The sequence below is a fragment of the Saimiri boliviensis genome, chromosome 11 (assembly GCF_048565385.1).
Source record: "Saimiri boliviensis isolate mSaiBol1 chromosome 11, mSaiBol1.pri, whole genome shotgun sequence".
In the NCBI taxonomy this organism is placed as follows: Eukaryota; Metazoa; Chordata; class Mammalia; order Primates; family Cebidae; genus Saimiri; species Saimiri boliviensis.
The window spans coordinates 5,506,266-5,648,006 of NC_133459.1; the positions used below are offsets into that span (position 1 = coordinate 5,506,266).

Below are 141,741 nucleotides of genomic sequence, written 5' to 3' on the forward strand. Positions count from 1 at the left end.
CATAGTGGTGCATGCCTGTAATCCCAGCTACTTGGGAGACTGAAGCAGGAGAATTGCTTGAACCCAGGAGGCAGAGGTTGCAGTGAGCCAAGATCGTGCCACAGCACTCTAGCCTGGTCAACAAGAGTGAAATTCCCTCTCTAAAAAAAAATTAGTGGGGCATAGTGGTGCATGCCTCTAATCCCATCTACTCGGCAGGCTGAGGCAGGAGAATTGCTTGAACCCGGGAGGTTTCAAAAAAAAAAAAAAAAGAATTACTATTTACTAGAAACATATTCAAGAAATATCTAAGTCTGGAAGGATGGCTCATGCCTGTAAGCCTCTCCACCAAAACAAACAAACAAACAAACAAACAAAAACTATTGACTATCCATTTTGTTTTTTGTTTTTGAGACGGAGTTTTGCTCTTCTTGTCAATGCCGGAGTTCAGTGGTGCGATCTCAGCTCACTGCAACCTCTGCCTCCCGGGTTCAAGAGATTCTCCTGTCTCAGATTCCTGAGTAGCAGGGATTATAGGCACCACCCCCAACCATGACTGGCTAATTTTTTTTTTTTTTTTTTTTTTTTTGAGACGGAGTTTCGCTCTTGTTACCCAGGCTGGAGTGCAATGGCGCGATCTCGGCTCACCGCAACCTCCGCCTCCTGGGTTCAGGCAATTCTCCTGCCTCAGCCTCCTGAGTAGCTGGGATTACAGGTACGTGCCACCATGCCCAGCTAATTTTTGTATTTTTAGTAGAGACAGGGTTTCACCATGTTGTCCAGGATGGTCTCGATCTCTTGACCTCGTGATCCACCTGCCTCGGCCTCCCAAAGTGCTGGGATTACAGGCTTGAGCCACCGCGCCCGGCCTGCCTGGCTAATTTTTGTATTTTTAGTAGAGATGAGGTTTCGTCACATTGGTCAGACCAGTCTCCAACTCCTGACCTCAGGTGATCCGCCTGCCTCAGCCTCTCTAAATTTACTGGGATTACAGGCATGAGCTACCGTGCCCAGCAATTTTTTTTGGTGTGAGACAGGGTCTTCCTCTGTCACCCAGGCTGAAGTCCAATGGCATGATCATGGCTCACTGCAACCTCAGAACTCCTGGGCTCAAGGGATCTTCCTGCCTCAGCCTCCCAAGTAGTTCGGACTACAGGTGTGCACCACCACACCCACCTAATTTTGTTTTGTTTTGAGATGGCATCTGCCTCTGTTGCTCAGGCTGGATTGCAGTGGCTTTATCTCGTCTCACTGCAACCTCTGCCTCCTGGGTTCGAGCGATTCTAGTGCCACAGCCTCCCAAGTAGCACACGCCACCACACCCGGCTAATTTTTGAATTTTTAGTAGAGACAAGGTTTCACCATGTTGGCCAGAACTATGGTCTCAATCTCTTGACCTTGTGATCCGCCCGCCTTGGTCTCCCAAAGTGCTGGGATTACAGACGTGAGCCACCACACCCAGCCTTTTTTTTTTTTTTTAAGACAGGGTCTCCCTATGTTGCCCAGGCTGGTCTGGAACTCCCGGGCTCATGGGATCCTCCCGCCTAGGCCACCCAAAGTGTTGAGTTTACTGAGCTACCATGCCTGCCTGGCGTGAATACCCATTCTGAGCAAAAGTTATCACTTGGATCTGAGTATCTGTTCCCTGACTTAATCAATGTTTGAGATTTTTCTTCCTTAATGTGACCAAGGAGTCCAATATACACTCCTGAATTCTAGGCTCAGTTTTGTCAGTAAGTCCATTATTCTGAGCAAGTCCTTCAATTCATTCCCAATTTGAGAATTTCTTTTCTTTTCTTGTTCTGTCTCTCAAACACTGTTCAGATTGAGAATTTTTTTTTTTTTTTTTTTTTTTTTTGAGACAGAGTGTCGCTCTTGTTACCCAGGCTGGAGTGCAATGGCGCGATCTCGGCTCACCGCAACCTCCGCCTCCTGGGTTCAGGCGATTCTCCTGCCTCAGCCTCCTGAGTAGCTGGGATTACAGGCATGCACCACCATGCCCAGCTAATGTTTTGTATTTTTAGTAGAGACGGGGTTTCACCACATTGACCAGGATGGTCTTGATCTCTCCACCTCGTGATCCACCCGCCTCGGCCTCTCAAAGTGCTGGGATTACAGGCTTGAGCCACCGCGCCCGGCCGAGAATTTCTTAATCTGTGTGTATGTGGGGAAAGATTTAATGTTTATTATGTGAAACATTTACCATAGGAGATAATGATCAGGTTAAAAAAAAATTCCTTCTTCTTTCACTTGGGTTTTGCCTCTAATAATCTTTTTATTTATTTATTTTTAGATGGAGTTTCGCTATTGTTGCCCAGGCTGAAGTGCAATGGCGTGATCTCTGTTCACTGCAACCTCTGCCTCTGGGGTTCAAGCGATTCTCCTGCTTCACCCTCCCAAGTAGCTGGGATTACAGGCATGTACCACCATGCCCAGCTAACTCTAATTTTGTATTTTCAGTAGAGACGGGGTTTTGCAGTGTTGGTGAGGCTGGTCTTGAACTTCTGACCTCAGGTCATCTGCTGGCCTCGGCCTCCCAAAGTGCTGGATTACAGGTGTGAGCCACCTTGCCAGGCCTTCTAATAATTATTCTTTTTGGTATTTGTATCTTTAAACTACCAACAGGATCATCACCTCCTTAGCTATGTTTCTTATTCTGGCAAAACAAGTTGCTCCTTGTCAATATGACCTTGGGCAATACTAGCCAACCTCAGGACATCTGCTACGGTCACAGTAACCAGGTAACATTCCAAATCTGGCTAAATCATTTGAACGTGCAATTGTGTAAGTTCTTGTTGGCTGGGCGTGGTGGCTCACACCTGTAATCCCTGTACTTTGGGAGGCCGAGGCGGGCGGATCACCTGAGGTCAGGAGTTTGAGACCAGCCTGACCAACATGGTAAAACCCCATCTCTACTAAAAATACAAAATTAGCCTGTCGTGGTGACATATGCCTGTAATTCCAGCTACTTCGGAGGCTGAGGCAGGAGAATCCCTTGAACCCGGGAGGCAGAGATTGCAGTGAGCCGAGATCATGCCATTGCACTCCAGCTTGGGCAACAAGTGCGAAACTCCGTCTCAAAAAAAAAAAAAAAAAAAAAAAAAAAAAAAAAAAAAAGTTGTTAATCAGCCAATGTCTCTGTTTTTAATCATAGTAATTTTGTTTTATCTTGTAAGGCACCTCAATTTATCATCTCTTGGGAGCCCTCCAATGGGCTACAATATCGCATAAATAATAAAACAACAGAAACAACGAGAACAGTAATCTACGATTTATTTAGCCAGGCACTATGCTAAAAATTTAACAGCTTAGGAAACTGAGGCTCAGAGAAGTATTTCTAAGATTGACGCCGTCTCCTATTAAACGTTTCCATCGGAATGATCGTAACCCCTGAAATAGCAACAGCCGGCTGATAGAGCATTCTGCGCCTGTCAAATATCTTACTAGTATCTCCAAGAGTTTTGTTTTCTAATTTGAATTTTAAATTTTGAGTCACTCCCCTTTAACTTCTTCGAAGATAGCGAACAGGTCACGGAATCAGCTTCGTTTTGTACTTACACCCCACCGCACCCCCGCCGCCCCTTCGGATGGTTATTGGGAACGTTACAGACCCTCAGGCTGCCTTTTGGTCATCTCATCAGGGCAGTCCCCTCCGTGTCCGGCCAGCCTTCCACTCGTACCGCTGTCGGATGCTCTGCGGTCCAGCGTTTACACACCGCCCATGCCAGGTAAACAGCAGCAAACACGCACCAAACACCGCGTCTTCGCCTCGCCCTGCGGCCCCGACTCCTCCGAGGATCCTCAGGAGAGTGGGAGGGAAAACGGCCTGTCCGTCCCAAGGTGAAGCGCAGGCGGCAAGAGAGAGCGAACGGAAGGCGCACCTCTTTAGAACGCTGACAACGCTGGCGCCGGGTTTTTAATGCCCGAACCCGGCCCCCACGAGTGAATCCCGCAGACGCCTACAGAAGAGCCCGGTCCAGCCCCGGTCCCGCGGGCCCGGAGCAGGCAGCAGCGCGAAAACGGCAGTCGCGAAAACAAGTTCGCTCCGCCCGGCCTGGCGCGGGGGCCCGGGCGGCGACTCCGCCCTCAGCGGGGAGTGGTGAGCGGTGCCCCGGGAGGCCGCGACGTCAGCATCCCCGCCCCCGCCGCCCCCACTCCCGGCCGGACCTCGGGGACCCCCGCCCCACAAAGGGGCGCGAACCCCAAGCAGGAGAGGAGGAAGGGGAGGTGCCAGCCGCCGCCGCCCTTCGCTACTTGGGCCGTCAGCCCCGCCCCCACCGCTGCAGGGACCCCCCCCAGCCCCCGCCCCCGCCCCCGCCTCCGCCGAGACCGAGGCGCTACCGCTCACACTGCCCCTCCCCCCGCGGCCGAGCCGGCGCGGGCCCCCGCACTTCCCCCGCTCCCGCGGCCTGGAGTCCAGAAGACCCTCCGCCACACACCGGGCCGCCGCCGCGACGCCTCCTGGGGGTTGGAGTCCTCAAGGGTGTCTTTGTGCGCAGCACTGCTGAGGCCGTGGACTACGACTCCCACAAGGCACTGCGCCCGCCCCCGCGCCCCGCCCCTCGCCGCCAGCCTCCAGTCGTCACCCAGACTACATTTCCCGGCAGCCCTCACGGCTCTCCCGCCCTCCCTCCCGAGACACGAGCCGAACTGGGCGTCAGGTCGGGGAGCCGGTCGGGTTCCCGCTCGCTGCCGCTGCCGCCGCCGCCGCCCCCCGCAGCGACTCTCCCGCCTCTGCCGCCGCTGGAGCTGCATCGCCCACTCCGCTCGGCGGTGGAACCGCCAGTCCGGGGTCACAGAACCAGAGACGCGACGCCCTGAGCCCCCCATCACCTCCAGCCCGGGCGACCCCCCCCCCCCGGGTCCGCCCTCGCCCTGCGCAGCCGCCCGAGCCCCCAGCCCCGGGCAGCCCCGCTCCCGCATCCTAGCCCCTGTACTCTCGGAGCCGCCGCCCCTCGCCCGGAACATGGACTCTGACTCTTGCGCCGCCGACTTCCACCCAGAGGTGAGTGAAGCTGCGTCCGAATCGCCCCCGACCACCCCCTCCGCGATGCTGCGCTCCTCAGGCAGCCGGACCCCGGTCACCCCGAGCGCCGCCCTCCCCCTCCCTCGCTTTCCCCTCGACGGCCTCCCCGGGAGCCCAACCCCCGCCCCCTGCCCGGGCCCGCGCTCGGTCCTCCCCGCCGGGCCTCGCCTCCGCGTCCTTTCCACGGACCTCCGCGTTCTCCCCGCGCCCTTTTCCCGGGGCCGTTGCGCCCATCCCTCTCTTCGGGGCCGCTTTTCTCCGGCCTCGGGTCGCCCCGGGACCTGCCGGCGCCCCCAGCGCCTCCCGGCTGGCCTGCTTACTCTTTCCCCGCCCCCCGGGACGCGGTCTGAGCCGCCGCCCGCCCCAGGCTCCCGCAGCTCTCGGAGACTTTGCGGCCCCCCTCGCATCGGGCTCGGCTCCCGCGGCCCCCCGCAGCTCCCCTGATCCCCCGGGCCCGATGGCCCGCGCCCCGCCCCCTGACTCCGCGCGCGGCCGGATCGGCCCCCGCCCCCTACGGCTTTCGAGGGCCCCTCCCGGTCTGGGGACCCAAGTCCTGCTTCCCCCCCACCGTCCCCCGGCGCGCTGGCCGCCTCCTCCGGGCCCCGGCCCCCCGCCCTCCGCCCCCCGCCCTCGAGCTCTGCTGGCTCCGCCCCGGCTTTCTCCCCCTCCTTCCGGGGATCGGCCTTCAGGGCTCCCTGCCGCCCCCCCTACCCCAAGCGGCCCCCTCCCCCAGCGGAGGCGCGTCAGTGTCGGGGGTGCGGGTCCGGCGGCCGCTGGCGAGTGGGGGAGGGGAGGCGGCGCTGGAGCCCGCCGGTCTCGCTGCCGTCCCTGGGGGTTCGCAGGGGGTTCCCCGGCCTGGGACCCCCCCAATCCTGCCTGGCGTCCCCCTCAACATCCCTGCGGGATGGGCCCCGCATCTTCCGGGGCCGAGTGTCGCAGGGGGCGGCTGCCACGCGGGAGAGTGGGTGGGGGCCGCCCCGCCATCTGCTTTCCGAGGAGGCGGGCGGGCGGCGTGGGCCGGGTGGGGGCGGCGTGGAGCCCCCCCAGTCCTCGCGCGCTGGTACCCCCAGCGCGCCCCGGCTCGAGGCCGCCGTCGCTCTCCACTCGGCCCCCGGGTTCCTGACCCACTTCTGCTGGTTCCCCTTCGAAAGAAAAGTTCTTCCCGGGAGTTGGAGGCCCGAGTGGCGGCCCGCGGTTCCCGTAGCTGGGCAGGCTCGCCAGTGCGGAGAGCGCGGGCATCAATGATCTTTGCCTCCGCTCCTCCCCTCGCCCTGGGGTCCGAGCGGTTGGAAGAGGAGGAGGTTTGCCCGAACCAGGTGGAAAAAGTAATTTACAAAGAGGATGGACTCCCTCAAAGCTAACCCGCGGGCCGCCTGCCTGCTCCTCGCGGCGGGAGGGATTGCCCGAGACCCCTGCCCCCCATTTCCCCCGGCTGTCCCTCAGCAGAGCTGCGGCCCCGGGCGCTGGGACGATACCACCACCTCTCCAGGAAGGATGGGGGTGGGTCGGACGGGCTCTGAAAGGAACCTCAGGGAACGTGCTGGGCGAATAAACAGCAACACAGCACACTTGTTTTGCTTAGGAGCAAATAAGATCTCCATCTCCTCGTTGTGCTCTCTTAGGAGAAAATCTCTTCTTGTGATGGGTGTTTCCAATTGAATGGGGCTGGAACCCTCTAGCAAAAACCTCCACTGTGCCATTTAAATGTGGGACTACGCTTTGCAGTAAGGTTCCTCGTTTATTGTGAGTTGAGACATTTGAGTGTCTGGCACCCGGACTGCTAGGGGAGTGGAGGAAACCCCCTGAGTAGGAGAGAGGGGTCCTCAGTGGCCCTAGCTGGTCATGATCAGCCAAGATTCAGCTCCAGGGTCCCGGCCTCAGAGAGCTCTGGAGAATGAGTGGTTGATTTTTTTTTTTTCTGTCCTCTCGGCTGGAGTGCAGTGACCAGATCTCGGTTCCCTGCAACCTCTGTCTCCAGTGTTTAACTGATTCTCCTGCTTCAGTCTCCTGAGTAGCTGGGATTGCAGGGGTGCACCACCACTCCCGGGTAATTTTTGTATTTTTAGTAGAGATGGAGTTTCACCTTGTTGGTCAGGCTGGCCTCGAACTCCTGACCTCAGGTGATCCGCCCATCTCAGCCTCCCAAAGTGCCATGAGCCTCCTCCGCAGGCGAGTGGTTGATTTTTGAAATCACTTAACATACGTCAGTTACAGCTGCTGAAGGAGTTCATATTCAGAATGGAAAATCTGTAGCAAAAAGCAGTTATTAGAGCTTCTCTTGATAGGCTTGTGGAGACTAATAGATAAAGTCAGAAAATATCACGAGTGCAAAGAAATGGACTTTTGTGTAAGTTTTTATCTCCCAGCTGATATCCCAGCATTCTTGGCATAAAGTCTTAATACTCCTCTTTCGGCTTTCTAAATGGTGTTATTTCTTGACTTGAACTTAATCTTGTTTGTGGACTGTTTAAGTCTAACAGTATTTTTTGAGTGGTTGACTGCAAAAGTTCCAGCTTACTTTCTTTTGTTTCTGATGCCACCTAGAAGCTTCCCCTGCAAATGTTCCCTTTTCTCTCCCCATAATAGGAATACTCCCCCAGTTGCAAGAGGCGCCGGACTGTGGAGGACTTCAACAAATTCTGCACTTTTGTCTTGGCCTATGCTGGCTACATCCCTTATCCGAAGGAGGTAATCTTCTGAGCTTCTGAGACCTTTCTTGATGGGTAGTCAAACCCCAGGGCCTCCTGCAAATCTGTGGGCTTGTGACTGGTCATTGGGTCAGCAGATTTGGAAGGGGCTGCTTGTGATGACTAGTCTGGCAGAAATCTGTTTCTTGGGAGTTTGGATTAGCTAGGGAAATGGTTCTAAAACTGGTAGAAAATGCCCGGTTGTCTAGAAAATGGTTTAGTAAACTTTTTTTTTTTTTTTTTTTGGGACGGAGTTTCGCTGTTGTTACCCAGGCTGGAGTGCAATGGCGCGATCTCGGCTCACCGCAACCTCCGCCTCCTGGGTTCAGGCAATTCTCCTGCCTCAGCCTCCTGAGTATCTGGGATTACAGGCACGTGCCGCCATGCCCAGCTAATGTTTTGTATTTTTAGTAGAGACGGGGTTTCACCATGTTGACCAGGATGGTCTCGATCTCTTGACCTCGTGATCCACCTGCCTCGGCCTCCCAAAGTGCTGGGATTACAGGCTTGAGCCACCGCGCCCGGCTCACTCTGCCTTTTATGAAGCTTCCTGCCTGTTGGAAATATGTATTGGTGTCTTCAGGGACTCATGGCTACAACTTTGTAGGTGAAGAGAAGTGTTTTTTTTTTTTTTACTTGCAGAGAAGAGGGCAGGACTGGAGTAGAGCTGCTGTGCTGCTCAAACTTCAGGCCTCGTTTATATTCTATTCTATGAAGCTCAAAATCGAAGAATCCAGATTTTTTTTTGGTTTTTGAGACAGGTCTTGCTCTGTTGCCCAGGCTGAGTGCAGTGGCACAATCTCGGCTCACTGCACTCTCTGTCTTCTGTGCTGAAGTGATCCTCCTACCTCAGCCTTCCAAGTAGCTGGGACTACAGGCCTGCCACCGTGCCTAGCTAATTTTTGTATTTTATTTTATTTTATTTATTTTTTGAGACGGAGTTTCGCTTTTGTTACCCAGGCTGGAGTGCAATGGTGCGATCTCGGCTCACCGCAGCCTCCGCCTCCTGGGTTCAGGCAATTCTCCTGCCTCAGCCTCCTGAGTAGCTGGGATTACAGGCACGCGCCACCATGCCCAGCTAATTTTTTGTATTTTTAGTAGAGACGGGGTTTCTCCATGTTGACCAGGATGGTCTCGATCTCTTGACCTCGTGATCCACCCGCCTCGACCTCCCAAAGTGCTGGAATTACAGGCTTGATCCACCGCGCCTGGCCTCATTTTTGTATTTTTAGTAGATACGGGGTTTTGCTATGTTGCCCAGGTTGGTCTCAAACTCCTGGGCTCAAGTGACCCACCTTGCCTTGGCCTCCCAAAGTGCTGGGATTACAGGCGTGAGCCACTGGGTTTGGCTGTAATTTTATTTTTTGTAGAGACAAGGTCTTACTGTGTTGCCTGGGCTGGTCTGGAGGTAGTGATTCTCCTGCCTTGGACTCCCAGAGTGCTGGGTTTACAGACACAAGCCACTGTGCCCAGCTGCATTCATTATATTTCTAGGAGGCAAACTGCCAGCATGGGTTTATTTCCATCTGCTACATAGGTGGCTAATGCCTGCTTTCTTTTCTTTTTTTGAGATGGAGTCTTGCTCTGTGGCTTAGGCTAGAGTGCAGTGGTCTAATCTTGACTCACTGCAACCTCTGCCTCCTGGGTTCAAGCAATTCTCCCTGCTTCAGCCTCCCAAATAGCTGGGATTACAGGCACCTGCCACCACTCCCAGCTAATTTTTTTGGTATTTTTAGTAGAGGGGGTTTTACCATGTTGGCCTGGCTGGTTTTGAACTCCTGACCTCAGGTGATCCATCTACCTCGGCCTCCCAAAGTGCTGGGGTTGCAGGCATGAGCCACTGTGGCCAGCCTATTGCCTGCTTTCCAAGAAGGAGAGTGTTCCACTGTTTGCAGATGACATGCTTGTGATCTGAAGGAACCGTAGAGTTGAGTTTGCCGCTTTGGGGCAGTCATTCCCGACTTAGATTTTGCAATATTTTGGAATGCCTAGTTTTTAAGTGTGCCAGGAAATTCTCAAAACTAATTTAAATTCACTTAAAACAATCTCTCTCTTCGGAGGGCAAATGGAAGGAAAGGTTTTTACAATGAGGGCAAGATAAGCAGACAGGTGTGGGTGTCCACAGCATTCCTTCCCACAGACACTGTTGAACTAATTTCCTGTATCTAAGATGGGGCTGAGGGTTCAGTAGGGAGTTTCTCTCCTTGTGGCATCACATTAAACTCATGGCATTGTTTTTGTGTTCTTTTTTTTTTTTTTGACAGGGAGTCTCACTCCATTGCCCAGGCTGGAGTGCAGTGGCGTGATCTCAGCTCACTGCAACATTTGCTTCCTGGGGTTTTAAGTGATTCTCCTGCCTCAGCCTCCCAAGTAGCTGGGATTACAGTTGCCCACCACCATGCCTAGCCAATTTTCATATTTTTAGTAGAGATGGGGTTTCACCATGTTGGCCAGGCTGGTCTCAAACTCCTGATCTCAAGTGATCTGCCTGCCTCGGCCTCCCAGAATGCTGGGATTACAGGTGTGAGCCACCACGCCTGGCCAGAAGTCATGGTACTATTGTTTCAAGTGTGATGCTGATGGGCAGAGAAGCTCAAAGTTGTGCAGACATCTCTGGAGGTCTGACCTGGCTTGCTGGCTGGGGAGGCTCTGCTGGGGGCTTGATCTTGTCACCGATGACTGGTCACAGTAACCGGAACCCACCACCTTTCCCTGTCTTTTTAGGAACTCCCTTTAAGGAGCAGCCCCAGCCCTGCCAACAGCACCGCTGGTACCATTGACAGTGATGGCTGGGATGCGGGTTTCTCAGACATCGCGTCCTCAGTGCCCTTGCCAGTCTCCGACCGCTGCTTTAGCCACCTGCAGCCCACTCTCCTGCAGCGAGCCAAGCCTAGTAACTTCCTGCTGGACAGAAAGAAGACGGACAAACTGAAGAAGAAGAAGAAGAGGAAGCGCAGGGACAGTGATGCACCCGCGAAGGAGGGGTACAGAGGGGGCTTGCTGAAGCTGGAAGCCGCTGACCCCTATGTGGAGACCCCCACGAGTCCCACCTTGCAGGATATCCCCCAGGCTCCCAGTGACCCCTGTTCGGGCTGGGACTCCGATACTCCCTCAAGTGGCTCTTGTGCCACTGTGTCACCTGATCAGGTCAAAGAAATAAAAACTGAGGGCAAACGGACGATCGTCCGGCAGGGAAAGCAGGTGGTGTTCCGAGATGAGGACAGCACGGGCAACGATGAAGACATCATGGTGGACTCGGGTGAGTGGTCCCTGAGGGACGATGGCCCTTGTTGGCTGGTAGTGAGAAGAGAGGTTATTTATTTATTTTTGAGACGGGAGTTTCGCTCTTGTTGCCCAGGCTGGAGTGCAGTGGCACGATCTTGGCTCATTACAGCCTCTGCCTCCAGGTTCAAGCGATTCTCCTTTCCCAGCCTCCTGAGTAGCTGGGACTACAGGTGTGCACCACCACTCCCGGCTAATTTTTGTACTTTTAGTAAAGAGGGGATTTTATCATATTGGTCAGGCTGGTCTCGAACTCCTGACCTAAGGTGATTCACCTGCCTTGGCCTCCCAGCCTCCCAAAGTGTTGGGATTACAGGCATGAGCCACCTTGCCTGGTCTAAAGAGAGGTGTTTTGTTTTGTTTGTTTTTTTTAAATACAGAGTCTCTCTCTGTTGCCCAGGCTGGAGGGCAGTGCATGATCTCGGCTCACTGCAGCCTTCACCTACCGGGTTCAAGCAGTTCTGTCTCAGCCTCCTGAGCAGCTGAGACGGCAGGCGCACGCGGCCACACCCAGCTAATTTTCTGTATCTTTATTAGAGAGGGGGTTTCACCGTGTTGGCCAGGATGATCCTCCCACCTCGGCCTCCCAAAGTGCTGGGATTACATGTGTGAGCCACTGGGCCTGGCCCAAGAGAGATTATTTATTAAAGGATCATCTCTCTGGGGCAGAGAGTCTGGTTCCTGCCGTAGAGTGTGACAGCCCCACTCTCTCAAGGAGAAGAGCTTCAGGAATGTGGATATTGAGATGTTTAGAAAAGGGTTGATTATCATTAGAGACAGCTGAGATTCTAAAACCTCAGAACATAAAAAGGATGTAGTTTTTTTTTTTTTTTGTTTTTTCTGGAGACAAGAGTCTCCCTCTGTCACCCATGCTGGAGTGCAATGGTACGAACTTGGCTCACTGCAATCTCTGCTTCCTGGGTTCAAGTGATTCTCCTGCCTCAGCCTCCCAAGTAGCTGAGACTACAAGCACACAACACCACACTCGGCTAATTTTTGTATTTTTAGTAGAGACGGGGTTTCACCATGTTGGCCAGGCTGGTCTCGAACTTCTGACCCCAGGTGATCTGCCCTCCTCAGCCTCCCAAAGTGCTGGGATTATAGGTGTAAGCCACCGTGGCCAGTAAAAGGGTGTAGTTCTAAGTAAGCATCCAAGTGAGCATCCAGGCTGGTTGCAGTGACTCCAGCAGTAATCCCAGCACTTTGGGAGGTTAAGGCGGTTGGATTGGTTCAGCTCGGTTGGAGACCAGCCTGGGCGCATGGCAAAGCCCTGTTGCTACAAAAACATACAAAAATTAGGCTGGACAAGGTGCCTCACGTCTGTACTCCTAACACTTTGGGAGGCTGAGGTGGGTGGATCACCTGAGGTCGGGAGTTTGAGACTAGCCTGGCCAACATGGTGAAATCCTGGCTCTACTAAAAATATAAAAAAATTAACTAGGTGTGGTGGTGGGCGCCTGTAATCCCAGCTACTTGGGAGGCTGAGGCAAGAGAATCACTTGAACCCAGGAGGCAGAGGTTGTAGTGAGCCAAGATTACACCATTGTACTCCAGCCTGGGCAACAAGAGCAAAACTCCGTTTCAATTTAAAAAAAAGAAGTACAAAAATTAGCCAAGCTTGGTGGTGTGTGCCTGTAGTCTCAGCTACTTGGGAGGCTGAGGTGGGCGATGGCTTGAGCGCAGGAGTTTGAGGCTGCAGTGAGGTATGATTGTGCCACTACACTCTAGCCAGGGTGACAGTGAGACCCTGTCTCAGAAAAAGTAAGCATCGCTTGGGTAATAGCTGGTTCTCACACATTATGCAGCCCCTTCTGCCTTTTCAGAGAGAGTGGCAGCCTCACATGGAAGTGGAGTGTTCTTCTCAGTGGAGTAATGGGTTTCATGGAAGCCCTGCTGATGGCAAGGAATCATGGGAATTTCTCTTCCCTTCTTAAGATAAATGTTTTTCCTTCCAGATGACGATTCCTGGGACCTCGTGACCTGCTTCTGCATGAAGCCCTTTGCTGGCCGCCCCATGATCGAGTGTAATGAGTGCCACACCTGGATTCACCTGTCCTGTGCGAAAATCCGGAAGTCCAATGTTCCGGAAGTGTTTGTCTGCCAAAAGTGCCGGGACTCCAAGTTTGACATCCGCCGTTCCAACCGATCGCGGATGGGCTCCCGGAAGCTATTCCTGGACTGACTGCTGGCTGGTGAGGAGGCTGCAAACGTGGAATCAGAAGCGACAGTGGGCTTCTTAAGCCCTTCTCTTAGTTGAGCACAGAACTCTCAGCTCTGGTGGGGGCAGATCTCTGCCATTCAGGTGCCTAAGCAAAAGGACAGACTGTCCAGGTAGAAACTGTACATAGCCAGTGACTGAATGCAACCTTTGCTGGCCAGCGCTGCTGCCAGAGCTGTGTTCCCTGCAGTGGAGGTGGACCGGACACCCATGTGCAGCGCGTTTGGCTCAGTTGAAAATGAGGGTCCATGGTAGCTGTGTGTTTTGCTATCATTGCTAACAGATTCCCGCTTATTGGGCTGAGTGCCAGTTGTTATTCTGCTTCCACTGTGTTGGGGAGAGGTGTTCGGTTTCCCCGGCCTGTTAATGAACAGCCATACGTGTAAGCTTTTTCTTGCGTGTTAAGTCTTTTACCAAAAGTGTCTGTACAGCAACCATCTTAAGTTGCCCCTGCTTAGTGGCTTGCCCTCTGCCTCAGCTCGGCCTGACAGGCTGGGGGAGGCACTGGTGGGAGGCCTCGGGCTCCCCTCGAGGGGCCCTGGGGTGGTGGGTCAGTGCGTGGTTCTTAGGTTTCCTTCTGTTTGTTAAAAGGACAATGTGGCCGCTTCTCTGTGGAAAGGGGATTGGTTGGGGGATTGAAGTGGCCCGTGTTCGTAACTCAGTTTCCTGTTTTGCACGATGTAAAAACCCTGTCTTTTTGCACGATGCAGCCAAAAGTATTGGCTGATTTCTTGCTGAGCGCCCTCTCAGTTGGTGTCTGAGGTCCTGGTGGGGCCCAGGCCAGCTGTTTTCGAGTGTGGAAACTCGTAGGTTCTGTTCTGTTTTCTTCCTTTCGTCTTATTCTTGTAGCAACATAAAGGTTAGGCAATCACCGGGACCCGCATGGTGTTCCTCTAAATAATAGGGTAAAGGAGAGTTGGGAGGGAGACTTCTCTCTTGGGTGACTCTTGTATGCCCTTTTGACAGGCTGGCCTGCCGGTTCCACAGGGCAAGGTTAGGACTTGAGTCCTTTTTTTCTGGTTTGAGTTGTTGAGTGAGTGATAGGGTAAGCCTTCCAGATGACACCTTGGAACTGTGCCGAGTTCCTTAGATCTTTGCTGGGATCCTGGACTTGGGAGGTCCGTGTGAGGGCCAGCTCTGGAGAAAGCTGGGAGTTGGTGCTGGAGGCTTTGGAAGAACTCTGCTCAAGGGCAGCGTACCCCGGGACACTGGTGGTTCTGGGGCTGGGAGGGAGAGGGCCCCCGCTTTCTCCAAAATGAGCATTGCTCTTTAGCAGTTTGAATACTTGTTCTCAAAACGTTTTGTAATTGACTGGTAGGTTTTCATAAGCATTGTTTCTTGTAAGGCATGGAAAGGGAAGAATGCCCAAGGGGGTCATGTTTATTTTCAGCAGGATGGGCCTGAGTGCTCCCTGCTGGGGGCTTCCCCTTCGTGTGGCACCTTTGTGCCAGGCCACCAGGCAGACTCTTCCCACCTCCTTCCACTGAAGCACCAAGGGGCTTGAACCGTAATTTGGCTAATCAGAGGCATTTTTTTCCCCGAATATTTTTCACACTTGTTCAACCGTCTTATTTTTTTAAATTTCTGTTGCTTGTATTAACACAAAACTAGAGAGAGAGAGTTTCTGAAGCCAGTTTATTGTGAAGATCCCCAAGGGAAGGTTCTGTAGGGAAAGACAGTAAGCTGGTTTAGAAATAACCTTCTCTCGACACCATTGTCTGGCTCTGACGAGGGCGAACATCTAGGACGCATTGGAGAGGAATTTGCCAAAGATCCTGCCCTATGATAATGCCTGTCCAGTGTCTTCATCATACGAATAACCAAAGCTCCAAAGTGGTTTTCTTCTTAAAAAAAAAAAAAAAAAAAAAAAAAAAAAAAAAAATTCCACAAGCTTTTAAAGGTGCATTTAAGAATCCATGTGACTTTAGAGTGGAACTGCCGGCCCTGGCGACTGACATGTGTGCTAGAAGGTTGGACGCCTCTGGAATGCATGTGATACTCATCTCCATTGTTGTTTCCTTGATTGCATTTTTGTTCTTTTAACAGGCCTGTCCCTGTGGGTGGTGTCTAAGAAGTCGGACACCTTGGTTTTTGTGTTAGATTGAGCTGGGCAGCTGCAATCAGCTTCTTTATGCAAATTAGGCACGACCCATCTGGGGCTCCTGGTTGGTGGCTAATGAAGTGAGGGGAGGGAGGGATGTCACCCCAAAAGTAGGCCCTCCCATCGGCTTTGGCCAGGCCAGACACTTCACATCGTTTACATGGTTCTGTGTAATTTTAAAGTTTATGTGTATAAAGCGAAGCTGTTTCTGTGAAACTGTATATTTTGTAAATAAACATATTGCTACTTTGAGGTTCATGATTCAAGGTTCAGGTGATTGCCTTCTGTGTTGAAGAACAATTGTGTTTCTTTCCTCGATACCTCCCCAAACCATGATGACATGAAGTCTCTGGGAAGGCAGAGTATCAGTGTGCACTTAGCGGGATGGAGAATGCCCACGGCATTAACGTATTTTGCTGGAGAATTCCTCAGAAACCACAGGATGAGTAAATGTGAATGGTTTTTGCATTTTCTTCATCAGATTGTGGATTAGCTAAAGCCCCAGTGACTCTTTAGCCTATTTCTGATTTTTTTTTTTTTTTTTAAATGAGATGAAGGCTCACTCTGTTGCCCAGGCTGGAGTGTAGTGGCGCGACCTCGGTTCACTTTCGACCTCTGCCTCTAGGGTTCAATTGATTCTCCTGTCTTAGCCTCCCGGAGTAGCTGGAACCACAAGCACATGCCACCACACCTGGCTAATTTTTTGTAGTTTTAGTAGACACAGTTTCACTGTGTTAACCAGGATGGTCTTGATCTGACCTTGTGATCTGCCCGCTTCCGCCTCCCAAAGTGCTGGGGTTACAGTCGTGAACCAACGAGCCTGGCACCTCCCCCCCCTTTTTTTTTTGAGACAGTTTTGCTCTTGTCACCAAAGGTCGGCTCACTGCAACCTCTGCCTCCCGGTTTCAAGCTATTCTCCTGCCTCAGCCGCCTGAGTAGCTGGGATTACAGGTGCCTGCCACCATGCCTGGCTAATTTTTGTAGTTTTGGTAGAGATGGGGTTTCACCATGTTGGCCAGGCTGGCCTCAAACTCCTGGGCTCAGGTGATCCGCTTGCTTAAGCCTCCCGCTGGGATCACAGGCGTGAGCCACTGTGCCTGGCTGATTTTTTTTTTTCCTTACAAGATGATGCCTTCCCTATAGCCTGCTTTGAGAGACCTGCAGCTCCTGGAAGTTTCTGCAAGGCCAGGACGGGAATCTCCCTCCCCTCGGGTGCCGTTGTTGCCCCGCCACGTTTGGGGGGGGTTCCCAGTGCCCAAAATTCTGGCAATGAGCTGTCTGGCCCCTGAACTGACACCACCAGTGGCCAACTAGGAGCCTCTCCAGTGACGTCAGAGTCGTCCAGGCCTATTCACACCTCAAAGCCCGGAACGCTGAGGGGTTGGCCTTGGTTTCCAGTTGTCCAAGCCTGTGGGTGGCTGAGTCCTGGTTGGGTGCTCGAAGCAAGGGGGTGAGAAGCGACCGGCTTTGGCGAATGGGGTAAGACCTGCCCAGGCCTAGGAGTTGGCGTTTCGGGCCTGAGTTGGGGACCGGAGCGCCCCGGGCCCCGTCCGACGCTGGGGAGACGCGGGTCGCGAGGACCGCGGGAGGAGCGCGCCCCGGAGCCGAGCCAGGCCCGTCACCACCTCCCGGCGGCCCCGCCCCTCCCGGCAGGCCCCGCCCCGCCCCGCGGCCCCGCCCCGCCCCGCGGCCCCGTCGCCCCCGCCGGCCCCGCCGCCGCCATCTTTGTTGGGGGCAGCCGGGCCTGGCTCTGGAGATGCCGAAGTCGTGCGCGGCCCGACAGTGCTGCAACCGCTACAGCAGCCGCAGGAAGCAGCTCACCTTCCACCGGTAAGAGGCCTGGGCCCGAGGGCGCGGGAGTACCGGACCCGGGCCTCGCAGGCAGACTTGGAGGCCCCGGAGGCCCGAGGGCACGCGGCCGCCGCACCCGGGGACAGGCTGGGGTGATGGGCCCAGAGGGGCAGGCGCCGCCTCGCCCGCCGCGGGGACGCGGGGACGCGGAGACGCGGGGCGGGGCGGACGGAGGGGCTGCGGCGCACCTGGCGGGGCCGGGGCCGGGGTTTGCCAGCCCCCGCCGCGCGCCGGCCCGAAGGGAGCCCGGGACCTGGGCGGTGCAGTGGAGGAGTGGATCCCCAAGGGGCGTGAGGGCAGTGGGAAGGGACTTTGCAGGGTCGCGGGAGGATGCTGGACGCGTTGGAGTCTGCTCCTGCGCTCCCAGGACCCCCCGGCCCGGCCCAGGAGCAATCGTCCTTGGTCCACGGCGGAAGTTGCGCTTTCTCCAAGGTTCCACCACGGCACCGTTTCTCTACCCACTTTTGGGCACAACCCCGAAGGGAGGCTTGTGCTGATCGTTCGCATTCCCTCTGCTCCCGTTTTACTCTGTTTTGTGATAAATGCTTTGCTTGAAGTATACATAACCCACGTGGAAAAAAATGCACGGATCGTAAGTACACAGCCCGGCAGTTTTCCCCAAGTGAACGCCGCCGAACTGAAAACGTTGCCAGCTGGGTGCGGTGGCTTAACGCCTGTTATCCCAGCATTTTGGGAGGCTGAGGTGGGAGGATCGCTTGAGCCTGGGAGTTCGAGACCAGCCTGGACAACAGAATGAGACCCTATCTCTACAAATAATTTTGAAAAATTAGCCAGGCAAGATGGTGTGCCCCTGTAGTCCCAGCTGCTCAGGAGACTGAAGTAGGAGGATTGCGTGGACCCAGGTTCGAGGCTGCAGTGAGCTATAATCTCGCTACTGCACTCTAGCCTGGGTGACAGAGCGATCCCTCATCTGAGAATACGAAATAAAATAAGAAAACGTCACTACCCCTGAGAAGACCCCCCCACACACACACACCTGGACCCCTCCCAGACCCTCCTTCTCTCTCCTGCCCAAGGGGAACCCTATCCTGCCCTCTATCAGGGTGGATTACAGTTCATTCCCTTTCATTGCTGCATAGTATTCTATTGAATGCAAGTATCAGAACATACCGAATTGTTCTACAATTGAAGGGGCATTTGGGTGGCCCCACTTTTTGAATGACAAATACCATTGTTCTGGCGGCTGCTTGCAGTGGCTCACACCTGTAATCCCAGCACTTTGGGAGGCCAAGGCTGGTGGATCACCTGAGGTCAGCAGTTTGAGACCAGCCTGAAACATGGTGAAAACCCATCTCTACTAAAAATACAAAAATTAGCTGGGTGTGGTAGTGCTTGCCCGAAATCCCAGTTACTTGGGAGGGTGAGGCAGGAGCATCACTTGATGCTGGGATGAGCCGAGGTTGCACCACTGCACTCCACAGCCTGGGCGACAGAGTGAAACTCCATCTTTTTTTCTTTCTTTTCTTTTTTTTTTTTTAAATAAGATGGGCCGGCCGCGGTGGCTCAAGCCTGTAATCCCAGCACTTTGGGAGGCCGAGGCGGGTGGATCACGAGGTCGAGAGATCGAGACCAACCTGGTCAACATGGTGAAACCCCGTCTCTACTAAAAATACAAAAAATTAGCTGGGCATGGTGGCGCGTGCCTGTAATCCCAGCTACTCAGGAGGCTGAGGCAGGAGAATTGCCTGAACCCAGGAGGCGGAGGTTGCGGTGAGCCGAGATCGCGCCATTGCACTCCAGCCTGGGTAACAAGAGCGAAACTCCGTCTCACAAAAATAAAATAAAATAAAATAAAATAAAATAAAATAAGATGACGTTTTACCATGTTGGTCAGGCTGGTCTTGAAGTCCCGACCTCAGGTGATCCGCCCACCTTAGCCTCCAAAGTGCTTGGATTACAGACATGAGCCACCACGCCGAGTCGAAACTGCATCTTAAAAACAAAACATTGTTCTGGCCAGTTTTGCTGGAGCTTGTGTTGTGGTGCATCTGTCTGTCTGCTTCTGTTAGGTATATACCTGGGGATGGAGTTGCCACTCCTCTCTTGAAGCTGTTCTCTCCACTCCCATGAGAGCTCTATCACGTTACTGGTGAGCCTTGTGATGCTAATGACTGCTATGTGTAGCATTTCACACAACTGACCCCTGACCCTGGGTCACTTCTCCCACAAGGTGTCTGGGACACTTCTCAGCCACAGGTGTCCCTTCTCAGTCTCCTTTGCTGGCTCCTCCTTATTTCCAGCACTAAGTGTTGGGAGCCCTGGGGTGGGGATGTGGCCTGGGTGGCCTCTGTCCACACTTGCTCCCCAGGGGATGATCTCAGCCAAGCTTATCGGTTCTGCAGGGTCGTCCTGCACACTGACGTCTCCAGTTGCGTGTGGCCACCTGTCACGCCAGCAGATGGGTAACCTAAAAAGCACCTAGAATTTAACTCCTAACATATGAAACAAAGTTTTTTTTTTTTTTTTCCCCCGAGACGGACTCTCAATTTGTTGCCCAGATGGAGTGCGGTGGCGCGATCTCAGCTCACTGAAACCTCTGCCTCACTGGTTCAAGGGATTCTCCCGCCTCAGCCTCCCAAGTAGCTGGGATTACAGGAGTGTGCCAACACATTGGGCTAATTTTTGTATTTTTAGTAGAGATGGGGTTTTGCCATGTTGGCCAGGCTGTTTTCTAACTTCTGAGTTCAGGCAGTCTGCCTGCCTTGGCCTCCCAAAGTGCTGAGATTAAGTCACCACGCTAAGCTTCTACAAAACAAACTTCTGATCCCGTAAACCTGCCCTCCTGTAACTTCTTTTATCTCAAACATGAAACTTCTTCCTTCTCTATTTCACCGTCTACAGGCAGACCTTACTGCATGGCTTTCAAAATACATCCAAATCTGCCCTCTCATTACCACTTCCTGCCGGCGCCTGGTCCCACAGCAGCCAGGGTGGACTCAGGTTCCATCTCACCTCTGCCTAGAGCCTCCAGGGGCTCCCCAGCTGCTCAGGGCCTTGCGTCATGCAGTCCCCACTCTCTCTTGCTGTCTCAGCCAGACCTGCATGGGTGGCTGCTCCTGCTGTTCCCCCCAGCCCCTCAAGGCTTGTGCTCCTACTTCCATGGTCTGTGCTCCAACCTTGCCCCTTCAGCTACCTTTCCTGACCACCCCAGGGCTTTCCTCTGTCTGTTCTCTGGAGCAGCTGTCATCCCCGCAAGATACAGTCCACATCTGTGTGGCTCGTCGGCTGTGCCCCCTCTCCAGAATATTGGCTCCATGGGGGCAAGGACTTTGTCTCATCACCCCCCATCCCTAGCACCGAAACAGGGCCTGGCTCCTGGCAGGCTCCTGGCAAATGTAGCATCGGAAATGGCTCACTTGGGCTCTCTGGCCATGCTTGTGGTCTTGGGTTTCCTATTAAGGACGCTTTAACAGCTGTGACAGAAGCTTCCAGAAATTAGATGTGATTTAACAAAGTGAGAGGACTGAATGTCCACAGCTGCTCAGTGAAATACTCTGCGATGATGTGAAAATTCTGTGTGGGCCGGGCGCGGTGGCTCAAGCCTGTAATCCCAGCACTTTGGGAGGCCGAGGCGGGTGGATCACGAGGTCAAGAGATCGAGACCATCCTGGTCAACATGGTGAAACCCCGTCTCTACTAAAAATACAAAACATTAGCTGGGCTTAGTGGCACGTGCCTGTCATCCCAGCTACTCAGGAGGCTGAGGCAGGAGAATTGCCTGAACCCAGGAGGCGGAGGCTGCGGTGAGCCGAGATCGCGCCATTGCACTCCAGCCTGGGTAACAAGAGCGAAACTCCGTCTCAAAAAAAAAAAAAAAAAAAAAAAAAAGAAAATTCTGTGTGACGCCGAGGGGCTGGGACCAGTCTGCCGGGCCTCACCTCCCCGCCTCTGCCCTCAGGTTTCCGTTCAGCCGCCCGGAGCTGCTGAAGGAATGGGTGCTGAACATTGGCCGGGGCAACTTCAAGCCCAAGCAGCACACGGTCATCTGCTCCGAGCACTTCCGGCCAGAGTGCTTCAGTGCCTTCGGAAACCGCAAGAACCTGAAGCACAATGCCGTGCCCACGGTGTTCGCCTTTCAGGACCCCACGCAGGTAGGGGCGCGCTGCCTCTTGGTCTGCTCACATCCAGCCTTCACCGCCCACCGGCAGCTGGGTGCAGTGGTGGTGGTGGCATGTGTGGGCAAAGCCAAGGCCAGGACCTCCAGTGACAACCGCACTGTCATGCCTCCGGGGTCCACAGCCCTCTGGCTCTGCCGGCCGTGACCTCGGCTTTAAAAGTCATAATTTAAAGCCGCTTTAAAGATGAAATCATTCTATGGCTGGGAACAGTGGCTCACGCCTGTAATCCCAACACTTTGGTACGCTGAGGCGAGTGGATCACCTGAGGTCAGGAGTTTGAGACCAGCCTGGCCAACGTGTTGAAGCCCCGTCTCTACTGAAAATACAAAAATTAGCCGGGTGTGGTGACACATGCCTGTAATCCCAGCTACTCGGGAGGCTGAGGCAGGAGAATCGCTTGAATGAAGGCAGAGGTGGCAGTGAGCCGAGATTGCCTTGGTGGAGGTGGGCCGTGTGGGCCTGGCTCAGGAGAGAGCTCACGAAGAGTTGGATGCTGAAGCCTTGAGATTGGATTCTAGGCCACAGGGGCACCTACCTGTAGTGGGCAGGCAGAATGGTGGCCGGACAAGCCACAGGCCAGCAGCTCCCTGTACTGGTGGATTTATTGGGAGAGGAAAGGGACCCATGAGTGAAGAGTGGAGCCCATGGGAAGAACAAGGTGGCTGCATAGCCAACACATCCAGAGCGGCCGCCTGGGAGCCCCTGCCCCATCTGCCCCAGCAGCCTTTCCAGATGGCCTCAAGAGTGCTGCCTCACCCTCTTCAGGTCGGCCGTCCCTTCTTCGGGAAGCCCTCCCGGACCCTCACATCCCTGCTGGCCTCTGACCCCTTCCTGCCCCTCGGTTCCTGGCCCCTGGGGCCCCCGCTGTCCTTCCTGTTTCCCTCGCTGGTTTTGTTTTCTCCCTGGAACAGGAGCTCCACGAGGGCAGGGGCTGCTTTCCCTGCTTCAGGCTCCACACCCGGGACGCTGGCTGGCACAGGGCAGGTGCTTGAGGTGTGTGTCCACAGACAAGCAGTTTAATCACCTTCATGTGTTTGCGATGACATGTTTGTCCTGGAAAGATGACGGTTGAGCCACAAGGAGTGGGGGACATTTGTCATTGTAGCCCTCAGTGCTTCCAGAGCCAGGTGGTGGGCAGAAGCTGGGTACAGCCCCTGTCAGCTCCACACCATGTGGTCCCTGCACTGGCCCAGCCCAGGGGCCGCAGGTTCTGCGTCGGTGGCACCTCGAGTGGTGAGCTGGCCTTCTGCTTGCTGGTGGTTGTGGGGCAGGGTGCCAGGCCCTAGGGCAGGCGTCCCTAAACTTTTTACACGGGGCCGGTTCACTGTCCCTCAGACCGTTGGAGGGCCGCCACATGCTGTGCTTCTCTCACTGACCACCAATGAAAGAGGTGCCCCTTCCTGAAGTGCGGCGGGGGGCCAGATAAATGGCCTCAGGGGGCCACATGCGGCCCGCGGGCCATAGTGTGGGGACGCCTGCCTTAGGGTGACGCATAGGAAGTACATTGCTCCCTAGCTCTACAGGGACCTATTCAGGGCACTCTGACCATGATTTGGGAATATCTTTTGATAAAGGGAAGGCGGACCAGGTAGGCAGTGTGAGTTGGGTTGAGCTTCAGGTCAGTTTAATTTAGCAAACGTTCATTGATTGTGGCACGCAGTGGGCTGAGCACTGGGGACAACCATAATGCCCAAGGCCTGCCCGAGCTCTGAGTGTTCTTGGGGTCCACGTCCACTCTCTGTGTGTCTCTTGCAGCAGGTGAGGGAGAACACAGACCCTGCCAGTGAGAGAGGAAATGCCAGCTCTTCTCAGAAAGAAAAGGTGAGTGCACTGGGCCCGGTGCTGGAATGTTTACATTACGCTGTGGGTTGAGACAGGAAGGTGGCATTTTCCCGGTGAGGCCGGCCTGTGGGGCTGTTGCCTTTCCTCATATGCCAGTTTGGATTCCCTGTTTTTCCGGAGGGAAGGTCTAAGCCTCTGAGCTTCCTTCTTTTCGATATCAAAGAATCTCAGTTGCTAGTAAGGATGGTGCCTGATTCTCTCTTTTTTTTTTTGAGACGGAGTCACGCTTTTGTCACCCTGTCACCCAGGTTGGAGTGCAGGGGTGCAGTCTTGGCTCACTGCAGCCTCCTCCTAGGTTCAAGCGATTCTCCTGCCTCAGCCTCCCAAGTAGCTGGGATTACAGATGCCTGCTACCATGTCTGGCTGATTTTTATATATTTTTTTTAGTAGAGATGGGGTTTTACCACATTGGCCAGGCTGGTCTCCAACTCCTGACCTGTAGTGATCCACCTGCCTCAGCCTCCCAAAGTGCTGGGATTACAGGCATGAGCCACCATGCCTGGACCCCCTTTTTGGTAGAGATAGGGTCTTGCTATTTTACCCAGGCTGGTCTCAAACTACTGGAGTCACTGCGCCCAACCTTTTTTTTTTTTGAGGCAAGTTTCACTCTGTTGCTCAGGCTCGGTTCAGTGGTACAGTCATGACTTATGGCAGCCTCATCCTTCCAGAACCAAGCCATCCTCCTATTTCAGCCTCCCAAGTGGCTGGGACCATAGGCATATGCCACCACACCCAGCTAATTAAAAAAAAAATTGTTTTGTAGAGGTGGGGGTCTTGTTCTCTTGCCCAGTCTGGTCTCAAACTCTTGGATTCAAGAGATTCTCCTGCCGTGGCCTCTCAAAGTGCTGAATTATAGGTGGCAGCCACCGCACCTCACTGTGCCTGATGTCACTGCCCCCCTCCCCGTGCCCCCCCGCCTGATTTCTTAAAGTTCAGTTTCAGGGCTGGGTATGGTGGCTCACACTTGTAATCCCAGCACTTGGGGGAGGTGGGTGGATTTCTTGAGGCTAAGAGTTTGAGACTAGCCTGGCCAACGTGGTAAAACACCATCTTTACTTAAACTATAAAAATTAGCTGAGCTGGGCGTGGCGGCTCCTGCCTGTAATCCCAGCACTTTGGGAGGCCAAGGCAGGTGGATCACCTGAGGTCAGGAATTCGAGACCAGCCTGGCCAACATGAGAAAACTCTATCTACTAAAAATACAAAAATTAGGCCGGCTGTGGTGGCTCATACCTGTAATCCTAGCACTTTGGGAGGCCAAGGTGTGTGGACTGCCTGAGGTCAGGAGTTGGAGACCAGCCTGGTAAAACCCCATCTCTACTAAAAATACAAAAATTAGCTGGGCGTGGTGGTGGGTGCTTATAATCCCAGCTACTTAGGAAGAGAATCACTTGAATCCGGGGGGTGGAGGTTGCAGTGAGCTGAGATCACACCACTTCACTCTAGCCTGGACGAAAGAGCTAAACTCAAGAGAAAACAAAATAAAAAAAAATCAGCTGGGCATGCTTGCACGTGCCTGTAGTCCCAGCTACTCAAAAGGCTGAGGGAGAATTGCTTGAACCTGGTAGGTGGAGGTTGCAGTGAGCTGAGATCGTGCCACTGCACTCCTGTAGAGCTAGATTCCGTCTCAAAAAAAAAAAAAAAAAAAAAAAGGCCGGGCGTGGTGGCTCAAGCCTGTAATCCCAGCACTTTGGGAGGCTGAGGCGGGTGGATCACAAGGATGATCGGGACCATTTTGGTCAACATGGTGAAACCCCGTCTCTACTAAAAATACAAAACATTAGCTGGGCATGGTGGCACGTGCCTGTAATCCCAGCTACTCAGGAGGCTGAGGCAGGAGAATTGCCTGAACCCAGGAGGCAGAGGTTGCGGTGAGCCGAGATTGCGCCATTGCACTCCAGCCTGGGTAACAAGAGTGAAACTCTGTCTCAAAAAAAAAAAAAAAAATAATAATAATAATTTCACTGGGGATGGTGGTGGTCGCCTGTAATTCCAGCTACTGGGGAGGCTGAGGCATAAGAAGTACTTGAACCCCGGAGCAGAGGTTGCAGTGAGCCAAGATCATACCACTCACTCCAGCCTGGATGACAGAGCGAGACTGTCTCAAAAAATATAAGTGTTAGGAAGAGGCTGGCTGTTTGTGCAGGGGCACAGACCCTGGAGCTGGGCCCTGGCTGTTGCCACTCCCCCAGAGGGACAAGTAGCAGCTTTAGCAGGGCCCCAAATGCATCTGCAGGGCTATAGTTCTGGACTCCACCCTGCTGTTCCCAGGTCCTCCCTGAGGCGGGGGCTGGAGAGGATGGCCCTGGGAGAAACATGAACACTGCGCTTGAGCTTCAGTTGCCTCCAAATGCCACAGGACCCGTAAAACAGGTAAGACTGAGTACAGAGGTGGCCAGTGCTCCAAATGCGATGGAAACCGGTGTCCTGAGCACACACCACATGAAAGCCGTGTGGCTGAGGCAGGGTGCGCAGCCTTGGTTGCAGAGCTTCCCAGTATAATTCACCACCATGGTGTGGAAACGTCTGGATTTCAGGAGAGCAGCCAGGAGCATCTGGCTGCCCGGGGCAGGGTGTGCTGGATGTGTCTGGTGGCCTGCCCTGGCCCGCCTTCTGCTGGTGAGGCAGCCCTCAGCTCTCATTTCCCCGTCCTCAGGTCTTGCCACAGAGGCCGCAAGCAACAGAGGCTGTTGGCTGGCTGGCCGGCCCTGCAGGCCTGAGAAGGCCCCGCAACAAGCAGCCGTCTGATCACAGCTACGCCCTTTTGGACTTAGATTCCCTGAAGAAAAAACTCTTCCTCACTCTGAAGGAAAATGAAAAGCTTCGGAAGCGCTTGCAGGCCCAGAGGCTGGTGATGCAAAGGATGTCCACCCACCTCCGAGCCTGCAAAGGGCACTGGGGACTCCAGGCCAGACTTCGGCCAGAGCAGCAGAGCTGAGCCCCATGGGCTCTGGACACACAGGTGGCAGAGGCACCAGGGCTGGCAGGGCTTTGCACCTCTGGCTGTGGACATTTCTGTGTGCTATGGATACTGAGAAAGTTGGCCATAAGGCCTGCTGGGTGGGGGACTGGGACAGTGGTTAAGCTCCCCGGCAAGAGCTTCTGGGGGACGTTTAGAGGCATGGCACCAGGAGTGCACATCCATGGCATGACAAGCTTATCTTCCCACGGCAACAGAAGCCCAGGCTGAAGCTGGTTCTGGACACTGTCCTTTCCGAGCGAGTACAGTTGGAATTCCGCCCCAGTGTGGGAGATGCTCCTGAGGAAGCCACGTGGGGGAGCACTGGCCGGCTCTGTGGCAAGTGAGTGGGTGCCTGCCTCCATCAGCCTGGACAGCTGCTCAGGGTTTTGAGTGACTCCTGTCCCAGGCTGGTGTGAGTGGGCAGTGTAATAAAGTGTCTTTCTATATGATGTTGCTTCCATCATTTTGTTTTCTCTCCTGCTGTGATTCCTTCTAAAAGACTGACTTCCATGGCTGGGTGCAGTGGCTGATGCCTGTAATCCCAGCCCTTTGAGACCAGCCTGGCCAACATGGTGAAATCCCATCTCTACGAAAAAGTACAAAAATTAGCCAGGCATGGTGGCACATGCTTGTAGTCCCAGCTACTGGGGAGGCTGAGGCAGGAGGATCACTTGAACCTGGGAGGCAGAGGTTGCAGTGAGCTGAGATAGTGCCACTGCACTGTAGTCTGGGCCACAGAGACTGTCTCCAAAAAAAAAGACTTCCTATTTCATGTAATTTATAATTTTAGTGAGTTAAAGAGAAAACAAAAGTTCAAGCCAAACTGCTTTCCTAACTTGGGGTCTATTTCTCAGGCAAATTTTTTTTTTTTTTTTTTTTTAAATCTTTCCATTTTTGTTTTTTTGAGGGGGCCACATTTCTGGCATGGGTAAATGTTTAATGTAGAAAATGAAACCCCAGCTTCAGGTGAAGGCCTGTGGTTGACTGAAGGCTGGGGAGAAGGCCTCTGGGGAAGGGGTGGGGCACCCCCCCCCTTAACGTTGCTCGCTCTTGAAGATGAACACAAGATAAATGGAAGAGCGCCACCCTCTGCTTTCAGGAAAGGTTTATTGTGGTGACTGCCTTCTGTACAGTCGACTGCAAGCGGAACGCAGAGGATGGGTGCCCGGAGGCGCCTGTGGCAGAGGCACACGGGAAGCCCGGGGCCCAGGCTCATGCAACATGACGCTCACCGCGGCTCAGGCCGTGGGGCTATCATCGGGAAACGTTTCTAAAAAATGGAGATGGATGTTACAGAATTGGACAATCTGAAGTGCTTCTCAAAACCAGAAGAAGGAGGTTCTTGGCCGTTACTCAGATGCCTGTGCTGGGGGGAGGCCTGACTAGCAACAGCCGTGGGTGGGCTGGAGGCTGGCGCAGCTTTGGGGCCCCCGGGCCAGCTGTCTCGGCCACCGCCTGTGTGGTACTCACTCTGAGGGGTCAGCGAGAGCGACTGATGGCTGCCACTTCCAGGACCCATGAGACAGGCCTCAGGAAACTACTGCAGCCAAAGCTCAGGCTGTCGATGCTGCATTCTGCATCCCAACTGGGCACGTGAGGGAAGGGTCTGAAGGGCGACTCCGGAGCACAGGCCCTGGTTCCCTGTGAGGACTCAGGACCTGCAGCAGCGGGTTGCAGTGCCACCTGCTGGGTGCCATGGGCCAGGCCTGGAGTCCACACCTCCGAGTTCGGTGTCTGAGGTCTTGCCCACCCTTGTAAGTGCCTGGCCCTGTCCTCTCAAGCTGCCATTGCCCAGCATGGCACTCGAGGTGGGTGGTACAGGCGGTGGAGGGACAGAAGCCAGCTCGAGCCTGCTGGTGGCAGGGCGTTTTCCCACAGGGATACAGGAAGCCACCTCGTCAGGGACAGGCCCTGGGATCGGGAGTTACACTACCCTGTACCAAGCTGAGGGGGCCGCTGGAATGATTTGAGCAGCTCTGGGAGTGGGGAAAAAAGACTAATTTCCAAACCTGTTTGTTCTCAGTTAAAAAGCAGTTTTATAAACCCGCAATCCGCTCCAGATTCACGCAGTAATATTTCAGCAGGAGAAGGTGGTCGTGGGAAGTCAGCCCAGCAGACGCTCCCTGACCTGGAGGCCTGCCTGCCTTTCCACATTGTTCCCCACGTTCGGCGTGGACTTCAGGAAAAGCGGCTCACGCTCCTGTGGTGTGGGCAGGGTGTTCCACAAACACCTCCAGACACAACCAAGAGCTACAGGGCGGCGCGCTGCGGTCAGCCCGTGTGCTCAGGGGACCCGGCGGAGTCAAGGCCAGCGCCCTTCCCTCCAGGAACCAATCCTTGGGAAAACAGCCATGGCCACACTGCAGTCTGGTTCCCAGTGGGGCTGCCTCAGTCCCACCCCCAGCACCCTCGAAAGCTGGGGTGTCTGCGTGTCCCTTCACATAATTGATATGGTACCACCTCCTATAATAATAATATAAAATAAAAACATCTGATGTCTGGGTTTTTTCCCTGCTTCCAAATTTGTAGACTCCCAGGAAGAAAAGATTTTTTGCAGCCTTTTAAAAATCTGGTTCTCAGGCAGTTTATCCATCTGTATCGATCCTGTGGGCTGTAAAAGAAAAGACAGACGCAGGTGGTTAGAAGGTGGCCGTTCCCATGCCCCTTTCTCCTGATGGGGAAACACAGGGCACCAGCTGCTGAAACTCAGCTGCTTCTGGAACCTGGAGGTCTGCTTCCATCCCCCCGCCATTCAAGCTGCATGCTCCAAAGAGCTCCCTCCAATTCGACCTGTGAAAGGGCCCCAGCACCCTTTCTCAGGGCACAAATCATGGGCTCTGAGTGAATCATGGGTCAAGGGCTAGCTGGCATCTCTGCTCCCAAGCAGGCAGCTGAGGGAAGGTGGCTGGAAGCCCACACACTGAGCAGCCACCGTGAGGTCTCCGCCCCCGTTAGCTAGTGGCTGCCAAGGGACGGCTACTCACACTGCTTTGGTATCCGGAGGGCCTCACTGTCCAGCACCATCACCTGATGCAGGACGCCTCGGAACTGATAGAGCACTTTCAAGTTCTTCTCTTCACCCACACACGGGTCATAAAAGCCAGGCAGCCCAGCCTGTAACAAACAAATTGCTACTCTAAATACTCCAGATACTCCACAGGGTGTAAGGCCCAGCGCTCACTCCTCACTACCAGCGGAGGTGCAGTGTGCACGGCCTTCCCTGGGGAGATGCAGACTTTGGAGCGTGAAGAAAAAGAAACAAGAATCTGGAAAGGTTGCCAAGACTTGCTTCTTAGTAAGGTCCCTTCCTTATACCAAGTAGACCTCTATCTTCACAGAAAGCCCACCAAGACAGACACTAGACAACTTCCAGGGAGCCAGGAGCTCTCTGGCCTGAGCTAACCTGCATTTTCATGGATGCAAGGCCCCAGACCCCAGAGGTGAGATCCACACATTACAAGTGAACTCACGTTCTTTTTGGAACAAGGCAAAAATAAACAGAATCACATGCCATGAAGGCAGGTGTGTGTTTGCTGGTGTGGCTGGCATACAGCAGGAGCTCAGTAAATCCTTACTGAGTGAGTGGATGAAAGAAATGACTGAATGAAGCGAATAGCTCCAACGTGGGTATTACTCTGGGCAGCATCCCATGCAGTAGATGCTGATGACAGCAAAGATTCCACTGCAAGGGGCCAGGCTGTCCTTGTCAGACTGAACCTGTTCTTCAAAACACTTTTTGTTTTGGAGACGGGGTCTTGCTCTGTCACCCTGGCTGGAGTGCAGCGGCACTATCACAGCTCACTGTAGCCTCAACCTCCGGCGCTCAACCAACCCTCCCACTTCAGCCTCCCGAACAGCTGGGATGACAGGCACATGCCACCATACCCGGCTAATTTTCTCTTTTTTGTAGAGACAGGGTTTTGCCATGTTGCCCAGGCTGATCTCGAACTCCTGGGCTGAAGCCATCCGCCCACCTTGGCCTCCCCAAGTGCTAGGATTACAGGCATGAGTCGCTGCATCCAGCCTGTTCAGATATGTGAACAGTTGGCACATGGTGGCTGGTGCTGCTGTACCTTGGAGGCCTCCGTTAGGATGAGCTTCGAATCCTTCACCAGGCACTGCAGGGGCACAGTCACGTCAATCACCTTCACCTTCTCGCTCTTCCTGCTCTTGTCATTGACAAACTTCCCGTACCAGGCATTAACGATGATGAGCCCTGAGGACGGACTCACAGTAGAGGAAGGCCTCCTTTGGGCACCTCCCTGTGCAGCTTGGAGACCCCCAGCACCCACCCTGGCCCAAGAGAGGACACATGTTCTTACCCATTCTGGACTCTTCTGCCTCGATTATCCTTCGGACAGATTCCTGCATCAGCCGGACCTGCCAGAGAACGAGGATGACATGGTTAGGGCCCCGCCAGGCCCGATCCACCTCTGGTCAGAGGGCCACAGGCAGGCAGTCTCTGTCCAGGTCAACGTACCTGCTCAGGGCCTGGAGAGGAAGAGAGTGGGCACCCTGACAGCTCTGCTACCCAAGTGGCGGGCTTTGAATCTCTTGAGACCTGGGGCAGGCAGCTCAGTCAGGAGAGAAGCTGAACTGGCATGACCCCTCCTGTTACCATTGGTGGGAGCTCCCTTTCTAGGGATAAATGCATGGGTGGGCTTTCTTGACCCAATAAAAAAACACTGGATGCACTGTCAGCTTTAAAAAGAGAGATTTCGGGCTGGGCGCGGTGGCTTAAGCCTGTAATCCAAGCACTTTGGGAGGCTGAGACGGGTGGATCACGAGGTCAAGAGATCGAGACCATCCTGGTCAACATGGTGAAACCCCGTCTCTACTAAAAATACAAAAAATCGGCCGGGCGCGGTGGCTCAAGCCTGTAATCCCAGCACTTTGGGAGGCCGAGGCGGGTGGATCACGAGGTCAAGAGATCGAGACCACTCTGGTCAACATAGTGAAACCCCGTCTCTACTAAAAATACAAAAAATTAGCTGGGCATGGTGGCGTGTGCCTGTAATCCCAGCTACTCAGGAGGCTGAGGCAGGAGAATTGCCTGAACCCAGGAGGCGGAGGTTGCGGTGAGCCGAGATCGCGCCATTGCACTCCAGCCTGGGTAACGAGCGAAACTCCGTCTCAAAAACAAACAAAAAAAAAAAACAAAAAATTAGCTGGGCATGGTGGCGCGTGCCTGTAATCCCAGCTTCTCAGGAGGCTGGGGCAGGAAAATTGCCTGAACCCAGGAGGCGGAGGTTGCGGTGAGCCAAGATCGCGCCATTGCACTCCAGCCTGGGCAACAAGAGCGAAACTCGGTCTCAAAAAAAAAAAAAAAGAGAGATTTCACAGAAGAAGCTGGACTCCCAGCTACTCTTGATAGGTCCCATGTTCTCCAGTGGCATCATTCTACTGGGCATAGCTGTGCTGTCCCCTCAGACAGGCATGTGCTTGCTGGGCCATGCACATGGCCCACGGCCCACTTCAGCCCTCTTGCTGTGAAGCACTTGGCAGTGTGCTCGCCACTTCCCCAGGACGCCGGCTCCCTCATGCTCCATAAAAGGCAGAACACTCAGAGGGAAGAAAAAGAAGCCAATAGTCACCACTTCAAAAAAGCCCTTGTTATGTCTTTGGAGGGTAATTATCTTTAGGGCAGGGACTGCAGGGCCGAGTATCGCATCCCACAGGCGACAGAAAGACTAAAATGGGGAGCTGAGGTACTGGAGAAGAGAAGTCGGACGCTAAGGCCTTGAGACCAACATGCAGGGTATGGAGTGTGTCGCTTAAGAACGGCAGGGAGGAAGGGGCAGCGTCCCTGCGTCCGGCGCTGCAGCAGCACTCACAGCGGACTCTGCCTCCTGCTTCTTCTGCAGCACATCAGTGGCGGCGCTTTCCCGTTGCTTCTCCAATTCCCTGAGCGAGATGAACACAAGCCCCACGTTAGCGTGGCGCTGCCCAGCTTCCAGCCAACACAGCCCTTCCCTTGCTGGACCTGAGCCCAGCAAACAGTCTGTGATCTTACTGGAGTTCCAGTTCTAGAACTTTGAAAAATATTCCCACGAAACTCTTAGGCAAGTCTGTTAGTCACAGGCTGGCAGCTTTCATTTTACCCCTAGGTGGCTCTGCCCCACCTACTCACCGGAACTAACGGGACACCCATTGTCAGTCTCTTTGGAAAGAAGACCCCACCACATAAGATTTCAAGAGACCGTCCGGGCGCGATGGCTCAAGCCTGTTATCCCAGCACTTTGGGAGGCCGAGGCGGGTGGATCACGAGGTCAAGAGATCGAGACCATCCTGGTCAACATGGTGAAACACCATCTCTACTAAAAATACAAAAAATTAGCTGGGCATGGTGGCGTGTGCCTATAATCCCAGCTACTCGGGAGGCTGAGGCAGGAGAATTGCCTGAACCCAGGAGGTGGAGGTTGCGGTGAGCCGAGATCGCGCCATTGCACTCCAGCCTGGGTAACAAGAGCGAAACTCCGTCTCAAAAAAAAAAAAAAAAAAATTTCAAGAGGTCCCACCAACCTTGTGGGATTGTTATTATTTTTTTAAATTTTAATTTTAAAATAGAGATGGGGGTCTCACTATATTGCCCAGGCTAGTCTCAAACTCCTGGGCTCAAGTGATCCTATTGTCTCAGCCTCGAAAAGTGCTAGGATTATAGGCGTGAGTTACTAAATAACAATTTTGGTAGGAACAACACCACTTTGGACACACAGATCTGCTTTCCTGTAACAAAGTATGGGACTTGGGGTCAGCAGAGGCCTGTCCTTCCAGAAGACTGGGCCAGCACATGTCTTGTTCCAAGCCTGAAGCTTCTAGGGAACCAGGATTCTGAATCCAAAGGCCAGAGGGGCCCAGAAGAGGAGATTCATTCCTTTATCTGAGATTCTCTAAGAGCAATGCTTTACTAAATGAGATACTATAAAGTAACAAATCTATACCACCTCTCAGTTTGCTGTAGAGATGCTTGCACTAATACTTGAGGTTTCATAGCATGCCCCATTGGATTATCTAAGAAACTGCAAAATAAATTACATTTCTATAACTTATAAGACTATATATAGTTAATGCAGGCCTCTTACATAAGAATCCAGAACCCATTCCTCTTAAACTCAGTGCCACGAAAGGGAAAAGAAGTTTTTATTTCTTGAGGCCATGGTTTAGAGGCTCAACGCTTTTATAAACTCCGGTCCTTTCTAAGAGTAGGAATAGTAGGAATTGCGAACGAAGAGGTAACAGCAGCCCAGCTACTGACAATGATAAATCGTTAACATTTACCAATCGTGGCCCAGACATTAGCCTAAGTGCCTTACATGCATTAATTAATTCATGTTTCCTAATCACCCTACACAGTAGGCTCTGTTATACTCTCCATTTAAAAGGTGAGGAAACTGAGGTACAGGGCTGGTTAGTGACATGTCCATACATGTTAACTCACTTCTCTCTCTGGGCCCTGAGGTATGGTTTGATGATCAGACGGTGCATGGCAAAGTAGACCACCAGAGGCCCCACGGTGGCATAGAACACGGCACTGGGCAGAAGCTGGTCCGTCAGGTGAATAGGGAAGAAGTACGTCTGACTGGCCCTGTTGAGCCTGGGGAAAAACACAAAAAACAAAATAGCCAAGATGAATCAGGTTTTCCAGGGAAGGGCAAGGAGGTGTCAGCCACAGGTGAGAACTTGCGCTGTGTAGCGGAGAGCCGAAGGAGCCTTGGAGTCTGTTCCTTTCACAGTCCACTGCCTTTGCTGGCTTCCCATTCCAGACTCTGACTGATGGATCTGACGCTGTGACAGAATAAAGATCCCAGTATCTGCTGACCTCAGGGCAAAGCAACAAGAGGAACACTTCACAGGGTCAACATCCTCTACAGGGACATTTGGTCAGAGGCTGTAGAGGACCGGAATGGGCTCCTCTAGATGTCGCTGGAGAGTCACATCTGTCCTTAACTGAAGTTCCAAAAGAAGTTGGTGAAGACTTCAAAAGTTAGTGAGTTAAGGAGGATCTGCTTCCAGCGGTGGCTGAGTAGCTCCTATTGGATCAATATGTAAACTCTGGACCACATATAACAAATGTGGCTGGGCACGGTGGCTCATACCTGTAATCCCAGCACTTTGGGAGGCCAAGGCAGGTGGATCGAGAGGTTAGGAGATGGAGACCATCTTGGCCAACATGGTGAAACCCTGTCTCTACTAAAAATACAGCAATTAGCTGGGCGCATGCCTGCAATCCCAGCTACTCGGGAGGCTAAGGCAGGAGAATCACTTAAGTCAGGGAGTTGCCAGGCACGGTGGCTCACAGCTGTAATCCCAGCACTCTGGGAGGCCGAGGCGGGTGGATCATGAGGTCAAGAGATTGAGACCATCCTGGCCAACATGGTGAAACCCCGTCTCTACTAAAAGTACAAAAATTAGCTGGGTGTGGTGGTGTGAGCCTGCAGTCCCAGCTACCCGGGAGGCTTAGGCAGAATTGCTTGAACCCGGCAGGCAGAGGTTGCAGTGAGCTGAGATTGCGCCACTGCACTCCAGCCTGGTGCCTGGTGACAGAGCAAGACTCTGTCTCAGGCCGGGCGCAGTGGCTCAAGCCTGTAATCCCAGCACTTTGGGAGGCCGAGACGGGTGGATCACAAGGTCAAGAGATCGAGACCATCCCGGTCAACATAGTGAAACCTCGTCTCTACTAAAAATACAAAAAATTAGCTGGGCATGGTGGCACGTGCCTGTAATCCCAGCTACTCAGGAGGCTGAGGCAGGAGAATTGCCTGAACCCAGGAGGCGGAGGTTGCGGTGAGCCGAGATCGTGCCATTGCACTCCAGCCTGGGTAACAAGAGCGAAACTCTGTCTCAAAAAAAAAAAAAAAAAAAAAAAAAAAAGACTCTGTCTCAAAACAAACAAACAAAAAAACCCAGGGAGTCGGAGGTTGCAGTGAGCCAAGATCGCACCACTGCTCTACAGCCTGGCGACAGAGTGAGGCTCCGTCTCAAAAAAAAAAAAAAAAAAAAAAATTAAAAGACTAAACAGTAACGAGAAGCTGGCAGACACTGCGGGAGGGCGGAAGCTAAGAAGAATGGACTGGCACTGGCAAGTTTCCCTTTTTTTTTTTTTTTTTTTTTTTTAATAAAACAGCTTTGGGCTTGAGGGTAAAGTTCAGTCTGTACTTTATGGGCTGGCTGAAACCTGGAAAGAAACTTGCAGTGATATTAGATTGAAGAACCAGAGCTCAGAGGTGGGCACGGTGGCTCATGCCTGTAATCCCAGCAATGTGGGAGGCTAAGGCGGGTGGATCACGAGGTCAGGGGTTTGAGACCAGCCTGACCAACATGGTGAAACCCCATCTCAACTAAAAATACAAAAATTAGCCGGGTGTGGTGGCGTGAGCCTGTAATCCCAGCTAGTCGGAAGGCTGAGGCAGGAGTATCGCTTGAACCTGGGAGGCGGAGGATGGAGTAGCTGAGAGTGCACCACTGCACTCCAGCTTAGGCGACAGAGTGAGACTCTGTCTCAAAAAACAAACAAAAAGAACCAGAGCTCAGAGTCTGTGACAACAACAGGTGCTAGAAACAGGGGGAGGGCTCCCTAAAAGGAAAGTTGGAGATACAGAGCACCGAATTCTGTGTGTGAGGGTGGCAGAACTCTCCAGCTGATCCGTGAGCTACCATGCGGCCTTGCAAAGGCTAAAATAGTACTGAGGTTCTGGCTGCTGCCATCAGAGGTGAGGCAGAGTTTGCAGTTTCAGTTCAGCCAAGTCAACCACCTTCTAAAACGAAAATCAACACTTTTTGGAAAAACGGAACAAAATATTGAGTCTTTACAATGTACCATTCACAATACTCAGGATATAATACAAACTATTCTATATACATACATACACACACACATGAGAAAAATGAAGAGACCAACCCTATGTAGAATCAGCTCATAAGGACTTAAAACAACTATGCAAATGATGCTTAAAGCCATACAATGTTCTTGTGAAGAAAGACAAAGATATAAAATCTCAACTGAGAAACAGAGAGTATAGGAAAGAATCAAACAGAAATTCTAGAAGGGAAAGGAACAATATTTGAAGTGCAATATTTATTGGATGGGCTTACAACAATGGAGAGAACAGAAGTTAGTGAAGGTGAAGACAGAGCAACAGAAATTATCCAATAAAGGCCAGGTGTGGTGGGTCATGTCTATAATCCCAGCAATTTGGGAGGCCAAGGCAGGCGGATCACCCGAGGTCAGGAGTTCCGAGACCACCTTGGCCAACAAGGTGAAACCCCGTCTCTACTAAAAATACAAAAATTAAGCCAGGCATGGAGGCTAACGCCTGTAATCCCAGCACTTTGGGAGCCAAGCCAAGCAGATCACCTGAAGTCAGGAGTTCAAGAACAGCTTGGCCAACATAGTGGAACCTGGTCTTTACTAAAAATTCAAAAATTATCCAGGTGTGGTGGTGGCCGCCTGTAATCCCAGCTACTAGGGAGGCTGAGGCAGGAGAATTGCTTGAACCCGGGAGTGGGGGATTGCAGTGAGCCGAGATCACACCATGGCACTCCAGCCTGGGTGACAGAGCAAGACTCCATCTCAAAAAAAAAAAAAAAAAAATCAAGTATGGCCATGCATAGTGGCTCATGCCTGTAATCCCAGCTCTTTGGGAGGCTGAGGTAAGCGAATCACCTGAGGTCAGGTTCGAGATCAGTCTGGCCAACATGATGAAACTCTATCTCTACCAAAAATACAAAAATTAGCCAGGCGTGGTGGCAGGTGCCTATAATCCCAGCTACTAGAGGCTGAGTGAGGCAGGAGAATTGCTTGAACCCGGGAGGCAGAGGCTGCAGTGAGTTGAGATTGCACCATAGCACTCCAGCCTGGGGGAAAGAGTGAGACTCTGTCTCAAAAAAAAAGAGAAAAGAAATTATCCAGTATGAAAAAGAGAGAAAGGATTGAGGACACATGGACAGAACCCTCAGAAACCCATGGGGGAATGAAGTTTAACATTTGGTAATTAGACTCCCAGAGAGGAAAAGGAAAGAAATGTATAGACGCAAGAAGTTTAGGAAACCCCAAGTATGATGCATAAAACAAAAGCCACATCTATCTACATCACAACCTGCTGAAAAGCAAAAAAAGAAAAAATGTTGAGTAGCCACTGATAGTATCTGACAATACCCTTCCAGAATAAAAGCAATTCCAGAATTGATAAAGAACACTCAAAGCTTGGCTGGGTTTGGCTCACGCCTGTAATCCTAGCATTTTGGGAAGCGGAGGCAGGCGGACCACTTGAGGTCAGAAGTTCAAGACCAGCCCGGCCAACCCCATCTCTACTAAAAATGGTGAAACCCCCTCTCTACTAAAAATAAAAAATTAGCTGGGTGTGATGGCACGCGCCTGTAATCCTGGGTACTCAGGAGGCTGATGCAGGAGAATGCCTTGAACCCGGGAGGCAGAGACTGCAGTGAGCTGAGATTGTGCCATTGCACTCCAGTCTGTGAACAAGAGCTAAACTCCATTTCAAAAACAAACAAAAAACAAAAACAAACAATATATGTTACTACAGACACACACACACACACACACACACACAAATGGATAGGTTGAACGTGAACGGGCAAAAAAGTTGAACTAAATAGTAAAAGAAGTAAAATAAATAGTAAAAGAAGGCTAGAAGAGCTATATAATAACAGATAAAGTAGACTTCAAGACAAAAATATGTATGTATTTACTTTTTTGAGACAGAGTCTTGCTCTGTCGCCCAGGCTGGAGTACAGTGATGTCATCTCGGCTCACTGCAACTTCCACTTCCTGGGTTCACGCCACTTTCCTGCCTCAGCCTCTCGAGTAGCTGGGACTTAAGGAGCCCGCCACCATGCCCGGCTAATTTTTTATGTTTTAGTAGAGACGTGGTTTCACTGTGTTAGCCAGGATGGTCTCGATCTCCTGACCTTGTCATCTGCTTGCCTCAGCCTCTCAAGGTGCTGGGATTACAGGCATGAGCCATTGTACCTGGCTTTTTTTTAAAGACAGGGTTTCACCACGTTGGTCAGGCTGGTCTTGAACTCCCGACCTCAGGTGATCCGCGCCCCCTTGGCCTCCAAAGTGCTTGGATTACAGGCGTGAGCCACCACGCCCGGCCTTTTTTTTTTTTTAAGTGACAGGGTCTTACTCTGTCATCTAGGCTGGAGTGCAGGGTCACAGTCAGAGCTCACTACCACCTTTAGCTCCTGGGCTTAAGTGATCCTCCTGTCCTGGCCTCCCAAAGTGTGTGTCCCACTGTACTGGGCCTTCCAAATATTATCTGAGGAGAGATGGTTGATGCCAACTCTAATCTTGTTAAGTGATTTGGCTTGTTTCTAAAACTGAGCTGTGATCCACTTTCATTCATTCACCGAGTTCTTCTCGGGTACCAGGATGGGTTTTAGGTTCCAGAAATGCAGATGAGAATAACGGACCAAGTCCAAGAGCTTATTTCTGATGAGGAGTGGAGGAGACAGCCCTTCAGATGGAGATTGGTTCGCTGGAGGCTGAACACGGTAAACATAGTTGGGGGGAATCACCTGGGCAAGGGGAGGGGCTACTATATTACACAAGGTGAATTAGGGACATTTGAGCAGACAGTAGATACCTGCAGGGAGTGAAGGAAACAGCCACATAATTGATTGATCCGCAGACAGAGAAATAGCAAATGCCATCTCATAAGCAGGAGGGGGCCTGGCGTGTGCCAGAACAGCTCAGGGGATCAGGGTGGCTGGAGTGGGGTAGAGAGGAATACTACATCATGGAGAACCCTGTTGGCTCCGAAGTACCTGAAGGGCTTTGGCCTCTGCCTGGGATGGAGGGAATCTCTGAGGTTTTAGGCAGAAGACAGACGTGAACTGCCTTCGTCTTAAAACAGGACTCACCTATGGAGAGCAGACACACAAGGAGGGAGAGAGCTTCAGCCGGGAGGGTGCTGCGTAACTAAGGCAAAGATGTTGGCGGCGGTAAGGCTGAGAAATGGCCAGACTGGGGATACACTTTTGGAGTACATGTTCATGAGATGGTTTTCAGATATGTCTGATCTGGAGTGTGGGATAGACAGTGATCGAGGCTGATGCCAAGGTCTTTGGGCAGAGCAAGTAGAAGGCTGGAGCTCTCTTTACTGAGATGGGAAAGGAAGCTGGGCACAGTGGCTCACACCTGTAATACTAACACTTTGGGAGGCTGAGGCAGGAGGGCTGCTTGAAGCCGGGAGTTCAAAACCAACCTGGGCAACCAAGTGAGACCCTGCCTCTATAAAAATAAAATAAAAGAGGGCGGGGGAGGGAGGCAGGGACGGGAAAGACTTTGGGCAGAGCGGGTTCTGAAAGCTCTATGTGTCCGGGGGCACAGGGAGAGGATCGAGTTCTGTTTGGATACGTGACATCTGAGATGCCGTTAGGTCTCCAAGTAGAGATTAGGAAAAGAAAGCTGGACGCATATATGAGCTGGAGATGGAGGGGGTGGTCCAAGCTTGCACTGGCAATGTGAGAGTCCACAGGGCATGAAAGGAGGCAGGACATGACTGCTTGGGAGTGAGTCTGGAGAGGGAGGGGCTGTGCCCTGCAGTGGTGCCTCCTTTTAGAAGTCTGGGAGACAGAGAGCAGCCAGCTGGTATGGAAACCCAGAGCAGGGCGTGGTGTCCTGGAAGCTCAGGGCAGAGAGGCCGTAAGGTTGGGAGGAAAAGGCCACCAAGGCAGGAGGTGCAGAGACCAAGTGAGACGGAGACTCACCCTCTCATCTGCCACAGGAGGGTGGGCACGCCGCTGAGGACTGAGAAAGGCTGACTCTGGGGAGGGCTGGTGTTTCTGAAGAGGCCTGACTTGAGTGGGTTTAGAAAGAAAGAAAGAAAATGGACGCAAACGAAAACAGACAACTCTTTCGAGGAACTCAGGAGAGGACAGTGACTAGACTCGGGTGAAGCAAGGGTGAGTGGACTGATGGAAACCCCTGTGGAGAGCCAAGAACTGACACGGCCGCTGCTGCCAGAGATGCTGTGCCCGGGCGAGAGCTGCCAGGGCAGTGACTCCAGGAGGCCTGGGCTGATGGGCTGCTATCCTGTGACATCAGGGGAGGCTGGTAGGTGGCTGGTGGAGCACAGACGGACACCACACTCACTGAGTGTTGGAACTGCTTGACATTTCCTTACTCAGCAAAGACACAAGCAACTGTATTTTTCTTTTCTTTTCTTTTTTTTTTTCAAGATGGGGTTTCACCATGTTGGTCAGGCTGGTCTTGAACTCCCCACCTCAGGTCATCTGCCCACCTTGGCCTCCAAAGTGCTTGGATTACAGGCGTGAGCCACCACGCCCAGCCTTATTTATTTATTTTTTTTGGAGATGGGGTCTTGCTGTCCCCCAGGCTGGAGTGCAGTGGCACGATCTTGATCTTGGCTCACTGCAACCTCCGTCTCCAGGTTCAAGTGATTCTCCTGCCTCAGCCTACCAAATAGCTGGGATTATAAGCATATGCCACCACGTCCAGCTAACTTTTGTATTTTTAGTAGAGATGGGGTTTCACCATGTTGGCTGGGATGGTCTTGATTTCTTTGACCTCAAGATCCACCCACCTTGGCCTCCCAAAGTGCTGGGATTACAGGTGTTAGCCACCGTGCCCAGCCAAGCAACTCTATCTTTAAGAACAAAATTACAGGCCGGGCATGGTGGCTCAAGCTTGTAATCTCAGCACTTTGGGAGGCTGAGGTGGGTGGATCATGAGGTCAGGAGTTTGAGACCAGCCTGACCAACATGGTGAAACCCTGTCTCTACTAAAAATTCAAAAAAAATTAGTTGGGTGTAGTGGCACGTGCCTGAAATCCCAGCTACTGTGGAGGCTGAGGCAGGAGAATGGCTTGAATCTGGGAGGCAGAGGTTGCTGTGAACCAAGATCGCGACATTGCACTCCAGTGTGGGCAACAGAGCGAGACTCCCATCTTAAAAAAAAAAATTACAATGCAAACGCTGTTTCAGCCTTAATATAGGTGAAGCCCGGTTGAGTAAAAGTGCCAGGCATTCTTTGGCCAGAAAGGCCTGAGTTCAACTTACTTGACTTTGAGAGAAACACCCTGTGGAACTCCAATGCTGACAGCTGCACCCAGAACACTGTGCCTGGAGATCTTCCTCTCAGCTCCGTACTCCACCACTGTCCCAAAGAAGCCTGCTCTGCAGGAAGAGAACGCAGTCTGTGCCTGTGTTCCCCTCATTCATCACTTCAGGGGCAGCTGTCATTTGAGAAGAGGGCAGGTGCCTGTCCCTTCCCTCCCTCCTGCCTCCTCAACCCCCAGGAAGCAGATTCATCACAGAACAAAGTCAGGACACCCATGGTCTACTTCTTCCATGACACTCTGAGCTCCTTGAGGGCTGGGACTGTAGTGTTAAATCCCCCACAGCCTCAAAATAGGAGGCACTCCAAAAATGTCACATACATGTATTCCCATGACCAGGGATCTTACACCGGCTGGCTCCACTGTGAAGAAGACCCACATGCAAAGCCAGCGAGCTTCCACTTTAGCCAGGCCAGGACTTACTTCAGGGATCCTTTCACGCGAGTCTGATCATCATCTTGGAATTTGTGCTGATAGCTGATCAGTGCAAAGGAGTGAGGGATTCCCAGCTGGGGAGACAGAGGATGCAAGGACGTGTGGCTAAGGATGTGTGACTCAGCGGGAGGTGGTTATCTGCCCTCCCATGAGCTCCGGGCATCGGCTGCACACATGCCTTTAAGACAGGGGTCACAGTCTGGCAGTTGCACCAAGTGCATGATGGTTTATTTTTTATTTTTTTGTTGAGACAGAGTCTCACTCTGTCATCCAGGCTGGAGTGCAGTGGTGCAATCTCAGCTCACTGCAACCTCTGCCACCCGGATTCAAGCTATTCTCCTGCCTCAGCCTGCCGAGTAGCTGGGATTACAGGTACCTGCCACAGCGCCTGGCTAATTTTTGTAGTTTTAATAGAGACAGGGTTTTACCATCTTGACCGGGCTGATCTTGAAGTCCTGACCTTGGGATCCACCAGCCTTGGCCTCCAAAAGTGCTGAGATTACAGGCGTGAGCCACCACCCCTGGCACGATAGTTTATCAGCAGCCAGTGTTTAAAAACTGGGTGATTTCGTAGAAAACCATTTCCTAGCTTTTCACAAGAAATGAAAAGCTCTGGTGACACTGAGCCTGTGCTCCTAGGTGGCAGTGGCTGGTCAGAGCCGAGGAGCTGCCCCCGTGTGGGGCAGCTTCTCATGTACCAGCCCTGGCCTGGCCACAGTGGCGTCTGAGGGCAAGATTCTTTGGTGGGGCTTCATCTGCCCACCCCGATTCTGTGAGCTGCTCCCACCAGACATTAAGATGTAGCTCTGCTTTAGGATGACCCGACACAGCTGCCACAGGTGCCCGAGGGCAACTGCATTTCATACTCGCAGCTTCGAGCTGGTAACTGGAGCGTGAGCACTGAGCGCCTGCCCCTCAGGGCCCCTCGTGGGTTTAGACTTAGTGGTGATCAGGATGCAGGATTTAAGGGGCACAATGAGTGCCTGGGCGGGGCGGGGGGGTCCTCCCAGAGCTCTGTCTGCAGAGACGATGGCTGCTTGGCTCACCTGCAGGGCCACAGTGAAGTGGCTGGTCTTAGTGTCCCGGACGATGCTAGTGTTCATGGCTGACTGGATGCCCCACCGCCACTGCAGGTAGCCCACGGTGTTCTTGTCTAGGTTCCGAGCTAGGACTGTGGTCAGGCCAGGTCGGATTCCACGGGATGAAAACTGCAGAGCACAGTTTGTTGTCACAAAGCTGGAGGGACACACAGACAGAAGAGGTTCTGGATGGCACCTGCTCTCAGCTCTTCTTTGTCACTTCCTCTCTGCCAGGCAAGACCTTACTTACTGTCACGTCTATACATCCCTGTACCAACTCCCAGTAAAAAAAGCAGGTCAGGCCTCTATCCACATGCGGTCGGGGGTGAAGGGGGTCCTGGCCAGAATTTTCCCGGTAATCTCCTGACTCCCCTCATCCACCCTAACTTTAGCTACAATCAAAGAGGCACCTGAATGTCTGCATTCCTAAGCCAGCAGACGCAATCCCACTCAAGTTAGAATGGATGGGGGCCGAGGGGTGCAAGTCAGAATCACCTACGGAGTGTCTCGTATTCAGCAGTCCAGGACAGTGGTGCCCAAACTACTGCACGCTGGAATCACCCGGCTCATCCACGAATCACGGCTGGCTGGCTTCTCTGCCTGCACACTGATTTCTTCAGTGTGGGCTTGTAGTGCAAAAAGTGTCCCGATGATTCCAATGTGCAGTAGAGTTTGAGAATCACTCACCTAGAGGACACCCCAGACCTGTGGAACTGGAATTTCTGGGTGGAGGCCCTGGCATCAGTATATTTTTAGAGCTGCAGCATGATCCTGATGTACACCCACAGCTGGGTACTAGTGACAGAAACTAAGGGCAAAGCGAGCACAGGAAACTGGTTCCTGAAAAGGGCCTCTGTAGTTTCTTTCCAAGGGAGTCCAGCTCCATCTTCTGGTTGGAAATTGCCATTTCATGTTACTAACAGGAATTCACACTTCATTCGAGGCGCTGAACAGCTGGTTTCTTTAATAAAGAGCTCAACGTAAGCTGTCTACGTTTAGTTTCTCTCTCTCTTTTCTAAGCTCTGAAGGTGATTTTTTTGCCATTACAATAACAGTAGGCAGGCTCAGTGGCTCACACCTGCAACCTCAGCACTTTGGGAGGCTGAGGAGGCAAATCGCTTGAGCCTAAGAGTTGAATAGCCTGGGCAACGTGGCAAACCCCCCATTTCTATAAAAAGAAACACAAAATTAGCCGGGTGTGGTGGCGAACCCTGTAATCCCACCTACTTGGGAGGCTGAGGAGGAAGATCATCTCAGCTTGGACAGGTCGATTTTCTTTTTTTTTTGATGGAGTTTCACTCTTGTTGCCTAGGCTGGAGTGCAGTGGCACGATCTCGGCTCACTGCAACCTTTGCCTCCTGGGTTCAAGCCATTATCCTGCCTCAGCCTCCCAAGTAGCTGGGATTACAGGAGCCCACCACCACATCCAGTTAATTTTTCGTATTTTTAGTAGAGATGGGTTTCAACATGTTGGCCAGGCTGGTCTCGAATTCCTGACCTCAGGTGACCCACCCATCTTGGCCTCCCAAAGTGCTGGGATTACAGGCATGAGCCACTATGCCTGGCCAGCTTTTCTTTTGAGACAGGGTCTCGCTGTGTCATCCAGGCTGAAGTGCAGTGGTGTCATCATGCCTCACTGCAGCCTTAACCTCCTGGCCTCAAGCAATCCTCCCACTTTAGCATCCCAAGTAGCTGGGACTACAGGTGTGTGCCACCACACTGGCCAATTTTTGTATTTTTCTTTTTTTTGAGACAGAGTTTCGCTCTTGTTGCCCAGGCTGGTGTGTAATGGCGCGATCTCGGCTCACTGCAACCTCTGCCTTCCGGATTCAAGGGATTCTTCTGCCTCAGCCTCCAGAGCAGCTGGGATTACAGGCATGCACCACCACGCCCGGCTAATTTTGTATTTTTAGTAGAGACGGGCTTTCTCCATGTTGGTCAGGCTGGTCTTGAACTCCTGACCTCAGGTGATCCACTCACCTTGGCCTCCCAAAGTGTTGGGAGTACAGGTGTGAGCCACCGCGCCCGGCCAATTTTTGTATTTTCGTGTAGAGTCAAGTTTTTGCCATGTTGTCCGGGCTGGTCTCCTGAGCTCAAGTGATCTTCTCACCTGGAGTACTGGGATTACAGGTATGAGCCACCATACTCAGGCCCTGAGACAGCTTTTTTGGAGATGGAGTTTCCAAGGCAGCTTTTAACCAGCATCTGAGGTAACCAATCTAAGCTGACAGGGTCAGGACAACACTGATATGTGTACAGATACTGTTCCCTCTGCTGTTCCATTCTAAGCATGAACCCCAGTTCCCTTCTCAGACCTACTGAATCCAATTGCCTAGAGCAGGGTGTGTGGAGCTGTGCTGTGAGCAGCACCCAGGTGATGCCCCACAGCAGCATGTCCCGCGTCCCTTGCATCTTTAAAAAAAAAATTTTTTTTTCGGGGGCAGTCTTGCTCTGTTGCCCAGGCTGGGGTACAGAGGTGCAATCTTGGGCCACTGCAGCCTCGACCTCCTGGGTTCAAGCGAGCCTCCCACCTTGGCCTCCCAAAGCCCTGGGCTTCTGGTTGACAGCCAGCTCCCTTCCTTATGCGTCTGTCAGAAGCACTGCTTTGGTGCCTCTGCTTGAGCAGCCTCCACCTGCCCTCCAGGCCACATCCTCCCAGATCGTGGGAGAGTCTCGCATGATCTCTCCCAACGGCAGGCTGACCTACAAGCCTGCCTGTGTTCCCTGCCCTGTGCCCCACAAATGACCAGACTAGAGGGCAGGGAGTGGGCCAATCCCAGCAGAGCCTGGCAGGCACAAAGATGCATGTCTCACTGAAGTGTATAATAACTTTCTTTCTTTCCTTTTTTTTTTTGAGACAGTTTTGCTCTGTTGCTCAGGCTGGAGTGCAGTGGTGTGATCTTGGCTCACTGCACCCTCCGCCTCCTGGGTTCAAGTGATCCTCCCACCTCAGCTTCCTGAGTAGCTGGGACTACAGGCAAGCACCACCACGCCCGATTAATTTTTGCATTTTTAGTAGATGGGGTTTCACCATGTTGGCCAGGCTGATCTCGAACTCCGGACCTCAGGTGATCCTCCCACCTCCAAAAGTGCTGGGATTAGAGACACGAGCCACTGTGCCCAGCCTAGAGTCCATGTTTGATAAGAAAGTTAATTCACGGGCCGGGCGCGGTGGCTCAAGCCTGTAATCCCAGCACTTTGGGAGGCCGAGGCGGGTGGATCACAAGGTCAACAGATGGAGACCATCCTGGTCAACGTGGTGAAACCCCGTCTCTACTAAAAATACAAAAAAAATTAGCTGGGCATGGTGGCGCGTGCCTGTAATCCCAGCTACCCAGGAGGCTGAGGCAGAAGAATTGCCTGAACCCGGGAGGCGGAGGTTGCGGTGAGCCGAGATCACGCCATTGCACTCCAGCCTGGGTAACAAGAGCAAAAAACTCTGTCTCAAAAAAAAAAAAAAAAAAAAAAAAAAAAAAGAAAGTTAATTCACACCACTGTGCCTGGCTGGAGCTGTAATAACTTTCTTATCAAACATGTATCTCAGGCTGGGTGCAGTGGCTCATGCCTGTAATGCCAGCACTTTGGGAGGCCAAGGTGGGAGGATCACCTGAGGTCAGGAGTTAGAGACCAGACTGGCTGACAAGGTGAAACACCATCTCTACAAAAATTAAGTCAGGTGTGGTGGTGCACACCTGTAGTCCCAGCTACTCGGGAGGATCACTTGAGCCTGGGAAGTTGAGGCTGCAGTTGAGGAGCCAAGACTGCACCACTACACTCCAGCCTAGACAGAGTGACAGAGTGAGAACCTGTCTCAAACCAAAAAAACAAAACAAAACAGGTACTCGAGGCTTGTGAAGTGGCTCATGCCTCTAATCTCAGTGCTTTGGGAGGCCAAGGTGGAGGCCTGCTGGAGACCAGAAGCTGGAGACCAGCCTAGGCGATACAGGCAGACCTTATCTCTAAACAAAACTAAAAAATGAGCCAGGCATGTTGGCATGTGCCTGTAGTCCTAGTTTTCCGGGAGGCTGAGGGAGGAGGACTGCTTGAGCCCAGGAGTTCAAGGCTGCAGTGAGCTATGATTGGGCTATTGCACTCTAGCCTGGGCAACAGAATGAAAATCTCGTCTCTAAGAGTGAAATGCAATACAATAAAATAAAATAGGCTAGACGCGGTTGCTCACGCCTCTAATGTCAGCACTTTGCGAGGCCGACGCAGGTGGATCACCTGAGATCAGGAGTTTGAGACTAGCCTGGCCAACATGATGAAACCCTGTCTACTAAAAGTACAATAGCTGGATGTGGTGCCACGGACCTGTAGTCCCAGCCACTCGGGAGGCTGAGAAAGGAGAATCACTCGATCCCAGGAGGCAGAGGCTGCAGCGAGCCAAGATCGCGCCACTGTACACAGCACGGGCGAGACAGAATGAAACTCCGCCTCATAAATAAAATAAAATGAAATAAACTTCGTGTGCTCCATTCTAGGACTCCTTTAGCTACATCTTCCCCCAGAGGAAAGAGGTGTTATTCACCCTCCAGCAAGTCTTTTATCTGAGCTCATACAGACAACACTGCCCCCACTGTATGGGAAATAAAGACACTGCTCTTGCTCTAAAGAGACAGGGATACACTGTTCTAGGAGTGTGACATCACAGCAGCAGCAGAGATGACAGGAGGCAGAGGCTGGCTGGGACTACATCTCTGGCATATGTCAGTCAACCTGATGACGAAGCAGTCTGCCATTCTCTGGGACAAATGATCCAAAAGTCTGTTCACTGACCAACTCCCCCTGAAGGCGCTCTTTTCCCATGGCCTCGTGGCACAGGTGAGGGAGGTGTGAGGCCTGGAGGGTGCAGCCTGGGCCAGGACTGGGACAAGGGTCCGGCCCCCACAACCCAGCCTCTTCCCACCTGCACACTGCCTGGGATTCACACCAGTGCTGCACTTGCCCTTGATGTACACAGTGACCTTGAAGGACAGACAAAATAGTGGCAAAGACTGTGATAAAAAGAACAGGCAGTTCTAGTCTCCTAAGCCCACGAAGACCACCAAAGAGGAGCTGCTATCTTTCATATTTACCATCTCGGTGTGAGATTACGGAACAGCTTGAGACCAAATAAAGGTCCCTGTAGGTCTCCGGCTCCAAATTCCAACTGTTTAAAAAGGAAAAAGAGAAGAGAAGGCATTAATGGTGTTTTACCTCACAGCAGCAACCCAGGCTCAGGAATGTACCTCTGGGTATAATTCCTTCATTCAATTCACCATCATGCCAGGGCTCTAAAAGATGGGGGCGGAAGATTGTTAATGTCTCATCTTAACCTCTGCCAAATGGAAATGTCTGCTGCCACAGATCCAAAGGAGACCCAGGTTTCAATGGGTCTCTCCAAAGAAAAAGCTGCTCACCTCTGATCCTTGCCTCCCAGGCTGAGGTCAGAAGAGACCAACTGGCTCCCCATAACCCTCCAGGTGCAGTGCCCTCACCTGCAGAGCACCCTCTGCGGTCAGGTGTGCCCCCCCCACCGCCCCAACATGCACTGCCAATTCCTTTTTATTTTCTTCCTGCGCCAAATGTCTCCCAGATGACCAGGGTGGTCCTCAGGGGCCTGACGTTAAAACCCAGCAGCAGTTCCACACTCGCACAGCCTTGGAAGTCACAGCTGAGCCTGGCTGCTGTGTTTACTAGTCTGGGTGACTTTCAAGCAACTCTTCAATGTTAATTTGATGCAGCTCAATTTGTTCGGCAGAACCGGCGGTTAAATGGCCACCAATCAGTGAACCATTGCGCTGAAGAGAGCACCTGCCTTCTAAATTGTGCAGGGAAAAGTTAGCCCACAGGCTTTTTGCTCAAAGGGAACAAACATGCTGAGTTGCAGGGGCTGGATTTCTGGAAGTTGGCATCTCATAGGAAACCTTGTTTTTCTATCCTATATTTTAAACTGTGAGGCAGACTGACGGACTTCTCAGATATGAGACGTATTTTTCTTTCTTTTTTCTTTGAGACAGAGTTTTGCTCTTGTCCCCCAGGCTGGAGTGCAATGGCACGATCTCAACTCACTGTAATCTCCGCCTCCTGGGTTCATGTGATTCTCCTGCCTCAGCCTCCCAAGTAGCTGGGATGACAGGCAGGTGCCACCACGCCCAGCTAATTTTCCTATTTTTAGTAGAGACGGGTTTTCACCATGTTGGCCAGGCTTATGAGACCTATTTTTCTTTTAGGGCCAGTCAACTTATGGAAGTTTGACACTTGGTACCATGTTGCACAATAACGGGGCCCCCTGGGTGGCTTTGGGGGTGAACTTTGAGAGTGTAAATGTTCAGAAATAAGGCTTTGCACGGATAACACAACTCAGCCAACAGACATTCTTACCTCTCCCCATCCCTTTGCGGAAGTTACTCGTCTGAGCGCAAAGTTAACGGAACCCCCTCCATTCCCATTCTGGGTTGAGAGGCTTCCAGAGAGGATGGCTGTGTCTGTCGCTGTCAAGGGTGCCTAAAAATGATATTTGCTGGTAATAAATGAATCAAAACAACAGGAAGTGCCAATGGCAGCAGCCTAAAGAACAACACTGTGAGCCCAAGGCCAAAGGTGCAGATGACTCCACTGTTCAAAGTACATATGGATGCAGAATTATCGCAGCAGCTCTACTTTTCTTTCGCTTTGTTATTTGGTCTGCGTGTGACCGTGAGGATCATATGTTTTGCAGAAGCTTTAATGGGCAAATCTCACCACTCCAGGGGAAACACGGGGCTGCACGTCCCAATGGGATCAGACTGCACAGAGACTTCACCGTGTGCCTTCCCTCTGTGGTATACCTGGGCCTCTCCTGTCCTCGGCCGCCATCAGGGTTCTGGGGGGACTGAAGACCTTCCCATAGCTGTATTCTGTAATAACTGACTTGGGGAGCTTCAAGTGGGGGCAAATTTCCCCAAGTTAGGACTCCACACTGTTGGCTGATGCGTTTGATAATAAATTAATGAGCTGAGGAGACAAAGACCTACTATAAATGCTCAGGAGAATGGCCTGATCTCACCACATCCAAACAGTGGGTAGAATGGTGACACATTTTCGTGTGCCCAGGGCTCAGGATGGGAGCTGCTATAGCCTTACGGCACCTAGCAGAATCCGCCTTAAAACTAAAAGCGGCTGTTAGAACAACCCACGGAGGTCTGCATTCTCTCCCAGAACCCGACGACCCTGGGCCTCTACTTCTCCCTGCCCATTCACACCCTCTGCTGGAAAGGCCCGAGGCCTTGGGAGCCCCGTGCCCCAGCCCATGCTCCTGCGGGCCCACATGCCAGCACAGCAGTAACACGTGGCTGGGACTGAAGCGCTTTCTTTTTTAAGTGGCTAATTGCATCCTTTCATAAATAAAGATGAGAAAAATCCTGGGCAGACTCTCATTCTAGCTGCTTGGTGTGCTGGGCCTCATTAACTCGAGCCCTTGCTGTACTCAGCGAGGTGGTTGTGTGCTTTACCTCAATGGACTGGGATATGTGCATTTTATTAATTTCAATCTGCGGAAAGCCACTGCCGGACACATCTTCATACTCCTCGTCATAGCGATCGAAAAGGTCAGTGGCATCTACTCCAACGCTGATGGTTCCCTGGGGCAGAAAAATAAGCCGTCAGCAGAAGGGGTGGTATTTGTGGAATGAAAGACAATACTACAGTTAAACAGCCAGCTTGCTTGAACTGAACAAGTCATCCGACTTTAGGGTTCACTGGGTTTAGGTAGGACACTCCACCAGGAAGCCCACAAAGCATGAATGTCACAGTCCGAACAAAACAACCACAGAGCACCACAGACGTCCGGAGCTAGAAAACATCATTTGACAGGGAAAGCCGGTCTGCATGTCTGCAGAGCAATGACACACCAAACACGAAGGTGCTAGTCAGAGAAGTAACAGCTCCATGGTTTGATTTTCAGAGACCAAACAGGACCCAGAAATGCATAAAACCACCTAGAAATTAGCTGCATGGATTAAACACTTTTTTGTAAACACCCTTCTAACACAAAATTACCCTACCACTCTTTAAATAAAAATGTCTTCAAAGATGAAGCAGCACAAATTATGAACAAATGGAAGACTTAAAAATTAATTCACCTTCTCAAATTAACTTGAGAACTAAGTTATGAGAAACAGAACACTGTGTTCGCTCAAGGAATTCTAAGCTAAAATTTTGCTGATAAAAATGCTTGTCACTCAGAAAATCAATGTTTATTATTCTTTTATAGTCACAACTTTAAAAATGGACATGTATCTTAATCCAGTGTATAAAACCACGGCCACACACATTTTTTAAATGAAACTTTTTGCAGCCCATTAAAAAAAAATCAATTGAGGCTTAATTTATGTATTACAGTATAAACTGCACCCATCTGAAGTACACAATTCCACGAGTTTTTGACATGTATAGGCTGGTGAAACTACCTGGTGATTTCTATTACCCCATAAATAGCTTGAGAGTGTTTTAAGTGGAAAGGTACCTCTGAGAAGGGGGTGTGGGAACAAAGAATCAAATGAGGATGGCCCTTGTGGACACCCAGTGGAGGGGCGAGGAGGCCTTAGGGCTAGAGCAGAGGGGGCAATGGCAGATGAGTTCAGACGCGGTGATGTGTGGGTGGTCTCTAGAGTGTCACAGGTGGGGTTTAACCTGTTGTTCCTGTGGGTTTAGCTATTCGCCCAGCTTTTTCACTTTTACGCCAGAGTCGGTTTTGCAGATGGACCCTCACTTGTACTTCTAGCATCTGCAATGGACTTATCTCATGTGTGAGGCGCACAGTGGCTTTAGGAGATGACCAGTGAGAGCCCACCACTCTTCTCCCGTTTCTTTGCAGATGAACTGCAGGAGGCAGCTCCCTTTCTAGGATGGACGTGTGTGCGCGCGCTGACAGTGGTGAAGTGCAGCTCACTCCTGGCCTTGGTAGCGGGGAAGTATCAGATGCTGCTGCGTGGCATAGCTGGTGGTGGCCAAAGCCTTGGCCTGTGGGATGGCTGAAGCTGTCAAGCCCATGGTCAGCCACATCCCTAGGAAACTCCAAATATATATGAAAATGAGTGGGGAACACAGGTGGCCTGTGCTGCGGAGCCTGTCAGAGAGCACCCTGAGCGTCCTGCCAGTGTTTCTGTGCCTGTTGAATGATACCCGTGAGGCTTTGCACATGGTTTCTGTGAAGAGCCAGAGTGAAGACTTTTGGTGCCGTGGGCCATGCCGTCTGCTGTCGCAATTCGCCTCTGCTACTGAAGTGGGAAAGCAGCCAGGTAACAGTAAATGACTGAGTTTGGTTATGTTCCAAGAAACCACTGTTCATGAACCTGGAAATCTGAATTTCATGTAACCTGTGTATGTTGCAAAACAGAATTATTTTGGTTTTTCTTGACCATTAAAAAATGTAAAAACCATTCTTAGCTCACAGGCCATACAAAAAACAGGCAGCGGCTTGAAAATGGCAATGACTGATTTAAACCTACAAGTTTTTGCTGCTGTTTGGCAACTTTCTTTTTCAATAAACTCTTCAGGCAGAGATGACACTGAGTATTAAATTTCCATTTTCCCAGAGAGCTGATGAACTTCTAAGTTGTATAAAATGTTTTTCCACACTGACCATCCAAAGAGCTAACTCTCAGCACGTGAAAATCAAGTCTCAGATCTGCTGAAGCAGCACTGGCATCAACGGTCAGTCACTGCTCTAAGACTGCGCCTGAAAGTGGGCTGTGGCAGCAGGTGTATTTGCAAATAACTCTGTGAAAAGCATTTTTCATTTAGATCAAATGGTAGTTTCTCTACATTAATTTCACTCACATTTCCATTCCAAGTCTGCAATGCATAAATGAAAGATAAAGCAACAGCTGCTTCTGTGTTGGTTGCCCTATTAGCCCAACTTCCCAACTGCTAATGATGCTAGCTTTCTTTCTTTTTTTTTTGAGACAGAGTCTCGCTCTGTCGCCAGGCTGGAGTGCAGTGGTGCAGTCTCGGCTCACTGCAGCCTCCACCTTCTGGGTTCAATCGATTCTCCTGCCTCAGCCTCCCCAGTAGCTGGGCCTATACATGTGAGCCACCACGCCCAGCTAATTTTTGTAATTTTAGTAGAGATGGGATTTCACCATGTTAGCCACAGTGGTCTCAATCTCTTGACCTCGTGATCTGCCTGCCTCGGCCTCCCAAAGTGCTGGGATTATAGGCATGAGCCACCATGCCTAGCTGATGCTAGCTTTCTATCAGATACTTCAATCTGAAAATGTATTAACCCTAATAATTACTTGATTTCTGTTAAGGGTGAAAACACTTGACATTATAAATGCTACTATAAACTCAATTAAAAAGTTCCACATTGAAGGTAAACGTGTTTGTTTTTGCGGTGACATTCAAATGCCAACTTTAAGGCAGTATAGTGTTATGGTAAAAAATATTCTTATTAAATCAAGAAACCCATGGAGCAGAAACATCCTTAGAATTAGCTGTAGTGATACAGATAAAGTATAATTGTGTCAAAACAAGCTGTGATACTCTACCCATGGAAAATAAAGTTGTAGTTGTCAAAATTTACAAATTTTTTATATTCACAGAGTAACAGCACAAACACATCTCTGTGATGACAATGATTCTGAATAATAAAAAAAATCTGCATGGCATTACATGAACAATTGTATATTCATGGCCAGGTGCAGTGGCTCACACGTATAATCTCAACACTTTGAGAGGCTGAGGCAGGTGGATCGCCTGAGGTCAGAAGTTTGAGACCAGCCTGGCTAACACAGTAAAACTCTGTCGCTACTAAAAATACAAAAATTAGCTGGGCATGCATGCCTGTAATCCCAGCTACTCCGGAGGCTGAGGCAAGAGAATTCCTTGAACCCGAGAGGTGGAGGTTACAATGAACTGAGATTGTGCCAGTGCATTCCAGCCTGGGTGACAGAGCAAGACTCTGTCTCAAAAACAACAGGCTGGACGTGGTGGCTCATGCCTGTAATCTCAGCACTTTGGGAGGCCAAGGCAGGTGGATCATGAGGTCAGGAGTTCCAGACAAGCCTAACCAACATGGTGAAACCCCATCTCTACTAAAGATACAAAAATTAGCCAGGCGTGGTGGTGCGTGCCTGTAAACCCAGTGACTCAGGAGGCTGAGGCAGAAGAATCGCTTGAACCTGGAAGGCAGAGGTTGCAGTGAGCTGTGTTTTCACCATTACACTCCAGCCTGGGTGACAGAGAGGAACTCCATCTCAAAAAACAGCACCAACAAAATTGTATATTTATTTGGAATGCTGAAACCTTTGTAGAACTTTTTTTTTTTAAAAAACAGACTAAAAATATCTTAGAAATTATAATCACTGGGCCAGGTGCAGAAGCTCATGCCTGTAATTCCAGCACTTTGGGAGACTGAGGCAGGTGGGTCACCTGAGGTCAGGAGTTCGAGGCCAGCTTGGCCAACATGGTGAAACCTTGTCTCTACTAAAAATCAGCCGGGCATGGTGGCATGTAATCCCAGCTATTCGGGAGGCTGAGGCAGGAGAATCACTTGAACCCGGAAGGAAGAGGTTGCAATGAGCCAAGATCGCACCACTGCACTCCAGCGTGGGCAACAAAAGCAAAACTCTGTCTTAAAAATAAATAAATAAAATTATAATCCTTGAAAAGAAAGCTTGTAAGCAAAAATACTCTAAAACTAATCTTTCTACGAAGAAAAAAAGCCACAGAAAATAAATAAGAGCTCAAATGGTTTATCATACATAATTCTGAAATTCCATAATGGCATTTTGGAGTATCTTTATTTTGGGTAGGAATCTTTTGGTGGAGCTGTCATGTTTAATTGGGTAAATTTATATTCTGTCCTAGAAGGAAATTGAATTGAAAAGGTCTACAGTTTTGTAGCATTTAAATTTGATGAGACATTAAAAAAATCATAAATAAAGATGATTTATAAAAATGTGTCAAAGAAAACTATTCTGAATGAAGTTAAAAAGACAATACCTGTCAAAATATGTGGGCCAAGATATTTTTATGTTCTAATATGAAAAAAATAAGAATTGAGAGAGTATTTTCTTTTTTTTTTTGGAGACAAAGTCTTGCTCTGTCACACAGGCTGGAGTACAGTGGCACTATCTTGGCTCACTGCAACCTCCACCCCTGGGTTCAAGTGATTCTCCCTGCCTCAGCCTCTCAAGTAGCTGAGATTACAGGTGCACACCACCACGCCTGGCTAATTTTTGTATTTTTAGTAAAGACAAGGTTTCACCATGTTGGCCGGGCTGGTCTCGAACTCCTAGACTCAAGTGATCCACCCACCTCGGCCTCCCAAAGTGTGGAGATTATAGGCGTGAGCCACTGCACCAGGCCTGAGAGAGTATTTTCTAAATTGAAAATATGATATGCATTTGGTTCAATTCATTCACTTCAGAGAACAGTAAAAAAAAAGAAGAAAATATGATATGCAGAGAATAATCAATTAAATGTGTCAATACATTTGGCTGGGTGCTGTGGCTCACACCTGCAATCCCAGCACTTTGGGGAGGCTGAGGTGGAGGGATTGCTTGGGCCCAGAAGTTCGAGACGTGCCTGGGCAACATGGCGAGACTGTTTCTACAAAAAAATTTTAAAAATAAAAGTTTAGCTGGGAGTGGTGGTATACACCTGTGGCCCTAGTCTCCTGGCAGACCGAGGTGGGAGGATTTCTTGAGCCCGGGAGGTCCACGTTGCAGTGAGCCGTGATTGTGTCACTGTACTTTCGCCTGGGTGATAGATAGCATGAGACCCTGTCTCAAAACAAATAAAGTAAAATAAAATTTGCTAAATATAAATGCAACTTTCATAAAGATGGTAGGCAATGTTATGAAAGACAAAGGCTGGAAATACACTCTTCACAAAATAGTGTGACACAATGCGGAAGTTAGATTAAAGGTCTCCAGAGGAGCCATGCCTGCAGGTACTCACGTCCTGGTACACAGCCCTCTCCTTGATCCTGAACCAGCTCTCAGACTTGCTTTTGTCTAACAGAATGCATGGGTGTGATGGTGCTGACTTCAAGGCTCACAAGAAGCCTTGCAGCGTGGCCCAGGTCTCTAAAATGCACTATCTGAGGGACACTAGGTAGTACATATCAGGTCCGACTACCCAGAGACTGCTGTTGGCAAGGAAGCCCAAGCTAGCCCGAGGAGAGGTGCCTGGACAGACAGCGACGCCAGCCACCCCTGCTGAGGTGCACGAGACAGGGATGCAGAAGTCACTGCTGACATGCGGACCAGACCCAGCTGCCATCTGCCTGCAACCCCTGTGGGCACCGTTCTGTCACAGTTAAGTCCCAGCCAATCCACAGAACTGTGAGAGAGTATCGAAGTGTTGTTGGAAACCACCAAGTTTTGAAATGGTTATACAGCAGTACATAATCAGAACACCGATATTAGAGACAGGCAGGGTTGGTGAACAGACTGATTCCTACTCTTAATGTTCACATAATCAATATAATTTAAAAATTTTGTTTATACATAGGTGCATGTTTTCTTTCTTTCTTTTTTTTTTTTGAGACAGAGTTTTTGCTCTTGTTACCCAGGCTGGAGTGCAATGGCGCCATCTCGGCTCACTGCAACTTCCGCCTCCTGGGTTCAAGCAATTCTCCTGCCTCAGCCTCCTGCATAGCTGGGATTACAGGCACGTGCCACCATGCCCAGCTAATTTTTTAGATTTTTAGTAGAGACGGGGTTTCACCATGCTGACCAGGATGGTCTCGATCTGTCGACCTCGTGATCCACCCACCGCGGCCTCCCAAAGTGCTGGGATTACAGGCTTGAGCTGCCGTGCCCAGCCATAGGTGCATGTTTTCTTAAGAAAATTTTATTTTTACTTTTGAAGAGACAGGGTCTTGCCCAAGTTATAGTACAGTGACACAAACACAGCTCACTGCAGATTCAAACTCCTGGGCTCAAGTGATCCTCCTCCCTCAGCCTCCCAAGTAGTTGGGACTTAAAGGCGCACACCACCACCCTTGGCTAAGTTTTGTATTTTTTGTAGAGATGGAGTCTCACTATGTTGCTCAGGCTGATCTCCCAACTCTGGGCTCAAGCAATCCTCCTGCTTCAGCCTCCCAAAATGCTGGGATCACAGGTGTGAGCCATTGCGCCTGTCCTAATATTCTATTTTTCAACTACCTTTTGAATAAACTATTTATAGTTTCTGATATAATGAAACCAATGTTCCTTAAAAAATACTTCAAACAATGATATAATTGAAATAATTATTTTATTTTTTTTAGAGATAGGGTCTTTGCTGTCCAGGCTGGAGTGCAGTGGCTTGATCATAGCTCACTGTTGCCCCGAGCTCTCGGACTCAAGGGATATCCCTGCCTCAGCTTCCTGAATAGCTGGGATTATAGATGCGTGCCACTGTGTTTGGCTAATTTTTTTTTAAGCTTTTTTTTTTTTTTTTTTTTTTTTTAAATAGAGTTTCGCTCTTGTTGCTCTGCCTGTAAGACTCAGTGTTTTGTTTTTTGTTTTTCTTTTCAGATGGAGTTTCGCTCTTGTTGCCCAGGCTGGAGTGCAGTGGCGAGATAACAGCTTGTTGCAACTTCTGCCTCCTGGGTTCAAGCAATTCTCCAGCCTCAGCCTCCCAAGTAGCTGAGACTATAGGAGCATATCACCAAGCCCAGCTAATTTTTGTATTTTTAGTAGAGACGGGGTTTTGCCATGTTGGCCAGTCTGGTCTTGAACTCCTGACCTCAGGTGATCTGCCTTGCTTTGGACTCCCAAAGTGCTGGGATTACAGATGTGAGCCACATCCCCGGTTCTAATATATAATTTATATACTGCATTTATTGCAGATTCTCTGTCCCTCAGCTAGATCATTAAGCTTCAAAAAGGGATTAGGCAGTTTTATTTTCTGCTGAATGTCCTAAAGTACCTGGCACATTACAGGCACCCAAATTAAATTACTCTGTGAATAAACCAATCATTTTTACCCACTCCCAGCCCACAAAATTGCTAATATTAAATCAAGTCAATGAAAGATAACCATTTTCCCTGTTTTCCTCTTTTCTTAGCTAGCACATTTCTCCCTGTTAAATCTTATTTTGTAGTTTAATCCCTTCATTCTTGCTCACTGGGCTCTTTTAGAACCTTCTGCTTGGGTCAACTGTGAATGTGATAATCATGTCTTCACTGATATCACTCAGAAATTCTGAGCAGGAGTTACAGCCTTTCTCCCACAATGAGAAACTTCTTACCAGGTAGGAAATGATGCATTTGTACTCGCTGAGTAGAATCAGATGCTTATTCAGCCAGGAATGTACCATTCTAAATTCTTTAAAAATTTTTATAAATTTATTATTTTTACTTTTTTTTTTAGATCTTATACAAAAATTAAGATGAAATTCTTTATTTTTTGGTTTTAAATCTTTTAAAAAAAATTTAAGGTGTACATTGTGATGATTTGATACATGTAGCTACTGTGTAGTGATGATCACAATCAAGTTACCACATTCACCACCACCCATGCGGAATTACTTTCATGTTTATATTTATCTGGCCATGAGGATAACAAGAAATCTCTGTCAACTGCAATCTCAAAGGGAACTTTTTACTAACTGAAAATTCCACCAAAAGAGGTGATATGAGGCAATGTGAAATTCACCTGTTTTATAACTGATGAATCCAGGACGGCACTCATGACTATTCCCATAGAATCACTTTATCTCAAATGGAAGTCAGAGCCTGTTCTCCCTGTATAAACCTTAGTCTTTAATTCGGAAACCTTGTTTGTAAGTGATTATGCTGGTAGGTGGTGAAAGAGCCCTCCAACACATACTCACTTCAAGACAAACAGCTGTTTACCTTTGAATCCCTCTGTGCCTCCTATCCCAATTGCCAAGACCATTCTTCTCCAGAGTCTCAGTTTCATGTCACAGCACCTGCCCAGACCTGATTAACCAGGCTTGGGACCCTTCTTACATGACAAACTCCCACATTCTCCAATCGCAACAGCAGCCCATTTCTGCAGATGGTGAACTGCCCCTTCCTGCCACTACACTCAACAACTACAAAACAGCCCATCTTCTGCTCTGTCATCCTCTCAGTCAAGTCGAGGCGGTTTTAGGACATCAGAATCACTTCCACAGAACAGACTGAGGTCATAACCACAGGCGAACTTGGCTGGCTATAGTCATTAGCCAGGGCAACCCCCGAATCCTTGAAAAATAATCAAGTGATAGGTGGGCAAGGGCTCATACCTGTAATTCCAGCACCTCAATGAGGCGGCCAGGTGCGGTGGCTCACGCCTGTAATCCTAGCACTTTGGGAGGCCGAGGTGGGTGGATCACCTGAAGTCAGGAGTTCAAGACCAGCCTGGCCATCATGGTGAAACCCCATCTTTATTAAAAAAAAAAAAAAAAAAAAAAAGGCCAAGGCAAGTGGATCACAAGGTCGGGCGTTCGAGACCAGCCTGGTCAATATGGTGAAACCCCATCTCTACTAAAAATGCAAAAGTTAGTCGGTTGTGGTGGCGCACGCCTGTAGTCCCAGCTACTCAGGAGGCTGAGGCAGGAGAATGGCTTGAACCTGGGAGGTGGAGGTTGCAGTGAGCTGAGATCGCACCACTGCGCTTCAGCCAGGGTGACAGAATGAGACTCTGTCTCAAAAACAAACAAAAAACAAGTGATGCATGCTTACATCTTTGTGAAAACATTTTGTCATTTAAAAATATTTTTAGGGCCGGGCGCGGTGGCTCAAGCCTGTAATCCCAGCACTTTGGGAGGCCGAGGCGGGTGGATCACGAGGTCAAGAGATCGAGACCATCCTGGTCAACATGGTGAAACCCCATCTCTACTAAAAATCCAAAAAAATTAGCTGGGCATGGTGGCGCGTGCCTGTAATCCCAGCTACTCAGGAGGCTGAGGCAGGAGAATTGCCTGAACCCAGGAGGCGGAGGTTGCGGTGAGCCGAGATCGCGCCATTGCACTCCAGCCTGGGTAACAAGAGCGAAACTCCGTCTCAAAAAAAAAAAAAAAAAAAAAAAAAAATTTTATGGTTATATGCCTTTCTTGATACATTATTCCTTTATTTTTTGAGATGGGGCCTCCTCTCTCTGTCACTCAGGCTGGAGTGCAGTGGTGGGATCTTGGCTCACTGCAACCTCTGCCTCTAGGGCTCAAGTGATCCTCCTGCCTCAGCCTTCTGGGTAGCTAGGACTACAGAAGCACACCCAGCTAATTTTCTTTTTTTGGTAGAGATGGGATTTTACCATGTTGTCCAGGCTCTTGATACATTTTATTTATTTATTTATTTATTTATAGACGGAGTCTTGATCTTGTCGCTCAGCCTGGAGTACAGTGGTGTCATCTTGGCTCACTGTAACTCCCACCTCCTAGGTTCAAGCAATTCTCCTGCTTCAGCCTCCCAAGTAGGTACATGTGGTTACAGGAACCTGCCACCACACCCAGCTAATTTTTGTATTTTTAGTGGAGATGGGTTTTCACCATGTTGGTCAGGCTGGTCTCGAACTCCTGACCTCAGGTGATCCACTCAATTCAGCTTCCCAAAGTGCTGGGATTATAGGTGCGAGCCATTGTGACTGGCTGACACATCTTTTAAATTTTTTTCTGATAAAGCAGAATTGTGTTTCTCAGCTATTATACAAACCGTGCTGATGACGGGGCTTTCTAGATCAGAGAGGAGGTCTTGCCAAGGAGTGTGTATGAACCTCTGTAATAGCAAAATGGCCAAGGAAATAACATAAATTTCCATGAAACTATTTTGTTGTAGGGTCAAAACTCTAAAGTAATATATGCCTGCAGAGACAGTCAAGCTCCTTTGTCCCTGCATCCCCAAACAATCCTAACTTAATCGTCTGCTCCACACAGGATCTAAACAAGTTCATGAAGAAGGCAGCAATGAAATCGGACAAGCTGCCTGGGGTCAAGTTGCCTTCTAAAGATGCTCAAAGTGGCTGCCATCCATAGAGGGAGAAGATTTATGGGTATCAAGGAAAAAAGGAATTAAAATAATCAATACGACGTGAATATAGTACAGAACGACACTGTTACATGATCTTGAGTCCTTAAAATGCAAGAAATGTGGATGGATTGTGCAAATAAAACAGAAATCCAAAGATGGCAGGGTGATGCCCAGGGTGCTCCAGTCGGGGTCCAATTTCACATACTACCCTCAGGGATGAACCCCATGTCCTGTCCAGCCACCAATTCTCTCTCCAATACCAGTTCAACGTGGAGGGTCCTAAAGATACTGGGACCCCAGCTACTGGAGGCTGGCATTTTCCAGCAGGACATATGGATAGGAATTTACTCCCACGGGGCAAAGCAAAGGCAGAAAACAGGCACTTAAGAGCTAAGGACTGTGGGGTCCAAAGCCTCAACCCAGAAACTGGGCCTCCCATTTCATGGAAGCAGAAACTGAACTAAGGCTACAGAAGGGACTTGATCAAGGACACAGACAGGAAGGTGGAATCTGAGGCTGGACGCAGGGCCCTTGACTCCAAGTCCAAGGCTCTCCCATACATGGATGTGTCCGTGTTCTTGCATGTGGGTGTGCGCAGGCACACGTTCTATCAGCTGAAGCCAGCAGGCAAAGTGGTCACATCCGGGGCTGGGAATCCTACTCATTCCTTCCTGGGCACTGTGGTGCCTTGCACAGCACATTCCACACAAGCCCATATCACAGGCAGCCACACTTCAAACAGCACCGGACCTGGCCCCAGACAAAGGCTGCGGGAATTGTTTGATGGCCATTTTCAAATCCCAGCTCACAGGCCCCACCATTCCTGAATTTCCTCCTCAGTGTTTTTTTTGTTTGTTTTATTTTGGGATAGTCTTACTCTGTCACCCAGGCTGGAGTGCAGTGGCGTGATCTCGGCTCACTACAATCTCTGCCTCCCAAGTTCAAGTGATTCTCCTGTCTCTGCCTCCAGAGTAGCTGGGACTACTGGCGCATACTACCACACCCGGCTAATTTTTTGTATTTTTAGTAGAGACAGGGTTTCACCATGTTAGCTAGGATGGTCTCGATCTCCAGACCTCGTGATCCGTCCACCTCGGCCTCCCAAAGTGCTGGGATTACAGGCGTGAGCCACCGGGCCTGGCCTCCTCCTCAGTGTTGAATGAACCACCACCACCACATTTAGTTCTGAACGTCATCTTGGCACCAGTACCACACTGCATGTATATAGCAAGATTATCTTTCCCTAATAAATTAACATGTTTTCAATCTTTTAACAACTTGGTGTGGTAGTCAGGACAGACGTCCTTGTTTTACAAAAGAGAAAACGAAGCACTGCCACACAGTTTGCTCTGTGTCCTGCCTCCTGGTAGCCATCGTTCTTTCTAACCTGTGCTTCTCCTCGCTAGGCCTTTTTGCTTGGTAGATACATCAACCTACTGGAAATCCCTACCTAACCTGCTCTTATTGATGAAAACGGAGAGAAACACGCACCTGCATTTCAGGCAGCAGTAGTACGCATGGGACACAGCCTGCAAACCCCTCTGGGCTGAGGCACTCTATGGGGGAATCCAGCTGACAGGCTGATGCCTAAGTCATCAAAACTGCCCTTCTGCGCATGATCTTTTGTTTGAGACAGGACTTTGCTCTGTTGCTCAGGCTGGAGTGCAGTGGTGCAATCACAGCTCACCGCAACCTCGAACTCCTGGCCTCTGGCAATCCTCCTTCGCCTGCTTCCCAAGTAGCTTGGGCTACAGGTACGTGCCACTGTGCCCAGCTAATCTGTAAATACTTTGTAGAGACAGTGGTCTTGTTATGTTGCCCAGGCTGGTCTTGAACTCCTGAACTCAAGTGATTTGCCCACCTTGGCCTCCCAAAGTGCTGGGATTACAGGCATGCAACACCACGCCCAGCCTCCATGGTCTTCTGGAAGAGGAGATCATCCTTTTCTCCTCAGGACAGGATGTCTGCTCATCTTGAGAAGCAAAAAAAAAGCCTTCGGAAATGAAATGAAAGATCTACCCCCACCAAATCCTCTCCTTAAAATGCTGGACAGCCAACATCTGGTTATCATTCAATATTTCTGATTAGAAAATGTTTTATTTATTTGGAAGCAGTTTTATGGAAGTAGCAAAGTACAGGACATTTTAAAAATAACTTGCTTGCCTGTGTGAGATGGTCACAGCTGTGCTCCCTCATTCCACAGAAACATGGCCTGCAGACACATTTGCATAGAATCCCAATAAGCAACTGCCACACACCCCCAGATGGCCGATTTGATCATAGGACACGGATGCAGGATGGCAGCGAGGTTCTCTTTCCCTTTCACTGCTCTGAACACAGCAAACCTCCAGCCAGAACAGCAAAAACACCAAAGGAACAGCCTGCTCCTGCCAGGCACTCCCGCCTCCCCCGCCCCACCTCATCTGCCAACACCGACCTTCAAAACTGGACCTCCCCCCGGTGCACTGGCCATAGTTCAGGGCACCTTGGAGATTTTCAACTCTCCCAATTATCCCAAACTCCCCGACTTGGTTCACCCAGGGTTTTCTCTACCTCCATCTGCCATCTGACCAAAAGGTAACCCTGCACTTCTGAGGGCCTCACCTGTTGGGGACAGTGGGTAGATGGGAGTAGAAGTATTAGCTTTTCAAATATACATTTTTTTCCAAGAGAATTAAATCGTTTATTGATTACATATGATAATGGATGATACATAAGCTTCACTCCCAACCATAATTGTATCTGGTCAAATATACTTTGAAATGTGGGATTCAAATAGATGGATGTGTTCTGGATACATGGCCCTTTAAATGCTGTGTCTTAAAAAAACTCCTTTGAATGTATTTCATCAGAGGTTTATCTTACCATGCATCCCAGTTTAAGCTAGCATTTGTTCTTTTCTTTCGTTTGTTTGTTTGTTTTTTGAGACAGAGTCTCACTCTGTTGTCTAGGCTGGAGTGCAGTGGCATGATCTTGGCTCACTGCAACCTCCATCTCCCCTGTTCACACAATTCTCCTGCCTCAGCCTCCCGAGTAGCTGGAATTACTCGGGAGGCTGGTGGGTATGCACCACGCCTGGCTGACTTTTTTTGGAAACAGGTTTCACTGTGTTGCTCAAGCTGGTCTCAAACTCCCAACCTCAGGTGATCTGCCTGCCTCTGCCTGCCAAAGTGCTGGGATTAGAGGCATGAGCCACCATACCCAGTCTGCTCTCTTTACAAGGTTTAAAAAAAACTATAATGCTTCTTATTACTTTGTATGGCTTCTGCTCTCCTTCCAACAACATTGCTCAGTTGACAGATCATGGGAGAAGAGGCTGACAGAAGACGGGGGGCTCCCAGCTCCTTATCACGACACATACAGGCTGTCTGCCAGGCTCTCCTGGCCATAATGATAGGGTCTGGCCACTGAGCCCTCTTTTTAAACACAGCTGAACAATACATCGTGCCATGTTTAATTAGCTGTGCAGTACAACTGGCATCTCAGTGACCCAGCTATCCTATTTTCCGCAGAGCTGGGACACACATGCAAAACAATCTCCCCAGCAAACTGAAGGAAGAAGACAGCATGCCTAGGATTGAAAAGCAACTCTCACTCAGTAGTGTCACTCGGTGAAAGGACTTAAACTCCATCAGGGATCTGGGATGAACTCTGCTGCTCAAACAACCCAGTGACCGGTGGTTATGGCACCAATGCCCTGGGGTGATGTGAGCAGGGCCCTCTGCTCAAGGCAATGTGGACACGCCCCGAGCCCTCTGCACCATTTAGTGCTCCACATCTTGATGGGTAAGCAAGGACTTCTGCTGCCTCTATGCTTAGGTGGTTAGGTGGCTGTCCTCTGCCCTGCCACTGCCCTCTGACTTCCAGTGTCAAGGACTTGGTCAGCATAGTCGGAGGAAACGGTCTTAGACAACTAGCCTGTGTATCTGCTTGGCAAAACTCCCCGATTTCTGGAAGAAGCAGGAGACTGGCTTTGTCTTTCCTCCACATGGTATAAAACACTCACCTCCTGGAGATCAGCAGCAGTGTGTCTGATGGCTGCCAGGGAGGTGCCTTCTAGAAAGATTACTACTTTTACATAATACAAGCAAAATTTTGTCCCAACAGCTTTGTATGTTTTTGCTTTAACAAGCCACCAGCACCTCATTTTTTCAGACCTGGCTTCTGGTTATGAGGCCTTTTCATGAGGTGTCCTATGAGGAAACCTGGCCCCTGGCTTACCTTGGGATTGGTTCGCTGCTGCAGTCTCCTCTCCTCCCTCTCTCTCTGCAGTCGCTCAAACTCCTCTCGAATTTCCGCTGGGGTTCTCCTCCTTTCCACAACCTGTGTGCAGAATCAAGATGGGAAGACAGCTGAGGACCCGGGAGGTGAGGGAAATGTACATAGAGCAGGGCAGTCACTGACTTTGGTGTGTGCATGCTGCCTGGGGTCTGGCCACGCCCTTTACCCAGGAAGTACCCCAAACCATGAGTTCTGCTGTCTGATGGCTCAGGCCTGGGCGAGGGAGAGCTCTGCTGCCCTCCTGGCCCGTCCCAAGGTTGAAATGAGTTTTTTCCTCGGCTCTCCAGAGTTAAACATTCTTTAACATTCTTTATTTTAGCAACTTATCTTTGAGGCAGCAAAAATCTTACAAGGGAAATGTCACCTTAAATTTCATAGTGTAAATTTCCTCGTGAATCTCAGGTAACAAATATTAAATATCAGGACGAAGGCAAGCTGGCTTTCCCTAGTGGTCTGGGACAATCACTAGAGACTCCTTTTGAGCTTCTTGGACCAAGCATCTCAAGCTGTCAGATCTGAGTGTTTCTATTTTGTTGTAGAGATGGGGTGTTGGCCCCAAACTCTTGGCCTCAAAGGATCCTCCCACATCTGCCTCCGAAGAAATGGGATTGCAGGCATGAGCCACCATGTCCGGCAGGTCTCAGTGTTTTTAGAATCATGGAACTCTTCCTAAAATAGTATATAAACCTTAGAATGTGGGCTGTCAGTTATAGGCTGGTGTAACAATACTCAGGTACAAAAGAGCAGACCTCATTAAACTCAGGGACGCTCGGGGACGCATGGTGATGTTGAATCTGAGAAAATATGGCATTCCAGGCAGGGCATGGTGGCTCACACCTGTAATCCCAGCACTTTGGGAGGCCGAGGCCGGTGAATCACCTGAGGTCAGGAGTTCGGGACCAGCCTGGCCAACATGGTGAAACCCATCTCTACTAAAAATACAAAACATTAGCTGGGCGTGGTTGGGCATGCCTGTATTCCCAGCTACACGGGAGGCTGTGGCAGGAGAATCACTTGAATGTGGGAGGTACAGGTTGCAGTGGGCCAAGATCGCAGCACTGCATTCTAGCTTGGGCAACAAGAGCTAGAAACTCAGAAGGATGGGAGGGGAGGGGAGAGAAAGAAAGAGAGACAGAGAGAGAGAGAGAAAGAAAGAGAGAGAGAAGAGGAAAAAGAGAGAGAGAGAGAGAGAGAGAGAGAGAGAGAGAGGAAAAAATAAGGCATTCCAATTCCAGTTCAGCCCTTCTTCAAAAGGAAGACAATCTAGTCGAGATTTCAGAGAAGTGGAAAGAAACACGAGGGAAGACCCTGCAGCGCTGCAGCCTTCCATCTGTGAAAGAGGCAACTGCCCTGCATGATTTCTAAGGGTCCTGTTTATGGTGCAAAATTGTATGCACCAGCGAGAAACACAGAGTGGGAACGGGAAAAAGTGGTTACTCTTCTTCTGTCAGGACCAAAGTTGTCCGATGGATTGCGGGAGGAGGCAGGGATGTACAAAAGCAGATTCCGCCTATCAGTGGGAGAAATCCAGGGAAGTCTTGAGATGCAGCTCACAGAATCTCTACAAAGGTATGACGTGAGAAAAAGTTTCCTGGGAAATTTCAAGTTTCAAAAAATTATTTAAAAAAATACAAACTTATGGCAAAAAATCAGTAGAACAGAAGGATAGGAAATGAAAAAGTATGTGACTCCCATTACCCATATTCCCTCTTCTCACAGGCTAACACTCAATTTTTTTTTATATCTCTTCCTAAAACTTCTCTATGCACATGTACGTACCTATGTATGTGAGCATGTGTGCATACACACACACACACACACACACACACAAACATTCAATATAAAGGAGATATTACAAGCTTTGTGCAACTTGATTTTATTTTTCAATAAATAGAATAAATAAATACAAAAACATATCCAGAAAATCCTAGGAATGTGTCCACTACTTTCAGGCGGTAAACATTAAAAATAGTGAAAACATTTTCTTCTGTAACAACCCAATATAAATCAATAATTGCTAAAAAAGGGGGGAAGTGGTTCTTTTTAAGGAAGGTTTAAAATAAAAAGACTGTTAATTCATCCAAGAAAAAAACTAAAGGTCCTAAGTGGCATGACAGTGATTGCTCTGTGACCTCGCAAGGCCATTCTGAGTTCTGTTTCATGAACGAGATGTGTTCCTGCTGCCCAGGCGTAAAATCCTCGAGGGCGCGTCACCAATCTACTGCACTCTCACTTTGCAATACCACCCGTCTTGATGTAGACAAAAGCAAGGTAGTTTTTGCAAAGTTTCCATTATCTTCTCAATTTCATTCAGCCCCTCCCTTCATCAAAAGAAAATAAAAAAAGAGCTTCAGGGAAATGTAGGTAATCAACTATTCCATGTAAGTTTGAAGATCCAGAAAAAAACGCTTTAAAATACTTAAAAAAATTAAGGCTGGGCGTGGCGGCTCACGACTGTAATCCCAGCACTTTGGGGAGCTGCGGTGGGCGGATCCCAAAGTCAGGAGTTAGAGACCAGCCTGACCAACATGGTGAAATCCAGTCTCTACCAAAAATACAAAAATTAGCTGGGCATGGTGGCGGCATGGTGGCGTATGTCTGTATTCCCAGCTACTACTCAGGAGGCTGAGGCAGGACAACTGTTTTGAACCCAGGAGGTCAAAGTTGCAGTGAGCCAAGATCGCACCACTGTACTCCAGTGTGGGCGACAAAGCAAGACTCTGTCTCAAACAAACAAACAAAAAAACTTGAAAAACTATTCATGACTTTATAGCCCAATTCAGTGGACCTGACTGTGGAGCCAGTTTCTTTGGACCCAGCAGATTGTGAATGAAGTGACCCATCACCAAGGACAAGAAAGTCTAAGTGTGAGGCTAAGTCTGAATGGAGATAGTTCTTCCACATAGCCCAGATGATGCAGGCCGTTCCAATCTGGATAAAGATATTTTACTTTATTTCAGTTTTTTACTTTTTCCGAGATGGAGTCTCGCTTTGTCACCCAGGCTGAAGTACAGTGATGCAATCTCGGTTCACTGTAACTTCTGCCTCCTGGGTTCAAGAAATTCTTCTGCCTTAGCCTCCTAAGTAGCAGGAACTACAGGCTTGTGCCACCAAGTCCAGCTAATTTTTGTATCTTTAGTAGAGATGGGGTTTCACCATGTTGGCCAGGCTGGTCTTAAACAGTTGACCTCAAGTGATCCACCTGCCTCAACCTCCCAAAGTGCTGGAATTACAGGCATGAGCCATCACACCTTGCCTAGATAGAAATTTTATAATTGAGTGTCTATTCAACAGGATATTAGTTTTAAAAAAAATGCAGATTTCATGAAAGTTTGATTTGCCATAACTAACCAGTGACATAAGCAGACCCATGAATATGCCCATACACTACTATTTTTTTCGGAAACAGATTTGTAAGATGTTGGGAATTAAAATCCTGGACTCAAACCCTGCAGGAAAAACAAACAAACAACCTGGAGAATGTGAGGCTTCACAAAGGCTGCAGCAGGAAAAGATCAATTTTCAGGAATTTTAGCTGTTTAATCCTTGCAGACTGAACTAATAGCTGAAAATTACTTTCTCTCTGCTACATTCTGTGATGAGTTAGAGAGGCAAATAATCCAAAGGTGGCAGATCCTTCCATTTTTAGTCAGATTTTACACAATTTTTGCAAATAGTTGGTACATAATAAGTGCTAACAGCAAAGCGTGGAGCAGTGAAGACCCTTAGCAGGGCAGGGCATTTCATTCACAGCTCCCATAGGCCTCTGCCAGCCTTGATTATTTATATCTTCCTTTAAACAGAATACATGATCTGGAGAGGGGAACAGGACTAAGCTAGCTATGAGCTGCTCTTCTTATCAGCAACTCTTACAGACAGAGGCATCTGGGAACACAGCATCCGAAGCTGCATTACAATTGATAATTACCAGACATGTTCAATGTTTCTCATGGATAGAGTGTATCATATACAGCTTGTGGATCTTACAATTACTGTTCACTAGACCACTATCCCTATGCTAATCAGAAAACTGAGCGGCCAGGTGCGGTGTTCCATGCCTGTAATCCTAACACTGGGAGGCCGAGGTGAGTGGATCACCTGCGGTCAGGTATTAGAGACCAGCCTGGCCAACACGGGAAAAGCTCGTCTCTACTAAAAATATAAAATGTAGCCAGGCGTGATGATGGGCACCTGTAATCCCTGCTACTCAGGAGGCTGAGGCAGGAGAACTGCTTGAACCCGGGAGGTGGAGGTTGCAGTGAACTGAGATCACACCACTTCACTCCAGCCTGGGCAAAAAAGCGAAACTCTATCTCATCTACCTCAAAAAAGAAAAAAAAAAAAAAAAGAAAACCGACTGAGTCCAGGAGTTCCAGATTAACCTGGGCAACATAGAGGGACCCCATCTCTAAAACAAAAAAACCACCACCAAGAACACTGACTTTATTGATGAAAGGAATGAGGAGATCTCCAAAAGCTAGGTGGCATAATGGAAGGACAGACAGGATCCCAAACCTCCTGGGAGACCTCATGCAAGTCACTACACCTCTCGAAGCTTCAGTTTCCCTGCTATAAAATGAAGAAGGTTAAGTGACAATATTCAAAAAGTGTCACCTGGGCTGGGTGCAGCGCCTCACGCCTGTAATCCCAGCACTTTGGGAGGCTTAGGTGGAAGGATCACCCGAGGTCAGGAGTTTGAGACCTTCCTGACCAACATGGAGAAACGCTACTCAAAAAACAAAATTAGCCAGGCATGGTGGCACATGCCTGTAATGCCAGCTACTCAGGAGGCAGGAGAATCACTTGAACCTGGTAGGTGGAGGTTGTGGTGAGCTGAGATCGCACCATTGCACTCCAGCCTGGGCAACAAGAACAAAACTCCATCTCAGAAAAAAGAAAAAAGAAAAAAAAAAGTGTCATCTGGGTCTAGCTAGTCAACTTTTTATTCTGGAATAATTTTAGAAAATTATTTAGAATTTTAGAAATGCTACAAAAATAGTACAGAAAGTTCTAGAATAGCCTACACCCAGGTTCCCCCAATGTTAGCATCTTATATAACCATGGAATACCTGCCAAATCTCAAAAACCAACGTTAGTACATTTCTACTAATTAAACCTAGGGTTCAGATTTCACTAGTTTTTCTAGGAACACCCTTTTTCTGTTCCAGGATTCAATCCAAGATTCCACGTTGCATCAGGTGTCCTTAAGTCTTCTCTGCTCTGTGACAGTTCTAAACCTTTGCTAGTTTTTCATGATCTTGACCATGTTACAGCTTTTAATATGGGCTGGCTTTCTCATATACTATAAAACCAACAACAGAGACAGAGAAAAGTAAAATATAAATAATGTAAAGGACTGCAGACAAAAACCAAACTGCAGATGATCTGGGCCGAAGGATGCAACAACTGGACATAATCTAACATCTGAAAGTGTTAGATTATTCCAGAATAATTAGTTATTATTAATAATTAGTTATTACTAGTTATTATTCTGGAATAATAACTCCGCTCATTCCAGGAGATGCGTTACGTGGTTTCCATGGCAGTTGCCAGTCATTACCGGAATGAACATTGTCAAAGCATTCATGGTTCAAAGTTAGATTTTTGCCATTCTGAAACAATGACCAATTTCGTTTTCAATGTGAGAATCTGCATGAACATCACTAAACCCACCTCAAGAAGTAAATAGTAGGGCTGGTTTTATAAGCTGGGAGTGGTTACATCTCATTCCTTGGGGATCTTCCCAAAGAGTAACAGTGTCTGGAAGGCTTTAAAAAAAAAAAAAAAAAAAAAAAAAAAAAAAAAAAAAAAAGGCCGGGCGCGGTGGCTCAAGCCTGTAATCCCAGCACTTTGGGAGGCCGAGGCGGGCGGATCACGAGGTCAAGAGATCGAGACCATCCTGGTCAACACGGTGAAACCCCATCTCTACTAAAAATAAAAAAAAAATAAAAATAAAAAAAATAAAAAATAAAAAAAGCCTGGGCAAAGTGACTGACATTTCTTTTCTTTTCTTTTCTTTTTTTTTTTTTTGAGACAGAGTTTCGCTCTTGTTACCCAGGCTGGAGTGCAATGGCGCGATCTCGGCTCACCGCAACCTCTGCCTCCTGGGTTCAGGCAATTCTCCTGCCTCAGCCTCCTGAGTAGCTGGGATTACAAGCACGTGCCACCATGCCCAGCTAATTTTTTAGATTTTTAGTAGAGATGGGGTTTCACCGTGTTGACCAGGATGGTCTCGATCTCTCGACCTCGTGATCCACCCGCCTCGGCCTCCCAAAGTGCTGGGATTACAGGCTTGAGCCACTGCGCCCGGCAGTGACTGACATTTCTAACCCCAGCATTTTGGAAGGCCAATGTGGGAGGATCACCTGAGGTCAGGAGTTCGAGACCAGCCTGGCCAATAGGGTGAAATCCCATCTCTACTAAAAATACAAAAATTAGCCAGGCATAGTGGTACACACCTGTAATCCCAGCTATTCAGGAGGCTGAGGCAGAAGAATCACTCGAACCCCAGAGGCAGAGGTTGCAGTGAGCTGAGATTACACCACTACATTCAGCCTGGGCAACAGAGCAAGACTCTGTCTCAAAAAAATAAAAAATAAATAAAAAATTAGTGGGGTGTGGGGATGCACACCTGTAGTCTTAGCTACTCAGAAGATTAAGGTGGGAGGATGGCCTGAGCTGGGAGGTCGAGATCGTGCCGTAAGCCACAATCACACCACTACATTGTAGCCTGGATGACAGAGTGGGCTCCTGTCTTAAAGACAAAAACAAACAAACAAAAAACCTGAAAATTTACCTAATGACTGACCACTAGGCCAATATTTTGTACATTCTAAAGAAGCTCCAGCGGGTTGGGGAGCGATTTCTAGTTGATGGAATGCTTTCACATCTTTGGATTAAAGATGTCTCAGACACTCAGAACACCAACAATGCCCTTCACCCTTCACTGACTACCCATATGGCTAGCCCAATAACTATGTGGTAAATGGATACCCTTCAGCAACTGAAGAGTTTAATAGTCTAAAAATACTAACAATAGCATGAAGGGAATACAGCTTCCTCCCTGGAGTGAAAGCTATTATTGTAGTGAGAGAATCCTCATAAGAAACAATCCATCCAGCTGCAGGAATTCCTTGAAGGAATGTTGATGCCAGCTTCATAAAATGTGCTTGAGTTCAATGAGACTTTCTGTGTAATATGAATAATGGGCTCAATTTTCCTATTGTAGGTTAAGCACTAATACATCTCTGAGTAAACATCTGGGGAGGTATCTTCATTTAGTTTTCTTTGAAGGCATTTTTACCTTGCAGTGAAAGCTTAGTATCAATATGAAAAAAAGCCAATTCTGATCTATGAGAACTTGACTTTCTTAGTTTACTAAAAATTATGAAGCCAGGCACAGTGGCTCACGCCTGTAATTCCAGTGCTTTGGGAGGCCGAGGCAGGTGGATCACGAGGTCGGGAGATGGAGACCATTCTGGCCAACATGGTAAAATCCTGTCTCTACTAAAAAAATACAAAAACTAGCCAGGCATGGTGGTGTGTGCCTTTAATCCCAGCTACGCAGGAGGCTGAAGCAGGCGAATCACTTGAATCTGGGAGGCAGAGATTGCAGTGAGCTGGATCTGCACCACTGCCCTGTGGCCTGGGAGACAGAGCAAGACTGTCTCAAAAAAACAAACAAAAAAAATTAAAACAAAACAAAAAACCCAAAAATAATGTTTAACCACTTACCACCCACAACTGTGTACGTATTTTTATTTTCATTTTTCTTTTTCTTTTTTTTTTTTTGAGACGGAGTTTCACTCTTGTTACCCAGGTTGGAGTGCAATGGCGTGATCTCGGCTCACCGTAACCTCCACCTCCTGGGTTCAGGCAATTCTCCTGCCTCAGCCTCCTGAGTAGCTGGGATTACAGGCACGCGCCACCATGCCCAGCTAATTTTTTGTATTTTTAGTAGAGACGGGGCTTCACCATGTTGACCAGGATGGTCTTGATCTCTTGACCTCGTGATCCACCTGCCTCGGCCTCCCAAAGTGCTGGGATTACAGGCGTGAGCCACTGCGCCCGGCCTCATTTTTAATTTTTTGAGACACAGTCTCACTGTCACCTAGGCTGGAGTGCAGTGGTATAATCATAGCTCAATGCAGCCTCGACCTTGTAGGCTCAAGCGATCCTCCCACCTCAGCCTCCCAAGTAGCAGGGCTACAGGCATGTGCCAGCATGCCTGGTTAATTTTTAAATTTTGTATTGTTTGTAGAGATGCGATCTCACTGTGTTGCTCCAGCTGGTCTGGAACTCCTGAGCTCAAGTGATCCCCCTGTGTCAGCCTTTGAAAGTGCTAGAATTACAGGTGTGAGCCACTGCACCCAGCCCGACATATTTTTATAACCAGTATTTTGTGTGTGAATTTGCTTTGTTTCTAATGGGAAGATAATCTGGTTTGATGAGAGGAAGTCATACAAGATTTTACCAGCAAACCCCACTGCGCCACTGACTGGGATGCTGCTGCTGGGGCTAAAATCCTAGTCTCTGAGGAAGGACTATGTCATGGAGTCCTACAGCTTTTCTGTGACTACAACTGCTGCCTTGAAAAACTGTAGTCTACCCACAGCTAAAAAAACAAAGAAGCTTTAAGGAGTGGATAAAGAGTGAGGGGGAAATGGAATAAATAAAACAGAATTCTATTTTCCTTTCTGGATGAGAAAATGCTAAGTTACGTGGCTTAATACCTAGCTGCAATGAACCAATGTGACAGGAAGCACTGCTATTTCCATCAAGCCAGAAGCCAAATACCAACTGCCCACTGGAGCCAGGAGAACATGCAGATGACAAGAGCCAGAGGGAACACGAAGGGGAGTGGTGGGGACTGGACAGCCCAGCCCTGTCTGAAGGGTGACGGCTCCTCAGATCCAGTGTTAACAGATCTTCAGATGTTTCAAGAAAAGATAGAAGACTGGATTATCATACAGAACCTCCCAGGGTTTAAATGTTGGCAACTACAATTCACTGTGTGAGACAATAAAAAAATGGCAACAGGCTAGGCATAGTGGTTCACATCTGCAATCCCAGCACTTTGGGATGCTAAGGTGGGAGGGTAGCTAGAGGCTAGCAGTTTGAGACCAGCCTGGGCAACACAGCAAGACCCCATCTCTTAAAAAAAAAAGCTAGGCATGGTGGCGTGTGCCTGATCAATGCACTGCAGCCTGGGTGATATAGCGTGCGCTCTCACCACACACACACACACAGCGCATGCATTCTCTCAACACATGCCTGCACGCACACACACAAAAGGCTATTTAGTGGAATATGCCCACAGCAATCAATATGAAGCAGTAGTGGAAAGGTGGGAAAGGAAGTAGGATCCTCTCTTCCTTCTCCTCCACTCCTCATCTAAAGGCCTTTACGAGGTTTTCATGCTAGAACTGGAAGAGACAGGCCCACATGCTTGAGATCAAACATTGAAGGAACTTCAAGGGAAATCTTACACGATGCTGAAAATATAACTCAGTGAGAGACAATTCAATGTTATTAACAGCCTAGCAAAATTTCTTGGGCATCAGAACCAAGTTTCTTTCTTTTTTTGTGTGAGACAAGGTCTTGCTCTGTTGCCCTTGTTGGATGGAGTGTAGTGGTGTGATCATAGCTCACTGCAGCCTCAACCTCCTGTGCTCAAGTGATTCTCCCATCTCAGCTTCCTGTGTAGCTGGGAATACAAGTGTGTGCCAAGCCTGCCTCATTAAAAAAAAAAAAAATGTTTTATAGAAACAGAGTTTTGCTACGTTTCTCAGGCTGGTCTCAAACTCCTGGCCTCATGTAATCCTCCCAGTTTGGCTCCCCAAAGTGTTAGGATTATAGGTGTGAGCCACTTTGCCTGGCTCAGCACCAAGTTTCTTTAATGATACTCCTATATTCCTGTAGCAATTTAGAGTTTCACAACTAATTTTAATATTCATTTTTCAGACAGTAACATGGAAGCACCAGCAGTCCAATAGCTTGCCCAAGGCTCTCCTGCTAGTCTGTGGCAGCGCGAAAGAAAACAAATTGTCTGAGTTCAGTGACTGTTCTCCCACAGCATGGCTGCCAAGGGCTACACATTTGCTATGTATTTTGTTTCACTTATCACGTTTGACAGAGCCCTATCATTATAGTATAATGCATGAGAACTGAAAGGGTCCTCATAGGCAACGTAACCCAGCAGTTCTCAACTTTTCTCTGCTTCCATTTTGTCCACATGCATAACGTACTCCCATCTGAAACATTTCCTCACCGAAATTATTGAGAACTGAGGTGGAGAGAGAGGCGCAGAGCTGTGGAGGGTAGAGGAAGTGGAAGTGCAGACAGAGGCGCACCCTTGAAGAAATCGCCTCCCATCAATCCCTGCTCCAGCTGCTCCCACCCCACATCTGGGTTAAAAATTACTGGCCCAGTCCATCCCTCTTCCGTTTTACTTGACAGGTTAGGGAAAGAAGGACGAGTCAGAGGAGTGGCTGGCCCAACTTCAGAGTGACAGAGTGGCAAAGCCAAGTCCAGAACTCAGCCTCTAAAACGAAATACAAGGCAAGGTAGGGGGCTCTAATGTTTTCAAATATTCCCAAAGGCAGTAGGACAGATTGCAGGGTTTTGGGGGAGATGTTTTGTATCTGTTTCATGACTTTTCTGGGACACCAGACGCATAGTTTATCTTACCTCCCATCCTTCCATTTCCAGTCCTCTCTTCCCATATATATCATAGATGGCCCTGGTTTGGGGGTCACTAAGCACTGCAAATTAAAAATCAAATACGTTTATAAAATACGAAATTCACCTTCAGTCCTTTCTGAGAACACTGACATCATTAGGTAGGCTCATCTCCTGCTCCCCACTGTCTGATCACAATCCTCCTACTACCCTTTCATTTTCTATGCATCTTTCCTCCTAACTGCTTTTTCGATTTGGCCTAGGATTTGGATTTGTTTGTTTATTGATTTACTGACTGACAGGGTCTCTCTCTATTGTCCTGGCTGGAGTGCAGTTGTATGATCACAGCTCACTGTAGCCTTGAATTCCTGGGCTTAAGCAATTCTTCCACTTCAGCTTCCCAAGAAGCAGGGATTACAGGTGTGTGCCACCATGCCCAGCTAATTTATTTTTTGTAGAGACGGGCTCTCCCTATGTTGCCCAGGCTGATCTTGAATTCCTGGCCTCAAATGATTCTCTTGCCTTGGCCTTGCAAAGTGCTGGGATTACAGGCACGAACCACTGCACCTGGCTAATGTAGAGTATGTCTAAAGGTGACTACAAATGAGAAAAGTCAGATTTTCCCAGTGTCCAAGTTACTCTTGATTGTAAGGTACAGGTCACAAGGTGTACAAGGTGCAACGTGTAGGAAGCTGCACTAGCTCCTGCGTTGCAAAAGGACGCCAATGTTGTTTTTAAAATAATTTGGTAAATTTCTGCTATAGCATATAAAAGTACACTGACTTGAAAGAGTGGGTTCCAGTTTCTAAAGAAGCTTGATATAAAGGTAGAAACAGGCTCAGATACTAGAAAAAGCTGATTATTTACTCTATAGAGTTTTATTAACCCCAAAGACAGTCTACATTTATTTTGTTTACCTCTCTATTTGTAAATAATTTTAAAAGACAAAAACACCTCTTACCATGTTGTTGGCCGCATCACCCAAACTACATCAGAAAGGATTTCTCAGTTAAGGGTGAGAGCTGCTCAACAATATCCCAACAGAACTCAAATGATCATGATCTTTCCCCTCTACTTCACCAATTTTTGCCAAGACCTTCGGGCCTCTTCTCCCTTAAGAGTTCCCATGTATTTTTAGGGCTAATTTAAAAACCACATAAATGATCCTATGTATAATCAAATCTAATGGGAAAGGAAGAAATGCCATCTCCTGGAAAACACAGGAGCCAAATTTGTGTTCCTCTCCAGCATTTAATAAGGAATTATTTGGTCAGCGAGGTGGCTCACACATGTAATCCCAGCACTCCGGGAGGCCAACATGGTGGATCACCTGAGGTCAGGAGTTCAAGACCAGCCTGGCCAACACGGTGAAACTCCATCTCTACTAAAAATACAAAAATTAGCTGGGCATTGTGGTGCATATTTGTAATCCCAGCTACTTGAGGGGCTGAGGCAGGAGAATTGCTCCATCCAACTCAGGAGGCAGAGGTTGCAGTGAACCAAGATCGCGCCACTGCACTCCAGCCTGGGCAACAAAATGAGACTCTGTCTCAAAAAAAAAAAAAAAAAAAAAAAAAGGGAATTATTCATTCACTATTTTTCTCCCTGTAGGCTACACATGAGGCAGGGTCTGCTGCTGTGGCACTTTCACTAGCACTGGTAGGATTTTTCTGTTAACTCTTCCCCAAGTGTCCAACACAATACAAGCAAACTATGTGGCTAATTTAGACAACAGTGAAATTAATGCACCCATTTAGAGAACATAATACAATAAAAAGAACAGGCTATTCTTCACAACCGCCATGCAAATGATCTGAATAGAGTTAAATCTGGTAATGATACTACACTGACTGTACACATTTATCACACACTGAAGCCTGATTTTCACTGGCCATTAAAATCTAACTTTTTGGTAAAACTATAAAGTGAAATATACTACAAGCTGTTATGTATACAGTGAGATGTCTTTATGATTTTACAAAGAAACACATTATCTAATTTTTGGTCTAAGGAGCAAATCACCAAATGGTTCTGGAACAAATAACTTAGTGTACTTGATGCATATAAGAGTAATTTAACTTTTTTTTAATTTAAATTTTTAAAATGGTGGTAAAATGATACATATAAATTTACCATTTTAACCATTTTAAAGTATATAATTCAATAGGATTAAGTACATTTACAATGTTGTGTAACCATCATCACTCTCTATTTCCAGAACTTTTTGCCACCCCAAACAGAAGCTCTATATCCAATAGTGACTTTAATATTTTATAAAACAATATATCACAGAAGGTTCTTTCGACATACGTAAGCATAAAAATGTGAATCACTTGATTCTATTTCCTATAAGCCTTCTTAACATCATTTTCTTTCTTTTATTAGAACCGAAAACTGAATGCTTCAGAACCAATAAAATCACTTTTAGATGAAAAAATGTCCTTGTATCTTCTAACAAAAAAGAGAACAAAGAAACCTTCCCTGTAACGATCAGCCTTTTACCTGTAAGAGTTCCCTTTAGAAGAAAACTGGTGAACGATTTAAAACTTGAGTACTCCCTTGCAATTGAGACTCTGTCTATTACTTCACCCAGTCTCTCATTTTCTACTTACTGGACATGTATTGATTTCCAAAGCAAAATACTACTCTTTCAAAGGACGCTGTCAGTGAAAAGTACTAAACTAACCACCTCTTTTATATACCTCTAAGGACTCTCTGCTTCTATCCTCTACAAATCACGCCTCCTAAAAATCGAATATCTGTTACCAGGATGTTTCTACAAATCCAGCCTTCCACTGACCTTCATAAGCCTGGTGGACAAGGTTAAACAACCGTTCCGCCTGTGACTTGAGCTCTGGGTCTCTGTGCTTGTCTGGATGGTAGAGCATACACAGCCTCCGGTAGGCAGCTTTCAGCTCTTCAGAAGAGGCCTAAAGAAAGAAAAATTCAATTAGAGAACAATCAATGCTACTCACACATTATCATGATCAAAATCAGCCTTGAAATGGGAACCCATCAGCCACGTCCCCACGTGTCTGCTCTCGATGTACAGGATGTAATGAAGTTAGGTTTACCTCAACAGGGCTTCTTTTTGCCAGTTAATAAAGTGATCAGTTATGTACATCAATAGTGACTGGGTTTTGCTGGGAAGTGCTGCTATCAGATGAATGCAGGTTTGTGTCTCTGGAATGGCTCAGTGTGCTCTAAGCTGAAACAAAAATGTCACAGAGACCCGCTAACTCTTTAACTTATTTGAAGTAAATCATGCCAAGGTACTCTCAACAGAATAGGTTCAGGAAAAAAAAAGCTATAAACCATTAGACAGAAATGACATGAATTTAATGACAAAATGAGTATGAATCCTTGAAATTCAAAGACAAACTTCTAAGGCCCACACGCACCTCTAACACAACCTTGTAAGTCCAGAAGGCAGCCCATTCAGCGGTAGAAATGCTTCATTAACCTGTGGGAACCAACCATCCCCGCAAAACCCCCTGAAAACCAAAAGGCATCAACTCTCCATTCTCCTATGCAGGACATCTTGGGGGCGGCACAAGGCAGACAGGCTCTGGTGTGCTTTAACCACAGTGCGGGGCAGGCCAACAAGGCAAACCTGCATTCACCATGGCCTGCCTCGCAGCCACCAAGAGGGTCTCTAGGCAGGGCCCCTCAGAGGCTCTGGGACACTGAGTGGGCTGTGTGGCTGGCCCCTCAGGTCTGCTTTTGGGAAGTGCTAGGTTTGATTCTAGAGGCTATTTTTGCCTGTTGGAGGTGGTATGGGATGGACAGCTTTACCCTTTGGTATATCAGTTAAAGAACACTTGATTTGGGGACATATCCCCACCATTTTGACAACTGAAACACATTTCTGGGTCACTGACAACATGCTAGAGGGGCCCAAGAAATCTGCCACCTGAACAGAAGAATAAGCCCAGGTCCCAGGAGAGGACGTGAGGACTGACACCTAGGATCCGGGCCTGAAACACAGACCCTCAAAGAGGTCACAGAGACGTAATTAGTCCAGCGACCATGGTTACAAAGGAAAAGATAGATGATTCTGTATGCTATTACTCCCACAATTTTTCAGTATCTTTCAGTCCCAGGACCAACGAGCTTCTTTACCAGGAAAAAAAAAAAAAAAAAAGTGCAATTTTACTGTACTTTAGAAATAATTTTTGGCCTGGAATCTAAATATTTCTTCAGGATTAAGTTATTCAGATGCTGGAAAGCCAGGGCATTTGTGTGAGTTTACCAGGGGTTCTAAACAAAGAATTCTGAAGAACTCCAAGAGGTAGACAATAAACGTGACTGGAAAGACGTGCAGACATCGGCCCATTGGTCCCATGTGCCCGAGAGGAGGTGGGGCGCTGGGGCCCGGGTTCTGCTCCCTCAGGCCCATCTCTGCACCCCTACACCAGGCTCTGTCTGAGGAGCAGGTGATGGCGTGTGTGACCTCCAGGAGCCTTCTGACTCTAACTTTACTGGATTCTGCTATTCAGAAAAGAAACAAGGCTGGGCGCAGTGGTTCACACCTGTAGACCAGGCACTTTGGCAGGAGGACGTGGGCAGACTGCTTGAGCCCACAAGTTCAAGACTAGGCTGAGTAACATGGCAAAAGTCCTTATCTACCAAAAATACAAAAATTAGCTGGGCATGGAGGCACTTGCCTGTGGTCCTACCTGGAAGGCTGAGGTGGAAGGATCACCTCAGCCTGGGGAGGTTGAGGTTGCAATGAGCTACGACTGCACCACTGTACTCTAGCCTGGATGACGCGGGGTGCGGGGGTGCGGGGGGGGGGGTGCGTGGGGCAGAAACTGGCTAGACCTGAGCCATTCAGCTTGTCCTTTAAAGCAGGCCACAGAGAGCTTCCTGCTTATTTGGAGAGAGGCAACTCTGCTGCATGCCATTTTAAATCAGGAGCTCCTGGAAAGTGCGATTAACTACTCTGTCAGAAAAGGGTTAAGGATCTTGCTGAATGAGCAGCTCCTGGACTCTGAGAATTGGTGAGACCCACTCCATGGCAAAGCTCTCTTCCATCTTCCCTTGGTGCCGCCTTCCGGGATGGCACTGTCCTCCAGGCGTGTCCATGTGGTTCGCTCTGGGGCAAAACAACCTTCCATTTTGCTGGTTGAGAATGCAGGTGTGGCAGTCAAATGGCCCATGTTTAGATGCAGGATCTGTCACTTCCAAGCTTTGTGACCACGGCAAGTGAGATTTCTGGCCTTTGGTCTTCTCCTCCATAAAAGGGGATGACAGCCCTCACAAGGACAGTGTGAGAATGAAACCAGACAGTGACTACGCAGTGCTTCACACAGTGCCTGACACGCAGCAAAAACTTAGGAATCGGCTGCTTTAAACCCCTTTCTGTTTCCTCATCCGCAAAGTGTGGACAACGGTGCCTCTTTCTGTGTCTCTGTGAGGCATAATTGAGAAAATACAAGCATGAGAGCTTGACAATGCCCAGCTCAGACCAGGGACCATGACCACTTTTGTTATGACCATCACCACAAGTCAATTGTCCTATCTTTTTGGCAGCAGGAGTACTGAAACTGGAACAATTCAGAGAGCACCGCCTTGGTGCGTGGGGAACAGAAACATTCACTCACGAAGTAGTCCTGCTTGTGAAAATTCACTGTGCTGTATACTCAGGAGATGACCACTTTTCTGCATGTATATCCTATTCCTATAAAAATACAAGGCTCCCTAGAAGAGGTGGGCCTCCATATTTCTATCTCTGCATTTTCTCCTTTTTTAAAAAAATCTTTATATATATTTAATTGGAATCAGAAATAAATTTCCTCCTTTTTCTTCTTCTTGCTACAGTGTTTTTTTTCTCCCAACTTTAAATGCATTTCTTGCCACATTTGTCAATATACTACCTGTACCAAACCCTAGTGTTTCAAACATAAATCATGGGGAAATAATCTTTTCCAGGTAGGTTTACTTATGTGACGATGTAAAAGGGGCTTGTTTTTTTTTTCTCTACATGGCCATTACAAATTATGTTCTTTCTTTTTTTTTTTTGAGATGGAGTTTTACTCTGCCACCCAGGCTGGAGTGCAGTGGCGTGATCTTGGCTCACTGCAGCCTCCACCTCCTAGGTTCAAGTAATTATCCTGCCTCAGCCTCCCAAGTAGCTGGGATTACAGGCATGTGCCATGACGCCCAGCTAGTTTTTTGTATTTTTAAAAGAGATCGAGTTTCACTGTGTTGGCCAGGCTGGTCTTGAACACCTGACCCCAGGTGATCCGTCTGCCTTGGCCTCCCAAAGTGCTAGGATTACAGGCGTGAGCCACTGCACCTGGCCACAAATTATTTTCTTTCTGCAAATTTTAATTGTCCTTTCCTGTATCTCATAAAAGTTACAAGTACAGGATTAGACAGATTTGACTGACTCCAAGTTAGACTGCTATTTCCTGGTTGTTAAAACTAAACTAGATGAAAGAGAGCTGAATATCTAGTCTGCAAGACATTCTTTGATCTTATTAATAAATGGTTTAATAAGCTATTGATTAAGTAATGGAAACAAGATGTTTCATTTTTAATAAATATCACATTCAATGAAAGGTTAGATCGGGCCTTTCATCATAACTGAATAGCTAAGGTCACTAGTTCGATATTTCACAAATGAGAACCTCTTTCACTATTCACAGAAATACTGTTATCATTTCAAAATGCAATGAGATATCATTAAGAATGATTTCTAAAGGTACATTCTTATACTAAAATTCTGTAATAAAATTAAGAGATGTATTATACTTTGTCTATAAACTTTCATCATCTCAATCACCTGGTTATATTTTCATTGGATAGACTATATGTTAGGCCCCAAATTAAGTCTCAACAGACTTTAAAGACTGATCTCATACAAAATATCTTCTCCTACCACAAGAGGATGAATTCAGAAATCAATAACAGAGCTGGTGCAGTGGCTCACTCCAGTCATCCCAGCACTTTGGCATGCCAAGGTGGGAGAACTGCTTGAGGCCAGGAATTCAAGACCAGTTTGGGCAACATAGCGAGATCCTGTCTCTACAAAAAATTTTTAAAAACTTATGCAGGTTTACTTCCAGCTACTCAGGAGGCTAAGGGCAAAATAAGCTAAAACATGTCTGGATAATGTCTGCAGCACGATTGCATTTGATTAGCATAGGCTAGATCAGTGGTTCTCAAAGCGTGGTCTGGGGCATCCGGGGAATCTCTGAGACCCCTGCAGGGATTCACGAAGTCAAAACTATTTTTCTAATAACATGAAGCTATTATTTGCCTTTTTCACTCTTATCCTCTCTTGAGTGTACAGTGGAATCTTGAGGTTACAGGACGTGTGATGATATTAGGAACAAATGTGAACCTAACAGAGCCAATCCTTCAAGATGAATCCTGAGAGACCTAAATTTAAAACAGAGTCAGGTGGCCTTCTGCTGACTAGGGGTGGTACAGTTTTCCAAAATCCACATCTTTTATCTTTGGACCTCCTCTGCCCCAGCCAATCAGGGCTCACTTGTATCAACCGATCAGAACTAAGCAAGTTTCAATCCCTCATTTACATAAATGGACCTGATTGGGAACCCAGGCAGGAACTTTGGTTGTAAAATCTGAGCTTTCCTTTCATTCTCTGGAACCCACCTTTGTTTCACACTGGAGGCTGCGTCTCTCTGGTACTGGAGTAAAATCTCTTTTTTCCAAATTCCTTTTCAGAGAACTTTTAGTTACAATATCATTGTTCTGATGGCCAATGGAATGTGTGTACATGTCATGTTTTCTAGAAATTTCTAAGGTTGGTATAAATACAAGAGTTTAAATAAATACAAGGGTATAAATACAAGAGTTTTGAGATTAACTGAATTAGATCTCAGTTCCATGACTGTGCTCACTGTCGTTGGTTATACCTGCTGTGATGTCTGTGTATCTGTAACCTCTTTATTGTCCAATAATCACTTTAAATCCTTATGTTTTCCTTGTGCTTCTACTGAAATACATTTGTATTTGTGTCTCGTTTTACAACAATATTTAACCAATTACTCAGTTTTAACTTCTAATTAAATATCAATAGCTATAATTCACATAAACAAAAGCTCTTTGGGACCTCAATAATTTAAGAACATAAAGAAATCCTAACACCAAAAAGCTTGATAACTACTGGGTTAGATGATAGTACAGTAACAAATAATCCAAAAATTTTAATGGTTTATTTCTCTTTCACTTTACATGTCCATGTGAGGCCAGCTAGTACAGTTTGGCAATGTTATCAGGTCCCAGGTTGACAGAGCAGTCATCCTGTGCCAATCATCAAGGCAGAGGGAAGCACATGAGACCTCCTGGCTCACACTGGCATTTACATGCTTGGGCCTAGAAGGGACACACCTCACTTCCACTACATCACTGGCTAGAACTCGTCCCATGGTCTTGCTCAACCACAAGGACACTAGCAAGTGCAGTCCTACCATGTGCTGGGCAAGCAAAGACCAACCACGTTTGGTGAACAGTACTTATACCTACCGTGACAATGATACTTGATTTGATACTTTGAAGACTGAATAGAGCATATAATTAACAACTTAATAATAACTCTTATTCACGTTCACTTTGGGAATACTAAAGCCATCAGGTTTTTTTCTGTTGCTTTAGTCTATACTTTCAAACTCAAGACTTCCAGGTGATGTAGCTGTATTACTGAATTTCAGCAACCAAGGCTCCACAAACTATATTCTACTGGATTTTGGGAAGTTTGCCTGATTACCACAATTGAAGATTCATTACTGTCCGTATGTTCTACAGTAATCTGATGGAAAGAAACTGCATCAGCTCATAAAAACCTGCAGTTTTTTTTAATGATAGTTGGTGCTTATACACTTTAAAAGAAAAAGCAGATTTCAGAGCTAATTAACACCAAGACAGCATGGTTAGTTTGTGCTGAGTAACAGCTGTTCTATGGAGAGAAAGGGTGTCACATATTATTTGGTGTCATTTAGTAGATACCAATTATACTAAGAGACCAAGCCACTTAATTATCAGGCATTAAAAAGCAACCACTTAACCGGACATGGTTAAAAAAAAAATTCCCTACTTCATTCTGTAACGGTTCCAACTATACAGCCTGAAGCTTTCCATAATACAGTCCCTCTCATTCCCAGCTGTACCATATTCTGATGCCATTTTTCCTGTTCAACCCCACCTTCTCTCATTTTCATTTACATGCAGAATATCTTTGGAAAGTCTGGAAATATGGGATTCATCCTCAAACAGAAATAAACCCCAATGATGTATTTGGAATCATCCTACAACATCAAGCATTGTGTAGACTGGAGTAACTCATTCTGACTGATCTCCATAGGAACATTGCGAGTAGAACAGAATTTAATGTGAGACTAACCAATATCTACTGTAAAAATGCAGCTCCATTTAACTGACCAAAACAAACAGAAAAAAATCACTGTACAAAAATATATTTGATCCATCTGAAACTTATTTTCTTTTACAAATGTCATTATTGGTGCTAGTGCAAAAAAGAATAAAGTAACCTTTTCCCACCACAATAGAGAAACATAAGGGGAAGATAATCAATATCTGCCAGATGAAAAGGACAAGCCAAGCAAGGGAAAAGCTGTTGTTTCATCTTCTGGCATGATATTCAGTGCTGGACTGAGTCTCCATAGGCCTTAACTTACTCTGGGGCCTGAGCATAAACACATGTGTTTGAATTTGCTCTCTTCATCTTGTAACCGACCTCAAACAATTTTCATACATGAAATTTAGATATACCAAATTAACAATAATAATTTCCTTTTAATAATAAGTTCCTCTAGAATTCAAGTAGACAAGTTAAGTATGTCATTAGTAAATACTTATCATTTCAATCAGTAAATTTACTGAATGTCAACCGGCTTTAGAAAACACTGTCAGCAGGCCGGGTGCGGTGGCTCACGCCTGTAATCCCAGCACTTTGGGAGGCCAAGGTAGGCAGATCACCTGAGGTCAGGAGTTCGAGACCAGCCTGACCAACATGGAAAACCCCCTCTCAACTAAAAATACAAAATTTGCCAGGTGTGGTGGTACATGCCTGTAGTTCCAGCTACTTGGGAGGCTTAGGCAGGAGAATTGCTTGAACCCGGGAGGTGGAGGTTGCAGTGAGCCAAGATCATACCATTGCACTCCAGCCTGGGCAATAAAAGTGAAACTGCGTCTCCAAAAAACAAAACAAAACAAAAAAACCAAAAAAACCACTAGGGACACAAAAGAAATACAATATGGTCAGTAGCTCAAAGAAATTATGCATAGATTCATATCTATTTCTTATTTTATCCCCCCAAAACTCCATGTAAACATGGATTTACCTAAACAGTATAAAAACAGGAATGCTAACATTAATGGTGCAGAAATACATTCACAGCAGTATTAGTCAGAATGCAAAGAAAACTTCATGGAGGTGGTGAGACCCAAATGGGAACACAAACGGTGGACTTTGATTTGCTTTGGGTACCCAAGATGGGCTGTGGCATTTCAGGGGAAAATAACACCCTGAGCAAACAGGCCAGTGCTGGGGACAGAAACATAATTCTGAGCAAACTGGCAGGCGCAAAGGGGCATCAGAAGGCACGAAGTAGGTAAGAAACTAATGTGGACACCCATCTGTCTGCCCATTCATTCGGCAAACATTTGTTAAGTACCATTATGTGCCTGGCGCTGTGCAGGGGACAGAATGGTGACTGAGACAGCCACTGCCCCTGACCACATGGTGCTTCCTCTGCAGTGGAAGAGGGCAGGACATCAGCACAAAGTAGCCAGAAAATACACAAAACATCTAATTTCACCCTGACCCAAGAAGTAAGAGGAAGCCATACAAGGTTTCTGGGTAGAGAAATAATGTGACCAGTATTATTTAATAAGATTAATTTGGTACAGCTTGACAGACAATAAACAAACAGAAAACAAAATCAAAGAGACCTAAAGGAAACAGCAGCAGAAATTCAAGGCTGAGGTTATGTGGCCAGCAGCCTGGAAGCTGAAACAGAAATGAAGGATCAGTCTGCTTAAGTCCTAGAGGATTCATGGATCTATGGGACAAGCAGTTATTCAAAGTGAAATCGAGAAGAATCAACAAGTATTCCAGGGTTAGGGAGAAATCAGGAGGTAGTCGGGCTTGGGGCAGAGGTAAATTTCAACATCTACGTGGCGTGATGACTGGAAGGCAGATGGAGATGCAGGGCTGAAGCCACAGACTGAAAAAGAGCCAAGGAGGTGAGGCCTGAACCTGGAGAAGGGGCTATGTAAGGACAGGGAACATGAAACTGGCAAAGTGAAAAAGAAGGACGGAGAAGCATCACAGAGCTTTAAAAGGCTTGTCAATGGTGTCACAAATGCATTTATGCAGATTTACAGCTAACAAAATAATTCCACTATTTCCTCACTTAATACTTTAATACTCAAAATGCCTTGAGGTTGGTACCAGACTTCCATTTTACAGATAAAAATCCCGAGGATGGGAAGGATCATGTGACTTGGTTGAAGATGGAGGAGTTTATTTGGTTATGGACCCCTAACCTGAAAGATGGTTAGAAACTAATAACGTGTAGCCTAAATCAAACCGAACTTTAGTTCATGAAAGCAAAACGCAACATACAGAGAGGGAAGAGGTATTTACAATATATACACCACATCAAGGAATCATCCAAATTATGTAAATAACCAATAAGAGCATTCCTTATTAATGGTTATGCTCATGACACTAACAGAAATACAATGGTATTCATGTTATAGTCCTATGCCCACTGCTACGTCAAGCATTTCCATGCACTCCCACTGAATTCTCACAAAAGCTCTACAACAGTACAACTGTCTGGATTTTAGGGATGAATGGGCTCAGACAGGTTAGGTAATTTGCCCCATAAAACCTGCTAGAAACTCAAGCTTGGCTCTGACTCCTGGGGCTGTGCCTTCCATCTTCACAATGACCCCTTGTGAAGCTCCACCATTGTCCCAGGACATTCAAATCATCACCAACGAATGCTGCTTGGTACTTAAACATGCAAGGAGTGGGCTAGGTGATTTCAGCTGTCCTTCACTTCAAACTCCTGAATTCTATCACACCTTTGCTGAGCACAGAGGTCAGGCTGACCTACACTGATTCTGGAAGTTTGATTCCTATAGACATTTTAGGCTTCACTTTGGAAAGAGTTTAACAGAGAAATAGTCAAATCACAAATGAGTCAGAAAAGCTGAACAAAGAGACCGATAAAACAATTCTAAAAGGTTTCTACAAATAGGAATAATTTTTAAAACCTAAGTGAGTTCTACTTAACCCAGAGTTAAGGAAAAAAAACTTACAAAACTCACAGAACACGATACTTCCAAGATGGCGATATAAATTTGAAAAAAAAGATTAGACAATCAGTAACAAAAGAATCCCAAATACTTAAAAAAAAAAAAAAAAAAAAAAAAAAAAAAAAGGCAGGAAGCACATCCGCTGTAAGGTTTATGGGGCAGAGGAAGAGCCAAATTCTGCAGCACACACCTCTGCCACAATCACGGAATTCAAGAACAAGTAGGCCAAAGGAGAAAAATCCTGACTCCCAATCAGAGGTCATTCCAAGGACTTAAGAAATATTTTGCAACCATTGTACAACTTGGTTTTCATTACTCTTCCTGGTCATGTTCATGTATTTATTTGTTGCCCCTGAGACACAATAGAAAATAAAAAGACCCCAGTCTCTAAAAACAAGCTCCAGAGTTGCACCAAAATTGATGGCTCAGATCCTATCTTAACAGTAAGAAACTGCCTTATTTCTCCCGAAAAGCCTGACCTTCTGCCTTCCCTCGTCCGTGTTCATCTGCTACATCCTGCCTACTCATGCAGACTTCTTGTGGTTGATCTCTACTGGCTTGGCATTTCACTGCTGAAGAATATTCTGGCTCCTGTCTGCTAGGGAGGGTATGCTGTACACTGAAAACATGCAGGAGTGATTCCGACAGTCCACGAACCAACAGGAATTAGCTGTCAGACTCTCATCTCGGAGGCTCCACTCTAAGCTGCAAGCTCCTTCCAGGGAGTGGGATCTGTACCAGGCTTGTGCTGTAACGTGGTAATAAAGCAGCAATGTTCTCAATTGTCTTCTTTTTAAGAAATGTGTGTCTCCTTTAAAAAAAATATGCTATTTTATTTATTCATCCGTTGTCTTACATCCTTTCTTAAACAAGGTAAGGTGTAAATAAGTAAAATTAAAATGAAAGGTTAATAAAAGCAGACACTCAAATTCTACAGCCAAGCAAAGCAAGTTGCTCTCATGACCCCTATTTTATTTTCCATTGTTTTATTACTAAATTCACAGCAAATACGAAAGTTTTCCACTGAATTCTCTTTAAGAAAGAAACAAAAAAGGTGCTTTGGTAGATAATGCAAAATTAGAGGATTAAAATTTCAAGAAGCAATTGTGTGAAATGGCCAAAGCAGAAAGTAACTGGCTTATAGGTCATTAAAGAAACACTTTTTTTTTTTTTTTTTTTTGAGACGGAGTTTCGCTCTTGTTACCCAGGCTGGAGTGCAATGGCGCGATCTCGGCTCACCGCAACCTCCGCCCCCTGGGTTCAGGCAATTCTCCTGCCTCAGCCTCCTGAGTAGCTGGGATTACAGGCATGCGCCACCATGCCCAGCTGATTTTTTCTATTTTTAGTAGAGATGGGGTTTCACCATATTGACCAGGCTGGTCTCGATCTCTTGACCTTGTGATCCACCCGCCTTGGCCTCCCAAAGTGCTGGGATTACAGGCTTGAGCCACCGCGCCCGGCCGAGAGAAACACATTTTAAACGATGAGACTAGAATGATGACACTGGAAGTGGCGGGGCATCTTCCACGCTTCCCTCCCTGTGCACAGGCAGCGTCTCCAAACACCACTTCCCAGGCACCCTCTTGAGCTCCCCCACCCATCTCTGCCTCCTCTCTGCTTGGCTCACAACTATCCTACTTTTACCCCAAACACCCAAAAAGGTTATCCTTGAGGCTGCACCCTACTCCCATGTTTAGCCCCAACTTCCAGGAAAGGAAGCACAAGTTGAGAAAGATCACTGTCTTTTAAACAGAACTAACTCAGTTTTAAACAGAAAGTCAAAAAAGCATCAGGAATTTCTTTCTTTTTTTTGAGATGGAGTTTTGCTCTTGTTGCCCAGGCTGGAGTGCAATGGCACAATCTCGGCTCACTGAAACCTCCACCTCCTGGGTTCAAGTGAATCTCCTGCCTGAACCTCCCGAGTAGCTGGAATTACAGGCATGTGCCACCACACCCGGCTCATTTTTTTGTATTTTTAGTAGAGATGGAGTTTCACTATGCTGGCCAGGCTGGTCTAGAACTCCCAATCCCAAGTGGTCCACCGAACTCCGCCTCCCAAAGTGCTGGGATTCCGCGCTCGGCCCCATTTTTCTAAGAGATAATTTAATTATTTCTGCTCTTCCCCTTTCCCCTGTATCCTGTTTCCTACTTAGCCCTTTAGAAACGAAAATATAACCTTTCACCTCCCTTTCACCAGGCATCCTCCACAGGGCAAGTTCATCTGACTGTGCTCCAAGACGGATCTCTTGACAGTGGGTCTGCAGACCAAAGCACGCCCCCATGGCCACTTTTACTCATTTCTGCCCAGGAAGGTGCCAACCCAACTGCCAGGTAGATAAAGCACTCACAGAGCAGGGGGACCCTGCCCTTGCTCATCCTCCTATACCTTATAAAAGGGCCCGCTTTCTGCTCCAAAAGTGGAGCGGTACAGCAGGTGTCCCTTCCCCAAGTTGGGTACGGAATAAATTCACTGGCTGTGCGTGCGGCCTCACTCTTGTTAACTAGACTCTGCTTGAAGTGGACGACTGACCTGCTTTTCAGTTGCACTCCCACCTTAGGCTGGACTACAGGCTACAGCGCATGCCACCATGCCTGGCTAATTAAAAAAATTTTTTTTAATTAGAAATGGGGGCCGGGCACGGTGGCTCAAGCCTGTAATCCCAGCACTTTGGGAGGCCAAGGCGGGTGGATCACGAGGTCGAGAGATCGAGACCATCCTGGTGAACATGGTGAAACCCCGTCTCTACTAAAAATACAAAAAATTAGCTGGGCATGGTGGCACGTGCCTGTAATCCCAGCTACTCAGGAGGCTGAGGCAGGAGAATTGCCTGAACCCAGGAGGCAGAGGTTGCGGTGAGCCGAGATCGCGCCATTGCACTCCAGCCTGGGTAACAAGAGCGAACCTCCGTCTCAAAAAAAAAAAAAAAAAAAAATTAGAAATGGGGTCTTGCTATGTTATATTACCCAGGCTGGTCTCAAACTCCTGGTGCCAAGCTATGCTCCTGCCTTAGCCTCCTAAGGTGTTGGAATTACAGGTGTGAGCCACCCCCAAGCCTTATGTCTTTTTTAAAAATAAGCAACATTTAGGCCCGGTGCAGTAGCTCATGCCCGTGATCCCAGCACTTTGGGAGGCCGAGGCGGGAGGATCATGAGGTCAGGGGATCGAGACTATCCTGGCCAACATGGCGAAACCCCGTCTCTATTAAAATACAAAAAAATTAGCTGGGCATGGTGGTGCGAAGCTGCAGTCCCAGCTACTCAGGAGGCTGAGGCAGAGGAATCACTTAACTTGAGAGGCAGAGATTGCAGTGAGCCAAGGTTAAAAAAAAAGCAAGACTTCAAACTTATCAAAATCCAAGAAATAACAACAATAAGTATTAACTAAATACCTACGTATGCCAGGCACTTTATGCACATCCTCAGCACCTAGCAACGGACATACCACACAGGGCATCCCGGCCTACAGTAAGTGCTTATGACATGATCACCTGTTACCTACATTTCAACATTAAAGAAATTGAGAAGGAGAAAGTTTAAATTACTAGCCTTGAGGCATAAAACTTCCAGAATAGTAAAATGGGATTTGAATACAGAACTCTGGCTGCAAAGCCCTATGCGGTGGCCTCCCTCTATCCCACTGTGAAATAATGCTGGTGCCTCCAGTCTGCAGGTAAGTAGAGGCTGAGTTTAAATGACCTGTTGAAGGTCACACAAGAGATAGGTGGCATGGGCTGAAATTCTTGCTGCTCAGCCTCTTGGCTTACAGAAAACCCTATGGAATGGAGACATCTGGGTAAGTTCTGGTTTCGGATAATGGGGCATAACTCTATGTGGCCAAGGCACACATTTTACTGGAGTCGTTATGAATGTCAAACTTTAACATAATGTGGTAGATGGAAAATGAGGAATTTACCTTTTCAGAGCCAACTTTATTTCTCTTAAGACAAAATTAACTGCCCATGACGAGGTTTGATAAGAAAGCAATGAATCCATAAACACACACTGCTTCAGGGATGTGGGTGGCTCAAGCTGGCTCAGCTGAGCCTTTTACAAGTCAATTTCTGCAGATGGCTGAGTCAGTGGTCCTGATTGGAGGGTCTCTTGCCTCCTTCTTTGTGGGTGACTTTGACCCTACCTCAATCCTGAGAGTGACTAGGCTAACCTTCCTCTACTGATCTAGCCTCTTCTTGCAAAGTGCAGTTCAGATTCAACGGGTGGGCCTTACTGTGTGGCTGTGACCTGCAGCAAAGGAACCCGGATAACCCACAATTGTGAAAAGACTGATATACCCTATACCAGAGAAGGGACGAAAACGCAGACCTGGGGTAAACCTTTTACTGGTAGGTGATGCTTTTGTACTTTCTAGTTTCATGGCTGTTCTGGAAGGATGAAGATCCCAGAACACTGACCTCCATACATGGACTGCCAGAAAAAAACTTTATTAATAACTTGCATTTTTTTACTTAACTGTGTTTTTTTTCCAAAAGTGTTTAAAACTTGAAAAGGAGGGTGGCTGTTTAAGGTTAAAACAATTGGGACCAGAGCTCTTTAAACAGGTGCCTCCAGTCTGCAGACAGGTAGAGGCTGAGTTTAAAAAATGGCAAAAATGAAATTCTTTCAAAGGCAGTGAGACATTGATAAAGTAAGAATTGCAGCCATTTGTCTGGGAATACACTAGGTTTAAAATGTGTCGATTAAAGTTCCTAATTACAGGATCAGGTAAATTTAACTCTAATTTACAGTTAAAGAATCCTTTCTCCAAATAAATTTTGGAAAATCATCCTGGAAATCTCAGAGTAGTTAGATTTTAGACACCAGATGATGCATCTATCACTAAATCAGAAAACCAATCTGGTTTTGGTGTGCCCAGTTAATGATAAATTACTCCTTCTTCTCAATGTGAGGCAGGCATGACAGATGATGGCTCTGCTCTGTAAACAGGAAATCTAGAAGGAGAATCATTCATGCTCCTGGGTGTTGTCATAGGAGAATGGGTGGTCCTGTCTACCTGCCTGTTTCACTCTCTCGAACAGCGATCTCCAACCTTTTCAGCACCAAGTACTGGTTTCATGGAAGATAATTTTTCCACAGACTAGTGGAGGTAGGATGAAACTGTTCCACCTCAGATTATCAGGCATTAGTAGATTCTCATAAGGAGCACCTAACCTAGATCCCTTGCATGGATGCAGTTCAAAATCGGGTTCGTTCTCCTATGAGAATCTAATGCCACCACTGAGCTGACAGAAGGCAGAGCTCAGGTGATAATGCTTGCTTGCCCACCACTCACCTCCTGCTGTGCGGCCCAATTCTAACAGGCCACAGACCAGTACTAGTCCGTGGCCAGGGGGCTGAGGACCCCTGCTCTAGAATACAAATTTAACGGGATATTCTAAAGTTTAAAACCTGGAGAGGGAGATTCTTTTGTTGACATTTCTATATGACTCCCATTATATACCTCTATTATGCTTATAATTTTAAAGTAGGAGTCCCTGGTTTTGTCTGGAGTTGTTTCCATTTGAGATTTCTAAAGAAAAGTCTTCGCAACTCTACTGAACATGGAGAGTTCTGAAGATACTCTTCTGAAGGTACTCTGAAGTATTAGTGGAAAGAGGACTTGCCTCTCATAGCTATACTTAAACGGCAGCTACCGACAGCAAACTGACAGCAAACACACAAACAGGTATTAAGATATTCTTCCAACCACACATGTAAGAATTAAGATTACCCTGACTTTTTCTTCAACTAAATCACATTACTTCAACTTTGGGTTTCATTTCACACAAAAAATTCCAGTAAATACCAAGTCCAGATATCACCTTCAGGGCTTCTAGTGGAATCCTGGGACAGAAAACCAGCACACCACACCTGAGTATGACATTTAACACTGAGTTTGCTGACAAAGGCAACAAAGTGACTTCTGCAAAGGGGCATGTTTCATACGGATTTAACCTATAGCCATAAATACGGAAAGTGCCTTCACTCATTGGGAGAAGTAAAAAAAAAAATTTTTTTTTAAGGAAATATTTCTTGGCTGGGTACAGCGGCTCATGCCTGCAATCCTAGCACTCTGGGAGGCTGAGATGGGAGGATTGCTCGAGCTCAGGAGTTTGAGACCAGCCTGGGCAACACAGTGAGACCCTGTCTCTACAAAAAATCAGACGGGTGTGGTGGTGCATGTCTGTAATACAAGCTACTCTGGAGGCTGCGGTGGGAGGATCACCTGAGCTAGGGGAAGGTCGAGGCTGCTGTGAGCCATGACTGTGCCACTGCACTCCAGCCTGTCTCAAAAAAAAAAAAAAAAAAGAAAGAAAAGAAAAAGAAAAAAGAGAAATTTACCTCATCCTTAAGTCTAATAACAGTGACAAGCCTGGCTGGGCCTGGTAATTCATGCCTATAATCCTGGCATTTTGGGAGGCAGAGGTGGGAGGATTGCTTGAGCCCAGGAGACCAAACTGGACAACACAGAGACTGTCTCTACAAAAGATACAAAAATTCACTGGACATGGTGGCATGTGCCTGTGGTCCTAGCTACTACCGAGGCTGAAGTGGGAGCACCTGAGCCTGAGGAATTTGATTCAGCAATGAGCCATGACCCACCTCTGCACTTCAGCCTGGGCAACAGAGCAAGTGAGACCCTGTCTCTAAACAAACAAACACAATTTCTTTGGCTCCCATCCATAAGTCCAAAAACAATGACAGGCCCTACAATTTCAGCAGTTTCAAGGTATACCTCTGACAAAATGTTTACCTAGAACTCCGGCTAAAACTGTTATTCTAGACCTGCTTGATCATCTGCAGCTGCCTAAGGTTCAGTATGCCTGGTAAATGGCTGCTCAATTACTGATAACCCGGACTAAGTATGAATGATTTCAGAAAGGCTGGCTTCATTTATTACTTGACTTCTAAAAACTGGGAAAAAAAAAACAAAAAAAAAACCAATAACTCACCAGACATCTTCATTCAAAGGGAAAGAGACTGAAGGCTAAAGAATTGATTAGCCCATTAAAACCTAGATGACGGGTTGATGGGTGCAGCAAACCCCCATGGCACATGTATACCTATATAACAAACCTGCACGTTCTGCACATATATCCCAGAACTTAAAGTATAATAAAAAGAAAAAGAAAAAAAAAAAAAAAAAAAGAAAGAAAAAAGAAGCAATTAGTCCCAAGTGTTGATTAATGAGAACAAGAACCACCAGGTGCCCGATGGCAGTCTAACAAGATCTGCAATTCCCAAAATATTTCACTGGACATTCTGATATAGTACAGTGGCCCATATATTCAAGGGATTCTTACATGGGATGCTCAAGGACACAGTACCAGAACTAGCAGCTTTGTAGTCCAAGGACTGGTAAGGTAAGGTGACAGAATAGCACAGAGCTCACAAGCTGGGCTCCAGAGTCAGGATGACTGGGTTGAATTCCGGCTCTTGCACTTTCTAGCAGTGTGACTTTAGACACGTTACTAATCTCTCTAGGCCTTAGTTTCCTCAACTGTAAATCAAAGGCTATCATCTTACCTTAAGGGCTATCCTCAGGATTAAATGAGATATAACACAAAGGTCATTCAGCACAGTGGTCCCACACAAGGTAAGTTAGTATTATTAACACCACATAGACCAATATTTACTGAGAACACACACTGAACCCGCTTTGCTTAGGACAGCAAAATTTGGCTAGCTTTCATCACCACTGGAAAACCTGAGAGATGGAATTAGGAATTCTTTGGCAGGGCTGTCCCAGACTCTGGATCAGGCTTAGAGAAACCGATCCACCTTATGACCTGACCCTGGAAGCCTTCTCACCCTTCACATCTGTTAACTCTAGACTAATCATGAAGAAAGGAAGTGTAGTAGGGCCCTACCACTGCCAGACTACGTGAGACTCCCTCGTGTTATCTTTATTCGTTGAGGAGACAGGGTACAAGCGCTTGACGCAAATGTTAAAGCTGTTGTTAGGGCACCACTTCTTTTCTGGCCTAGGGCTTCTTCCCAGTCTGCAGCTTCCGAGCCGAGGGTCTGTTCCTGGAGGCTCTGCCTTTAATTTCTGGACAGCAGGTCCAGGAAGACATGAGACGCATACCTCTGAGGCTAGACCCACTTCAGAGGCAGGGCGTCCCCACGAAAGACTCGGGGACCAGATAAAGCCCTAAGGACGTTCCCTAGTGGCCTTGACCTTGGTGGGTGAGACTCAGTTTGCTATCCTGCTGGGAGCGGGCGATGACACAGCTCCTCAGCCACGCCGGGTATGTGGGCTGAGCTAGGGACGGGCTCTCGGAGGACTGCGAACCCCACTCCGGTAGCCTCCTCGGGGCCCCAGTTTCCTCCTGTGGGTGCGAGGGCCTCTGGCCCTGCACGGACACAGAGCACGCGGCGCACTAGCCTCCAGGAGCTGGGGCAGACGCCGGCCCCGGTACCTCCGGCGGGAGGGTCTGGGCTGCGGGGACCGCTCCGTCGGCCGGCGGGCGTGCACGTCGCCGGGGTCACGCGGCCTCCCCGCCGAACCTGGACCTCCCGTGGCGGGGGTGGCGCGGCCGCCGCCAGCCCGGCCCTCCCGAACAACCGGGCCCGGCCTCAGCCCCCAGGGCGTCCAGCTGCTGGCCTCACCTCCCGGCGCACGTTCAGCAAAGAGTAATAGTCTTCATTGTCCAGCTCCTCCTCGCTCAAGGCCGTCGCCATCTTCGCAACCTTTCACCCCGCCAAACCGGCAAGGCCGTGCTCAAGAGGGCCCGGTGATCCGCGGCAGGGACAGCGCGGGGCAGCCCCGCTGCGCCACAGCGGCCCCTGGCGGCCCGGAGCCGCGCTTGCTCGGCAGGAGTGCGCCTGCGCTCTGCGCCCCCTCGCGGCCTAGGGCGGGATGCGGCACCGCGGCAGCCTGGGCTGGGTGACCACGCGGGTGCTCCCAGGGGACGCGCAGCACGCGGGGTGCCTGCGTCTTCGGTAGCGAGGCCTCCCTAGGGCTTTTCCTAGACTAGAAAAGGAAACTTCTTCTTCTTTTTTTTTTTTTTTTTGAGACTGAATCTCGCTCTGTTGCCCCGGCTGGAGTGCATGCAGTGGCGCTATCTCAGCACACTGAAACCTCCACCTGCTGGGTTGAAGCGATTCTCCTGCCTCAGCCTCCCAAGGAGTTGGGACTACAGGCGCCCGCCACCACGCCCGGTTCATTGTTTTGTGTTTTTGGTAGAGACAGGGTTTCACCGTGTTGACCAGGCTGGTCTCGAACCCCTGACCTCAGGTGATCCGCCCACCTTGGCCTCCCAAAGTGCTGGGATTACAGACATGAGCCACCGCGTTCTGCCTAGAAAGAGAAACTTTGAAGTCAGCTCCAGGAGGTTGTCATCCTCTGGGAGACAAACCTCTGTGACACCACCTGTTACCCCACTGGCCCCAAACTCCTGGAAGAAGCGAGAGGGGCCCCAGTGCAGGGTTTATCTGGATCCCAAACATCCCCCAAGTGAGATTTGTTCCTACCACCATTGTCTTTTTTCTTGGCCACCCAGAAGCCTTCCTGCCCAGAACAGGCCTCCTCATTTTAGTGATTTGTTATTGCCCTAATTTGGGAGCACCTGGCCATCTTTTCTGCTGCTTAAATGATGAGGCAATACCCATTTGGTTCCTGATATAATTGTCTCTGGCGGGCATGTGTACCTGCAGTCCCTACCCCAGACCCATTCTCCTGTAAATTTCTCCCTTATAATTTATCGGTGGAGTCTAATTGATTTCAACCTGGTGCCTGCTGTTTGGTGTATTATTAAAGATGTCTTGGTTACAATAATCTAAATAATTTAAACGTCTTCGAAATGATGCCACTGTCCAGGGAAGGTGGACGGCAGCCCATTCTTACCACCTGTTTGGTTTCCGCTGACCTGCGCCAAGCCCCAGAAAGCTCTGTTGTTCCTTTGCTAACCATCAGTCCGGAGCCATCAGTGTTGCCCTTCATAAGCAGGTCTCCTGGGAAGCCCCAAACACCTGTCTGTGGATTTGAGAAGCTGATTTCTTTCTCTTGCTAATTTTTGGCCAGATGTGCACCATCTGGGCCTGTGTCTCATACCTTCCAAGTTGCCCAGCCCTCTTAGGATCTTTTGGCATGAGACACTGAGGTGTGCTGAGACAGATTGTTCGGGAGGGTTGAGTCAGCCTGGAACAAACTGTCGGCCCAGGTTGTAAATTAAGGGCCATTTCTTCAGTTGTGTGAGGCTTCTCCACAACAGTGTCCATGGTCTATCAGCTCTTCAGCAATTTTTAGGGGCTTTCCCTTTGTCTCCTTTGCAGAGCTGTGGTTAAGGCCAAACTTCATGCTGACATTTGCCAGTCTTTAAGATTTTGTTTGTTTGTTTGAAGACAGAGTCTCGCTCTGTTGCCCAGGCTTTAGTGTAGTCGTGTCATCTCAGCTCACTGCAACCTCCGCCTCCTGGGTTGAAGTGATTCTCCTGCCTCAGCCTCCCGAGTAGCTGGGATTACAGATGCGTGCCACCACACCGGGTTAATTCTTATATTTTTAGTAGAGACAGGGTTTTACCATATTGGCCAGGCTGGTCTCGAACTCCTGACCTCATGATCCAGCTGCCTTGGCCTCCCAAAGTGCTGGGATTACAGGCGTGAGCTACCCCACCCTGGCCAAGAATTTCATACAGAGAGGCTAGGGGAACAAACGGGGATGTTGAGACATTCCTTTTTTCTTAGGTTTGTAGACATTAATTGGGCCATAATGCTCACTTGGGTAGAGAAGTTCTTTACCGTCCCTCCTCTGCTTTGGAAAACATAGCCTCTAGGAATTATATAAATGGAACATAACATATGTTTCACTACGCCCAGGTCTGTGTTTCTATGATTGAGAATGACCTGGTTTTTATCACCACTCAAAGAAAATAAACAGTGACTCAGGCTGCTCTGTGGCTGTCCTTGGGCCCACGAGGTTTTGTGTTATGGTTACTCGGAAAGTGGTGGTGATAAATACAAAGCGAACTTCGATGAACCACAGACCTGAGGAATGTATCTATTTCTGAGGCTGGCTCCCTCGTTTCTCTCCTCCAAAACCCTAATCTTCAACAGGCAAAATAATGGGAACTAGGGGCGGTACAAATTTGTATGTTAAAAACGCACATCCAACAAACTACTCACACCAGAGCAGCCTACCAAACCCAGCCGCTTTCGCATGCCTTGCACTTTGCTTTCTTTTTTTCTTTTCCTTCCTTTCTTTTTTTTTTTTTTTTGAGACAGGATCTCACTCTGTCACCCAGGCCACAGTGCAGTGGCACAATCTCGGCTCACGGCAGCCTCCACCTCTCTAAGCTTAGGTGATCCTCCCACCTCAGCTTCCAGAATAGGTAGGACTATTGGTGCCTGCCCCTCCACCATACCTGGTTAAGCTTTGTATTTTTTGTAGAGACAGGGTCTTGCTCTGTTGCCCAGGCTGGTCTGGAACTCCTGTCTCAAGTGATCTGCCCGCCTTGGTCTCTCAAAGTGCTGAGATGACAGGAGTGAGCCACCGTGCCTGGCCTTTTGCTTTCTTTTGGTTGGGTAAGACCACAAAACAGTCTGTAACATAGCTGTAAAGAAAAGCTTAATAGATAACATTTAAATATAAACTTATGTAATATATTGATGTCACTATATATATGCATATATATTTTATATTTATGCAAATATTATATGTAATATACACATTTATGCAACTGCTAACAAATTCTCTCATCTTTATTTTTTGAGACAGAGTCTCACTCTGTTGTCCAGGTTGTAGTGCAGTAGTATAATCTCGGCTCACTGTAAACTCCGACTCCTGGGTTGAAGTGGTTCTCCTGCTTCAGCCTCCCCTGAGTAGCTGGGATTACAGGCATGTGCCACCATGCCCAGCTAATTTTTGTATTTTTAGTAAAAACAGGGTTTTGCCATGTTGGTTAGGCTGGTCTCAAACTCCTAACCTCAAGTGATCTGCCCCACTTGACTTCCCAGAGTGCTGGGATTACAGGCATGAGTCACACCGCCTGGTCTTTTTTTTTTTTTTTCAAGATGGAGTCTTGCTTTGTCACCAGGCTGGAGTGCAGTGGCGCAATCTCGGCTCACTGCAACCTCCGCCTCCTGGGTTCAAGCAATTCTTCCACCTCAACCTCCCGAGTAGTTGGGACCACAGGTGCGTGCCACCATGCCCGGTTAATTTTTGTATTTTTAGTAGAGATGGGATTTCACCATGTTGGCCAGGATGGTGTCGATCTCTTGACCTCATGATCCACCCGCCTCGGCCTCCCAAAGTGCTGGGATTGCAGGCTTGAGCCACCGCGTCCGGCCATTTTTTTTTTTTTTTTTTTTGAGATGGAGTATCTGTTGTCCAGGCTGAAGTGCAGTGGTGTGATCTCAGCTCACTGTAACATCTGCCTCCCAGGTTCAAGTGATTCTCCTGCCTCAGCTTCCTGAGTAACTGAGACTACAGCTAATTTTTTTGTATTTTTAGTAGAGGTGGAGTTTCACCCAATTAGCCAGGATGGTCTCAATCTCCTGACCTCATGATTCACCCGCCTTGGCCTCCCAAAGTACTAGGATTACAGGTGTGAGCCAACACACCTGGCCTTTTTTTTTTCTTTTTCTTTTTTTTTTTAAGATGGAGTCTCACTCTTTCTGTCAGGCTAGAGTGCAGTGGCACAAATCTCAGCTCGCTGCAACCTCTGCTTCCTGGATTCAGGTGATTTTCCTGCCTCTGCCTACCAAGTAGCTGGATTACAGGTGCTTGCCAGCATGCCCAGCTAATTTTTGTATTTTTAGTAAGAGATGGGGAGGGTTTCACCATGTTGGCCAGGGTGGTCTTGAACTCCTGATCTCAGGTGATCCACCTGCCTTGGCCTCCCAAAGTGCTGGGATTACAGGAGTGAGCCACTGTGCCTGGCCCCATCTTTAAATAGTAATCATAAGAATATATACCTCCACCATCATTCATATTCGGAATGACCCTAAAACATTTCTGCTTCCAGCACAGCTATCTGTGTAGCCACTCAGGAAGGTTTCTCTGTTAATGGCTCAATCCATTGCTGGGGCCCTCCCTCTAGTACTGGAGATGGGGCTGCCAGATTAAAAACACTATACTCGGTTGCATTTGAATTTTAGATAAACAACTTCAATTTTAGATAAACAACTCCAAAAATTGCAAAAATTAGCTGGGCATAATGGTACATGCTTGTGGTCCCAGCCTCTTGGGAGGCTGAGGTGGGAGGATCACCAGAGCCTGGAGAGGTCGAGGCTGCAGTGAGCTCTGATAGTGCCAGTGCACTGCAGCCTGGGCAACAGAGTGAGACCCTGTCTCAAAAAAAAAAAAAAAAAGTATGCAAATATTGCATAGGAACGTTTACATATACTACATAATGACTTTTGGTTTTTGTTTATCTGAAAGCAAATGTAACTGGTTTTGTTTTTTGAAATGGAGTTTGCCTCTGTTGCCCAGGCTGGAGTGGAGTGGCCTTGGTCTCTCAGTGTGGAGATGACAGGTAGGAGCCACCGTGCCTGGCCTTTTGTTTTCTTTTTCACTGCAACCTCCACCTCTTTTTCTTTTTCTTGCTCACCGCACCCTCCACCTCACAGGTTCAAGCAATTTCCGTGATCAGCCCTCCTTGGCCTCCCAAAGTGCTGGGATTACAGGTAGGAGCCACCGCACTGGCCAGAATCCTGCATTTTGATTTGCAACCCCAGCCGGAAGCCTTGCAACCCTTCCCCTTTTTCCTCAGTAATGCTCCTGAGAGCAGAAGTGGGCAGCCTACCTCACCCCTTCTACAGCCAGGCTGAATCCACAGGGAGAAAAATTACCTATAATATTTTATTATTCGTTTGTCACTGAGTCCAGACTGGGATTTAGTGCTTGCTTGCCATTCGTAGCCTGCCCTTCCTCTCCCTCATAAACTCTGACAACCCTGTTAAAGGAGATAGAGGAAAAAGATCCTTTGCTTAAGGAAAGAAGGGGAAATTTGCCAGCATTCAAGAATTAAATTTTCTTGATGTTATCTTCTTCCTGAGTATGCACCGACTAGCCTTTAGCCAAGGTGATCATTGCAGAAGGGTCGGGATGCCCTCCGCAAGAGCCACACCTGCCTCTACTGAGATAGCCGCCCCCAGAGGCTGAGAGTCTAACCCCACTCAGCATTTTACCTGCAATATCATTCTTCCATTGTGTCTGTGGGACTGGTTTTCTCTGCTTGGGAATTTTAGGTCCTTGGTCTCTGTGTCTTGATCTATCCCAATGCATCGGCTCCCTTAGGGGGACCCCATTCCAGTCTGCTTTCTTGGCCATTCAGTGACACAGTCCTTTGTCTTTAGGCTCTGCCCAAAGTTCGTGTTGTCTCTGTTGTCAACCTTTCTATCCCTTCCCAGGCTGTCAAGAGTAACTGGAGAAAGTCTTGGAAAATACAGAGTTCGTGCCTTCTAACTTCAACTGGACTGCAGTGTTATCTGGCAATATTTTAATTTTAATCTCAAGTTAAGACCCTATACATTCCCGCCCCCCACCCCCCATACACTCTAGTATCTATTCCACTTATCCTTAAGCTTGAAGACGGAGTCCTGAAATGGGCACTGGAGTTTCAGCAATTCACGAGAGGGAAATGGGTTCTATGCTAGTGAAATTAACACTGTACTGGGGAGGTTCAGACAAGAAACAAGTTAATGAATACACAAGATAATTTCAGATGATCAGTGCTGTAAGTAAAATACAACATAGTGATATGATGGTGGAACCTCTCCGGTGGAGGAAAGGTACTCTATGTTGGTTGGTCTTGGAAGATCTATACCAGAAGGTGATTTTCAGGACCAGGGACAGGGCCAGTGAGCCCAGAACTGATGAAGGCAGGAGAACAATAGGAAAATAGGTTAGAGAAGCCACACCAGCTGGGGGGAGCACCAGGGACATTAACGGCAGTGCACTACTGGATGTGGTGGCTCACCCCTATAATCCCAGCACTTTGGGAGGCCAAGGCGGACAGATCACATGAGGTTGGGGGTTCGAGACCAACCTGACCAACAGGGAGAAACCGTGTCTGTACTAAAAATACAAAGTTAGCTGGGCGTTGTGACGTGAGCCTATAGTCCTAGCTACTCAGGAGACTGAGGCAGGAGGATCACTTGAACCTGGGAGGCGGAGGTTGTGGTGAGCTGAGACGATGCCATTGCACTCCAGCCTGGGCAACAAGAGTAAAACTCTCTCTAAAAAAAAGGCGGTGCTCAGCAATTGAAATTTCATTCTGATCACAATGGGGAACTACTGAAGAATTTTAAGCAGGGAAGTGACATGGTCTGATTTTTGTCCCTCCTGAATGATCACTCCAGGGAGATTGGATTCAAGAGAGCAAGAATGGAAGCATCTTCTCACCCTTCCCCCATCAGAGGCTGTTGCAATGTTCTAAGGAAGAGATGATGGTGGCCTTGGACTTGGACTCAGCCAGGAGCAATGCGGATGGTCACAAATGGATCACACATTGGACTGGAGGCAACAGGAATTACTGATTGATTGGGCTTGGGGAATAAAGAAAAGAATTGGCTGCTGCTTCTTTTCTTTTTTTTTTGAGACGGAGTCTCCCTCTGTCACTCAGGCTGGAGTGCAGTGGTGCAATCTCGGCTCACTGCAACCTCCACCTTCTGGGTTCAAGTGATTCTCCTGCCTCAGCCTCCTGTTCCTGTGTAGCTGGAATTACAGGTGTGTGCCACCATGCCCGGCTAATTTTTGTATTTTTATTAGAGATAGGGTTTCAACATGTTGGTTAGGCTGGTCTCGAACTTCTGACCTCGTAATCCAGCCACCTTGGCCTCCCAAAGTGCTGGGATTACAGGCATGATGGTGGCTACTTCTATATTTGGCTTGAGTTACTAGGTAGCAAGGCTGTTTATGGAGCTGAAGAAGACTGGGGAAGAGGCAGGCTTGCAAGGGGAGTGACCAAGGGTCCTATTTTGGAGAAATGGAGTTTGGTCTTTGTTAGACTTGAAAGTGGAAGCACCTACTGCTTCTGCTTCCTTTACCATTCACTTTTGCTGGTTTTTTTTGGAGGCAGAGTCTTGCTCTGTCGCCCAGGCTGCAGTACAGTAGTGCAATCTTGGCTCACTGTAAACTTCAACTCCTGGATTCAAGTGATTCTCCTGCCTCAGCTTCCCACCATGCCTGGCTAACTTTTGTATTTTTAGTAGAGATGGGGTTTCACCATGTTGGCCAGGCTGGTCTCAAACTCCTGACCTCAGGCGATCCCCTTGCCTCAGGCTCCCAAAGTGTTGGAGTTACAGGCATGAGCCACCATGCCTATATTATTTTGAACTCTTTGTTTGAGAGGTCACATATTTCCACCACTCCAGAATTGGTCACTGGTTCCTTATTTAGTTTATTTGGTGAGGTCATGTTTTTTTTGAATTCTTTGTTTGAGAGGTCACATATTTCCACCACTCACTCTTGAATTCTTTGCTCATCCTGTCATTTCACAAATACACTTTCTCTAAGTTTCCTATGACTTCTTGAATCCAGTGAGATTTGTTTTCTGCCTGGAGTAGGCATTATTTAACAATACACCTGAATTCTGTTCATTGTAACGTCTCTGTCCTTGACTACTCTGCTTTTTCTCTTTCTTAACTTTTTTTTTTTTTTTTAATAGGAGATGAGGTCTCACTCCATCACCCAGGCTGGAGCACAGTGGCCTTATCCTAACTCACTGTAGCCTTGAACTCCTGGGTTGACTTGATCTTCCCTCCTCAGCCTCTCCAGTTGCTGGGATTACAAGTGTAAGCCACCATTTCTGGCTTTTCTTAACTTTCATATTTCTCAGATATGCTCTCTTTCTTCTTCCTCCTGCCTGGCATTTAGGACTCTTGGTGATCTGGGTTCACATATTTTTCAGCCTTATGCCCTCCGGCTTGCCTTTATAGATCTTTGGTTCAAGTCAGAAAAAATATATTGCTTATTCTCTGGACACTCCTTGAACATCTTAGTTCTTCATTCTTTGCTGCGTCGCTGAGATTCCATGTCGAGGTCACTGACCTTCAGCCCAAAAAACACCCTGTGGAATTTCTTTGAGTTGGTGGGGGGTCTTCTTTTGGAGAACTCTCTCAGCTGTTGCTCATCTGAAAATGTCTTTCTCTTATTTTCATTAATAAAGGATATTTTCTCTGAGTAGAAAATTTGTTTTAGCAGTTCTTTTGTCTTCCAGCACTTTGATATCATTTCACTTCCTTTAGGTTCTGTTAGAGCTGCTGGAAAGTGATTCTTTCTTTTCATTTTGGGACTCCAAAAAAACATGTTAACCTTTCGAGCATGTCATATCTGCTTTTTATTCTCTCTTTTGGTATCTTCCTTTTTTTTTTTTTTTTGATTTCTATGGCTTATTTGTGGATGGTTACCTCTGACCAATCTTCCACTTCACCAATTCTCTTGTTTTCCTGAATTTCTTTTCTTTCTTTTTTTTAAACCTGTATATTTTTATTTTACCTGTATATTTGATAGTTTGATAAGTAGATTGTTTGGTTGGGTATAAAAGTCTAGACTGCAAAAATTTTTACACAGACTTTTGAAGGCATTATTATACCATCTTCAATTTTCCAATATTGTTAGCACTAAGAGTAATTCTGTCCTACTCTTTGTAACTATTTTTTTCTTTGGAAGCATTGCTTTTATTCTTAGTGTTCTGAAATTCCATGTGATGCGCCTTGTATGGGCAATTTTTTGTTTGTTTGTTTGTTTTTTTGGCAGAGTCTCACTCTGCCTAAAAAGGCTGGAGTACAGTGAGTGATGTGATCTCAGCTCACTGCAACCTCTACCTCCTGGGTTCAAGTGATTCTTCTGCCTCAGCCTCCTGAGTAGCTAGGATTACAGGCGTCTGCTACCACACCTAGCTAATTTTTGTATTTTTAGTAGAGACGAGTTTTCACCACATTGGCTAGGCTGGTCTTGAACTCGTGACCTCAGGTGATCTGCCTGCCTTGGCCTCCCAAAGCACTGGGATTACAGGTGTGAGCTACCATGTCTGGCATGTTTGGGCTTGTTAGAATTTTTTGTGCTGTGTGCTCAGTGAACTTTCTTGAACTCCTGACCTCTGGTGATCTGCCTGCCTTGGCCTCCAAAGTGCTGCGATTATAGACGTGAGCCTCTGCACCTGGCCATGTTTTTTTTTTTTTTTTTTTTTTTTTTAGGCGGAGTTTCGCTCGTTACCCAGGCTGGAGTGCAATGGCACGATCTCGGCTCACCGCAACCTCCACCTCCTGGGTTCAAGCAATTCTCCTGCCTCAGCCTCCTGAGTAGCTGGGATCACAGGCACGCGCCACCATGCCCAGCTAATGTTTTGTATTTTTAGTAGAGACGGGGTTTCACCTTGTTGACCAGGATGGTCTCGATCTCTTGACCTCGCGATCCACCCGCCTCGGCCTCCCAAAGTGCTGGGATTACAGGCTTGAGCCACCGTGCCCGGCCTGTTTTTGTTTTTTGTAGGTAGACTTCCCTCAGAGCTCTAGTAGTCTTTAGCTGTCTACTCATGGGAGCTCCATGTGCATGTTCAAAGCTATTCTTTTGGTGAGCGTCATGGAGAATCATTAGGTCAGGTCCCCCAGATGTTAGATCTGTAGATTTTTCTCCTTTGGGTAGATCAGGTTTCCCAGAGAGGAGTCCTCTTTTCTCCTGCCTGGATAAGGTAAAAGCCCTGCAGGGGAAGGATCTGGGAATAGCATCTCAGTACCCAAATGTTCACAAAATTCCCGTTATTTGGAACAATATCTGGTGTGTAGCTACGTTCTGATACTGAGACTCCAAAGTCTTCCTTTGGAGTTAACTTCCTGTAGTGGTGGAGGTGGTGTAGTTGATTGGCTGGGTGGACTGGGAAAGGAGATCTGGGGTTCTTACCTATTCTTTATAAAGAACTAACAGCACCACTGCTCGGCCTCTGATTCCTGACCACTTCTGGGTCCTGCAGCACAAACCAGCTTACTTTCCAGGTGGCATGGGCCCGTCCATTTTACATCTCCCAATATTTTGTTGATGTCTTTTTTCTTTTTCTTTTCTTTTCTTTATAAAAGACGGGGTTTCACCATGTTGGTCGGGCTGGTCTTGAACTCCCTACCTCAGGTGATCTGCCCGCCTTGGCCTCCAAAGTGCTTGGATTACAGGCATGAGCCACCAGGCCTGGCAATGTCTTTTTTCTGATATTATGTTCTCTTCCATTCCTTTTGTCCATAAACATTTACAAACGTTTCACTTTTTTCTTATTTTAGTGAGATTTTTGGAGGGAACAAATGTAAGCTCTGGCATGTGTTTTCATCAGGCATAATCAGAGTCCCTTTGTGCAACATAATATTATGCCATTTGTCCATTTGTGCAACTTACATTTCATTTCCAGATTTCCATCATTTAGAAATTTATTTCCGGGCTGGGCATGGTGGCTTACACCTATAATCTCAGCACTTGGGGAGACTGAGGTGGGTGGATCACCTGAGGTCAGGAGATCATGACCAGCCTGGCTCACATGGTGAAACCCTGTCTCTACTAAAAATACAAAAATTACCCAGGCATGGTGGTGGGCGCTTGTAATCTGAGCTACTTGGGAGGCTGAGGCAGAAGAATCGCTTGAACCCAGGAGGCGGAGGTTGCAGTGAGCTGAGGTTGCGCCACTGCACCCCAGCCTGGGTGAAAAAGTGAGACCTTGTCTCAAAAAAACAAAAACAAAAACAAAAAAAGAAATTTCTCATGAGACTATAAATGCCTTGAGAAAAGTGGTTGAAATATTTATGTTTCCAACAGCATTGTATGCCTGGCATACGATCAGTTTTTTGGGTGTGTATTTAATGTACATAGTTTCCCCGTCATCCACAGTTTTACCCGCTATGGTTTCAGTTACCCGTGATCAACTGCAGTTTGAAAACATTAAATGGGCCAGGCATGGTGGTTCATGCCTGTAATTCCAGCACTTTGGAAGGTTGAGGTAAGTGGATCCCTTGAGTCCAAGAGTTCAAGACCAGCTTTGGCAACATGGCAAACCTCATCTCTGCAAAAAAGACAAAAATTAGCCAGGTGTGGTGGCGTGTGCCTGTAGTCTCAGCTGCTCAGGAGGCTAAGGTGGGAGGAAGGCCTAAGCCCAGGAGATGGAGGCTGTAGTGAGCTTTGAGGGTACCACTGCACTCCAGCCTGGGTGACAGAGAAAGACTTCGTCTTAAAGGGGGGGTGGGGTGGGGGGAAGAAAGAAAAGAAAAAAGTAAATATTAAATGGAAATTCTAGAAATAATCCGTAAGTTTTAAGCTGTGCACTATTCTGGGCAGCATGATGAATGTCTCACTATAAACTTCATCCCATCTGTAATGTGAATCCTCCCTTTCTCCACCGCATTCAGGCTCTCCTTGCTGGTTAGTCACTTTACCATCTTGGTTGTCAGAACTACTGTCATGGTATCACCATGCTTGTGTTCAAGAAACTCTTCTACTACTTAACATTGGCCCCAACTTGCAAGAGTAGTTGGCTGGACATGGTGGCTCACACCTATAGTCCCAGCACTTTGGGAAGCTGAGACAGGTGGAATACCTGAGGTCAGGTGTTCGAGACCAGCCTGGCCAACATAGTGAAACCTCACTTCCACTAAAAGTACAAAAATTAGCCAGAGTGGTAGCAGGCTCCTGTAATCCCAATTACTTGGGAAGCTTGAACCCAGGAGTTCGAGATCAGCCTGAGTAACATAGTGAGACCCCCATCTCTACAAAAAATGTTTAAAAATTAGCCGGGTGTGGTGGCACATGCCTGTAGTCTCAGCTACTTGGGAGGCTGAAGTGAGAGGATCGCTTGAGTCTGGGAGGTTGAGGCTACAGTGGGCTATGATGGTATCATCGCACTCTAGCCTGGTGACAAAGCAAGACTCTGTCTCAAAAAAACAAAAACAAAAAATGTCTGGTTTTTTGTTTGTTGGTTTGTGTTTTGTTGTGTTTCAATGTGTTTTTCTGTGAGTATTTTATTTTGCAAAAATATTGAGAGTCCTTGGGGGCGGACAATGGAGGCCTTTTTGTTTATGGGTATTAGGGTTTCAGTTTTGCAAGATGAGAGTTCCAGATATTGATTTCACAACAATGTGAGTGTACTTAGCGCTACTGAACTGTACACTTAAAAATGGTTAAGATGGTAAGTTTAATGTTATGTGTATTTTATTATGATTAAATATGTGTGTGTGTGTGTGTGTCTGTGTGTGTGTGTGTGTGTGTGTGTGTGTGTGTGTGTGTGTATGGAGCCTTGACCCCCCTGACTTCAAGCGACTTTTGTATCAGAGACTTTGTTACTATTTCTATTGTCATCTGGAAAGCCAAGCTGTAAGCAGAAATGCTACTGGTTAGCAAGAGATAGTAAGTTCTGGAACTCAGTAGAGTCACCATTGCTTAGTGCCCCACCTGTTCACAGTGCTCATAAGCTGGCATTTCTGTGAGGTTTCAACTTTAGAGAAGCACAGCTTTGATTCTGTACAGTGGCTGACCAGGGACTAAGTCCTTCAATGTTAAAGCTGAAGACGCTTCTCGTGAGGCCAGAGAGGGTTCCCAATCTCAGCACTACTGACATTTTGGGCTGGATAAGTCCCTGTAGGGACCAATCTATGCACTGAAGGATATTTAGCAGCATGTCTGGCTTCTACTCATTAGATCCTAGTAGCACCACTCCCCAGTTGTGGCAGCCAAAACATGTCTCCAGACTTTGCCAAAACCCCCTGGGCACACAAAATTGCCCCGAGCTGAGGACCGCTGGTGACGAAGGTGTCTGCCCACCACAAGGATCTCAATACACACTTCTCTTCTTCAACACTGGCTTTTCCTCTGTGCCACTCTGAGTGAAGTTTTCTAGCTTCTAGAATAAAATGATTGAAAAAGAAAAATATTCAAGCTAACATTTTAAAGCAAGCTTCTCCAACTCTTGGACCGCCAGCCACAGGCAGCCCAGGAGTGCTTTGAATGTGGCCCAACATAAACTTGTAAACATTCTTTAAACATTATGAGATTTCTTTGCTGGTTTTTTTTTTTTTTTTTTTTTTTTTTTTTTTTTTTTTTTTTTTGAGACGGAGTCTCGCTCTGTTGCCCAGGCTGGAGTGCAGTGGTGCTATCTTGGTGGACTGCAATCTCTGCCTCCTGGGTTCAAGCCATTCTCCTGCCTCAGGAGGCAGAGGTTGCAGTGAGCTGAGATCATGCCATCGCATTCCAGCCTAGGCAGCAGAGTCAGACCCTGTCTCAAAAAAAGAGAGAAGTGAGTATTTGTCCCAGCTCATGGAGCTAGTAAATAGAGAGACCAGGATTCAGTGTCACGTTTGTCTCTTTCAATGACTGTTTTTATGTTTACTTGGTTTATTTATGTTTTCTCTTTTAGATTAATTTATATGATGATGTTTCAGAGGACTTTTAGCCCTAGGTGTGATAACGCCAGCTTGATTTTAGAATTCCCTGGGATATGCGGTGTGTAGATGCTATCTGTGACTCACGAAGGCAGAGAATGTTTTATCAGTCACTCCACAGCTCTGACTCTAAGATAAAGTCTCCACGAGTTAGGAGGTAAGTACATTACTGCCTACATTACTGTCCCCCCAGAGAAAAACATCCGTTAAGGGGCCACAGCACTGGTCCCCTTCCCAGTTGTAGTAATGCTCGCATGTCCCTTAACCAGCAGAGGGCAGACTTGTGGTCCCAATGAACAGAAGTGTGGAAAGAAACTGAACTTGAAGGTTTAGAACAGGGAAGGGGGAAGGTTTTGGGAAAATGGCGCCCCCATCACCTGCTGGTGCAGAGGCAGGGCTGTTTTGTGGACAATGTCTCTGGGTCCTTCCTCCCTCCCTCCCTCCCTCCCTCCCTCCTTCCTTCCTTCCTGCCTTCCTTCCTTTCTCCCTCCTTCCTTTCCTCCCTCCCTCCCTCCTTCCTTCCTTTCTTTTCTCGGAGTTTCGCTCTTGTTGCCCAGGCTGAAATGCAATGGAGCGATCTCAGCTCACTTCAACCTCTGCCTCCTGGGTTCAAGCAATTCTCCTGCCTCAGCCTCCTGAGTAGCTGAGATTACAGGCACGCACCACCACACCTGGCTAATTTTTTTTTTTTTTTTTTTTTTTTTTAGTAGAAATGGGTTTCACCATGTTAGCCAGGCTGGTCTCGAACTCCTGACCTCAGGTGATCCACCCACCTTAGCCTCCCAAAGCCTTGGGATTACAGGCATGAGCCACAGTGCCTGGCCTCTTTGGTTCTTTTCAAAAGTGCACGACCTCCTTCCAGAAGGCTCATAATAAGCAGACATACGACCTTAGATCTGTTTTCCCAGTCCTGGTGTATCGTCTTATTTTATTTTATTTTATTTTTTTGAGATGGAATTTTGCTCTTGTTACCCAGGCTGGAGTGCAATGGCACGATCTCGGCTCACCGCAACCTCTGCCTCCTGGGTTCAGGCAATTCTCCTGCCTCAGCCTCCTGAGTAGCTGGGATTACAGGCACGTGCCACCATGCCCAGCTAATATTTTGTATTTTTAGTAGAGACGGGGTTTCACCATGTTAACCAGGATGGTCTCGATCTCTTGACCTCGTGATCCACCCGCCTCAGCCTCCCAAAGTGCTGGGATTACAGGCTTGAGCCACCGTGCCTGGTCTTTTTTTTTTTTTTTTTTTTTGAGACAGAGTCTTGCTCTGTCGTCCAGACTGGAGTGCAGTGGCATGATCTTGGCTCACTGCAACCTCCGCCTCCCAGGTTCAAACAATTCCCTGCCTCAGCCTCCCAAGCAGCTGGGATTACAGTTGCCCACCACCACACCCAGCTAGTTTTTGTGTTTTTAGTAGAGATGGGGTTTCACCATCTTGACCAGGCTGGTCTTGAACTCCTGACCTGGTGATCCACCTGCCTTGGGCTTCCAAAGTGCTGGGATTACAGGCGTGAGCCACCATGACTGGCTAGCTTTTTGTATTTTTTGTATTTTTTTTGAAGAAGGGTCCCACTCTGTCACTCTGTCAGGCTGGAATGTAATGGTGTGATCTTGGGTACTGCGACCTCCACCTCCTGGGCTCAAGCAATCCTCCCATCTCAGCCTCCTGAGCAGCTGGGACTACAGGCACATGCCTCCACACCTGGCTAATTTTTGTATTTTGTGTAGAGACAGGGTCTTGCTATGTTGGCCAGGCTGGTCTCAAACTCCTGGGCTCAAGCAATCTGTCTGTCTTGGCCTCCCAAAGTGCTGGGATTACAGGCATGAGCCACCGTGCCCGGCCTACTCCTGGTTTTCTATTGTGAAGCTGATCCTTGGCCTGAAAATATTCTAGGAGCAAAACCCGTTTCTGCCATGTGGGACACCATCAAGGAGAGGGTTTTTCTCTGCATCTTCATTTTCAGTAGGTACTCAGGGGCTCAGAGCCACAGCTGCAAAGTCAGACCATGTGCTCAGGCCTCAGCATGCTACATGAGGCCGCAGCACGCTGCTGGAAGCGGGATGCTGAATCCAGAAGGTGATGGATGGATTAACATGAGCAAAGTCACTCAGGTTTTTACTTCACGAAAAAGGAAATTACCAAGAGAATCTTCAGCCAAAATCCTGTCCAGACTGAAACTCTGATGAACTTACCCAAATCTTCCCTTTCACAGGCTTACCTGCGTGACACTTCCGGGAAGATTCCACGAAAGCCACAGCTTCTCCAAGTTCATTGTTTCCTGGAGAAACAGGCTTTCACCCACCACCTGGCCCTCTGCAGCTTGTAAGAGATGTGTGTGACAAAGTCACGTTAATCACGATACGCTGTTCAAGCAGAGGCTGTCCATGTTACCAACAGTATCTTAGTAGAGTCAAGAGTTTTCTTTTTAAATTTTTAATTTAATTTTTGAATAAAGATGGGGTCTCACAAGGTTGCTGCAGCTCGTCTTGAACTCCTGGCCTCAAGTGATCTTCTCCTACCTTGGGCCTCCCATGGTGCTGGGATTACAGGTGTGAGCCACTACACCCAGCCTCAAGCATTTTCTTTCTATTTTTTATTTTTTTGAGACGGAGTTTCGCTCTTGTTACCCAGGCTGGAGTGCAATGGCGCGATCTCGGCTCACCGCAACCTCCGCCTCCTGGGTTCAGGCAATTCTCCTGCCTCAGCCTCCTGAGTAGCTGGGATTACAGGCACGAGCCACCATGCCCAGCTAATTTTTTGTATTTTTAGTAGAGACGGGGTTTCACCATGTCGACCAGGATGGTCTCGAACTCTCGACCTCGTGATCCACCCGCCTCGGCCTCCCAAAGTGCTGGGATTACAGGCTTGAGCCACCGCGCCCGGCTTCTTTCTCTTTTTAAATTTATTTATTTATTTTATTTCTCACTCTAGAGTGGCCCACACTGGAGTGCAACGTGGCACGATCTCAGCCCACTGCAAACTCCACCTCCCAAATTTAAGCAATTCTCCTGCCTCAGCCTCCTGTGTGGCTGGGATTACAGGCACACACCACAACACTATTTTTGATAGAGATGGGGTTTTTCCACGTTGGCGAGGCTAGTTTTGAATTCCTGACCTCAGGTGATCCACCCGTCATGGCCTTTCAAAGTGCTGGGATTACAGGCATGAGCCACTGTGCCTGGCCTCCTTCAAGCTTTTTGAAAATTTCTTCTGAATAGGGGTGGTAGAAGGTGGTATTGAAGCATTTCTCTTCTACCTCTTCTGTCCTCCTCACTCTCAAATATGTCTGATTATATTGAAAGTTTAGAGTTGTTGCTGAGCCTAGTGTGATGGTCACTGGGGAGAGTCCCGAGAATGACATAGATGCTGTTTCTTCAATGAAGGCAGAGGGGAGTTCTCACTCCAAGCAATGAGCTTACTCTAGAAACAGCCTATCTGTTGGATTCCTGCATTTCATATGAGGTTTGAGTAACTAGTTCCTTGCAAACAATGTGAAAAGACAAAAGTTTCAAGGTTTAGAATCACCATGGCAACGCCCCAGATTCCCTGCCATGCCCAGGTCTTGGAGTGGTAGGAATTGCTCAAGCAATTTTTCTGAAATTGGCCAAAGCTTCAAGACCTACAGGGTTTCCCATTTGGTGCTCAGAATGTAATTTTTTTTTGAGACAGAGTCTCAGAGTCTCGCTCCATTGCCCAGGCTGGAGTGCTGTGGCACGATCTCGGCTCATTGCAATCTCTGCCTCCCTCCCAGATTCAAATGATTCTCCTGTCTCAGCCTCCTGACTAGCTGGGACTATAGGCATGTGCCATCATGCTTGGCTAATTTTCTTTTCTTTTCTTTTTTTTTGTATTTATAGTAGAGATGGGGTTTCACCATCTTAGCCAGGATGCTCTCGATCTCCTGATCCTCCTGCTTCAGCATCACAAAGTGAAATGTGAATTTTTACAGCTGCCAGGGTGAAGTCTGCTGTTCTATGGGTATAGTGGGTTGAAACCTGGCTCCCAAAAGTGATGTCCAAGTCCTAACCCCCAGAACATGAGAAAGTGACTTTATTTGGAGAAAGGTCTTTGCAGATGTAATGAAGAATCTTGAGATCATCTTGGATTTAGGATGGACTCTAGATCCACTGGCAGGTGTCCTTATGAGAAAAAGGTAGAGGGAGATTTGAGACACAGACACAGGGAAGTGGGCCGTGAGAAGACAGAGGTGAAGACTGAGGTGAAGCAGCCACAGGCCAACAAATCACTGATACTGGAAGAAGCAAGAAAGGAGTCTGTCCTAGGGTCTTCAAAGGGAGCCTGGATCTGCTGGCACCCAGATTTTGGACTTCTGACCTCCAGAGCTGGAAAAAAATAAATTTCTGTTGTTTTAAACTAGCAAGTTTGTTACAGCATGCTCAGGAAACTAATACTCTGGGTGATTCTGCTCCTCTACCCCATGCCTCTCCATGCTTGGGTTGAAGCAGAGGAGAGTGCTTTCCCCTTGCCTGAACAACACTTTTTTTCTTGAGAAAAGAAAGGAAAACCTAAGGGTAAAGCAGTTTTTGGAAGGGTTCCTCAGACAGCCAGATCATCAGCATCAACCCTGGGATGAGTGGGCTGTGCTTGGGCTGCAAGTGTTCATCCTAGGGAATCCTGAGAGAGTCATTCTCCCTAACAATAGCTCTGGGACTGGCTCTGTATTAGTCTGTTCTTGCATTGCTGTAAAGAACTGCCTGAGACTGGGCCATTTATAAAGAAAAGAGTTAATTTGGCTGGCGGTTGGTTCCACAGGTTGTACAGGAAGCATGGTTGGGGAGGCCTCAGGAAACTTACAATCGTGGCAGAAAGCGAAGAGGAGGCAGACATGTCCCACGTGGCTGGAGCAGGAGGAAGAGAGAGCAAAGTGCTACACACATTAAACAACCAGATATCACGAGAACTCACTCATTCTCACCTGAACAGCAAGAGGGAAGTTTCCCCCATGGTCCAATCACCTCCTACCAGGCCCCTCTTCCAATATTGGGGATTATAATTTGACATGAGACTGGGTAGTGCCACAAATCCAAACCGTATCGGGGTCCTTTTCCACCCCGCCTCTGTCCCCCCCTCTACCTGAAGCTCATTCGAAAGCCAGTTTCCATTGCTGCTATTCCTTCCTCACTTTGGTCAGAATCCTCTTTTTGTGGTATCATAAATGGTTTCCATGGAAACAAAAGGTTGGGATAGAATAGTGCCAACATGCATGTAAACTTCAGAATTAAACAAGGGCTGTTGTTTTCGCCGGTCGTGGAGTTCCGATCCTTCCGAACATGTCACCGGGGACTTTGGAATGTGTATCCATAACTCCCTGATTCTCAACCACATTCCAGCCTGCCTGACTAATGAGGCATGGAGCGACCCGGGAACACCCCCCTCCTCATGTACCACATTCTTCAGGCTTTCTCTTAGTTTTGGCATGTGCATGTAAATGTCAACAGGTGAGGTGAGATTTGCTGTAAAGAAGCAGATGGTCCCACAGGGTAGGCTGTGGGAGAGATGGAAATTCTAGCAGGAGATATCACAGCCAAAGAGTAGCAGTCTAGGCGTATCATTTGTTTAGTGCATCAGAAGCAGTGAGTCGAGGAGGACAAGGGGACCCGAGGCGAGGCAGTTGCCCTCACGACCAGAGTGTACACCTGCTTCCTGCCAGAACCAAGGACATCACGACCGACGTGCACAGACTTCTTCAAGGTCGTTTAGTCATTGGCAAAAACAGGCCTTCACCCATCCTTGAACTGGGTCCAGCTAACTGAGATGCGCCCCTGCAGAGGAGCCCACGGGGAGGTTCTGAGTCCCTGACACGCTGCACCTTTGCAAGAGACGCTGCCTGAGAGTTCTTATTTCCAAGTAAGTGGGGTGGCCATATTATCACCCAGACTAGAACTCTTTTTTTTTTTGTTTTGAGACGGAGTTTCGCTCTTGTTACCCAGGCTGGAGTGCAATGGCGCAATCTCGGCTCACCGCAACCTCCGCCTCCTGGGTTCAGGCAATTCTCCTGCCTCAGCCTCCTGAGTAGCTGGGATTACAGGCACGCGCCACCATGCCCAGCTAATTTTTTGTATTTTTAGTAGAGATGGGGTTTCACCATGTTTACCAGGATGGTCTCGATCTCTTGACCTCGTGATCCACCCGCCTCAGCCTCCCAAAGTGCTGGGATTACAGGCTTGAGCCACCGCGCCCGGCCCAGACTAGGACTCTTTCAGAGTGAGAATCTCGTCTGTCCCTGGAGAAGAGAGACATCTGGTAACCCTATCTTTATTTTATTTTATTTTATTTTATTTTATTTTTTTTGAGATGGAGTCTTGCTCTGTTGCTCAGGCTGGAGCGCAGTGGTGCGATCTCAGCTTACTGCAACCTCCGCCTCCTGGGTAGAATTGATTTTCCTGCCTCAGCCTTCCAAGTAGCTGGGACTACACCAGCCACCATGCCTAGCTATTTATTTATTTATTTATTTAGAGACAGAGTCATGCTCTGTCGCCCAGGCTGGAGTGCAATGGCACTGTCTTGCCTCACTGCAACCTCCGCCTCTCGGGTTCAAGTGATTCTCCTGCCCTGGAAAATTTCAGCATCCCAGGCTGGGCATGGTGGCTAATGCCTGTAATCCTAGCACTTCGGGAGGCCGAGGTGGGCAGATTGCTTGAGTTTAAGAATTTGAGACCAGGCTGGCCAACATGGCAAAACCCTGTCTCTACTAAAAATACAAAAATTAGTTGGGTGTGGTGGTGCATGCCTGTAATCACAGCTACTTGGGAGGCCAAGGCAGGAGAATTGCTTGAAACTGGAAGGCAGAGGTTGCAGTGAGTCAAGATCGTGCCACTGCACTCCAGCCTGGGCGACGGTGTGAGACTCCATCTCAAAATGATAAAAATAAATAAATAAATAAATAAATAAAAATAAAATGTCTTGTTCTCTTTTTTCCTCCAGTGCCCAGATCAGTGCCTGATATACGCTTGGCACATGATAACGACTTGTGAAATTCATGAAGGAATTTGGATGTTTAGGGGGTGTTTAGGATCCATCGCTTTTAGGGAAGATTCTCTGGCTGATGTGTGAGCGCCCTGACCTCTTCGCCTGTGTCCAGCCCCCTTGCAATGCTTCTCTAAGGTTGGCCTATATTTCGCTTAATTCAGTGGCTCTCAACTGGGGGCGCTCTTCCCCTTGCAGGGGACATTTGGCAATAAATGGGGACATTTTTGGTTCTCACCAGGGAGGGGAGAGGTAATACTGGCATCTAGTGGGTAGAGGCCTGAGATCCTGCTATTAATAAATAACCTATCTCAGGCCAGGCATGGCGGCTCACGCCTGTAATCCCAGCACTTTGAGAGGACAAGGTAGGCGGATCACCTGGGGTCAGAAGTTTGAGACAAGCCTGGCAAACATGGTGAAACCCTGTCTCTATTAAAAATACCAAAATTAGCCAGGCATGGTGGTGAACACCCATAATCCCAGGTACTCCAGAGGCTGAGGCTGGAGTATCGCTTGAACCTGGGAGGTGGAGGTTGCAATGAGCCGAGATCACACCATTGGACTCCATCATGGGCAAGAGGAGCAAAACTCCGTCTCAAAAATAAATAAATAAATAAATAAATACATACATACATACCCTATGTCATGGACAGCTTCCCCTAACAAAAATTAACTGGACAGATGTCAACTGTGCTAAGGTTGAGAACCCTGGTCTATCCTTATCATATTAGGAGTGATCTAGGCTGCATTTAATAAGAGGGAAGTCTTTTGAGGGGCTGTTATGGATTGAATTGGGTTCCCCCAATTCATATGTTGAAGGCAAGTCCTATCCCCAGGACCTCAGAATGTGTCTGTATTTGGAGATAGAGCCTTTGAAGTAATTTAATTAAAATGAAATCATTAGGCTGGGCACAGTGGCTCACGCCTGTAGTCCCAGCTACTCGGGAGCCTGAGGCAGGAGAATCACTTAAACCTGGGAGGTGGAGGTTGCCGTGAGCGGAGATCGCACCGCTGCACTCCAGCCAGGGCAACAAGAGTGAAACTTCATCTCGGAAAAAAAAAAAGTCATTAGGGTGGGGTCCTAATCCAATGGGACTGGTGTCCTTTTAAAGGGGAAGTTTGAATACAGATGCACACAGAGGGAAAACGGTGTGAAGATGCAGGAAGGAGACTCCCACCTTAGGGCCTTGATGAGGTGTCTGCAAGTCGAAGGATGTCCAGGCAACCTCTGCAAGCCACAGAGACAAGGAAGGATCCTCCCTTAGAGCTGCCAGGGAAAGCGGGGTCTTCGGGATGCCTGGGTTTAGATTTCAAGCCTCTAGAACTATGAGAGAACATATATGACAATCTCTGTCACCCAGGCTGGAGTAGAGTGGCATGATCCTAGCTCACTGTAGCCTCGACCTCCTGGGGTCAAGCAATGCTCCCACCTCAGCCTCCTAAGTAGCAGGGACTATAGGCACATATCACTATGCCTGTAATTTTTATTTATTTATTTATTTATTTTTTTTGTATTTTTCTTGGAGTTGGGGGTTTCACTATGTTGCCCAGACTCAAACTCCTAGCCTCAAATGATCCTCCTGCCTTGGCCTCCCTAAGTGCTGGGGTTACAGGTGTGAGTCACTGTCCCCACTGAGATTCCTGTTGCTTTAAGCCACTCAGACTTTGGTACTTAGGGCAGCTGGAGCAAACTAAAGCCAGGGCAGAGCCAGGGCTAAATCCAAACTTGATACTAATGGGCTCTGTACCCTGTAATGATTAAGGCTTCTTGGAAAAGGAAAGGGTCTTACAAGGATAGTGGTTAGATCCTCCTGTGGGAGGAGAGACCAGAATATTGAGTCTGTTGGCCATCATGAGACTCAGGACCTGGAGTTGGCCAAGAACACTTGGTATAATAAATGTTCACAGCCACCAGTCACCAAAGCCTTTCATGGGTAAATGACCCCAGCACAAAGTGTTTTTTGCTAATATTAACTTTGGTTCTATTTCAGATCAATAAAGGCAAAAACCAGGAGATCCCATAAATCCTGCTGAGCCTGTCATACCTGTCAAATTATGCCCAGATAAAGCTTCTGGTGGCTAATGACATGGCCATCACCCAGCGTGGATGTGGGCAGGCGGGGGCTCTCCGAGAGCATCTGGTCTGCCGTGGAGACACTTGTCACGGAGTATCAGCTGGAGGCTCTGTGGCTGTAATGGAGAGTGACGCTTTGAACGTGATTATCTCCCCCATAAAGAAATAAATAAATAATAAGGATAATTTAAAAATAAACAAAGATCTAGATTTGCAGGCTACTTACTGTCCCAGGACCAAGATTAATGGCCAGTGGCAAATTTGCGTGAAGATCTTCTGTAGCCCGATTAGCCATGCTGGGAGTCCAGAGAGATAATGTCTTTTCACATATAAAAGATCCTATTGATTTCCTGTTAGTATTATCCTGAAAATGTGCAGTGTATATCTATGAAGCAGAGACAATCTTCCATCACTTGTTTTATGGGAAGAGAATGGTTATTGTATCTCTTCCCATAAAATATAATCTCTTTTTCTCTTCCAAAATCTACTCATCCCTCTGGGAATTTCCACTTGTAATCTGTGGAAGTGAATTGATTTTTTTATTTTATTTTATTTTTTTGCATGTGCCAGTATTTTTATATTTGGCTTCTCTACATTTTCTCATTGTTCTCTGGAGTCTGGCTTTTCTAGATTGTTATTTGAGCTTGTCTAAAAATAAGTTAAAAAAAAAAATCAGGCCGGGCGCGGTGGCTCAAGCCTGTAATCCCAGCACTTTGGGAGGCCGAGGCGGGCAGATCACGAGGTCAAGAGATCGAGACCATCCTGGTCAACATGGTGAAACCCCGTCTCTACTAAAAATACAAAAAAAAAAAAAAAAAAAAAATTAGCTGGGCATGGTGGCGCGTGCCTGTAATCCCTGCTACCCAGGAGGCTGAGGCAGGAGAATTGCCTGAACCCAGGAGGCGGAGGTTGCAGTGAGCCAAGATCGCGCCATTGCACTCCAGCCTGGGTAACAAGAGCGAAACTCTGTCCCCACCGAAAAAAAAAAAAAAAAAAAAAAGTCAGTCCTAATGAAACACGAACAGCCATGGACACCACAGTGGGTGTCAGGTACCCGTGATGGCGCCCCACCTTTCTCCCCCATCGGGGGGTTGGCGTTCGTAAGTTCCTAGGAGGGCTTCGGAGGCAGTAAGGTTGCCCATTGGATTCTAGCAGGATGCAGATGAGAAATACCAAGTCACTGAATGAAGGAAGTGGTCTTCCCGCTGACTGGGGTTTTCAGCATTGTGTCTGGGCATTTCTTCAGGATCAATTAAGATGCAAGGGCAGAGTCCTGCTTATTGAAATTTCATGCCCTGAGTAGCAGCTTCCTAAGCTAATGAGCTTGGCTGAGAAGACCCCAGCAATAGAGCCCTGTCCAGACCTTACATAGAGACCTTTGCAAACTTGAGCTCTAGCTAGGAAGCCAGTCCTTGTGGTTCTACCCTGCACCTCTTTATCAAGGTGGCTCCCTCTCAATTCTCCTTCCTACAACCGCCCCACGCTTTGAGGTCCAACCCCTCCCAAACCCGTTCCACACTTTCCACCCGCCACCAGTCTCTCTGTCTTCCTGGAGCTCCCGCAGTAGTTAGTTATTGCACCATCCTGGCCAGCATTTAATTACAACCACCTTTTATTGCTCTCCGCTTATTACACCTGTGTTATTTTACAGCCGTACGTGCCTTGTCTTCATGCTGCACCTTGTTCTTACTCCTTCTGCTTCCACACTATGGCTGGGGTCTTTTGCACGATTAATAGAAGATTTTTAAATATATATGTGAGTGTGTGTGTGTGTGTGTGTGTGTGTGTGTGCGTGCGCAGAAACAGAGGGAGAGGGAGGGAGGGGGAGAGAGAGAGAGAGAGACACAGAGAGGTGAGAGAGACACACACACACACACACACACACACACACACACACACACACACATTGGGTGCGGTGGCTCACGTCTGTACGTCTGTAATCCCAGCACTTTGGGAGGCTGAGGCAGGCAGATCAAAAGGTCAGGAGTTTGAGACCAGCCTGGCCAACATAGTGAAACCCTGTCTCTACTGAAAATACAAAAATTAGCGGGGTATGGTGGCACATGCCTGTAGTCCCAGCTACTCAGGAGGCTGAGGCAGGAGAATCACTTGAACCTGGGACGCAGAGGTTGCAGTGAGCTGAGACCACACTCCCCCCAAAAATATATATATTTTAATAGTTATATTGTATAGCATAAATATATAATAAATTATAACATAAGTACATTATGTTAACATATATAGTATATATTATAACATGAATATATAATGTAAATGTAAATCTTGGTGCTATGGTTTCCCAAATTCATATGAATTCATGTTAAGTCTAACCCCTAGTACCTCAGATTGTGACTCTATTTGGAGATAGGGTCTGTAAGAGGGAATTAAGTTAAAATGAGGCTACTAGGGTAGGCTCTAATCCCATATGACTGCTGTCTTCATAAGAAGAGATTAGGGCTGGGCGCGGTGGCTCACGCCCGTAATCCCAGCATTTATGGAGGCTGAGGTAGGTAGATCACTTGAGATCAGAAGTTCAAGACCAGCCTGCCCAACATGGTGAAACCCCATCTCTACTAAAAATACAAAAATTAGCCTGGCGTGGTGTTGTATGTCTTTAATCCCAGGTACTTGGGAGGTTTGCGCCACTGCACTCCAACTTGGGTGGCAAAGCGAGACTCCGTCTTAAAAATAAATAAATAAGTCTGGGCGTGGTGACTCACGCCTATAATCCTAGCACTTTGGGAGTCTGAGACGGGGGAATCGCAAAATCATGAGGTCAGGAGATTGAGACCATCCTGGCCAACATGGTGAAAACCCTGTCTCTACTAAAAATACCAAAATTAGCTGAGTGTGGTGGCACACGCCTGTGATCCCAGCTACTCAGGAGGCTGAGGCAAGAGAATCGCTTGAACCCGGGTGGCAGAGATTGCAGTCAGCCAAGATCATGCCACTTCACTCCAGGCTGATGACAGAACAAGACTCCATCTCAAAATAAATAAATAAATAAATAGTAAGTTAATAAAATAAAATGAATAAATAAAAGATTAGGACCCACAGGAGGACCACCATGTGAGTCCACAAGGAAGAGATGGGGTCTACAAGCCAAGGGGGGGAGGCCTCAGGAGAAACCAGCCCTATGTACACCTTGATCTTGGACTTCCAGCCTCTAGGACAGGGAGGAAATGAATCTCTGTGGATTAGGCTGCCCAGCCTGCTGTATGTTGTTATGGCAGCCCCAGCGAACTATTAATCATACAATTAGCCATTCGCAGAGCCCCATGACTCAGGACAAAGGCCAGCTTTCTCACCCTGATGTTTAAGACCCTCCACGTCCTTGTCCCATCCCACATTCCCAATCTGTCTTCTTCCTCCCAGGTTGGAGCCCTCTGTCCACCAAATCTGGTTGATTCCCAGGCTCCTCAGCTCCCAAACGCCTCCCATCTCTGCCCCTTTGCCTTTTCTTCTTCTTTTTTTTTTTGAGACAGGGTTGTCTCACTCTGTTGCCCAGGCTGGAGTGCAGTGGCGTGATCATGGCTCACTGCTAACCTCCCAGGCTCAGGTGATCCTCTCACCTCAGCCTCCTGAGTAGCTGGGAGTACAGATGCATGCCATCACTCCCAGCTAGTTTTTTGTATTTTTTGTAGAGATGATGTTTCACTATGTTGCCCAGGCTGGTCTTGACCTCCTGGCCTCAAGTCATCCTCCTGCCTTAGCCTCCCAAAGTGCTGGGATGACAGGTGTAGCCACCATGTCTGGTCAATATTTTGTTAATCAGGAGATGTGGAAGTTTCTTGTGGATTTTGCAGTGGTTTTCAAATTATGCTCCTTAGGTCCTGCACTCAGGGGCTACAGTTGTGTGTAACGGGGTGGGGGCAACTGGAGAAAAGGGCCGGCCCCTTCTACCTACCTACTTATTAAGCAGAACGATTACTTTTTTCCAGTGTGATTTGCTTGCTCTTCCATATATTGTTTAAAAAGGGATTCTGGGCCAGGCATGGTGGCTTATGCCTGTAATTCCAGCACTTTGGGAGGCCAAGTGGGAGGATCACCTAAGGCCAGGAGTTTGAGACCAGCCTGGCCAACATGGAGAAACTCCATCTCTAATAAAAATACAAAAACTAGCTGGGTGTAGTGGTGCCCACCTATAGTCTCAGCTGCTCGGGGGGCTGAGGCAGGAGAATCGCTTGGACCCAGGAGGCGGAGGTTGAAGTGAGCTGAGATTGTGCCACTGCACTCCAGCCTCGGTGACAGAGTGAGACCCTGTCTCAAAACAACAACAACAAAACCCCAAAAAACAAAAGCAATGAAAAGGGGTTCTGTGGGGTGCAGTGAGGCTGGAGAACACTGAAGTTCTATCCCAGCCGTAATGACAAGAAAAAGTCCAAAAAAGTCACACAAAGCTAATGGTCCTTGCTCAGGAAACACTTAAGCCAACAAAACCCATAACGCTTTTATCTAGACTTCCTAGAACTGGACTCATTGCTAGGGATGAACTCAATTATCAAAACTCATTGACTCTGAAAATGTAACTTGCATATACTGCTGCCCATTCCAATTCATCAGATAGGCAGCTGTTCCACAGTTAATGTAATCACTCCTTGCCTTGTTATTAATCTGTTTTCTAAGTATGAAAGGATGACAGTGTGGATTCTCTGATGCAGATGTGGACATTTGCCAGGTCACATCTGGCCAGGGGTTGGTTGCACAATGACTTCATGAAGAAATCAATTCCCGTTTCCTTCAGCTGACCTTAGGGCCATCTTCACAGGCTTGATTCTCTCTATCGTAATATCAAATTAAATTTCAGCCCAGATGATTTATGAAGTGCTATTTCTTTCAGAAGTTAACAGCACACAGTGCATGTACACAAGGTCCCCGCAAGGCAAGGAGGGGAAGGTCTATAATTCTGTCCAGCTTTTGTGTATAGAGACATTCATAGGAAGAGGAAGAGCTGGGCATGAAGTCCCATCTATCCATGCCTAGGGTCACAGGTTACTCTCCAGGCCACATTAGCAGAAATGTCGCTGGGTCAGGGCTAATTGCCAAGCAATCACATCCCAGGCCTTTGCTGGGGTCTTGTGCGTGAAATATGTCTCTCCTAAGTCTGTGAGAATTAAGTTAAAGTCCAGCTGGGCATGGTGGTGCATGTCTGTAGACCCAGCTACTTGGGAGGCTGAAGCCGGAGAATTGCTTGAGCTCGGGAGATGGAGGCTGTGGTGAGTTATGATTGCACCACTGCACTCTAGCCTGAGCAACAGTGAGATACACACACACACACACACACACACACACACACACACACACAGAGAGAGAGAGAGAGAGAGAGAGAGAAGGAGAGAGCACTAAAGTCCTCTGCAAAGTTTGGCACAAATTTCCTTGGACCTTTTTTGCTTTAGAGGCCCAGCCAGAGGGTTCCCCACACATGGGACTTGACTGCTTCTTAAATGTGCCTTTCGATATCCAACATCAATCTGTGAATCCACATTGAATTAAAAAAAATTTTTTTTTTTAATGGGGCACGGTGGCTTATGCCTGTAATCCCAGCACTTTGGGAGGCTGAGGCGGGCAGATCACAAGGTCAGGAGTTCACGACTAGCCTGACCAATATGGTGAAACCTCATCTCTAGTAAAATACGAAAATTAGCTGGGAGTTGTGATGCATTCCCATAGTCCCATCTACTCGGGAGGCTGAGGCAGGAAAATTGCTTGAACCCGGGAGGCGGAAGTTGGGTGACACAGTGACTCCCTGTCTCAAAAAAAAAAAAAAAAAAATTTCTTTTTGAGACTCCTGGTCTCAAGTAATCTTCCCGCTTTGGCCTCCCAAATTGTTGGGATTACATGCATGGGCCAGTGGATGTATTAAATGCCCATGAGATAAGTGAATCAAGAAAACAAGGCTACATTTCCCATCCAGATATGCAAGCTCTTCCTCATTCCGTGCCTCCTGCCTGTCCACCAACCTGCCAACATTCACAAAAATTTTCCGTCTCAGATCTCCATTTTCAGAGAAAAAGGTGATTCACTTGGTATCCTGATGCAGATGGATGCTGTGTTGAGATGTGGGCCTCCTGCTATCTGAAGGTACTATTCTTTTTCTTGTAAGGTTCCATAACTAGATTAATTAGTATCATCTAGTCTGATTAATCTGTTTCATCAGTGATTCCTCACAGATTTCCTATGTTTCTGATCAGTTACCATGGATATTGCTTTTGTTATCACAGTTCTCAGTAACTAAAGGCTGTATTTTTGTGGGGTTCACCCACTGTAAAAATTAATCTGCGCAAAACCTCTCAGGGTACACCTTGTTTGTTTGTTTTTAATTCTTTTTTTTTTTTTTTTTTTTTTTTTGAGATGGAGTTTCACTCTTGTTACCCAGGCTGGAGTGCAATGGCGCGATCTTGGCTTACCACAACCTCCGCCTCCTGGGTTCGGGCAATTCTCCTGCCTCAGCCTCCTGAGTAGCTGGGATTACAGGCATGTGCCACGATGCCCAGCTAATTTTTTGCATTTTTAGTAGAGACGGGGTTTCACCATGTTGACCAGGATGGTCTCGATCTCTTGACCTCGTGATCCACCCACCTCAGCCTCCCAAAGTGCTGGGATAATTCTTTTTTTTTTTAGACAGAGTCTCCTGTCACACAGCCTGGAATGCAGTAGTGTGATCTCGGCTCACTGCAACCTCCGCCTCCCAGGTTCAAGCAACTCTCCTGCCTCAGCCTTCCAAGTAGCTGGGATTATAGGCATGCACCACCAAGCCCACATAATTTTTCTGTTTTGTTTTGTATTTTTAGTAGAGATGGGGTTTCACCATGTTGGTCAGGCTGGTCTTGAACTCCTGACCTCAAATGATCCGCCCGCCTTGGCCTCCCAAAGTGTTGGGATTATGAGCCACCATGCCCAGCCTTAATTCTTTTTAATAGAGACGGAAGGATTGCAGATCCTTGGGTAGTGGTAAGGAGGGGAACTGAAATAAAATTTCCCATACGCTTGTTAATTATCAAACATTTGCATCTCATCTTCAACACCAAGTATACATTTTCAGTGTGGTTTATGCTTTGGAGACATTTGGCTCTGAGGTTGCTGGGGTTTGGAGACAATCAGGTCCTTCCTCCTCCTCTCAGGCTCATCTCATTGCAGCAGAATTACTTGCGTAGCTTTCTGTCTTCTTTCTTCCCTGTATAATACTGTGGATTCAAGTTATCATTGTCTCCCCAAAGTGGCTCAGGGCACAGAGAGAGTCCTCAACATGTGTTCAGTGAATGAATGGCTCTTTCTTGTATTTCTCTCTTCTTACTCAGCTGAAAAGTGCAATTACATCTAAGATCCCTGTTTAAGATAGGACTTTTCTGATCATAAGAAAAAACAAAAGACACTCAAGGAATGGGAAGCTGGTGGGTGAAGAAGGAGATATCCAGGCCCAGGAGCCCAGGAAAAGCTGGACAGACAAACGGAAGCCTTAGAGCAGTGAAAGGACACCTCTGGACCCAGAGCTGCCCCCTGGCCTTGGGAGCAGGAGTCGGTGGGCTTCGCTCGGTGTTCTGTCCTTGACACGGCCCTGGGTTCCTCCAGGCCTCCTGTTCCCAGCTCTCTCCTCCCGTGTCTCACCTGTCAGTCTACATCTCTCTACTTGACAGATTCATCCGATCCACATTTCTTCTCCCTCATAACTTCAGCTGCACAAGGCCCACTGTGGCCTCTCTGGCTTCTTTCTATGTTATGATGTTTAAAGGTCAACTCTTTTTCTCCCAAATTTTATTTTAGATTTTGGGGTACCTGTGCAGGTTTGTTACATGGGAATATAGTGTGATGCTGAGGTTTGGGAAACAATGGATCCCATCACCCAGGGACTGAGCACAGTACCAAGAGTTAGTTTTTCAACCCTGTCCCCCTCCTTCTCTCTCTAGGAGTCCCCAGTGTCTTTTTTTTTTTTTTTTTTTTTTTTTTTTTTGGGACGGAGTTTCACTTTTGTTGCCCAGGCTGGAGTACAATGGCACGATCTCTGCTCACTGCAACCTCCACCTCCTGGGTTCAAGTGATTCTCCTGCCTCAGCCTCCCGAGCAGCTGGGATTACAGGCATGTGTCACCACGCCCAGCTACTTTTGTATTTTTAGTAGAGACAGGGTTTCTCCATGTAGGTCAGGCTGGTCTCGAACTTCCGACTTGAGGTGATCTGCCCGCCTCAGTCTCCAAAAGTGTTGGGATTACAGGCGTGAGCCACTGCGTCTGGCCTTTTCTTTTTTGAGACAGGGTCTTGCTTTGTTGCCCAGGCTGGAGTGCAATGGCATGATCGTGGTTCACTGTATCCTCAACTTCCCAGGCTCAAGTGATCCTCCCACCTTAGCCTCCCTAGTAGCTGGGACCACAGGTGTGTACCACCATGCCTGGCTAACTTTTAAAAAATTTTTTTAGTATAGATAAGGTCTTGCTATGTTGTCCAGGCTGGTCTTGGTCTCCCCAGTCAAGCCACCTCCCACCTCCACTTCCCAAAGGTGTGGGATTACAGGTGTGAGCCACTGTGCCCGGCCCCCCAGGGTCTATTTCTGCCATCTTTATGTCCATGAGTACCCACATTTTAGCTCTCACTTATAAGTAAGAACATGTGATATTTGGTTTTCTGTTCCTTTGTTAATTTGCTTAGGATGATCGCCTCCAGCTGCATCTCTGTTGCTGCAAGGACATGATTTGGAAGGCGGAAAACTTGAGGTCAGGGGTTCGAGACCAACCTGGTCAACATGGTGAAACCCCATCTCTACCAAAAATACAACAAATTAGCTGGGCGTGGTGGCATGTGCCTGTAATCCCAGCTACTCAGGAGGCTGAGGCAGGAGACTCGCTTGAACCAAGGAGGCGGAGGTTGCGGTGACCCAAGATTGTAACACTGCACTCCAGCCAGGTGACAGTGAGAATCCATCTTAAAAAAAAAAAAAGACATATTTTTTTTCCTTTTCATGTCTTTGAATGTCCACTTTTAACATTAACTGCACATTCTCTCAGGCTTACAGTTTCTTCCTTCAAATGCTCCAGGCAAGAATCTGATTGGTCCAGCTCATCTTTTTTTTTTTTTTTTTTTTTTTTTTTTTAAGACAGAGTCTCACTCTGTCTCCTAGGCTGGTGGGCAGTGGCACTATCTCGGCTCACTGCAACATCCTCTGCCTCCTGGGTTCAAGCGATTCTCCTGCCTCAACCTCCCGAGTAGCTAGGACTACAGATGTGTGCCACCACATCCAGCTAATTTTTGTACTTTTAGTAGAGACAGGGTTTCACCCTGTTGGCCAGGCTGGTCTTGAACTCCTGACCTCAAGTGATCCGCCCGCCTTAGCCTCTTAAAGTGCTGGGATTACAGGCGTGAGCCACTAAGCTTGACTACCTCCTTCTTCTAAACCAGGAGATGCATAACCCCTGGATTGGCTGTTCCAGGTCGGGAGACCCATGGTCCTATCACATATGGCTAAGGGTCAATGTCATATGCCACAAAACACGGCTGCCCATGGACAATTTTCACCAAAGGTTAAGGCGGGGCACGGGACTGTCATTTAGAGTGGTCGGCAAAATCTCTCCACTGTGCAGCAGCAATGGGGTGCAGCGGTTTGACCCCAGCTGGGTGGAGCGGGGGCTGCTGAAGCCAATCAGACTAATTCTACCCCTTCCCCTTGCCTGTTCTTGGTCAAAGAATCTGAGATTGGGCCAGCAAGTGGCATTCCTGTGTCTTGGAATGGTTCAGGGATTGGTCTGCAGATCAGTTTGATGTTTTCTCAAGAACATTGTTGGGAAGGAAATGTCCTTGTTTTTTTTTTTTTTTTTTTTTGAGATAGAGTCTCACTGTGTCACCCAAGCTGGAGTGCACTGGCCTGATCTTGGCTCACTCCAGCCTCTGCCTCCTGGGTTCAAGCAGTTCTCCTGCCTCAGCCTCCCGAGTAGCTGGGACTATAGGCACGTGCCACCATGCCTGGCTAATTTTTTGTATTTTTAGTAGAAACGGGGTTAACCATGTTAGCCAGGATGGTCTCAATCTGCTGACCTCGTGATCTGCCCGCCTCAGCCTCCTAAAGTGCTGGGGCGCCTGGCCAATGTCCTTGTTTTTAAGAAACAGCCATAGGAGAAGTGGTCTCTCTTCCTTGGGACGTTGCTGTGCACAAATGAATGGTAGCACCCAGAGCTGCTGCAGCCAATCTCGCTTCTGCCCCAAGGATGACATCGCCTGCTCAAGAGGGCAGGACTCAGAGCATGGCAGGGAAACTGAGGCAGAGTCAGTGGATTAGCTAGGTCCCAAAGCCCACCCTTTCCCTTGGCCTCCAGTCATTTGATCCAATAAATGCCCTTATTGTTTAAGCCAGTTTGGGGCTTTTGTAATTTGCAGCTAAAATCGTGGCTGGAAGTGGAGGGTGGGCCGGGTTGGGGGTGCCTGTGGGTCTGGAAGGAAATGTGTAGGATGCAATTTCAAATGGTGAATTCTGAATATTATGCGGGGGCTGGGCCAGCTTCACAAGCAGATAGCTGGAAAGTCACGGAGGGCCCTGTACTTGGCTTAAGGGTCTGCTGTCTTAAAATTCTTATTTTTTTTTCTGAAGAGATGGGGTCCAGCTCTGTGGCCCTGGTTGGAGAGCAGTGGTGCAATCATAGCTCACTGCAGCCTCAAACTCCTGGGCTCAAACAATCCTCTTGCCTCAGCCTCCCAAGTGGCTGGGACTACAGGCGCTTACCATCATAGATGGCCAATGGATTTATTTTTGCAGAGATCGGGTCTCAGTATGTTGTATTGGCTTGTCTTGAACTCCTGGGCTCAAGTGATCCTCCGACCTTGGCCTCTCAATGTGCTGGGATTACAGGCATGAGCCACCGTACCCAGCTATACATTTTTAGCAAAGGGCCTGCATTTTCATTTTGCGGCAGGCCCTACAAATTACGTAGACAGTCCCAGGCAGATGATAGATAGAACATTCAGAAAAGGAGTGTGTAAACTGTAAAGCGCCACACAAAAGCATTTTCTTTCTCCCCAGGGACAAAGGATACTATGTGAGCCTCCTATGCCTAGTTTCATGGGTCTTCCTGCCAACAAACCTTCCGTCCACACGCTCCAGCTGTCTGCTGCCTGACCCTTGAAAGCCTGCACAGACAGCAGGTAACCTCCGACCCACTGTGTTCCCATAGGAACGTGGAGAGATAGGTAGATAATTCATTATCTATTGAAGTTTATTTTTCATTTTTGGAAGTTTTGGGAAGTGTAAGACTGAAGTCAAATTATTTAATTAACAGCTAAACAAATGAATAAAGCAAACACACACACACACACACACACACACACACCCCGATGTTTCGATGTTTGCTGGGCCTGAATTAAAATCTATTGCTCTGGGCCAGCCATGGTGGCTCATTCCTGTAATCCTAGCACTGTGGGAAGCCGAGGCGGGCAGACCACCTGAGGTTAGGAGTTCAAGACCAGCCTGGCCAACATGGCAAAACCCTGTCTCTACTAAAAATACAAAAATTAGGTGGGCATGGTGGAGCATGCCTGTAATCCCAGCTACTCAGGAGGCTGAGACATGAGAATCGCTTGAACCCGGGAGGCAAAGGTTCTAATGAGCCAAGGTCGCGCCACTGCACTCCAGCCTGGGTGACAGAGCAAGACTCTGTCTCAAAAATTCATTGCTCTGTTCAGAATCTTCTGCCTTTCATGGACCTGCTTTAGACTCATAGGCCCGACTGTCCTACATCTATCCTTGAGTGCGTGTTTTTCCCCACTGAACGCGGACTCATGTGTCACAGCTGGAAAGAATGGCTGTCCGATTCAGCCTGTCCCTTCCTCCTGCTAATGTGGTTACTGTGAGTGAATGTTACTTTGGAGATAATGAAGGCATCCCATTTAGTGCAAAAATATACCTTGTCCCCGGTCACATGGCAAATATAACTATAAAAAGTTTAAGATGCTATTATTTAAAATTTATTTTCTCATAAAAAATGGTTCCTGAAATGATCATAATTTGAGGAACTTGCTTCATCCTTATAATACATTCTGCCTGGGCCCAGGTCTAAGGCTGGTAATCCCGGGGCCAAGTGGGAGATCTGAGTCCAGGTTAGGACTGGGCAGGCTCAGTCCCTGCCACCCCCTCCTTTGTGGAGCCTCAACTCCAGGTCTGCTCAATTTGCATCAGCCCAAAATTGTGACTGCAGATGAGCCCATTTTACACGATTGCCTCCCCATTCCCAAAATGGCTTTTTTTTTTTTTTTTTTTTTTTTTGAGACAGGTTCTCACTGTCACCCAGGTTGAAGTGCAGTGGTGTGACCTCAGAGCACTGCAGCCTCTGCCTCCCAGGCTCAAGTGATCCTCCCACCTCAGCCTCCCAAGTAGCTGGGACTACAGATAGGCATGCACCACCATGCCTAGTTAATTTTTAAAAAAAATTTTTTTTAGAGAGGAGGTTTTGTTCAAGTTGGCCAGGCTGATCTCAACCTCCTGGGCTCAAGCAATCCTCTTGCCTTAGTATCCTGAGTACCTGAGACTTCAGGTGCACGCCACCATGCCTGACTGATTTTATTTTATCAAATCTTTTTGTAGAGATGAGGTCTTGCTACATCATTGTCCAGGCTGGTCTTGAACCCTGAGGCTCAAGTGCTTTTCCTGCCTTGGCCTCCGAAAGTGCTGGGATTGCAGGTGTGAGGCACGAAGTCTGGCCTCAGGTGGCATTTTATGTATGTGTGTGTGCAGCTGTGGTGCAGGGTTAGAGACCTGAATTCTCTTGCGTAAAGGAAAGGGCATGATGCAGGTGGGAAGCCTCAGGACGAACGTCCACTTTGTGCTTCATCTGTGGTTCCTGATCTTACTTTGGGGACCCTTCCCTCACCCACTCCAGTGACTGACCTGAGAGTCATCGAAGTGTGTGGATTCAGGAGTCTGTGGTTACCATTTAGCGATCAGCCATGGTATGAGATATCTCCATTGCTTCTGGGGCAGGGGAGGGCAGGGGGCGCCCCGATAGAGCAGCACCTATGTCCTGACAGCAATAAACATGCGTGTCCCTGCTGTGCACAACATGGCGCAAGCCTGCTAACAACTTCAGCTTAGGGAGAGCCGGGTTCCATGCTGGGAACCCTACAGATGCATAATTTCTTTTCTCTTTTTGACTCTGTGCCCCAAGATGCATAATTTTATTAATTTTTTTTTTTTTGAGAGGAGTCTAGCTCTGTTACCTAGGTTGGAGTGCAGTGGCACCATCTTGGCTTACTGCAACCTCTGCCTCCTGGGATCAAGCAATTATCTTGCCTCAGCCTCCCGAGTAGCTGGGATTACAGGTGCCCGCCACCACGCACAGCTAATTTTTGTATTTTTAGTAGAGATGGGGTGGGTTTCACTGTGTTGGCCAGGCTGGTCTCGAACTCCTGATCTCCTGATCCACCCATCTCGGCCTCCCAAAGTGCTGGGATTACAGACGTGAGCCACCGTGCCCTGCCTAATCTTTTTTTTTTTTTTTTTTCTTGAGACAGAGCCCAGGCTGGAGTGCACTGGTACCATCTCAGCTCACTGCAACATTTGCTTCCTGGGTTCGGGTGATTCTCCTGCCTCAGCCTCCTGAGTAGCTGGGATTATAGGTGCCCACCACGATGCCCATCTAATTTTTGTATTTTTAGTAAAGATGGGGTTTCAGTATGTGGTCCCAGGCTGGTCTTGAACTCCTGGCCTCAAGTAATCCGCCCACCTCAACCTCCCAAAGTGCTGGGATTACAGGTATGAGCCACTGTGCCCTGCATTTTCATTAATCTTTATAACTATCCTGTGGGAAAATACATGTGTTTCCTACAGCTGCTGTAACCAGTGATCACAGACATAGTGGCCTAAGACAGCACATCCGTTTATTATCTTATGATTGTGGAGGAAATGGGCCTTACCGGACTAAAACGAAGGCATTGGCAGAGCTGCATTCCTGCTCTAGGCTCTGCCGGAGAATCCCTTTCCTTGTGTTTTCCAGCTCCTCCAGGCTGCCTGCAGCCCTTGGTTTGTGGTCCCCTCCTCCTCCTCTTCAAAGCCAGCAGTGCTGCCTCTTCACATCTCGCTCTGACCTCTGCAGCTGTGGTCACATTTCCTTCTGGGACTCGGACTCTCAAGCCTCGCTCTTCTAAGGACTCTTGTGATCCCACTGGGCCCACCTGGATGAGGCAGAAGAGTCTCCATAACTCAGTATCTTTCCATTTTGTCACATCTGTGAAGACCCTTTCTGAGCTGGGTGTGGTGGCTCATGCCTATAATCCCAGCACTTTGGGAGGTTGAGGCAGGCAGATCGCTTGAAGCCAGGAGTTTGAGACCAGGCTGGCCAACTTGGGGAAACACCGTCTCTACTAAAACTACAAAAATTAGGTGGGCGTGGTGGTGCATACCTGTAATCCCAGCTACTTGGGAGGCTGAGGCAGGAGAATCATTTGAACCTGGAGGTGGAGTTTGCAGAGATGGCACCATTCCGAGATTGCACCACTGCACTTCAGCCTGGGTGACAGAGTGAGACTGAGTCTCACAACAAAAGGACCCTTTGTGACATGAAGTCACACATTCACAGGCTCTGGGGGTTAGAATATGTATTAAGACATGGTTGTGGGCCACTATTCTATCGGTGACAGAAAAGAATCTGAGGCTCAGAATGACCTGCCCAAGGGCACATGGCTGATGTGGAACACCTGGGATTTGAATCAGGTGTGTCAGACACTAAGGCTTACTCATTTAGGTCAGCGGGGACCCTTTCTGCAATGACACTCTTTGCCCCAGTGGTTAGTGGGTGCCTGTGCTCCCCAAACTCGGCAGCACACAAGCTCAGTAACAATCTTTCACACCTGTATTAGTCAGCCTTCTCTAGAGGGACAGAACTGATGGAACATATAAGCGTGTATGAGTATGTGTGTGTGTGTGTGTGTGTGTGTGTGTGTGTGTGTATGTATGTGTGTGTGTGTGTGTGTGTGTGTGTGAAGTAAAAGTTCCTCTTTAAAATTTCCTTTTTTGTTAAAGAATAAGTCCAGGAAGTAAAAATTGCTTTGCTGAGAGATCCTTTGTTTCAGTGCTGATTTTTCTCTGCAGCGCTGAGCATCTCTTTCCAACAATATATACATATATATGTGCATGTGTGTATACATATAAAGGGGAACTTATTAAGTATTATCTCACAAGGTTCCACAATGTGGACCCGGTGGGTCAGCAGGCTGAGGAGCAAGAAGAGCTGGTCTGAGTTCCAGAACTGAGGAATGTGGAGTCCGGTGTTTGAGGGCAGGAAGCATCCAGTACGGGAGAAAGAGGTAGGCTAGGAGGCTAGGCCAGTCTCTTTTTTCACATTTTTTGGCCTGTTTATATTCTTGCCACACTGGCAGCTGATTAGATGGTGCCTACCCAGATTAAGGGTGGGTCTGTCTTCCCCAGCCACTGACTCAAATGTTAATTTCCTTTGGCAACACCCTCACAGACACCCAGGATCAATACTCTGTAACCTTCAATCCAATCAGGTTGACAATCACTATTAGCCATCACAACACCTGATACAAAGTCACAGGCTATTGGCTGTCATGCTCACCTGTATGGTAAGGCCAGGATTCAGAAAATCTTCCCCAGTCCCCAAACCAGGACCTCACCACACCTGAGTCACCACTGCCAACCCCCAACTCCCATCGCTATTTGCCCTCTGTGCCTGAGGCGGGGGGCTTGTTTTGTTCCTCAAAGTGTGGTCCACGGGTCAGCTGTGTTGGCATACCTGGGTACTTGTTAGAAAGGCGGAATCTCGGCCCCACCCGACATCGGCTGAATCAGAATCTGCATTGTAACCAGAGGCCCCAGTGAGCCACAGCACGGCTGAGTTTAAGAGGCTCCTCCCTCAAGGGCCCGGCTCTACCTGGGCTACCTTCTCACACCGATTTCTCCTCTTCTTCTGCCCCCACCGCAGGTGTCTCGGCTTGGATTCCTGCAGCTCTGGAGGATGCATTAGAGAAATGTCTATGCTGCTCTTTCTGCCTTAGCTTCTTAGAGTTGGCAACAGAAGCGGCCCCTCCTGGCAGCACTTGGCTGGGCCCTGCAGCTGTACGGGGGAGGCCTCTCTGTAGCCGGCACGCCCAGGGTCTGGGCTGGTTCCCTTGCCCTGCCTCTCTCCTGGGTGGACATGGTCTAGAGCTGTGCTGGGGTGCGGGGGCGTCCCTTCTCCTGTGCACCAGCCTCTGTGAGAGGCAAAGGCGAAGGTGTGAAATGACTTTGACCTTGGTGTCTAGGCAGATCCCTCTTACTCTGAAAGTGCTTCAACATGTTGGCCTGGTACGTTCCGAGCACTGTGGAGTTTTGGCAGAGTGGCCGATAAGTATTTTTAGTTCCTTCCTCCTTAATGTTTGCCAGAAAACCACAGTCATTACTCATGAGCAGGAGAAGTTTCCTCCCTCCCAGACTCCAGAAGAGTCCAGGCTTGCCCTCAGATGCCCACTGAGCTGCCCCTGCCTGGACTTCTCAGCTGTCTTTGAAATCAACATAATGCTAACACCTACAATAAAGCAGGATGCCATATATTTTTTTAATAGAATAAGACCTGAGCTTTTTTTGTTAATTCATTTGGTGGAGTTTTTTTTTTTTTTTTTTTGAGACAGGGTCTCTCTCTGTCACACAGGCTGGAGTGCAGTAGCACCATCTCAGCTCACTGCAACCTCTACCTCCCAGGCTCAGCTAATCTTCCCACCTCAGCCTCCTAACTAGCTGGAACCACAGTCGTGTGCCACCACGCCTGGCTAATTTTTGTATATTTTGTAGAGATGAGGTTTTATTATGTTGCCCAGGCTGGTCTTGAACTCTTGAGCTCAAGTGATCCTCCCTCTGTGGCCTCCCAAAGTGTTGGGATTACAGGTGTGAGGCACCTCACCTGGCCCTTTATTCATTAAAATTCCAGTAAAATGTACATATCATAAAAGATACTGTTTTAACCACTTTTAAGTATATCATTCAGTGGCATTAAATGTATTCACAGCTGTGCAACTATCACCGCCATCCATTTTCAGAGCTCTTCATCTTGTAAAGCTGAACCTCTGTACCCCTTAAACAAGAACTCCCCATTCTTCCACTGCCCCCATATCCTCAGGAAACCACCATTCTACTTCCTATGAATTCGATGACTCTAGATCTGTCCTGAGTGGAATCAGACAGTCTTTGTCCTTTTGTGACTGTTTGTTTCCCTTAGCATAATGTTTTCAAGTTTCACCCATGATGTAGTAGCCTAAGCCTCTGAAAAAAAAAAATCTGGAGGGAGGGGCCTCGAGCAAAAAAAAAAAAATCATTCATTTAATTGATAGAGTGGGCTGGGCACAGTGACTCTTACCTGTAATCTTAACACTTTGGGAGGCCGAGGTGGGAGGATCGCTTGAGCCCAGCAGTTTGAGATCAGCCTGGGTAATATAGTCAGGCCCCATCTCTCCAAAAAATAAAAAAATTCGACAGGCACGATGGCGTGTGCCTGCAGTCTCAGCCACTTGGTGGGAGGCTGAGGTGGGAGGATCACCTGAGCCCAGGAAATCGAGGCTGCAGTGAGCCAAGCCACATTTACTCTGCTATACTCCAGTCTGGCCAGCAGAGTGAGACCCTGTCTCTAAAATAAAATAAAAGAATTGATTAAAAATCACTAAATTAAAGAACAGCTGCAGCTGGGTGTGGTGGCACACACCTGTAGTTCCAGCTACTCGGGAGGCTGAGTTGGATCACTTGAGTCCTGTAAGTCGAAGCTGCAGTGAGCTATGATCATGCCACTGCACTCCAGCCTGGGTGACAAAGCAAGACCTGGTCTCAACAGAAACAAAAGCAAAAAAACCCATGATTGCATTTAAAAATTGTAGGCAACCAGTTTCTGGTTAGTCTTAGCACATCCACTAAGGTAGGGCAGCATTTGCTTTCAAAAAAGGGGATGGCAGAGCAGAAGCACGCCAAAGGCAGCTCCGAACCACCTCTGCTCCTTGGGAATGGTCTGGGGAAAGCCAGCTGGGCACCCCTCCCCTCCGCCAGGAGAGTGAAGAAATCCACAGGGTGAGGACTTAGACTGCTTTACACAAACACAGGAATCCCAAGTCCCTCTGCCAAGGGGCAAGTTCCTGCACCTTCAGCATCTTCAATCATAGTTCCCTGTGTGGATCTTAGTTTTAACGGCAGTACCTTCCAGACCACAAGGGACTCGGCTCCCTCAGAAGAACCTCACCATTGGTGGAGGGATAGCCTGAAGGATCTAGTTCAGTAAACACAGGATTCTTTTGTGATGCGCTTTCCAAACGAGGCACACACTTTGGGATTAATTAAACTCTTTTCTAGCTGCTTGCCAGGGTAACCTTTCTTTTATGCTTCTTAGGGGGGCACACAACGTAAAAAGTCAAATCTATTATGTTCATGACTCAGAGGGAAAGATCTGGGACAAAATTACCTTACACACCATTTTTTTTTTTTCCCTTAAATTTCCCAAGTACTGGATCAAATGGAGAGCTGTCTGAGCTGTGTGCTAGCTAAGCAACAGATTCAACCTGGGAGAGGAGCAGTTTGGAATTAAAGCGATAGAAGCTGCGGGGAGGAGGTGACACTGATGGCAGCAGGAACCCCCAATTTCTTGGCACACTCACTCTTGGGGGGACAATTAAGAGATACATGGGAGTTGAGTGCTGACTGTTTAAGTCTTGGACCATGTTCTCTTCCAGGCTTGCTGCGTTTTTGAGTGCATGACATTTAATTAATTTTACAGTTAATTCTTTTCACCATTCCGTTTTTGAGTGTCACTCTCTGATCTCTCAGCCGGTTGAGAAAAGTCTGTATCAGTCATTACCCTTGCTCAAGCCCAGACAGGGTCATCTGGCCACAGCAGGAGATGCAGCGGGGGGAACAGCAGCAGGCGTGGAGCTGAGACAAGATTTCACCGTGCAGACAGTTTCCTGGAAGAGGCTGGGTCCGAAGCTGCATCTCTGTGTCCCATGAGTACCTTTCAAAGCTTCCCCTGTCCTGGCTTTAAGCTTTAGAAGCTTTGAAAAGATGCTTGCATTTTGGGCTAGGTGGGGTGGCTCACGCCTGTAATCCCAGCACTTTGGGAGGTCGAGGCGGACAGACCACTTGAGGTCAGGAGTTCGAGACCAGCCTCGCCAACATAGTGAAACCTCATCTCTACTAAAAACACAAAAATTAGCTGGGTGGTCATGGCTCAGTGCCTGTAATTCCAGCTACTCAGGAGGCTGAGGCAGGAAAATCACTTAAGGCTGGGAGGTAGAGGTTGCAGTGAGCCGAGATCATACCACTGTACTCCAGCCAGGGTGACAGAGTGAGACCCGTCTCAAAAACAAAAACAAAAACAAAACCTCCTCGAAAATATGCTTACATTTTGAATATATACATATATATAATCTGTAAAATAAAAAAACATGAAGGACTCTCTAAATTTATTATGCCAAGGGGAGTTAAGCCCTGGAGACTGTCACATAGCATGTTTGCAACTTCTGCTTCTTAGGTTATAGTTTAACTCTCTTCCTCATTGCTCTCATTTTGTAAATGACTGGGAGAGACCAGAGACCAAATTTCTTCCCCTTCCAGTCACCGATCTTTGTTAGAGATGAACTGCCTCCTTTACCGTCCTGTGCCTAACTTAGACCAGATGGCACAAAAGACCCCATGACTGTTACATCTTTCGTGTGGAAGGTTAAATACACCTTTCCCCAAAGGAAAAAGACTGCCTCAACTAACCAGATCATTGTAACTATGCATTAAACCTTCTATAGAAAGATGTTGCAATTCTGCTAGACTCCTCTAAACTTTGTCCATATAATCTCAAATTTCCACACTTGGGAGCACTCACTTCCATTCTTTGGAATCTGTACTTCCCAGGCAGCTCATCTTCAAACTTTATGCTTGAATCAACTCCCTTTAAAACAGATTCTGACCATTTTGATTATTGTAGATTGATGTATCAAAATAATATACACACAATAGCAAGTGAAAAAAAGTAGAAAGATAATAATGTTGAAAAGCGGCATTCTCATCCCAGTCCCCAAAGCAAGTTTAACTGTTTCTTGCTTTAATTCTCCTGAAATTTTCTCTGCTGTTCTATGATCATACCTTTTGATATGGTTTGGTTCTCTGTCCCTACCTAAATCTCATCTTCAATTGTAATTCCCACATGTGGAGGGAGGGATCTGTAATCCCCATGTGTCAAGGGAGGGAGGTGATTGTATCATGGAGACGGTTATCCATGCTGTTCTCATGATAATGAGTAAGTTCTCACAAGATCTGATGGTTTTGTAATGGGCTTTTCTCACTTCACTTTCTCTCTGTCTCTCCAGCTGCCATGTAAAACATGTCTGCTTCCCCTTCTACCATGATGGTAAGTTTCCTAAGGCCTCCCCACTCATACAGAACTGTGAGCCAATTATACCTATTTCCTCTATAAATTGTCAAGTCTTGGGTAGTATCTTTATAGCAGTGTGAAAACAGACTAATATGCCTCTCTAATTTGATTTATCAATTTTGGGCACTAACTTCTGACTCCTAACTAGGAAGATGAGGATTGAGCTCAAACATTCCACTTCTTTTCTCTCTGCCCTTTTTTCTCTTTTTGTTTTTCATCACTGCTTTAATGAGATAAAATTCACATGTCATAAAATTCACTCTGTTAAAGTATACCATTCATTGGTTTTTAGTACACACATTCACAAAGTTGTGCAGTCATCTCTAAATCCACTGTGCGCCATTCTCTAAAACCAGAACATTTTTGTCTCTGCAAAAAAGAAACCCCTATCTTCATGACCAAGAACTCTTATTATTCCTGCTTCTCAAGCCCTGGCATCCTCATCAATACTCTCCTGTTCTCCTCTTCCTCTTCCTCCTCTTATTCTCTTTCTCCTTCTTCTTTTGAGATAACGTCTCACTCTGTTGCCTAGGCTGAAGTGCAGTGGCATGATCATGGCTCACCGCCCTCAACCTCTTGAGCCCAAGCAATCCTCCTACCTCAACCTCCCTCCTGAGTAGCTGGGACCACAAGTGCATGACACCACACCTGGTTAATTAAAAAAATTTTTTTTTGTAGAGACAAGGTTTTGCTATGTTGCCCAGGCTTGTCTTAAACTCCTGGGCTCAAGTGATCCTCCTGCCTTGGCCTCCCAGAGTGCTGGGATTACGGGCATGAGCCACCTCACCTGGCTATCTTTCTTCTGAAAGCCATCCTGATGGATGTGAAGCGGTGTCCAATTGTGGTTTTGATTTGCATAGATCCCTAATTATTAATTATTTTGAGCTTATTTTTTCATGAGCTTATTGGTCATTTATATATTTTCTTTGGAGAAATGTCTATACACGCCTTTCATTCATTTTTAAATTATATTTCCTGTTTATTGTTGAGCTGTAAGGGTTGTTTATATATTTTGGATACTAGACCCTTACAGATATGTGACTGCATGTATTTTCTCTCATTTTGTGAGTTACCTTTCTTATTTTCTTGAATGGTGTCCTTTACATCATCAAAGTTTACATTTTGATGAAGTTCAGTTTATTTTTTCATCATTTGCACTTTTCGAGATATGTCTAAGAAATTATTGCTTAATCCAATGTCATGAAGATTTTGTATTCCTCTGTTTCCTTCTAAGATTTGTGTGGTCTTTGCTCTTCTTACATTTAGATCTCTGACAGCGATTGTGCTCAATCTGTGGAACAATATGGGGAGTTGGCATCTTAACAATATTGTCTTCCAATCCATGAATATAGATTCCGTTTATTTAGAATGCTAATTTCTTGCTTGCTTGCTATTTTTTTTTTCATAGAGGGGCTTGCTGTCTCCTCCAGGCTGGAGTGCAGGGGCACAATCATAGCTCACTGCAGTCTCCAATTCTTGTGCTCAAGCAATCCTCCTGCCTCAGCCTTCTGAGTAGCTGGGACTACAGGTATGTACCACCACACCCCACTAATTTAAAAGTCTTTTTTGTAGAGACAGGGTCTTGCTATGTTGCTCATGCTGGTCTTGAACTCCTGGACTCAAGCAATGGAGTCTTACCTTATTGCCCAGGCTGGAGTGCGGTGGTGTGATCTCGGGTCACTGCAACCTCTGCCTCCCGGGTTCAAGCTATTCTCCTGCCTCAGCTTCCCAAGTAGCTGGAATTACAGGCGCCCACCACCCTGCCTGGCTAATTTTTATATTTTTAGTAGAGACAGTGTTTTACCATGTTGTCCAGGAGGGTCTCGAACTCCTGACCTCAGGTGATCCGTCTGCCTCGGCCTCCCAAAGTGCTGGAATTACAGGCGTGAGCCACCGTGCCTGGTCTATAATCTTTTTTATATGGATTCAATTTGCTAGTATTTGATTTGCTAGCATTTGCTGGATTCAGTTGGCTAGTTTATCAAGTTTTTTGTCCACCTTCGTAAGGGCTATTGGTATGTGAGTTTCTTGTGATGCCTTTGTGTGGTTT

At 47.9% G+C, this 141,741-nt stretch overlaps 3 protein-coding genes and 1 long non-coding RNA gene across 7 annotated transcripts; 3 read left to right on the forward strand and 1 right to left on the reverse strand.

The window, feature by feature from the left end:
- The first annotated feature begins 4,607 nt into the window (after window positions 1-4,607).
- PHF13 (PHD finger protein 13) lies at window positions 4,608-15,554 on the forward strand. Its single transcript, XM_039474485.2, has 4 exons — window positions 4,608-4,984; window positions 7,592-7,693; window positions 10,417-10,951; window positions 12,930-15,554. Exons 1-4 carry the CDS (start codon window positions 4,946-4,948, stop codon window positions 13,154-13,156), a joined length of 903 nt encoding a protein of 300 aa, XP_039330419.1. The 5' UTR covers window positions 4,608-4,945; the 3' UTR covers window positions 13,157-15,554.
- Window positions 15,555-16,974: 1,420 nt separating this feature from the next.
- THAP3 (THAP domain containing 3) lies at window positions 16,975-26,536 on the forward strand. Of its 3 annotated transcripts, none has more exons than XM_039474483.2 (5): window positions 16,975-17,123; window positions 21,064-21,256; window positions 23,039-23,104; window positions 25,397-25,498; window positions 25,782-26,536. In XM_039474483.2, the coding sequence occupies exons 1-5, from the start codon at window positions 17,050-17,052 to the stop codon at window positions 26,061-26,063; spliced, it is 717 nt and encodes a 238-aa protein (XP_039330417.2). In that variant the 5' UTR covers window positions 16,975-17,049; the 3' UTR covers window positions 26,064-26,536. The 3 variants fall into 3 exon arrangements, with proteins under 3 accessions (XP_039330417.2, XP_039330418.2, XP_039330416.2); XM_039474484.2 differs by having other exon boundaries at window positions 23,042-23,104; XM_039474482.2 differs by lacking the exons at window positions 16,975-17,123; window positions 21,064-21,256 and adding an exon at window positions 21,263-22,276 and having other exon boundaries at window positions 23,042-23,104.
- A 641-nt stretch (window positions 26,537-27,177) lies between these two features.
- On the reverse strand, window positions 27,178-96,634 carry DNAJC11 (DnaJ heat shock protein family (Hsp40) member C11). Its single transcript, XM_039474481.2, has 16 exons — window positions 96,528-96,634; window positions 78,400-78,529; window positions 75,609-75,682; window positions 64,860-64,961; window positions 50,178-50,306; window positions 49,069-49,191; window positions 47,781-47,854; window positions 42,673-42,862; window positions 41,615-41,700; window positions 41,133-41,249; window positions 33,526-33,681; window positions 31,922-31,991; window positions 30,410-30,467; window positions 30,161-30,303; window positions 29,072-29,201; window positions 27,178-28,698 (listed from the first exon to the last, which is right to left on the reverse strand). Exons 1-16 carry the CDS (start codon window positions 96,597-96,599, stop codon window positions 28,673-28,675), a joined length of 1,680 nt encoding a protein of 559 aa, XP_039330415.1. The 5' UTR covers window positions 96,600-96,634; the 3' UTR covers window positions 27,178-28,672.
- Window positions 96,635-115,622: 18,988 nt separating this feature from the next.
- Window positions 115,623-119,550, forward strand: LOC120366104 (uncharacterized). Of its 2 annotated transcripts, none has more exons than XR_005580858.1 (2): window positions 115,623-115,727; window positions 119,247-119,550. It is a non-coding gene; the product is annotated as an uncharacterized LOC120366104 (long non-coding RNA). The 2 variants fall into 2 exon arrangements; XR_005580857.1 differs by lacking the exon at window positions 115,623-115,727 and adding an exon at window positions 117,309-117,393.
- Window positions 119,551-141,741: the final 22,191 nt, after the last annotated feature.

What these genes read in the sequence shown, in the direction of transcription:
- PHF13 (XM_039474485.2), top strand. Translation starts at nt 4,946, where the DNA reads ATGGACTCTGACTCTTGCGCCGCCGACTTCCACCCAGAG. An exon ending in CCGCCGACTTCCACCCAGAG is followed by an intron (nt 4,985 to 7,591) that starts GTGAGTGAAGCT and finishes TCCCCATAATAG; the next exon opens with GAATACTCCCCCAGTTGCAA. An exon ending in AGACATCATGGTGGACTCGG is followed by an intron (nt 10,952 to 12,929) that starts GTGAGTGGTCCC and finishes TTTTCCTTCCAG; the next exon opens with ATGACGATTCCTGGGACCTC.
- DNAJC11 (XM_039474481.2), bottom strand. Translation starts at nt 96,599, where the DNA reads ATGGCGACGGCCTTGAGCGAGGAGGAGCTGGACAATGAAGACTATTAC. An exon ending in CGTAATCTCACACCGAGATG is followed by an intron (nt 42,863 to 47,780) that starts GTAAATATGAAA and finishes GTGTCCCTCCAG; the next exon opens with CTTTGTGACAACAAACTGTG. An exon ending in CCTCCGGATACCAAAGCAGT is followed by an intron (nt 28,699 to 29,071) that starts GTGAGTAGCCGT and finishes TTTCTTTTACAG; the next exon opens with CCCACAGGATCGATACAGAT.
- THAP3 (XM_039474482.2), top strand. Translation starts at nt 21,908, where the DNA reads ATGAGTGAAGAGTGGAGCCCATGGGAAGAACAAGGTGGCTGCATAGCC. An exon ending in GCACAGGGCAGGTGCTTGAG is followed by an intron (nt 22,277 to 23,041) that starts GTGTGTGTCCAC and finishes CTCTTGCAGCAG; the next exon opens with GTGAGGGAGAACACAGACCC. An exon ending in CCACAGGACCCGTAAAACAG is followed by an intron (nt 25,499 to 25,781) that starts GTAAGACTGAGT and finishes CCCCGTCCTCAG; the next exon opens with GTCTTGCCACAGAGGCCGCA.